This window comes from Oncorhynchus mykiss, chromosome 9 (genome assembly GCF_013265735.2).
Source record: "Oncorhynchus mykiss isolate Arlee chromosome 9, USDA_OmykA_1.1, whole genome shotgun sequence".
NCBI classification, from domain to species: domain Eukaryota; kingdom Metazoa; phylum Chordata; class Actinopteri; order Salmoniformes; family Salmonidae; genus Oncorhynchus; species Oncorhynchus mykiss.
Window position 1 is genome coordinate 46106492 of NC_048573.1, and position 144179 is coordinate 46250670.

Below are 144179 nucleotides of genomic sequence, written 5' to 3' on the forward strand. Positions count from 1 at the left end.
TCCTTTGGATGTTTAAAGCTTGGGAAATCTTTTTGTATCCAAATCCGGCTTTAAACTTCTTCACAACAGTATCTCGGACCTGCCTGGTGTGTTCCTTGTTCTTCATGATGCTCTCTGCGCTTTTAACGGACCTCTGAGACTATCACAGCGCAGGTGCATTTATACGGAGACTTGATTACACACAGGTGGATTGTATTTATCATCATTAGTCATTTAGGTCAACATTGGATCATTCAGAGATCCTCACTGAACTTCTGGAGAGAGTTTGCTGCACTGAAAGTAAAGGGGCTGAATAATTTTGCACGCCCAATTTTTCAGTTTTTGATTTGTTAAAAAAGTTTGAAATATCCAATAAATGTTGTTCCACTTCATGATTGTGCACCACTTGTTGTTGATTCTTCACAAAAAAATACAGTTTTATATCTTTATGTTTGAAGCCTGAAATGTGGCAAAAGGTCGCAAAGTGCAAGGGGGCCGAATACTTTCGCAAGGCACTGTACATTTGTCAGCCAAGCACAAGTGATCATTGTAGTCTTTTATTGTCTAGACATGATGTTGAAATACCTTCACGTCTTGGAATAAAACCACCAGCATTCCGTCATAGACTCAATTGAATAATTTTTTAAAATATATACATAATTACAGGAGGCAGTTTTGGAAAATGAATCCCGTGCAAATCTTCCTCTGGAATAAGGCACATGCTGGGATAATAATTACATAACCAACGTTTCTAGTAGCCTAATACAATAGCTGTCTCTCTCTCCCCCTTCAAAATGTCCTTGTCAATTAATTTGATAAGCAATATCATTTTAGCATTAGGCTATGCTATAATGTAGCCTAGGCCTACTTTCTGATGGACTACAGCCAATATTTGAAGGTGGGCCTAGATTTTGAATTAGGATAAGGGTAAGGGTTAGGGGTTAGGGTTAGGAGTTAGGTGTAGGGTTAGGGGTTTGGGTTAGGGTTACAGGTTAAAGTTAGGCTTAGGGTTAGGGAAAATAGGATTTTGAATTGAAATCAATTGTAGGTCCCCACGAAGATAGAAAAACAACACGTGTGTGTGTGTGTGTGTGTGTGTGTACACGAGTTCCTATTTTACCTGGGAATCCATGATCAGTCGTCTCATCAGGGCCATGGATGTTTTCAGGGTCTCCATCTCGCTGGGCAGAAAGGCACAGTCCTCCTCCGCCATCGCCTTGGGCCCGTTCACCATGAAAAGGGCAATCTGGTCATTCAGAATGTTCAGAGATTGCATCGCTGCAGGAGGACACACACAAACCTTGTCATAAACAGTCTGACTTGATCAAAAACTGGATGAACTGTTAGCATGTTGTAGGCATACATAGTACATAGCTGCTGGGAATCCATTTATTGCTATGACTAAGCATCATGTTTTCTGTCTGTGGAGTGGCAATGAAGTACCAAAGCTTGTTATGTTACACATCCAAATGATGTAATAAGTTTACTCCCAGCTTTTTCAGGAACTTGGAGGAAAAATGTCTTCTATTCTAAACATCCAACAGGGGGTTGTTTCTTGGAGAGTAGGTCTAGCCTACGTGAGAGAGGCATTGCGTGCATATTAGTCGACAGACAAAGAGGAATTTTGTCTATGAAAATAATATGTATTGATTGCAGCCCAAAATGATTTGACTTAAGTCAAAGTTATTGAAGGAAACTAAACACAGCCACCGGCCAACATGAGGATAATTCACCATGTGTCATAATCATATGTTCACAATATACAGTATATTAGAAGGGATATGCACATTTTGGGTATAATGAAAATGCCTGTCATTGTGTTGATTCCAGTTTTTGGTTAAACTTATCCGTGCTCCATAGGGAGGAGCAATTCATATAAAGGTACCTGTTTTTCAGGTGTGCTTCAGTTATGTTCGAGCTCAGTTAGGTGAGCGGTGGGGAGACTGTCACCAGACTGTACCCCAAATGTATTTTGTTTGACCTTTATTTAACTAGGCAAGTCAATTAAGAACAAATTCTTATTTTCAATGACGGCCTAGGAACAATGGGTTAAATGCCTTGTTCAGGGGCAGAACGACAGATTTTTACCTTGTCAGCTCAGGGATTTGATCTTGCAACCATTTCAGTTACTAGTCCAACGCTCTAACCACTTGGCTACCTGCCGCACCGAGAGTCCATTGGTTTGGCAGGGTAGACCTGATTGAGGCTTCGTATTTGAGAATCTGTCTATTTTGTAAATATTTTTTGTAGATCTGTGTAAATATCCTTTTCACTGTGATTAAACTGGCCAGTATTTTGCACCTGCTATTTATTATGTACGCACAACGGAAAAAAACAAGTAACATTATTGTAACATAAATTCTGATCTAAAACACTGATGGTCAGATGATTCAAAGTGTTTGTAAATGAAACCCCAGTTACATAACTACACCCCTAGAGATTGCCCAAATATTGTTCTTCCTCGTTCAGGGTTGAGGGAGGTGGACTCTCTGTTAATGTACAACACAGTGAAAGAACACCGTTTCCAAATTGTCACTCTCAACGACTTCTCCATTTCTGGCCCAGAATGTTCTGTGTGTCCGTCTGAGACCCATCCTGTTTTTGTTTCCCTGCCCTTGCTCTGTGGGACCCTGGCAGACTCTCCCTTAGCTTTCCTCTGGATAATATTTTACATCAGCAGTCAGAAAGACTGGAGTCTGAGTAACCAAGTGTTTGTGTAGTTTCTATGAGAGTGTGTGTGTGTGGGGGGGGGGGGGGGGGGGGGGGGGGGGGGAGAGCGTGTGTGTGTCCGCTCAACAACAGGGCTTCCTCAGCCCACTTCCATTTACCATTAATCCTTCCTTAGTCTGCGAAAGGTCGCCACAACTTTTCCGGAGGCCGCCCACATGGTGGAATTCTTTGATAACAGCTATTTGCTTGTTCTTGTGCCTTCGCATTTAAGCTGCTACACAGGCTGACACGCACAACTTTCATTATCTTTTTATTTGTTGGAACTTTATTCTGCTGGGTAGGTCAACAGACAGGTAACTGCCAAAATAAAGGGAGCACCAACATGAAGTGTCTTAATAGGGTGTCTCCACAAGCCGGCAGAACAGCTTCAATGCACCTTGGCATAGAGGGACGCGACACCATTCTTCCACGAGAAATTCCATTGTTTGGTGCTTTGTTGATGGTGGTAGAAAATGCTATCTCAGGTGCCGCTCCAGAATCTCCCATAAGTGTTCAATTGGGTTGAAATCTGGTGACTGAGACACACACACATACAGGCACACACCCTATAAAGCCCTATGCTAGTTTGAGACACCTCTTTTTCTAGCCATGGTAGCCAAAATAATGGGCACCTGGGCATTTTTATACATGGCCCTAATCATGAGATGTTAATTGCTTAATCAAGTCAGGAACCGCACCTGTGTGGAAGCGCCTGCTTTCAATATACGCAGTATCCTTCTTTAACTCAAGTGTTTCCTTTAGATTGACAGTTACCTATATGTCAATAGGACCAGCTCTTTATTTTCAATAACGAGTCATGGACTCTCATAATTCATAGTTGAGCAGTGATCATAGGGCTGTCACCGAGATCACTTGACGTGACCTGATGATGTGACATAGTCAGTACTGATGTGACTTCCTTGAGACACATGCACCATGTCTCTGTGACCATCAGTTTTACAAACATAAACTGCTAAGTCTGTGAAAACCAGGGTGACTGTGTGGCTGAAAATCCGGAGAGGGCATTTTTTCAGGATGCAAATTGAAAGCCTCTTGCACATCGAGCCCACGCATAACAGGAGCATAGATTAATGTGTTACGTAATCAGGATTATTTCACAGCGCCTGACATTTTCAAGCAAACAGGCAGTCTGGAAATTTGACAAGTCTGCACCAGAGGCACCACCGATAAGAAGTGAGGGGGCTGGAGAAATCATCTTGACAGACAACTGAGACAACTGAAGGCGAGAGAATTTTACAGGCATGACCATGGGGTCTTTGAAGGTGAGTAGTACAGTAGCTGTCTGGATCTATATTAGCCTGGTTCCAGATCTGTTTGTGCTGTATAGCCAACACTTATGGTTGTTTGTATGGCAATGATGATAGAAGTTTGCAAGACAGCACCAATAGCCTAGATCTGGGACCAGGCTATATCTAAATCGGTTCCTGCTGAAACGGTAAGGATGAGAGGTTGTAGACACTATAGCTCTAAATGGCTCAAACTCAGGTTGTGTACAGTGAGCTTTCCTCACTGCTTGAGTGCCCTCCACTGGGCAATCCTTGAACCTGCTAACCCAGAGAATAGCACAGGACCTTAAAGATAGAACCAAATTTGCCCACTTTTTCTACTCTTATACTTTCTATATGGTCAGGGAGGGGGGGGGGGGGAATGCATTTCATGCAAGTCCCTGAAAATGTATGGTTGGTGTAGGTCAAATGTATTGGGACTCCAAGCTTGAAATGATAGTTCCCTGGGAGAATGATGATGGGGTAGCCTAAATGTGTATTCCAAAACGGATGCACATCACAACCCTGTGAGACAGCCGCAAAACCACTGAGCAGAGTGAACAAGAGCAAGGTAGAGAGAGAGAGAGGTATGGAGGAAGAGAGTAAATTACTTGTTACAGCAGTGGTCTGTGAGGTATTATTAAAGTGAGAAGCTAATGGAATGCAATATTTTTCTTTGACTTTTTCCTTCCCTTTTTCTATTTTTTTCTCTCGTAAGCAAATCTCGCACTGCCTTGCTCGTTCTCACAGGGCCTATGGAGAAGAGATGACGAATTAGTAAAAAAATAGAGGAAGTAGCACAGCATCAGCCCTTTATCTGTTCTGCTCAGAGCAAAATTATCAGGGGAAATACACTCTTAGAAAAAAGGGTTCCATCAAGGGTTTTTCGGCTGTCCTCATAGGAGAACCTTTTTTTGTTCCCCATATATAACCCTTTTTGGTTCCACGTAGAACCATCTGTGGAAAGGGTCCTAAATGGAACCCTAAAGGGTTCTACCTGGAACCAAATGGGTTCTTCCTAGAACCAAAAATAATTATTCAAAGGGTTCTCCCATTGGGACAGACGAAGAACCCTTTTAGCTTCCAATGTTAGAAAGCAAAAAATTTTCTGAGAGTATAGGAAGCAACACACATGAAAAATGGCTGAGAAAATATATGCACGGACTCTAATGGGAGAGATGGTATATAGGGCTAGTAGATGCTCTCAATACGGAAAGTGTCTCAATGTAAAAAGAGCCTCAAGGTGAAAAGTTTTCTGCACGAGGGGATGCTTAAACATTTAGTATGCAGTTGTTTATTATGATCATATTTTAGACAGTATACATTGTTTAATTATTACACAAATAGTGTTTATTCTCACAGCAAAAAAAATCATTATTCCATCCACAGTAATACTTTCTTCCATTTCCCCTAGATAGGGACAGGACCAAATTAGCATAATGATTCTATTCCAACTCCACCAGCAGCTGCCATTGATAACACTTCAAAGAAACACCAGTGCCACATTTCCACACACCATTTGAGAATACCAATGACTTTCTCAGGTTGAATCGGAACTGTGCATGTGAAAAATGTCATGACTTTAACAGCAAACCTGAGGATGAAAACAAAGAAAGGTGTTAAAGGCTTGAGATTCATTCAAGGCCTACTTTTCGCGAGCTTTTGGGACAGGTTGCCAATTGACATGGCATCAGCCCATTCAGTTCAGTAGCCATAGCGAATAGTTGACCTATCTCCGTTCCTGGGGAATATGAGCAAGGTAGAACGTCAATGATAAATACAAATATTTGCATGTATCTTTTTGCTTTCATCCCTACCCCCAGAGACAGAAACCCTTGATCATTTTGTTGATTAAGTACCGTTCTCAAGGGCACAGTGGTATGATATGGCCTCTAACTAGGATACTAGCAACTCTCCGATGGCCGGCTTACTCCCCACCACATTTGCTCATCTGACCTTAGATTTGAACTTCAAGTTCCTGGCTTGCCTCACTAGGTTACCTGCCACAGCCCTGTTCTGTTGGTAGTCGTTCCTTTCTCCTCAGGCCATTCCGTTGAAAATCTGTCATCTGGTTCAGTGAATGCACCATTAACCACAATATGAAAATTAGGCACAACAGACATCTGGCAAATTGAGCTCATTTGGTGTGAATGTCTGTATAGTCGACGAGCAGGAAACACAAACAAATGAAATATCTGCAGTCTGTCAGGATATTCAACACCACAGTGATTTACAAAAATAGGCTGATTTCAATAAATGGGAATGCATCATAGGGTTTTTTGTTACGAGATCGCCTAAATAATTTCTGTTTCATTTCTCATACAATTAAGTCAATTAACAATGATGAAGACAAATGATTGATTTTGCATGACCCAAATGGTAATTGTTGAAGTGTTGTTATCAGGGCCGGCCAAGAAAAACATAGAGAAGGACCAATGTTGAAGAGATGAAGAAGGCAGAGAATAGTGATGGCAGACAGGACCAAATCATGTTAGCATGCCAAGTCCTTCCATATTAGCATTGTTGGAGTAGAGGTGACCAGAATATGAAGTTGTTCAAGACTATCATTAAACCGTTAGAACATCTCTGTGGCAACACCTGATCACTTAGAAAGCGCCGTCATTTTCTGTGAAGCAAATAACTGCATAATTAACACCTATTCTAATGGCACTAAATAAGAGTGTAGGGTAGGTGTTTGTATTTGATTAGTTCATGATGCTGTACTGTCACCAGGTCCATGTAGATTTAAGAGACAGTGCATCTGTCATTGCAAATATTTAATTTTCTATTTAAATTTAAAAAAAGGAATCATGCTTCAAAGATTTGGACAGGAAGTCCAAACACTGCCAAAGGGCTTGTTTAAGTCTGTGTTTTGACAGGTGTTTTGTTAGACATGAATGTTTGAGTTTTTTGAAGGATTATTACATTTCAGTTTATTTATATGATGATGGAAGTAGATGGCCGCTGCTCAGCGGCTGATACTGTGCTGCTCCCGGCATAATGACAGCCAAAATGATAAAAACTATACATTTCCATTGAAAAGTATCCATCTATCTAACTAGAATTTGAAAATCCATCTTTGGATTGGAAAACCATTGCACTCTCCAAGCCTTATAAATCTCTTAATCCAGTTTTAGAAAAGGGCGAGGACACTTGCAGAATAGATAAAGCACCAATTTACACTTGACACATTTGACTGCATTTTGAGTATCAGGCCAGTGTCATCCCAGTCCATTACCACATTCATGAACTGGTTTCAACCTCAGACCATATAGGAGGATGCAAGGCCTTGAAAAGGATTTGGTCCCAATCGTGAACCAGCCCCTTTGTCCTTATCAACTCACTCAGAGGTCCTTGTCACACTTGCATAACTTCCAGAGCAGTGACTAAACCCATCAACTTCAGGACACACTCATGACTTGAATGTGTTTTATTAACAAATCCCCACTGTTGTTTTACAAGATGTGACCTTTAATAATAACTGGACATGTAATAGGGTAGATATCATTTGTTACATGAGTCCCAAAATCAGACACAAACAAATGCACGTGGCACGCCTCTGCATAATTATTTTAACCAAATGAGCCAATTCCAAATATGTTGCAGTGTTGTGTTGGGATACCACTTCACTCTGAAGCCTGCAACCTAAGCCTGGCTGGGCCAAAGTGGTGGTCGGAGGGTCTAATTGGCACCTACACCCTCAATCATTTTCATATCCTCAGCTTTGAAACATGCACTTGTGCATATGGCGGAGGCGCGCATGTACACGCAATTTGAGGGACGAAGGAAAGGGACTGGTTTGGCATTCAGCCAATGACCACTTGACTGGACTTCCTGTCACATTTTACCAAGACAGGAAGCCATGAGGACAGCCAGTTCAGGAAATGGAGAAAAGATAGGTCAGGAGTTTGGAAGGAAACGAGGGATGCACTGACCAACATTGGTGTCTAACCAGATTTAGTGAAGCACATCTCCTTTGTACAGTATACTTCTGTGATACCATACCATGCTGACAGCACAGACAGAAGTATTTACAGAATGGGCCTAATAGCCAGATGGCATGAAGCACCTATCATTGGTGTAACAGGGCTCCAGACTGCGACCATTTACTCACATTTTGAGACCCTTTGACTTGGCTGTGCGAGTAAAATGTGTAAATAGTTGCATCAGTGCAAGCTGCACATTCTACATGCTGCCTCACTCCCAACATCCTATTTTCTTCATGCTACTAAAGCCATGATTTGGTCAAACAGTAATGTGCACTATCCTCATGATTCCTGTAATAAAAGTATCAGGCCTGCCCCTATGCCTGTTTTGCTGGGACCTGCTACTGTGATGAGCTAGCCACTCACTCCCTCTCTCCCTGCACTCCAGGATAACAACAAAAAAAATCTGATTGTAGGCTGTAACATTTCAACAACAACAAAAACACAGCTTTGGAAGCAACTACTGTTGTCACTTTTGAGGAGATTCTAAGCCTAATTTAGGTATAATTGTTATTTCTTAATATTGAGCTCTACAGCAACTGTTTTACAACCAAAATATTTGATCTGGCTTTGTGATACAGTGTGAGCAAAATGTTCATCGGTATAGCGAGTGCAGACCTCATTGGTTAGTAGCCTAGGCAACACCTGCAAATCCTTTATAGGACATTGTACATACTGTTAGATTAATACATGGCCACCAGAAGTGGCTGGGCCTATTATGTTTAGAGTTAGCAATCTAGCTACTGTGTTTTGCGGTTCCTCTTACTCAGGTAGTGAATTAGTCTCAAAAAAAAAAATCAGCCGACGATATTAGTTCTGTCACAACCTGGTCCGTTTCACTTGTCTTGTGCTTGTTTCCACCCCCCAACAGGTGTCTCCCATTTCCCCCCCATTATCCCCTGTGCACTTATACCTGCATTTTCTGTTGTTCTGTTGCCAGTTTGTCTTGTCAAGTCTTACCAGCGTGTTTGACCCTTTTCCAGTTTCTGTTTTGGAGTCCTCCCAGTTTTTACCATTCTGCCTGCCCTGACCCTGGGCCTGCCTGCCATTCTGTCCCTGATTTACGCTGCCTTGGATTACTGATCTCTGTCTGCCCTTGACTTGCTGTTTGCCCGCCCCCTGTTCTGTAAGAAACATCTGAGATTCGAACTGTCTGCATCTGGGTCTTATCATGAGTCTCCTGGAGAACCAGCTTTTTGTTAAAGTTGATTAATGCAAATTTCATTGTTCCACCATCTCCTTCCTAGGATACATCCTCGCTGCAGGAAATATGCAGATGATCCTGGCAAGGTGAGAGAGGTGGTGGATTGGCCTCAACCCACATCCAGAGTACAGCTGCAACGCTTCCTGGGGTTTGCTAATTTCTACCTCTGTTTCATCCGGGGTTACAGCATCCTGGCTTCCAACCTTTCAGCACTCACCTCTCCCAAGGTCCCGTTCACATGGTCTCCAGCTGCCTGACCGGGCATTCTCGTACCTTAAGTATCGGTTCACTATGGCTCCCATCTTAATCCATTCGGATCTGTCCCATCAGTCTGTGGTGGAAGTCGACGCCTCGAACATCAGAGTGTAGTCTGTCCCGTCCCAGCATTTTGCCTAGGACCAAAAGCTGCATCCCTGCGCTTTCCTTTCCTGGTCTTAACACCACAGAGGAATTATGACATGGGAAATCGAGAACTACTCACAGTGAAGATAGCATTGGAGGAATGGAGTCACTGGTTAGAGTGGGCGGAACATCCATTCATAGTGTGGACTGATCACAAGAACCTGGAATATCCCCGCACTGCCATGTGCCTCAACTCTAGGCAAGCTCTATAGGCCCTGCTATTCACTCAATTCAGCTTTACCATCTCCTACTGCCCGGGGTCCAAGAATGTGAAGCCTGATGCGCTCTCACGCCTCTATAGCCCCGGGGCTAACCGGTTGTTTGTCCTAGACTCTGCCCATTCCCCGATCCTGGAATGGGCTCATTCCTCCAGACTTGCCTGCCATCCTGGCTCCCGTCGGACTCTGGCCTTTGTACAACAATGTTTTTGATGACCCACCAGGGTCCCTGACGTCTCCGTGTTCATTGTCACCTGCACTGTGTGTCCTCAGAATAACACTCCCCGGCAAGCTCTGGCTGGCCTCCTTCAACCACTCCCTGTTCCTCACCGCCCCTGGTCCCATATATCCCTGGACTTCATTACTGGTCTCCCTCCATCAGGTGGCAACACCACTATCCTTACGGTGGTGAATAGGTTTTCCAAAGCCGCCCATTTCATTCCACTTCCCAAGGTACCCTCAGACAAGGAGATGGCCCAGCCCATGGTGCAGAACGTCTTCCGGATCCATGGACTTCCTTTGGACATGGTCTCCGATTGCATTCCTCAGTTCTCGTCCCAGTTCTGGAAGGCATTCTGCACCCTCATTGGGTCCATGGCAAGCCTGTCCTCGGGGTTCCACCCTCAGTCCAACGGCCAGTTGAAGCAAGCCAATCAAGACCTGGAGACAACTCTTCACTGCCTTGTCTCCGCAACCCCACCACCTGGAGCCAGCAATTCATGTGGGTTGAATACGCCTGCAACACCCTCCTCTGCTCTGCCACTGGGCTCTCGCCCACGCTCTTCCCTGAGTAAGAGGTCGGCATACCCTCGGCCCACATGTTTGTCAGCCGCTGTCGCCGTACCTGGATGGCATTTCTCAAGACTACCTCCAGGTATAGGTGACAAGCGGACCGCCACCGGGCCCCGGCTCCCCGGTATTGTCTCGAGCAGAGGGTATGGCTCTCCACTTGAGATCTGCCCCTCCGGGTGGTCCTGCACACTTTCCCCCAGTTTTATCGGTCCTTTCCCCATCTCCAAGATCATTAGCACCTCTGTTGTTCATCTTATGTTGCCCCATACCCTCCATATATATCCCACTTTTAATGTCTCTAGGATTAAACCTACACTACCGTTCAAAAGTTTGGGGTCACTTAGAAATGTCCTTGTTTTAGACATTGTTGATGTTGTAAATGACTATTGTAGCTGGAAATGGCAGATTTTTTATGGAATATCTACATAGGCGTACAAAGGCCCATTATCAGCAACCATCACTCCTGTGTTCCAATGGCACGTTGTGTTAGCTAATTAGAAACCGCTTTTGCAATTATGTTAGCACAGCTGAAAACTGTTGTTCTGGTTAAAGAAGCAATAAAACTGTCCTTCTTTAAATTAGTTGAGTATCTGGAGCATCAGCATTGTGGGTTCGATTACAGGCTCAAAATGGCCAGAAACAAAGACCTTTCTTCTGAAACTCGTCAGTCTATCCATGTTATCAGAAATGAAGGCTATTCCATGTGAGAAATTGCCAAGAAACTGAAGTTCTCGTAGAACGCTGTGTACTACTCCCTTCACAGAACAGTGCAAACTGGCTCTAACCAGAATAGAAAGAGGGGTGGGAGACCCCGGTGCACAACTGAACAAGAGGACAAGTACATTAGAGTGTCTAGTTTGAGAAACAGACACCTCACAAGTCCTCAACTGGCAGCTTCATTAAATAGTACCTGCAAAACACCAGTCTCAACGTCAACAGTGAAGAGGCGACTCCGGGATGCTGGCCTTCTAGGCAGAGTTCCTCTGTCCAGTGTCTGTGTTCTTTAGCCCATCTTAATCTTTTGTTTTTATTGGCCAGTCTGAGATATGGCATTTTCTTTGCAACTCTGCCTAGAAGGCCAGCATCCCGGAGTCGCATGTTCACTGTTGACGTTGAGACTGGTGTATCCCAAGTGATTCCACACATTGAAAGTTAGGTGGAATTTGCTTTTTCCTCTTCTCTCTCCGTGCAGTCTAGAACTGGAAAGCGGCAAAAATGGGTCACGTGACTTGTGACCTTTCTTTGTGAATAGATAGTGCTGCTCCATTGACAGTCAAAGAGCGATTGAGAAATTTGGACAAATTCTTTGTTTTATTGAAAGCATACGGCCAAATTAGCTAATTTTATCAACAGTGCTATCGGTTTTGTCTGAGTTTTTTCACCATAATTTCCGATTGTATATCTCTTTCGTAGTCATCGTCGATGAAGTGCTTAGGCTACTGCACGAACATAGATTTGCAAGATTGGCTTTAGGAATGTTTAAATCATATTTACAGTTTTTTTTTATCGCTACTAGCCATCTTTTGCATCTGTCTGTATCTTTCAATGGAAAACAGTGACATTTTGTGCCTTCTCCCCTAGATTTCTTGCAGCCACGTACTGGACACCAGCTTGCTCTTGCTGCCATCTCTTCGTGTTTCCACTTTTCAGAACTAACTAGGCAACCTGTCTTTCATCTTTTGCGCCAGCTCCTTCTCCCTGCCATTAAAATAGCATCTGTGACCACACCTCTGTTTTGGTAAAAAGTTGAGGAATTGTCTAGGAGAAATGTAACCACTCTCAAATGCATAGACAGACCTATGGATGCAAGGACTGACCATCCATGATATAATTTTTTTTGAAGCGAGTAGACAGGATCCTAAGTAATTAAAATGCAAACACCACCATTCATTTTTATTCTGTCTATTCTGCAGCGTATGATACAATTACTGTTTCTTACAATGTTAGGTGACACAATTACTGGCTATCTCCTCAACCCCCTTGTCATAAAGACAGGGCACATACTGTATGCTAACTGGTAGAGTGCCTAGCCTATGTCTACATGATATGGTGCAATGGTTACAACACAATAAGATGCACTCAAACTGCTAATTAGACTACATACCTCTGTACGTTCATAGTTCTCAAAAGCGCCTCTGTATTTTGGCATGGCACCAGATCCAGTCCATGGGAATACAGAAAGAACAGCTGTGTCTGAGTTTTCAGTGTTTTTTTCTCTTCTTTTTTTTGGTTCCTGGCTGTTCGGTCCCTAGCTGCAAGAAACATTGCATGCTTTTTAACAACTCTATAGCCTTGCGTGAAATACATGGCCTCAGGAACCTCCTGCGGTAGGCCTATTTGGTTGCATGTAGTCTGGTCTATTGTGTCGATATCGATATTGTCGATAGTAGCCATGTATCAGGATAAGGTAAGACCCCGATGCAGACCGTGTCGAATTAAAAAAATTTATTGCAGCAACATGGGCAAAGGTACAGGACGGCAGGCAGGCTCAGGTCAGACAGGGGTCGGGAATCCAGAGACGGGGCAAAGGTACAGGACGGCGTGGCAGAGTGGTCAGGCGGGCGGGCTCAGGGTCAGGACAGGCAAGGGTCAAAGCAGGAGATGATACAAAAATGCTTGTTGACTTGACAAACAAGATAAACTGGCAACAGACAAACAGAGAACACAGGTATAAATACACAGGGGATAATGGAAAAGATTGGTGACGCCTGGAGGTGGGTGGAGACAATCACAAGGACAGGTGAAACAGATCAGGGTGTGACACCACCATTAAAATCTATTACAAATTATTAACAAGGTATCACATTATACTTGTGGGTCAGAATGGACATTTTTATTTGTCAGTACACAAAACAATAATAACCCATACTATATCAACTGTCAATACTTCATGTCAATAATTCACGTTCAGAATTGTATGTATCAGGAACTCCCATTGTGTCACAAATAACTGAGGTCAATTTCCCCATCTCACTTGCAGGTACTGGCCTCAATAAATTGGTCTTCAAAGTATCCTTACAATACAATTACTTTTAGCACAATGGAGTTAATAAAAAACTGTTTTACAGGTCACTAAACATGGTATCACTTGACATGTGTGTTAGGGTGTAAGTTTTTCTTTGTCAATAGACATAACAATAATAAATTGGCATATAATGAAAATATGAGCAGGGAACAAGCTAAAACTGCCACTGGTACTTGAATAACTTGAATTAACGAATAAACCCAATTGACTTTATATACAGTACCAGTCAAAAGTTTGGACACACCTACTCATTCAAGGGTTTTTCTACATTGTAGAATAATAGACATCAAAAATATGAAATAACACATATGGAATCATGTAGTAACCAATAGTGTTAAACAAATAAAAAACATATTTTATATTCTTCAAAGTAGCCACCTATTGCCTTGATGACAACTTTGAACACGCCTGGCATTCTCTCAACTAGCTTTACCTGGAATGCTTTTCCAACAGTCTTGAAGGAGATCCCACATATGCTGAACACTTGTTGGCTGCTTTTCCTTCACTCGGTCCAACTCATCCCAAACCATCTCAATTGGGTTGAGGTTGGATGATTGTGGAGGCTAGGTCATCTGATGCAGCACTCCATCACTCTCCTTCTTGGTCAAATAGTAGCCCTTACACAGCCTGTAGGTGTGTTGGGTCATTGTCCTGTTAAAAAACAAATGATAGTCCCACTAAGCGCAAAACAGATGGCATGGCGTATCGCTGCAGAATGCTGTGCCACCAGAGAAAATGTTAGTCTGGAGCCCTGCTGTAACACTACTGAGGCAAATATTTTACTCTACATGGTGACATAATAGAACTTCCATGTTCAAATGGAGATTATTATTTTTATTCTTGTGGATATGATGGAGAGAAATGGAGAAGAGAGAGAAGTGAACAAGAAAGAGCAGAGTTTCATCTTCTGTTCACATTTGAATACTATATATTCATCCACAGCAGCAAGGCATGAACAACATGCACCAGTCAGGAACATTGATTAAACACATTGCATCTTCCCTGCCTCAGACGCATCCTCGGAATCAGATGACAAGAACACATTCCCAACACCACAGTCCTCAACAACCAACATCCCAAGCATGTACACTCTTATTAGCCAATGGCACATTAGATGTGTTGGACATGTGTGTTACACGGAGACATCTTATACGGTGAGCAACAGGCACAAGACCCACTGGACGCCCAGTACTGCGCTTCAAAGATGCCTGCAAACAGGACTTGAAGGCTTGCGACATCAGCCCAGGGAACTGAGAGCAACCAGCAGATGACAGCCTCAGCTGGCAGCAAGCAGTGAGGAAAGGCCTCAGGAGAACCCAGGAAAAACGACACATGACCTGGCAGACAGGGAAAAGCGGAACAACAGGCACCTCTGCATCTGCCACAAACTTAATTAGCAATTTGGTGTGGCAAAGATTGCCATTCAAGGATTAGCCTATTCAGTCACACAAAGCGTTGCACAACCAGCAGCTGACCTCCAAACGCACAACATTTTGTATTTCAAGGGCCTATATATTTCCTCTTCAAATGTTATTTTAATAATGTAAAACAATACTACAATGATGTCAATTGCAGAATGCAGCATGCAGTGTATCAGCTATACATAAAGGTTATCATGCAAATAATGCCAAGGGTAGCAACAGCCAATGTTGTGAGAAATGTATTTACCATACAACACTGCCCTCTTCTGACAAAAAGGTTGAAGAACATAATTTGGCAACCATATCAGCCACATTGCAACACTACTGTAGTGTTGTAATTGCAAGTTGTGGATAGGAGTACAGGACAGAATATCTCTGACTAAATGACGGCATGCAGAAAGGTTGTGACTGTGTTGACATCCCATCTTGAGTGAGTCCTGTTTTATTTAACTGGGCAAATTCTTATTGACAATGACGGCCTACCCCGACCAAACGAAGCTGGTCCAATTGTGCGCCACCCTATGGGGCTCCCAATCATGGCCAGATGTGATACAGCCTGGATTTGAACCAGGGACTGTAGTGATTGATGCTTCTTGCACTGAGATGCAGTGCCTTACACCACTGCGCCACTCGGGAGCCTAATGTTTAGAACATAACCATTTATCCAACCTGTTCTCAGAGCATTTTATATTATTCTGTATGTTAATCTGAGACATTCTATATAGTATGATACAGTATGTTACATTTCATATGGTATGTATTCATTTGTGAATGCCCATTAGCCATTTCGTAAGATATGTTACAAATTACAATTTGCATTATATGTTACGAATTTGCAAAGCATACAATATGTTAAGAATTTGATAAACCTATAATATGTTACAAATTCTAGCTAGGTGGCTAATGTTAGCTAGGCTAGGGGTTAGGGGTTATTGTTAAGTTTAGGAATTAGGTTAAAGGGTTAGGGTAAAGAGGTTAAGGTTATGTGAAGGGTTAGCTAACATGCTAAGTAGTTGCAAAGTAGAATAAAAGTAGTAAGTAGTTGAAAAGTTGCCTATTAGCTAAAATGCTAAAGTTGTTATACATGTGTAACGTTCGCATTATACATGTGCCTATCCACCATGACCATCCATATCATACTAACTTCAGTGTCCCAGATTTACATTTGCTCTGTTAAAGTCTAGTCTGAGACCAGGCTGATTTATCTGAATTACATCATAAGTGCCAAGAAATCAATCAAATCAATGAGGCGAAACCACTGTAGGCATCATGGCATAATTTGATAAGGAAGAGCATGACAATCTCTAACCTTGTGCCGAGGTTTGAATCTTTCCAGATGGAAATGTGACACTTGCCCGGCATGTTAACACCAAATTTTTTTTTTTTTTTTTTTTTATTTTACCTTTATTTAACCAGGCAAGTCAGTTAAGAACAAATTCTTATTTTCAATGACGGCCTGGGAACAGTGGGTTAACTGCCTGTTCAGGGGCAGAACGACAGATTTGTACCTTGTCAGCTCGGGGGTTTGAACTCACAACCTTCCGGTTACTAGTCCAACGCTCTAACCACTAGGCTACCCTGCCGCCCCAAATGGGCTCCCACCCAGTGTTATCGTTATCTGCCTGTAGCATTTTGTATCACATCATAGTCTTCAACACCTTGACTAACTGTATTAGAGAAATCCATGTGCATATCAGAGAATAACCATGCTGTGGTTGGGTGTATTTGTTGGTTAATTGGTCGGATTGTTGTTTGAAGGTTCATGCCAACCGTGGTGGTATGGTCCCCAGGGCAGTAGTCAAGGATGACTAGTGTAAGAGCAAATAGTTAGGTGGAATGATCGGCATCATAGGATCCAAGGCCTGATACAGGCAAGTGTGCACACGCACACACCATGAAAACACACATTTGTGCACACAGCACATTACTTTCCACCAACACAAATTGTCAAGCATATAGCACAGCACACCAAAACCATTAACACAATCTCACGCAGAGTACATGACAGTCTTTCAAACTCCCAGCCCCCACTACATGTCTCTCATTTTGCCAGTCTTCCAATTACAGCAGTAACATAGATGATTAGTGCGGTTGAGAAATCAGTACCATGGACAGCCACATCATACTTAGCTTACGTTGATTGGACTAAATAGTTTTTGGTATATTTTAGTTGTCACTGTATTAGACTACGCAAAGATGATTAGATGATGTTGAAATGGTGCCGGAATAGTGAAGGCAACACCTGTTTTCTTTCCAACTTGAGTTAACTCTCTGTAGTTCTAAATCAATAGTTGTTTAGTAGTCAGAAAATGTTGGAAACATGAACTTGCTTGACTATGTTGTAGGTCATGTAACTGTTTGTTACATGCAATATGTTTTGTGGACTTCACTGGACAGATGTTGCTGTCCGGTTTTGTGATGAAACACAAAATGTTTTCTACCATTGTGTCTTCTTATTGTCTCGGCCTTTAGGCCTCTATATCACGGTGGCAAGCATATGAACTAACAGGTTATAGAGCAAACAACGCAATTATATAGGTTGTAATATGCCTTTATTTTCCTGGCTTGGCTTCCCCTGTGATTTTACACACACCCCGCTACTGATGAGCTTCGCAGGGCTGAGAGTTCTGCTCCTCTCCTGCTGCTCTGTAGACTTCAGACAACCCCAAGGGTAGGTCTCACATATGATTCATGCCTCTCACTGTCTGTGTGCTGTGCGTGTGTGTGGACAAGAAAGAGGTTGTGTGTGTGTGTGTGTGTGTGTGTGTTTGTGTGTGTGAATGAGGGAGAGAGAGGGAGCGAAAGAGAGAGTAGGTGTGCGCATGGATGTCAGTTTGAGTGCACACATTTTGTGTAAGGTTGAGGAACAGCGTCTCTGAATAGCAAGGCAGCAGAGAAATTGAACAGCTTCCCGTATCCATCTCACAACCTCTTCGCCTGAAAAAGCATCCCGTCAAGCAGCTCTCTGTTTCTGCTGAAGTGTACAAGTTGTAAATTCTCTCTTTTCGCACTTCATTCATATCCTTCTGAACTGCTGCAGTGCAAAATACTGCCACCTTGGTCCATGTCCTCTGTGCAGCAATTCTTAAAGAATAATGGAATGGAGATGGTGTTTGAAGAGGTGCAACCTGTTGACCTGTTTTGGAAAGATGGTGTTTGTGTGCTGAGCTCAAAAATGGGTCTTGAAGTTAGGTGTTATCGAGATTGTTTTTCCATCAAGTGAAAACAAAATGTGGCTCTGCACAGTCAAACCACAATAAAACAAATGCAGTGTTGAGGATAGAGGACACTCAGGACAGTAACTGGATGAATTGTGAATTCCCGCGCTTCCTGTTGTTTACTTTGTATTCTGGTGCTTCGGTTCCGGCGTGATTTGATCTGTGCCAATGCAAAGAAAAGCCCAGACAGGCAAGATTCTAAAGACACATCTCTCTGCCAATCTGCAGATAAGATTGCAAGATCTTTTTCCATCTTGGACATTTGTCACATTCTTTGAATGCTGGATAGTCGGGGTTGAACGTGAGGTTTGATTCCCACATGGGCCACAGTGGCGCAGCGGTCTAAGGCACTGCATCTCAGTGCTAGAGGCTTCACTACAGACCCTGGTTTAATTCCAGGCTGTATCACAACCAGCCGTGATTGGGAGTCCCATAGGGCAGTGCACAATTGGCCCAGCATTGTCCAGGTTAGGGTTTGGCCGGGGTAGGCCATCATTGTAAATAAGAATTTGTTCTTAACTGTCTTGCCTAGTCAAATCCAAAATATAGTACATGTACACCACAGATAATGTTTCACTATGAATTTGAAATACTCACTTTGGATTACTTTGTATAAAAGTGTCTGGTAAATGACCATGTTGTTTTATTATTATTATTGTTATTAACATGTTAGAACCACCTCTGAGACACAGGCGTCAATTTTTTTTCTTTCTGTACTTTCCAGAGCCAAGAGGCTCAAGTGTGACAAATGTAAAACATCTCTCAAATCATCCTGTTTGGTGTGAAAATGCACTTACACTTTATCTGTTGATTGAAGAGTAAATCTCCTACTGCCCTAAAGATTCCCAAATACCAAGAACATAATACAGATGTATGATCTAAATTGGATCACTCGTTTGTTCCCGAGAATGTTCCTGCAAAGCAAGAAGTGCAAACTTGTGGTGTACTTGAGTTTTTAATAAGCTTTTAAAGTTTGTCATTTCTACTCTGAAACTTCAGACTTGATTCGCCCTAACGAAAAAGGTATCAACCCTTACAAGAAATTACATTAATTATAATCCACGTAACAATTCACATTTCCTGTTACTGCAGGATTATTTTCCTGCTGTAGCAAACGGGCTAACAGTGATATACATTTTTACTGAATATTTGACTGGTTTTATTACACTAGACAAGTTAAATCAAGGCCAGCTAAAGTAACAAAGAAACAAATATTTGCACCCAGGTCTGTTACACACTCCACATACCGTCTCTTCACATCTGAACCCTAATAGAAAATATGGCAATCAGGAGATTAGTTGGTGGCCAGGGTTGAATCGGAAACATGGCCATCCATAATGTGTGCCGACACAGCAGTAACTCAGCACCCCCAGCCTCTCAGTCTAGAATTGTGAAGTCTGATTATCACCCCGGTGAGTGGGAGAGGACATGAATCGCGCTTGACAGGACCATTTCCTCTCCCTGTCATTCACAATGATGCAGCCTCAGGCGCCAGACGCTGCTGCATACCATCAAAACAAAAACAAGAGGGAATGCTTAAAGGGGCGAATGCATAATGAGCCTGCTTTGTCAGGGTTGGGTGTTAAGAGGAAATAAAATGTACCATTTCATCAGAAGACTGTCATGTCTTCTGATGATTTCCCATCTCCCTGAGAGACCAATGTTGCTACAGTGTATACTAAATCCGATGGAGCGCTATTGTGACTTGCCTGAGTCCATTGCAACATTGCCCCTGGTCAATAACAGCAGTAGATATCTGATATGCTAAAATACTGTTTTTGTCCTTTCTACATAAAAAAAAACAGTTTTCAGCTCTCTGAATGGGAAACACAGTCCATGCACCTCCTACATCTGAATCTGTGTGCCCTTGCTGAAGCAGGCGCTCAGCAGTGCCATCACCTCTCCCAGCGTGAGAGATAACGCCCTGTGGCAACCCAACTAGCCGACCAATTAGGATGATAACCTCACATTTCGGCATGGAAGAGAAAATATTATTCTGTTCATATATGTTTGAGACACAATTTCAACACAGTTGATAAGAATCCATTCTTTATAGTATACATGGTGTCATTGCCACTCCTACCCATGCATTTCCAGACTTAACCTCAGTTGTGCAAAAACCCCTAACTTCATTGTCCTCTGTGTCATACTGTGACATTTGCTGTCCCTCTACCCATACTGGTTATTCTAATCCACTATCTGTGTTAGGGAACAGAGCCTACATTTTATTGCATATAATCTATCTGCTTCCTCGTGGAGAAAAGCATACGTGATGATGATTTGTCTAGATGGGAGAGTTTGGATGCCTGAGGGGAGGATTTAGAGGCAGGGAAGTGGAGGATTAGGCCTGGGATTGACACTGACAGAGTGAGCCCTGCAATCACATGCTCTCAGGGCTTCTTCCACCTTCCTCCACAGATGACAACAAACAGCCAACACCCGGGCCAAATATAGACATGAAAAACAACAGCAGCCCAGCGAAGAGAAAGAACGTCATTCACTGGAGAGATCACACACTGGAAGACAATCGCTACAACCGCGATTAAGGAGGACAAGATCCATCAGAAGACTAAGTCGGTTTCTCATAAAAAAAAAAAAAGGTTTCCTATGAAGCATTGTGAACTACAGCATAAAGATGATGATCACGTTTATAAGTAAATGCTGCAGCTCTCAATGTAAAAGTTAGGTTCATGCGGCTTGATTTGTAATTAAAGCGGGTAAAAACAGACGGGTTCTAGAATGCATCCATCAAGTTGGCTATAATTCTGATTCTTATTAGCATTAACCTCTACAGCATGAAACTCTGCAGCTCTCCTTGCTTATCCAAAGTCTGATCAAGGATATCCTCACTCAACCTGTGCAATCAACTCGCTGATCACAATAAGCATATGTTTGTCTACTATAGTTCTATCTCCATTGTTAATGATGACCTGTATCTATATCCCTCGAAAATCCCTTTGGAAAGAGAGAACACTGAAAACTGTATTCACAATGACCCTTCTGTCTGGGTGATAAGAGAGGGAATCAGCTCATCTGGTATTGGTGTTTGTATTAGAGTTTGGCCTCAGTGGGAACAGTTCAAATAAGCAAAGAGAAATTACAGTCCATCATTACTTTAAGACCTGAAGGTCAAACAATCCGGAAAATTTCAAGAACTTTGAAAGTTTCTTCAAGTGCAGTTGCAAAAACCATCAAGTGTTATGATGAAACTGGCTCTCATGAGGACCGCCACAGGAATGGAAGACCCTTCACGGAGTTCAAGTAACAGACATCTCAACATCAACTGTTCAGAGGAGACGGTGTGAATCAGGTCTTCATGGTTGAATTGCTGCAAAGAAACCTCTACTAAAGGACACCAATAAGAAGAAGAGACTTGCTTGGGCCAAGAAACACGAGCAATTGGCATTAGACCGGTGCAAATGTGTCCTTTGGTCTGGAGTCCAAATTTGAGATTTTTGGTATCTTTGTGAGACGCGGTATGGGTAAATGGATGATCTATGTGTATTTCCCACCATAAGGCATGGAGGAGGAGGTGGTATGGTGTGGGGGTGATTTTGTTACATTACAGCCTTGTTAAAAAATTGATTTAAAAAAAATCCTCATCAATCTACACACAATACCCCATAATGACAAAGCAAAAATGTGTAAAAATAAAAATTGAAATATTACATTCAGACCGTTTACTCAGTACTTTGTTGAAGCACATTTGGCAGCCTGGAGTCTTCTTGGGTATGACACTACAAGCTTGGCACACCTGTAGAGCCTCTCAAGCTCTGTCAGGTTGAATGGGGAGCATCGCTGCACATCTATTCTCTCCTCTGATGTTCGATCAGTTTTAAGTCCGGCTTATGGCTGGGCCACTCAGAGACTTGTCCCGAAACCACTCCTGCGATGCCACCACCATGCTTCACCGTAGGGATGGTGCCTGGTTTCCTCCAGACGTGAAGCTTGCCATTCAGGCCAAAGTTCAATCTTGATTTCATCAGACCAGAGAATCTTGTTTCACATGGTCTAAGAGTCCTTTAGATGCCTTTTGGCAAACTCCAAACAGGCTGTCATGTGTATTTTACTGTGGAGTGTCTTCCGTCTGGCCACTCTACCATAAAGGCCTGATTGGTGAAGCGCTGCAGAGATGATTGTCCTTCTGGAAATTTCTCCCATCTCCACAGAGGAACTCTGGAGCTCTCTCAGAGTGACCATCTGGTTCTTGTTCACCTTCCTGACCCTTCTCCCATGATTGCTCAGTTTGACAGGGTGGCCAGCTCTAGGAAGAGTCTTGGTGGTTCCAAACTTCTTCCATTTAAGAATGATGGAAGCCACTATGTTCTTGGGGAGCTTCAATGCTGCAGAAATGTTTTGTTACCCTTCCACAGATCTGTGCCTCAACACAATCCTGTCTCGGAGCTCTATGGACAATTCCTTCCACCTTAACGACTTGGTTTTTGCTCAAACATGCACTGTCAAATGTGGGACCTTATACAGACAGGTGTGTGCCTTTTCAAATCATGTCCAATAAATTTACCACAGGTGGACTCCAATCAAGTTGTAGAAACATTTCAAGGAGTATCAATGGAAACAGGATGCACCTGACCTCAATTTCGAGTCTCATAGCAAAGGGTCTGAATACTTAATAAAAAAATATGTTTTTAATGTTCAATACATTTGGAAAAATGTCTAAAAACCTGTTTTTGCTTTGTCATGATGGGTTATTGTTTGTAGATTTCTGAGGGGAAAATATATTTTAATCCATTTTAGAATAAGGCTGTGACTCGAAAATGTTTTTAAAAAGTGAAGGGGTCTGAATACTTTCTGAATGCACTGTAGCTACACATCCATAGGCTAACCTTGTCTTTTTTTGGAAGTTTGCATACACCTTAGCCAAATAACTAAAAAATTCCCTGTCTTAGGTCAGTTAGGATCACCACTTTATTTAAAAAATGTGAAATGTCAGAATAATAGTAGAGAGAATGATTTATTTAAGCTTTTATTTCTTTCATCACATTCCAGTGGGTCAGAAGTTTACATACACATAATTAGTATTTGGTAGCATTGCCTTTAAATTGTTTAACTTGGGTCAAACGTTTCGGGTAGCCTTCCACAATAAGTTGGGTGAATTTTGGCCCATTTCTCCTGACAGAGCTGGTGTAACTGAGCCAGGTTTGTAGGCCTTCTTGCTCGCACATGCTTTTTCAGTTCTGACCTCAAATGTTCTATAAGATTGAGGTCAGGGCTTTGTGATGACCACTCCAAAATCTTGACTTCGTTGTCCTTAAGCCATTTTGCCACAACTTTGGAAGTATGCTAGGGGTCATTGTCCATTTGGAAGACCCATTTGCGACCAAGTTTTAACTTCCTGACTGATGTCTTGAGATGTTGCTTCAATACATCCACATAATTTTCTTGACTCATGCCATCTATTTTGTGAAATGCACCAGTCCCTCCTGCAGCAAAGCACCACCACCACATGATGCTGCCACCCCTGTGCTTCACGGTTGGGATTGTGTTCTTCGGCTTGCAAGCCCCCATGCATGAATATGCATAATCGTGTTCCTCTACATTAACTAACATATTCCTCTTAACTGTAAAATGTTTGCATGATTTGATAGGAAGTTCTAATTACTTACATTTGGTTCCATCCTATTATTTTTGGCAGCCATCTTTCCTGCAGAAACTTTCCAGCCTGGGTCGCAGAGCTTCATGGGTAGTTTGATTACAACTCGCTAGGAAGTCTGCAACTCGATTTGCTTCATTTGGAGGTCCAACTAGAGGGCTGAAAATGCACTATACCTAGTTTAAAGTTGAATCGAGACATCACTCCCACTTCAGACACTTCAGACAGGATTGCACAAAATGGAGGGGAGGGGCTAAGGGGGAGGGGAATTGAGCCTTATGTCACGCCCTGGTCAAAGTATTTTGTGTTTATCTTCATTTATTTGGTCAGGCCAGGGTGTGGCATGGGTTTTTGTATGTGGTGTGTTGGTATTGGGATTGTAGCTTAGTGGGGTGTTCTAGTTAAGTCTATGGCTGTCTGAAGTGGTTCTCAATCAGAGGCAGGTGTTTATCATTGTCTCTGATTGGGAACCATATTTAGGCAGCCATATTCTTTGAGTGTTTTGTGGGTGATTGTCCTTAGTGTCCTTGTAACTGTCTTGTGTTAGTTTGCACCAGTTTAGGCTGTTTCGGTTTTCACATTACGTTTATTGTTTTCGTACAGTTCATGGTTTATCATTGTTGAATAAACATGGATCGCAATCTACACGCTGCATTTTGGTCCGATCCTTGCTACACCTCCTCATCCGAGGAGGAGATAGAAGAAAGCCGTTACACCTTACTTTTGTATCAGTAGATGGAACTAAAGTTTGGACCTTAACAAGACCTTCAAAGCTGACAATAATAACGCAGATTCACTGCAAATTGATAATATGGTTTGATCTTGACGTGAAATTGTAGTTTTGTTAATAATTTTCAGGGGGAAATTATTCAATGTAATATTGACTTACAGGCGATGGGTGTAATGGGTGGGTGGGAGGATTAAAATCAAGCTGTGCTCTAGATTTTACCTAAAAGATGGAGAAAGAGGGAGGCCGAACAGACGTCATCATTTTCTGTGAAAAAAAAGGAGTTTGATAGCTTTTTCATAGCTTGAGAAAGATGTCGTATTTCCCTGCCAGGTATTGTATGATCTAGGGACTTGAAATTATAAGGACACAGCAAAAGGTAATATACTCGCAAGAGAACAAAGAACAGAGAAAGAGAGAGCCCATATAGCATAATGAATCTGATATACCAGGGAGAACACCTGGCAATACATTGTGAATGTAAAAAAATAAGCATTTAATTAGGATTCCCAAGTAACTGCTGCCGAAGCATCGGCTACTCTTCCGGGGGTCCAAACAAGAAACAAAAACACAACAAACAAAATACATAAAATACATAATACAATGCAAAATATAATACAAAATACATTCAAATGTCAGTGTCTATTCACAGTCCCCGTCGTGCCGTAATGTGTTCTTTTATCTGGTTTTTGAATCTGGTTTTGTTGCTAGCTTGAGTTACCCTTGGGTGGCAGAGAGTTCCATGCAGTCATGGCTCTATTTAATACTGTGTGTTTCTCAGCCTCTGATCTGGACCTGGAAACTGTGAAAAGACCTCTGGCTGCATTTCTTGTGTGGTACTGATGAGTGTCTGAACTGTGTGCCAAGTGTGGCCTTTGTTGTTCCTCATTACACACATCAGACCACCAAATATTTTTCACATCTTTGACATAGGAATCATAGTTAAACCTCTTGTATGATAGTTAATACACAATTTTAGGTCCAGTCTTTGGAACTAGATATGGCTACCATATTAGGATCAATACATCCAATGGGTGTGGAAACTGCTTTAGAGCAGATTTCTGCCACATTCGTAAAGATGGCCATCAAGGAACATACTAGTTGCAAAATGGCACCGATAGAGATTTCAGCTTCGCTTCAAGTCCTTAGGAAACTGTGCAGTATTTTGTTTTTTTTTATGTATTATTTCTTACATTATTAGCCCAGAAAACCTTCAGTGTTATTACATACAGCCGGGAATAACTATTGGATATCAGAGAGACGTCAACTTACCAGCACAACCAGTGCTACGACCAGGAATACGACTTTCCCAAAGCACATCCTTTGTCTGCACCTCCCAGGGCATTTAAACTGATTCCAGAGGCCGACCCAAAACAACGCCGTCAGAGAAGTTGCCGGAGCGGTCTTTTAGTGAGGCTTCATATGCGCGCACACCACCCACCGCTTCCGAGTATATTACTCGCTAATGTCCAATCCCTAGTTAACAAAGTCAACGAAATCAGGGCAAGAGTTGCTTTCCAAAGAGATATCCGGGATTGTAACATACTCTGTTTCACGGAGACATGGCTAGCTGGGGACATGCTGTCGGAGTCCATACAGCCAACGGGATTTTCAGTGCATCGTGCCGACAGAAACAAACATCTCTCTGGTAAGAAGAAGGGGAGGGGGTGTATGTTTCATGATTAACGACTCATGGTATAATTGTAACATAGAACTCAAGTCATTTTGTTCACCTGACCTAGAATTCCTCACAATCAAATACCAACCATATTATCTCCCAAGGGAACTCTCCTCGGTTATCGTCACGGCCGTGTATATCCCCCGCAAGCGGATACCAAGACGGCCATCAAGGAACTTCACTGGACTATATGTAAACTGGAAATCATATTTCCGGAGGCTGCATTTATTGTAGCTGGAGATTTTAACAAAGCTAATATGAGAACAAGGTTACCTAAAATCTATCAGCATATGGATTGCAGTACACGAGCGAGTAACACACTCGACCACTGCTATTCTAACTTCCACGATGCATACAAGGCCCCCCACCCTCCCTTTGGCAAATCTGACCATGACTTAATCTTGTTGCTCCCCTCCTATAGGCAGAAAGTAAAACGGGAAGCACCTGTGCTTAGGTCTATCCAACGATGGTCTGACCAATCTGATTTCACACTTCAAGATTGCTTCGATCTGTCACATGGAATGACACTGGAGAGGCGAAGCAGGTACGGGGAGTAAAACATTTAATAAATAATGGACATGGAACAAGACAAGAACAGCGTCAGCAAACAGGTAACATAAACAAAGAACAATCAATGTAGAAGCGGGGAACATAGCTGGGGAACTGCCAAATATAGGCTGAGGTAATAACAGGTGATGAGTGGTGTGGGGGCTGTGCTTTGGCAAAGTGGGTGGGGTTATATATTTTGGCCCTGTCCGGGGGTCTCATTGGATGGGGCCACAGTGTCTCCTGACCCCTCCTGTCTCAGCCTCCAGTATTTGTGCTGCAGTAGTTTATGTGTCGGGGGCTAGGGTCAGTCTGTTATATCTTGAGTATTTCTCCTGTCTTATCCGGTGGCCTGTGTGAATTTAAGGATGCTCTCTAATTCTCTCTTTCTCCCTTTCTTTCTCGCTCTCTCGGAGGACCTGGGTCCTAGGACCATGCCTCAGGACTACCTGACATGATGACTCCTTGCTGTCCCCAGTCCACCTGGCCGTTATGCTGCTCCAGTTTAACTGTTCTGCCTGCGGCTATGGAACCCTGACCTGTTCACCAGACGTGCCACCTGTCCCAGACCTGCTGTTTTCAACTCTCTAGAGACAGCAGGAGCGGTACAGATATTCTCAATGATTTACTCCTGAGGTGCTGACCTGTTGTACCCTCGACAACTACTGTGATTATTATTATTTGACCATGCTGGTCATTTATGAACATTTGGCCATGTTCTGTTATAATCCAGCACAGCCAGAAGAGGACTGGCCACCCCTCATAGCCTGGTTCCTCTCTAGGTTTCTTCCTAGGTTTTGGCCTTTCTATGTCACACAGCCAGGAGTGGTGGGTGCAGAGTCAAGCGCAGAGAGCAGAGGAAAATAGGGAAAATGGGGGAAACTGAACTTCATTGCGGTATCCACAATTAACGGCAAAAACAATAGGCGAAGACAAAAGTGGCCAACCCAAAACTTAGCACAAACAGACAGGGAACACAACACGCAACCAACCTAGACGAACAGAAAACAAGCCCGCACAAAAGCAGGTGGGCCTGCTGACACGATCACGTGCACTGGGATATGTTTCGGGTAGCCTCAGACAATAAGCCTCAGCGTAACAAGCCTCAGCATATACGCTGCCTCGGTGAGCGAGTACAGTGCCTTGCGAAAGTATTCGCCCCCCTTGAACTTTGCGACCTTTTGCCACATTTCAGGCTTCAAACATAAAGATATAAAACTGTATTTTTTTGTGAAGAATCAACAACAAGTGGGACACAATCATGAAGTGGAACGACATTTATTGGATATTTCAAACTTTTTTAACAAATCCAAAACTGAAAAATTGGGCGTGCAAAATTATTCAGCCCCTTTACTTTCAGTGCAGCAAACTCTCTCCAGAAGTTCAGTGAGGATCTCTGAATGATCCATTGTTGACCTAAATGACTAATGATGATAAATACAATCCACCTGTGTGTAATCAAGTCTCCGTATAAATGCACCTGCACTGTGATAGTCTCAGAGGTCCGTTAAAAGTGCAGAGAGCATCATGAAGAACAAGGAACACACCAGGCAGGTCCGAGATACTGTTGTGAAGAAGTTTAAAGCCGGATTCGGATACAAAAAGATTTCCCAAGCTTTAAACATCCCAAGGAGCACTGTGCAAGCGATAATATTGAAATGGAAGGAGTATCAGACCACTGCAAATCTACCAAGACTTGGCCGTCCCTCTAAACTTTCAGCTCATACAAGGAGAAGACTGATCAGAGATGCAGCCAAGAGGCCCATGATCGCTGGATGAACTGCAGAGATCTACAGCTGAGGTGGGAGACTCTGTCCATAGGACAACAATCAGTCGTATATTGCACAAATCTGGCCTTTATGGAAGAGTGGCAAGAAGAAAGCCATTTCTTAAAGATATCCATAAAAAGTGTTGTTTAAAGTTTGCCACAAGCCACCTGGGAGACACACCAAACATGTGGAAGAAGGTGCTCTGGTCAGATGAAACCAAAATTGAACTTTTTGGCAACAATGCAAAACGTTATGTTTGGCGTAAAAGCAACACAGCTGAACACACCATCCCCACTGTCAAACATGGGGGTGGCAGCATCATGGTTTGGGCCTGCTTTTCTTCAGCAGGGACAGGGAAGATGGTTAAAATTGATGGGAAGATGGATGGAGCCAAATACAGGACCATTCTGGAAGAAAACCTGATGGAGTCTGCAAAAGACCTGAGACTGGGACGGAGATTTGTCTTCCAACAAGACAATGATCCAAAACATAAAGCAAAATCTACAATGGAATGGTTCAAAAATAAACATATCCAGGTGTTAGAATGGCCAAGTCAAAGTCCAGACCTGAATCCAATCGAGAATCTGTGGAAAGAACTGAAAACTGCTGTTCACAAATGCTCTCCATCCAACCTCACTGAGCTCGAGCTGTCTTGCAAGGAGGAATGGGAAAAAAATGTCAGTCTCTCGATGTGCAAAACTGATAGAGACATACCCCAAGCGACTTACAGCTGTAATCGCAGCAAAAGGTGGCGCTACAAAGTATTAACTTAAGGGGGCTGAATAATTTTGCACGCCCAATTTTTCAGTTTTTGATTTGTTAAAAAAGTTTGAAATATCCAATAAATGTTGTTCAACTTCATGATTGTGTCCCACTTGTTGATTCTTCACAAAAAAATACAGTTTTATATCTTTATGTTTGAAGCCTGAAATGTGGCAAAAGGTCGCAAAGTTCAAGGGGGCCGAATACTTTCGCAAGGCACTGTATATAAGGAAGTGTATAGGAGATGTTGTACCCACTGTGACTATTAAAACCTTCCCTAACCAGAAACAGTGGATTGATGGCAGCATTCGAGCAAAACTGAAAGCACATACCACCGCATTTAATCATGGCAAGTCGACTGGAAACATGACCGAATACAAACAGTATAGTTATTCCCTCCGTAAGGCAATCAAACAAGCAAAGCATCAGTATAGAGACAAAATGGAGTCGCAATTCAACGGCACAAACACAAGACGTATGTGGCAGGGTCTACAGACAATCACGGATTACAAAAAGAAAACCAGCCCCGTCACGGACATCGACGTCTTGCTCCCAGACAAATTAAAAAACTTATTTGTGCTCTTTGAGGACAATACAGTACCACCGATACAGCCCGTTACCAAAGACTGTGGGTTCTCCTTTAACATGGCCGACGTGAGTAAAACATTTAAACATGTTAACTCGCAAGGCTGCCGGCCCAGACGGGATCCCTAGCCGTGTCCTCAGAGCATGCGCAGACCTGCTGGCTGGTGTGTTTACAGACATATTCAATCAATCCCTATCCCAGTCTGCTGTCCCCACATGCTTCAAGATGGCAAGCCTTGTTCCTGTTCCCAAAAAAGCTAAGATAACTGAACTAACTGACCATTGTCCCGTTGCACTCACTTCTGTCATCATGAAGTGTTTTGAGGGACTAGTGAATGATCATATCACTTCCACCCTACCTGTTACCCTAGACCCACTCCAATTTGCTTACCTTCCCAATAGGTTCACAGATGATGCAGCCACCATCACACTGTGCACTGCCCTATCCCATCTGGACAAGAGGAATACCTATGTAAGAATGCTGTTCATTGACTACAGCTCAGCATTCAAAACCATACTACCCTCCAAACTCATTATTAAGCTTGAGACCCTGGGTTTCGACCCCGCCCTGTACAACTGGGTCCTGGACTTCCTGACGCTCCGCCCCCAGGTGGTGAAGGTAGGAAACAACATCTCCACTCCGCTGATCGTCAACACTGGGGCTCCACAAGGGTGCGTTCTCAGCCCTCTCCTATACTTCCTGTTCACCCATGACTGCGTGGCCATGCACCCCTCCAACTCAATCATCAAGTTTGCAGACGACACTACAGTGCTGGGCTTGATTATCAACAGCAATGAGAGGGCCTACAGGAAGGAGGTGAGGGCCCTCGGAGTGTGGTGTCAGGGAAATAACCTCTCACTCAATGTCAGCAAAACAAAAGAGATGATCGTGGACTTCAGGAAACAGCAGAGGGAGCACCCCCCCTATCAACATCGACAGGACAGCGGTGGAGAAGGTGGAAAGTTAAGTTCCTCTGTGTACATATAACCAACAAACTGAAATGGTCTACGCACACAGACAGTGTGGTGAAGGAGGCTGAATTCTCTTTACTTTACTTTACTTTACCGAAAACCCTCACTAACTTTTAAAGGTACACAATTGAGAGCCTCCTGTTGGGCTGTATCACCGCCTGGTATGGCAACTGCACCGCCCCTACAACCGCAGGGCTCTCCAGAGGGTGGTGTGGTCGCACAACGCAGCACCAGGGGCAAACTACTGCCCTCCAGGACACTTACAACACCCGATGTAACAGGAAGGCAAAAAGATCATCAAGGACAATAACCACCCGAGCCACAACCTGTTCACCCCGCTTCCATCCAGAAGGTGAGGTCAGTACAGATGCATCAAAGCTGGGACAGAGAGATTGAACAACAGCTTCTATCTCTAGGTCATCAGATTGTTAAACAGCAAACCAGTAGCACAGAGAGGAGGCTGCCTACCTACAGAATTTATATTATTGGCCACTTTAATAAATGGAACACTACTCACTTTAATAATACCACTTTCATAATGTTACCATATCTCACGTTACTCATCTCATATGTACATACTGCATACTGTATCCTTCAATATCTATTATTTAGTATCTATTGCATCTTAGCTGCTCTCTCACTGCTCATCCATATATTTTATACTTATATTTTCTTATCCCATTCCTTTACTAGATTGTGTGTATTAGGTTTTGTTGTGGAATTTGTTAGATATTAGGTTATGTTGTGGAATTGTTAGATATTGCCTGTTAGATACTGCTGCTCTGTCGGATCTAGAAGCATAAGCATTTCACTACACTCGCAATAACATCTGCTAATCATGTGTATGTGACCAATAAAATTTGATTTCATTTTAATACACGTGGATGATTTAGTTCCTGTTCTGTTAGTTAATACCCTGATAAATTAACTGATAACCTGAACCAGATTTCAGGCATTGGTTACAGATTGAAGCTTCTTTTTGAGTACATAGTTTGATGACAACCGGTCAATATTTAGGTCACCCAGAAAATATAGCTCTGTTGATATCACATACATTATCGAGCATTTCACACATATTGTCCAAATACAGACTTTTAGCACACAGTAGTCTGTATCAATGTCCTATGAGAAGAAGCTTTAGGTGAGGCAGATGAACCTGTAGCCATTTGACATGAGATCCTTTCTCAGCCTAACAGGAATAAGACATGCATAGCAACACCTCATATATTTGCATTTCTATCTTTCCTGTATATTCTATAACCATGTATAGCTACTAGTGCATAATCAAATAAATTATCTAAGTGTGTTACAGAGATGCCCATCTGATGTTAGTAGGTTGTCAATGTCATGGACCTTGTTTCTCAGGCTACATATTTTAATATGGGCTATTTATTGTTATTTTCTGGGTTGCTTGTTTGTTTTAGATACTATTCTGCGAGGCTGATCCAAGGTAGTGACATTTGTAAATGTCAGTGACATTTATATTTGAGCCAATGGTACTGAGTGGGCTGCCTACAGTAGGCTTCTTTCTTAGACAGACAGTTTCAGTGCAAACAGTGGAATTCAATTCTCCAGGCACATGATTATTGCTGACAATACCCTCGGAGCTAACAGTTAAAGGAACATAGATGAGGTTACTTACATTAACTGCATTTCTATTTCTCTGTTGCTTATTATGACAGGGAGGATTGGAGCGCTACCAAACCCAGACCATCAGTCTCTCTGTTGACAGTTCGCAATGTTGGAGATAATCAAATCGAAACAAATCAAATCAAATCTAAATCAAATCAAATGTTATTTTTCACATGCACCGAATACAACAGATTTAGACCTTACAGTGAAATGCTTACTTACAAGCCCTTAACCAACAAAGCTTTAAGAACATTTTAAGATAAAAAAGTGTTAAGTAAAAAATAGAAAATAAAAGTAACAAATAATTCAATAGCAGCAGTAAAATAACAATTACGAGGCTATTTATAGGGGGTACCGGTACAGAGTGTTGGTTGCTCTCGCAGCAAGTCAAAATTGTCACAAAAGGAGACATTCCTGTCTTTGCAACAACAAAAAAAATCAGGAACTTGTTTAGGGCAGTGAGGCAGCTGTAACGTTCCGAATCTCTTCTATAGCACGGAAGGGGGCCAGAGATTATATTATCTTCCCTGTGTCACTTTCAGCGTTAATGTTCAAGTCATTGTGCGTAACACCTACATTATACACTTTCTCCTTTCTGCTGTAGCAGCAGCAGACCTGGTGCACAGGAACTTCTGATGAAGTTGGGTGATAGCTAAAGATGAAAACGTGAATTACTGTTCAGACATTACGAGGCAGCGCTACTGTGGATTATTCCACCAGGCGACTTGTGTCGACGCATGTGAGGGGGATGCTAAAAATAGAAAAAATAATCTCTTATTAAAAGAGTTTGCCTTTATCCCAGTCTCTCTTTCTCTCTCTCTCTCTCTCTAAGCTCCGACACAGACGTGTAGCAAAGTCTTCAAAGAACACGGATAGAGCAGAGATGCTGTGTTTACAAAGGCAGCCCAATTCTGATATTTTTCCACAAATTGGTGTTCTGACCAATCAGATCAGCTTTTTTGCCAACATTTGTGTAAACGCAGTCACTGAGACTCACTCAATCACAGTAATGGGAAACTACGTAGAGAATGATGTCACACTCACTTTGGCTGCTTTTACACAGGCAGCCCAATTCTGATCTTTTTATTCACTAATTGGTCTTTTGACGAATCAGATCAGTTCCCGAAAAGATCTGATGTGAAAAGATCTAATGTAATTGTTTAAAAGACCAATTAGTGGGAAAAAAATATCAGAATCGGGCTGCCTGTGTAAATGCAGCCTAACACAGACAGACAGTCAGGCTTACTGCACCAAACACTGGCCGCGTTCCCCTGCTCAGACGTTGCATGCATCAACCAATGGTACGGTGATAGGTCATTGACTGTGTCGTCTGGCACCAGATTGTTATAACATGATGTGGTTAGCTCATAGGTAAAATACTTATTCAGGCGTTGTAAGATCTGGCATGTGTTAGCAACGCCCACTGAGTGATGGGAGAGAGGCATTGGAAATGAACACTGTAAATGCATTTGTTTATTATAAAAGCTAAACATTTTATACAAACACCTGTCATTGAAATAAAAAAGTAATTTGTGGAATATTAGGTTTCTACATGATGTAAAAAGCACTGTTTCCTATGGAGAAGCGTTAAAAAGAAAATGGTATACTGTCTCTTTAAGAATGTCAGCGAAGTTCTGAGTGATAAAATGCGAATCTGTCATTCATTCATTGTTGTGATCATTGATCTCCTGAAGAAGCAATCCCTTCTCCGTTCTTTCTTTGCCCCCAAATGTTTGTTAGCTAGCTAAGTAATGAGGTAACGTCACTGAACAAGGTATTAACGGTGTTAACGGCCCAAGAGTAGTTTTAGAACAACAAGCTCTCACAGTTTCACGTCAGAATTAGACGTTCATCCATTTTCTCAAACGTCAAATTTCAAAATTGTTCCAAACATCAAATTTCAAAGTGGTTGGTTACTTCTCTGTATCGTTCAAGGTTAAGTTTCTTATTATTTCTTAACTTCTTATTCTTAAGGTTATGCATTAACTCTGAGTAGTTAAGGTAAGGGTTAAGGTTTGGGATAGGCTTAGAACAAAAATAAGTTTTTATTGCTGGATTTGAATATGAAACCTTTGGAACCTTAGCAAAACCAAAGCCTACTTGAAGGCAACAGCCCTCACTGTTGTCTCTAATAGCTGATTGCCAAGTGGCCCGCCAATGGATATGCATCCAGCTGCAGCACCAATGTGCAATAGAAGGAAGAAAACGTTGAGCCGGTAATATGGGTCTAGAGACAATGCGTGACGACACTATATGCAAATAACTAAGAACAAATAAAATAAGACAAAAGAGGGGGATGTTGTCTTGAGGACAAGAAAACATCAGAATAAAAAATGTACCTGTGAAAACTCACATGCCACCATAGTCACAGGCAGGTTAGAGGGTTTGTGACACTGTATGACAAAGTTCTGTGGACAGACTTACCCATTCAACATAAATGCAATGGTTCATTGGATCAGTCTAAAACTTTGAACATACACTGCTGCCATCAAGTGGCCAAAATCTAAATTGCACCTAACCTGCAATATTACATTGTGACATTTCTCTTGCAGTAAAAAGATTATGAAAAAAAAGAAGAAAAAAAAAAGATATTTTATCAGATCTAATGTGTTATATTCTTCATGATATATTCTCCATTGTATTCTACATTACTTTCACATTTCCACAAACTTCAAAAGGGGTTTCCTTTCAAATGGTATCAATAATATGCATATGCTTGCATCAGGTCCTGAGCTACAGGCAGTTAGATTTGGGTATGTCATTTTAGGTGAAAATTGAAATAAATATTTTTTTAATACAGAAATATCTCATTCATGTAAATATTCAAACCCCTGAGTCAATACATGTTAGAATCACATTTGGGAACGATTACAGCTGTGAATCTTTCTGGGTAAGTCTCTAAGAGCTTTGCACACCTGGATTGTACAAGGTTTGCACATAATTATTTAAAGAATTCTTCAAGTTCATTGTTGATCATTGCTAGACAGCCATTTTCAAGTCTTGCCATAGATTTTCAAGCCAATTTAAGTCACAACTGTAACTAGGCCACACAAGAACTGTCATAAACGTATGTATAGGTGGCAGGGAAGTCAGGCGCAGGAGAATCGAACTTGGTTAAATGGAGTAGTTTAATAACTTAAAAACATAGCTCCAAAACCATGACAATAATCAAAACAAAGTGGGTACGAGGACCCGTCGCGCACCAATACAAACACGATAAATGAACAACAAACAATCTCTGACAAGGACATGAGCCGAAACAGAGGGTTAAATACACAACAGGTAATGAATGGGATTGGAAGCAGGTGTGTAGGAAGACAAGACAAAACCAATGGAAAATGAAAAATGGATCAATGATGGCTAGAAGACCGGTGACGTCGACCGCCGAGCACCGCCCGAACAAGCAGAGGCATCGACTTCAGCAGAAGTCGTTACAGGAACATTCAATGTTGTCTTGGTAAGCAACTCCAGTATAGATTTGGCTGTGTGTTTTAGGTCCTGCTGAAATGTGAATTGGTCTCCCAGTGTCTGTTGGAAAGCAGACTGAACCAGGTTTTCCTTTGGGATTTTGCCAGTGCTTATCGCTGTACTCCATTTCTTTTAATCCTAAAAAAACTCTATAGTCCTTGCCGATGACAAGCATACCCATAACTTGATGCAGCCACCACCATGCTTGAAAATATGAAGAGTGGTACTCAGTGATGTGTTGTATTGGATTTGCCCCAAACATAACTCTTTGTATTGAGGACAACAACTTAATTTCTTTACAAAAATTTTTCCAGTATTTCTTAAGTGCCTTGTTGCAAACAGAATGCATGTTTTTGAATAATTGTATACTCTACAGGCTTCCTTCTAGGTTAGTATTGTGAAGTAACTACAATACAATTATGTTGATCCATCCTCAGTTCTCATATCACAACCATTCAACTCTGTAAATATTTTAACATCTTTAATGGCCTCATGGTGAATCCCTGAGCAGTTTCCATCTTCTCTGGCAACTCAGTTAGGAAGGACCTTTGTATCTTTGTAATGACTGGATGTATTGATACACCATCCAAAGACTAATTAATAACTTTTTTCTTTTTTTTACACATTTACCAATCTTATTTGCGAGGCAATGAAAAACCTCCCTGGTCTTTGTGGTTGAATCTGTGCTTGAAATTCACTACTCGATTGAGGGACCATACAGATAATTGTATGTGTGGAGTAAGGAGATGGGGCAATCATTAAAAAATCATATTAACCACTATTATTGAATGTGGAAGGAGTCCATGCTGCTTATTATGCAAATTGTTAAGCACATTTTTACTCCTGAACTTATTTAGGCTTGCCAAAACAAAGGGTTAGAATACTTATTGACTCAAGACATTTCAGCTTTTCATTTTTTATTAATTTGGAAACATTTCTAAAAACATAATTCCACTTTGACATTATGGGGTATTGTGTGTAAGCCAGTGACACAAAATCTCAATTGAATCGATTTTAAATTCAGGCTGTAACACACTAAAATGTGGGAAAAGTAAAGGGGTGTGAATACTTTCTGAAGGCATTGTACATGACACATCCATTTTGAGGAAAAAAAATCCAGTTTTGAGAGGACAGGTTTTTCTCTATGTGAATAAAAAATCATGGAGACTGATTCAAAGGGGCACAATGTATAGAACACAATCTGAAATCTGTTTCACTGACTAATTTGTATAACTTTGCCTCAGGCTTTTAATTTTCTCTAAGGTTAATTAATTAACACTGTTCCGGTGTCTGATTACTTTCGGTATCTTGTCACATTTTGGTGTCCTTAAAAACGACACCCATTAAAATGATGAAACAAAACCCAGACAATTTGCCGGGTTTACAGCACATTGTTGTGAATGATAGCATAACAGTTTTGAAAATTGCCACATTTATATATTTTAGTGTAAACATAGATACCGCTTTGTAATTTCAAATGACCTGAGGTGTTTTTGAATGGATAAGATAATTCCGCAGCACATTCCAGCATCAAATCCCATATGTATCTGCATCCACTTCCCTAAATAAAGCTTCAGAGTTGCCTCTGGCCATAAACTCACAACAACAATATACAAAAACTCCTAACAAAAAAAACAGCTCAGACTCATTAGCATCGCCAACGATTTCTCAACAGCTATTCCATGCTATGCAGACCAGTAAATTATGCATTAAACCTAATTTATACAAAAATAACTATAGTCTACATTGCTTGTCATTACAGATAATCCAATCAACTCCCATCAAGAAACACTTCTATAAGTCATTTTTAATACCTTCAAACTAGACAAAAAATGTGAGCGAAAAAAACCCTGACCTGAGTAAAGCTGAGAGAAGAGAATGTGTGTGTGTGTGTGTGTGTGGGGGGGGGGGGGGGGGGGGGGTTGATGAAGGCATCACAACCGAAACGTTGATGTAATGTAACAATGAAATAAATCACACCGCAATAAAGAATCAGAGTACGACTTTCATGTTTTCATGTGGAGTTTGATACTCACTGGCTTGCATAAGTTGCCCCTGGCGACCAAACACCTGGGAGAACGTGGTGCTGCTGAGGGTGAGTATGTCCTCCATGGCTCAGGTCTTCAGGGGGATCGTCCTCCCGCTGTTCCCAGGGAGGGTGTGCCGTAGGTGAGCCTGAGATGCAGGTTGAAAGTGGGTCACGACAGAACTCCTTTCCTTCACTGCTTTCACACTGGGGTCTGAGAGACACTGGCTCCCGTCTGGTTAAACAGCTGCTTCGGACTGGTCTGAAATCATTGCTGTTTCGCTGTGCACCTGCTGCTGTGTGAAGTACCGCTTTTCTTCATCTGGTCTGAGATCTCTGCCGTCCTGTACTCCTTCCTCGTTTTGTACCTCTATGAGCTGCTGCTTCAGAGTGAGTGCACAGCTAAGAAGGCATGAAGAGAGAGACTAGAGAACCCTGCTGCAGTCAGCAGACAAACACTCCTCTCTATGGTCTCTGCTGAGAGAAACTCAGAGAACAGGTATGAGGAGAGAGAATATGAGTGTGTGTGATCAGCTCTAATGTTTATGCTGCTGCTGTTATGTATCTCTTCTTCTGACAGTCTCTCGAGCTGAGCTGAGCAGAAATACTGACCGGCATCCTATACACAGGCTACTCCTGTCTCAATCCACATAGCCAATATCTCTCTTTCATTCTCTCTCAACATTTAGAGGCACTCAACATTAGCTACAAGTAGTTGGCGCAAATATATATGAGAAAACAATTTACATTTTAGAAATACCTATATTTACAGAGCCTTCAGAAAGTATTCATACACCTTGACATTTTCCAAATGTTGTTGTTTACCAAATGCGAATATGAATTCAATTGTAATTTTATGTCAGCGATCTACTCAAAATATTTTGTAATGTCAATGTGGAAGAAAAATTCAAACATTTAAATTATGTATGGAAAATAAAACAGTATAATATCTTGATTATATCTTGAGTCAAACAATGTTAGAATCACCTTTGGCAGCGACTACATCTGAGTCTTTCTGGGCTTTGCACAAAGTCTTAAATAGCTTTGCACATCTGGATTGTACAATATTATCCCAGTATAATTTTTTGAATTCTTTAAACTCTGTCAAATTGGTTGTTGATCATTGCTAGACAGCCATTTTCAAGTCTTGCCATAGATTTTGAAGACAATTTTGTAAAACAACAAAATGATGAATAAGCATACGGTTGTGAATACCTTCTGAAGGTCTGTTACATAGGCAGGAGACATTTTATTTTCATCACACAGAAAGTCAACAAAGTCAGTGTTTTTTATTACATCCGTTGCTAATGATAACGGTTCCTCGCTCAATTCTAAAAATCTTTGAAACACTCTAGCAAATGATCATGCTCAGATCCCATATCTGCACACAGTTTTGCAAACAGGTAGTTTGCCTTCTGCAGTAGGCCTATATTTCCAAGTTCTGTGCTCAGCTGTTCTGCCACCAGTTGCTCTCCGTGTATCATACAATGTGTCCATGTGGCAGAGGGAGGAAGACATATTCATAACTACGTAGTGGGGAGGAGGCCTGCCCGCCGTCCCGCCATAGATGGAGCCCCATCTGTGTAACAGCCATTAGATTCCATGGAATATGTTTTTCGTCAATATAGCCACGCAGCACACTGAACGGGATGTTCAGGAATCATATGCAGTTTCATCCTCGGGAATCGTGAGACAGAACAATAAGTCCTTGTAAATAGCATCCCCCGACATGTATAGCGAACAAAAGTCCTCCGACACATTGGTGCAACACATGGGCATCTCGGCCCTCACAGCTAACATCCATTTGGAGAGCAAAAGCTGGGGAGTTTGTGAGTAGTTCGGTCAGAGTTTTTTCTTGATTGCTAGCAATGGCATCAATTCTTATTTTTGTAGTGTTATCTGACAAAGATATTGATTAAGTTTATATGTCTTTGCCTCCCCACACTTTTTTTTCACCATTTAAATTGCGGCCAGTAATATTAAGGCACAGTCTTCTACAGTCTTCTGTGTGTGTGTTTTGGTAAGATGAGCAAGATGTTAAAATATTGTTCTCCCCAATTTTGTATTATCCGATTGTTAGTAGTTACTATCTTGTCTCATCGCTACAACACCCGTACGGGCTCGGGAGAGACGAAGGCCGAGAGCCATGCGTCCTCCGAAACACAACCCAACCAACTGCTTCTTAACACAGTGCGCATCCAACCCGGAAGCCAGTCGCACCAATGTGTCAGAGGAAACACTGTGCACCTAGCGACCTGGTCAGCGCGCACTGCGCCCGGCCCGTCACAGGAGTCGCTAGCGCGCAATGAGACAAGGATATCCCTACCGGCCAAACCCTCCATAACCCGGACGACGCTAGGCTAATTGTGCATTGCCCCATGGACCTCCCGGTTGCGGCCTGCTTCGACAGAGCCTGGGCTCGAACCCAGAGTCTCTGGTGGCACTCCTTAGACCACTGCGCCACCCAGGAGGCCTAAAACTTTTTTTTTTATCATGAATTACTTTATTTTCAAACATGAAGTTTAGGAGTCAGGGTTCAGGGTAGCCACCTCTCAATAGAAATAGGTGTACAAACAATAATTTTGTACTATATTAATTTAACAATATGTTTGTTATTGCCTTATATTTAATTAGAACATACACATCTGTAAATTCTGAGATAAATAACAATTCAACTGAGAAATGTGTTTCCGGTGATTCACTATTCAATAATGATTCAATATTTCAGTGGGTCTGAGGCCATATAGTCTAATGTTACATATTTTAACCAATCATTATAAAAGAAAATGCATTTCGGGCTGCTGTAATATACAAAAGGTCAAGGCCATAGTGAATGAACATATTTAGGAAGACGCTGAAATAATGCTTTATAATAAGCCTTTGTGCCAAATTAGATTGAAATGGGTTCAGCGTGTATTGAGGGAATATTGGGTTGAGGGAACATAGATTGAGGGAAGATAGGGCTGAGAAAAGTAACTGGAAAAAGTGCAGACACCACCACCTACTGCATTGGACAGGGCCTTTGTAACGGATGTCGGATGTCGTCTGGAGATAGAGAGGAGGACCAAAGCGCGGTAAGTGCTCATGATGATATTTAATTGAAACAAACTGAACACTGAAATACAAAACAATAAACAATGTGAACAACCCGAAAAACGAAACAGTACCGTGTGGCCCAAACACTCACACGGAAACAAACACCCACCAACCAAAAGTGAAACCCAGGCTACCTAAGTATGATTCTCAATCAGAGACAACTAACGACACCTGCCTCTGATTGAGAACCATACAAGGCCGAACACAAAAACCAACATAGAAAAACAAACATAGACTGCCCACCCCAACTCACGCCCTGATCATACTAAAACAAAAAATAAAATAACAAAACTATGGTCAGAACGTGACAGGCTGAAACAAATGTTTTGGTCCACCAGCCACTGTGGCAGGTATACTGAACAAAAATATCAACACAACATGTTTCATGAGCTGAAAAAAATAAGCTTATTTAGCTCAAATTCTGTGCATAAATTAGTTTACATCTCTGTAATTGAGCATTTCTCCTTTGCCAAGATAATCCATCCATCTGACAGTTGTGGCATAAGAAGAAACTGATTAAACAGCATGATCATTACACACGTGCACCTTGTGTTAAGGGACAATACAAGGCCACTCGAAACATTGCAGTTTTGTCACACAAAACAATGCCAGTGATGTCTCAAATGTGTAAGGAGCTGCAATTTGCATGCTGACTGCAGGAATGTCCACCAGAGCTGTTTTCAGAGAATTTAATGTTAATTTCTCAACCATAAGCCACCTCCAATGTTGTTTTTGAGAATTTTGCAGTACGTCCAACCGGTCTCACAAGTGCAGACCATGTGTATGGCGTCGTGTGGACGAACGTTTTTGCGTGATCATAGTTGCCCCTTGGTGGTGGTGGGGTTATGGTATGGGCAGGAATAAGCTACAGACAACGAACACAATTGCATGTTCTCGATGGCAATTTGAATGGACAGAGTTTGGGATGCTCTGGATCGACATGTACGACAGCGTGTTCTAGTTCCTGCCAATATCCAGCAACTTCACACAGCCATTGAAGAGGAGTGGGACAACCTTCCACAGGCCACAATCAACATCCTGATCAACTCTATGCGAAGGAGATTTGTTGCGCTGCAAGAGGCAAATGATGGTCACACCAGATACTGACTGGTTTTCTGATCACACCCTTACCTTTTTTACGGTATCTGTGACCAACAGATGCATATCTGTATTCCCAGTCATGTGAAATCCATAGATTAGGCCGTAATGAATATATTTCTGTCACGCCCTGACCTTAGAGATCCTTATTATTCTCTATGTTAGGTTAGGTCAGGGTGTGACTCGGGTGGGAAAATCTATGTTTTCTATTTCTTTGTGTTTTTGTATGGTATGGTTCCCAATCAGTATGGTTCCCAATCGTTGTCTCTGATTGGGGATCATATATAGGTTGTCATTTTCCTTTTGGGTTTGTGGGATCTTGTTTTCTGTATAGTTTATTTTGCCTTACAGAACTATGCGTGTTCGTTTTTGTCGTTGTTATTTTGCTTTTGGTGTCATCAATAAAAATAACGATGTACGCCTACCACCCTGCGCCTTGGTCCGGAAATTACACAAACGAAAGCCTTAACAATTTCCATTGAATGGTTTCCTTATATGAACTGTAACTTTGTAAAATCTTTGAAATTGTTGCATGTTACGTTTATATTTTTGTTCAGTGTATGATTGAAGCCTAGTTCATCAACCCAATGTAATGTTGAGAACTACCAGAAGGTGAAGACGAACGCTTATGCAGGGAAGAGGGGTCCACAGCTAACGTACACAAGGGCTGATTATTTTCTTATTTCCACTTAACTAGGTTGGGTTGACTTGATGCCTTTGTTTTTTCCCCCCAGTTATTTTGCAAGCATTGCTAACTGCATTGTGAAACCCAGTGTTGGTGTTCATACTCAGAGCTGAGTGTGACTGTGTCATTTTTATAAAATACTTAAAATCATGCCCCTCATTTTCATATTCCATGCTCTATGGCAGGTTGATTTTTAGAATTGATTGTTACAATATCTGTGTTTTTGCATGTACAGTTGAAGTCAGAAGTTAACATACACTTAGGTCACTAAAACTCATTTTTCAACCACTCCACAAATTTCTTGTTAACAAACTATAGTGTCGGCAACTCGGTTAGGACATCTACTTTGTGCATGACATTAGTAATGTTTCCAACAATTGTTTACAGACAGATAATTTCACTTATAATTCCCTGTATCATAATTCCAGTGTGTCAGAAGTTTACACACACTAAAGAAAAAATCGGTATTCCTCCACAAACCTGATTTATCCTTGGGAGCAATTTCCAAATGAAACAAAAATATTACTGTGTGGCCATAATGACCATCGGTTTGTTTGGAGGAAAAGGGGGAGGCTTGCAAGTCGAAAAATACCATCCGAACCATGAAGCATGGGTTGGCAGCATCATGTTGTGGGGGTGCTTTGCTGCAGGAGGGACTGGTGCACTTCACAAAATAGATGGCATCGTGAGGAAGGAAAATGATGTGGATATATTGAAGCAACATCTCAAGACATCAGTCAGGAAGTTAAAGCTTGGTCGCAAATTGGTCTTCCAAATGGACAATGACCCAAGCATACTTCCAAAGTTGTGGCAAAATGGCTTAAAAACAACAAAGTCAAGGTATTGGAGTGGCCATCACAAAGCCCTGACCTCAATCCTATAGACAATTTGTGGGCAGAACTTAAAAAGCATGTGCGAGCAAGGAGGACTACAAACCTGACTCAGTTACTCTAGCTCTGTCAGGAGGAATGGGCCAAAATTCACCCAACTTATTGGGGAAAGCTTATGGAAGGCTACCCAAAACGTTTGACCCAAGTTAAACAATTTAAAGGCAATGCTACCAAATACTAATTGAGTGTATGTAAACTTCTGACCCACTGGGAATGTGATGAAAGAAATAAAAGCTGAAATAAATAATTCTCTCTACTATTATTCTGACATTTCACATTCTTAAAATAAAGTGGTGATCCTAACTGACCTAAGACAGGGAATTTTTAGGAATTGTAAAAAACGGAGTTTAAATTTATTTGGCAAAGGTGTATGTAAACTTCCGACTTCAAATGTATAGTGATTGATTGATTGATTGAAAAATTACACAGTCACACTCAACTCTGATTATGGACACCAACACTGGGTTTCTTTTACACTCTACTTAAAAACTGATCTGGGACCTTTGTTTTTACACTGCTGCTACTCGCTGTTTATTATCTATGCATAGTCACTTTACCCCTACCTACATGTACAAAATAACTCAACTAACCTGTACTCCCGCACATTGACTCAGTACCGGTACCCCCTGTATATAGCCTTGTTATTTTTATTGTGTTACTTTTTATTTAAATTTGAGTTTATTTTAGTACATTTTTTGTTAACTCTTTCTTGAACTGCATTGTTGGTTAAGGGATTGTAAGTAAGCATTTCACGGTAAGGTCACCTGCTGTATTCGCAGCATGTGACAAATAAAATTAGATTTTAATTTGATTGATTGATCTTATGCTACACACAAATGAATTGTAAAAAAAAGTATAATCTAATCCATTCTGTTAGCAGTTGGATTTATTGCACCCGTTACTGAGATGGTTGTTCCTGTTTGGATGGTTTGTGAACTCAGTCGGAGTCTCAATTTACTTTTGAGAGTTAGAATAGTAGAATACACAAGGTACAATTGGTTGTGCATCTGCAGTTTTCTTTTGTAATTTCAGTCACTGACAGTCACCCCCCCCCCCCCAAAAAAATGTTTTTATTTGTTTATTTAATGTTTATTTAACTAGGCAAGTCACTTAAGAACAAATTCTTATTTACAATGACAACCTACCCCGGCCAAACCAGACGATGCTTGGCCAATTGTGCGCCGCCCTATGGGACTGCCAATCACAGCCGGTTGTGATACAGCCTGGAATCAAACCAGGGACTGTAGTGATCCCTCTAGCACTGCCTTAGACTGCTGCACCACCTGGGAGCCCAATTAGCCATGTCAACAATTTTTTATTGGTAAATTAGTCTAGCCAGCTGTCTAAACGTGTAGTAATCATGGCCGAATACCGACCAGGCATGTAGAGCATTGCATACTATGTCACATATGTGCAGATATGTGCACCACGTCATTGTGCTCTCTCTCGCTCTGCTGTGTGTGCATCTTGCTAGCTGTCACCCCAATGGGGTGGGGGGGGGGGGGGGGGGGGGCTGTAGCTCATTGGCTAGAACTCGAATTGCTAGGGGGCTGGCCCAGATGGTAGAACATTTTGGGAAAATTGAGCAACACATCTTCCAGAAAAACAGTCACTTTCAATCTAGGGATTTCGTGGCTAATTGAGGAGAAACAGCAATTTAGCTAATAGATTATGCATGTTTGAACTTTACATTGACACATCCAGCCCAAAGCGGAGGTTTAAAAAATAATTAGTAGTTGCCACATTTCCAGAGCATGTCTTTGACTTTAAAACGTACATTTTTCTTTCCACTGGGGGCATCAAAATGATTTGCCTGCAAAAGAATAGGCTCAGCCTTGGCTACTGGTATAAAGCATTTCTTTAATAGAGTTAAGTAGTTTAACTGCACAAATGGATTGATTGCGCAAATCAGTTTACTGCATATTAAATAAACATAAAGAAAGGGAGGGAGGGAAAAATAATTGAAAGTCAATTGAATTTCTTGAATGAAACACACCTTGGCATTGTTTGAACAGGGAACAAATACAAATGGCGGAAGACTAGGGAAAAAACATGTGTTTATCTATATTATACCTTAACGCAGAGCTTTCCATGATTCTAGATTGTCTTTAGCCAAAAGTGTTTAATTTTGAGTAGACTTTGTTGCCAGGCACAGGTGTAAGGCCTAACCCTCCTTCATTTAAACCGCAACGTCTTTAAATATGTTTCATAACAGCCACATTTAGGGCCCCTGGTTTACAGTCATTCAAATACAGTTAGAAATTGACCCCAACCCTAGTGGGTACAGAATAACATTCAGACAAGGCTGCCTTTGTTGTACAGCACACCGTATTATGTCACTAGATGGCGCTCTAAACTAATAATTCATATTTCTGTATAAGACATTGTTACAGACACTTTTCCAAGACGTGTTTAGTCATTATTAGTTCATCACCCATTTCACCAAAATAATGAAGATAGTAAGATATGACATCTGATGGAACCCGCCCATGATTGTCTTCTATGAATCACAAAAGAAAAACAGTCAAATCTAAATCAAATTTTAAAAAAGAAATCTATATAACTGAATTGTTACAACAACAACAAATATTGGGGTTTCTCACAAAAGAAACAAAAATGATTTAGTTCATATGTCGTTTATAAATCTTTAACACTTCCTCATTAACTCATTGGTTCAAATGGTGTGGTATTGGTGCAATGTAATCCCTTATTGCTGTTATTATACATTGACATATTAGCTCACTATTCGACATGCACCAAAATGATCATTCCACAATTGTTATGACTTATGTTTGAGTTTAAACCTCCAAAGCGGAGGTTTGTGCCTGCAAAAGGCTAGGCTCAGCCTTGGCTACTGGTATAAAGCATTTCCTTAATAGAGTTAAGTAGTTTAACTGCACAAACGGATTGATTGCGCAAATCAGTTGACTGCATGTGTGGGTATGGATGTGGCTACACAGACCTGCAAGCCACTGCACCCCTCATGATGAGTTAGATTTTTTTTGTGGCTCCCATCCCCATCAAAGTTGCCCATCCCTGGTTTAGGTAGTCTCATTTATCAATCTTCCCTAACTTGAAAGTTATTCTGAATGTGTGTGGCAGGTGATTAAAAGTTCCAATTGTTGGATATCCTCACTCTATATGCAGGCTACATCAGGTGTGACTTAGCCTGTATTGTTATAAAGAGTTCAAATTTAATGATAACATATTCACTTAGGTACTCACTTTATGAAGGCTACAGGATTGAAAGCCACTGAATGCAACAACCAAGCCTCTGTCACTAACAAACACAGTCATGGGTGGTACAGTAACTCTACAATTCACTCGAAATGCACACTGGGAAATGTACAAATAAGGCTTTACACCCTTCATAGCGGGTCCTAGAAAAAACCTTCAGAAGATAGAGGGTTCTAGGAAGAACCTTTCATGGAGGGGTCTATGAAGAAACCTTCATAGAGGGTTCTAGGTCTAGGTAGAATCCTCGGCAAAAGGTTCTACCTAGCATCAAAAAGGGTTCCCCTATGGGGACAAACTGAAGCACCTTTTGTTCTAAGAGTGTAGATTTGATTACTGAATGTTGTGAATTATTCTCATTTCTGTTGATAGTGATTGAGGCCAGACTGGAGGTACAAGGGCCAAGGACACACTGATTATTCAGTTATATTGCATTGCTGACATTCTGTGAACACTGTGTGACTCTGTAGCAGCTGACAGTCACTGACTTTTTGTGTTGACTTCCTACAAGCCTCTCGGGCTGGAGTTCACAAAACATGTACTGCTGTCTGATTAAGACATAAAGGGCATGTCTCCAAGAATAGAATACAACTTTGTTTTCCATGTGTTACAGCGAACAATAGAAATGTGTCTTCTGCTCCGTTCTCATCTGAGAATGATTTTAAGTATATATAATGTATCATCTCTTTAAAGCTACAGTGCCTTGCGAAAGTATTCGGCCCCCTTGAACTTTGCGACCTTTTGCCACATTTCAGGCTTCAAACATAAAGATATAAAACTGTATTTTTTTGTGAAGAATCAACAACAAGTGGGACACAATCATGAAGTGGAACGACATGTATTGGATATTTCAAACTTTTTTAACAAATCAAAAACTGAAAAATTGGGCGTGCAAAATTATTCAGCCCCTTTACTTTCAGTGCAGCAAACTCTCTCCAGAAGTTCAGTGAGGATCTCTGAATGATCCAATGTTGACCTAAATGACTAATGATGATAAATACAATCCACCTGTGTGTAATCAAGTCTCCGTATAAATGCACCTGCACTGTGATAGTCTCAGAGGTCCGTTAAAAGCGCAGAGAGCATCATGAAGAACAAGGAACACACCAGGCAGGTCCGAGATACTGTTGTGAAGAAGTTTAAAGCCGGATTTGGATACAAAAATATTTCCCAAGCTTTAAACATCCCAAGGAGCACTGTGCAAGCGATAATTTTGAAATGGAAGGAGTATCAGACCACTGCAAATCTACCAAGACCTGGCCGTCCCTCTAAACTTTAAGCTCATACAAGGAGAAGATTGATCAGAGATGCAGCCAGGAGGCCCATGATCACCCTGGATGAAATGCAGAGATCTACAGCTGAGGTGGGAGACTCTGTCCATAGGACAACAATCAGTCGTATATTGCACAAATCTGGCCTTTATGGAAGAGTGGCAAGAAGAAAGCCATTTCTTAAAGAGATCCATAAAAAGTGTTCTTTAAAGTTTGCCACAAGCCACCTGGGAGACACACCAAACATGTGGAAGAAGGTGCTCTGGTCAGATGAAACCAAAACTGAACTTTTTGGCAACAATGCAAAACATTATGTTTGCCGTAAAAGCAACACAGCTCATCACCCTGAACACACCATCCCCACTGTCAAACATGGTGGTGGCAGCATCATGGTTTGGGCCTGCTTTTCTTCAGCAGGGACAGGGAAGATGGTTAAAATTGATGGGAAGATGGATGGAGCCAAATACAGGACCATTCTGGAAGAAAACCTGATGGAGTCTGCAAAAGACCTGAGACTGGGACGGAGATTTGTCTTCCAACAAGACAATGATCAAAAACATAAAGCAAAATCTACAATGGAATGGTTCAAAAAGAAACATATCCAGGTGTTAGAATGGCCAAGTCAAAGTCCAGACCTGAATACAATCGAGAATCTGTGGAAAGAACTGAAAACTGCTGTTCACAAATGCTCTCCATCCAACCTCACTGAGCTCGAGCTGTTTTGCAAGGAGGAATGGGAAAAAATTTCAGTCTCTCGATGTGCAAAACTGATAGAGACATACCCCAAGCGACTTACAGCTGTAATCGCAGCAAAAGGTGGCGCTACAAAGTATTAACTTAAGGGAGCTGAATAATTTTGCACGCCCAATTTTTCAGTTTTTGATTTGTTAAAAAAGTTTGAAATATCCAATAAATGTTGTTCCACTTCATGATTGTGTCCCACTTGTTGTTGATTCTTCACAAAACAATACAGTTTTATATCTTTATGTTTGAAGCCTGAAATGTGGCAAAAGGTCGCAAAGTTCAAGGGGGCTGAATAATTTCGCAAGGCACTGTATAGACTGGGATCTGGGAATCTGTATAATGGTATTTTAAATTCTCTGTATATACCTACTGACATACACCATAAGCCCACAGGTCATATCTCAACCTCATACACATAAAAAAAATTAAAAAATAATAAACATAAAGAAAGGGAGGGAGGGAAAAATCATTGAAAGTCAATTGAATTTCTTGAATGAAACACACCTTGGCATTGTTTGAACAGGGAACAAATACAAATGGCAGAGGACTGGGGAAAAAACATGTGCATATCTATATTATACCTTAACGCAGAGCTTTCCATGATTCTAGATTGTCTTTAGCCAAAAGTGTTTAATTTTGAGTAGACTTTGTTGCCAGGCACAGGTGTAAGGCCTAACCCTCCTTCATTTAAACCGCAACGTCTTTAAATATGTTTCATAACAGCCACATTTAGGGCCCCTGGTTTACAGTCATTCAAATACAGTTAGAAATTGACCCCAACCCTAGTGGGTACAGAATAACATTCAGACAAGGCTGCCTTTGTTGTACAGCACACCGTATTATGTCACTAGATGGCGCTCTAAACTAATAATTCATATTTCTGTATAAGACATTGTTACAGACACTTTTCCAAGACGTGTTTAGTCATTATTAGTTCATCACCCATTTCACCAAAATAATGAAGATAGTAAGATATGACATCTGATGGAACCCGCCCATGATTGTCTTCTATGAATCACAAAAGAAAAACAGTCAAATCTAAATCAAATTTAAAAAAAGAAATCTATATAACTGAATTGTTACAACAACAACAAATATTGGGGTTTCTCACAAAATAAACAAAAATGATTTAGTTCATATGTCGTTTATAAATCTTTAACACTTCCTCTTTAACTCATTGGTTCAAATGGTGTGTTATTGGTGTAATGTAATCACTTATTGCTGTTATTATACATTGACATATTAGCTCACTATTCGACATGCACCAAAATGATCATTCCACAATTGTTATGACTTATGTTTGAGTTAAAACTATTAATCGGTTATTATAAACTACATGTTGACTAAAACAGTTTATTGACTAGTCTAGGATAAAACCATTGCAGTACTTTAGGGTACCCCTAGGGATAAAGTAACATCTAACATTGATTGCAGCCATGAGCTTTATGGCTTTATGAAGCACAATTAAAGGGGTATGACCTTTAATTTCATGTCTTACAATCAAATTCACTTCAAAGGGCACACACACTTTTAAAAGGTGTCTTGTGTATCTTACAACATTTACAACAAAAGTCTAATCTGGGCACCGTAGTGATTCACAGTTGTAAGTCTATTTTGCAGAACTTGAATGTAAGAAATATCATCATTCCATTCAGCAGTGTCTTGCTGTGCTCACATTGAAGGATAAAGCTGGCCAGGCTATTTTGTCCATGATGGATGTGATTCAGCTGGAGGAGGGTAGTGCTATTGAACGAAAGGGAGAAAGATGTACTTGTCTGTCTTGTGATTGGTTTTTGTACAACTGACCTGGCTTGGTTCTTACACTGGCCTATTCATTCTGCTGTTCCACTTGTGTGCCTGTCCAGTCTAGAACTTAATCATCCATTTCCAGAATTCTACAAGAAACAAATCTCACATTTTAAGACACCCAGAAATGCCCTAAAAGTAACATTTAGACACATCCTAAAGTACTTCAAAATGGGGGGTCGGAGGTGCTAATGGTGTCATATTGGTTGTGAACAATCAATAGTGTTGTCCTTATAAAGTCTGAATAAGGCGATTGTCTGAAAAACAATACCTATCCAAATTCATTTAACACGGCCTGCAATAGCTCTCCACTCCCTCCCTTTCTCGGAAATAGCTCATTGCCAAGGCATAATTTCGCCCTTGATGATCACATGTGTTTTGAATCCGTGATGCACAGCAGCCTGTCACACACAAACCTATACGACCAGTCGATTGATAGACCATTCGTACTCTGTAAAATAAAGCTCATAACAGAGAATATTAGATATGTTTGTTTTTTAAGCGTCGACAATAGCCTACAAAGAAATAGTATCGTTGAAATGGTTAGAAAAAGCCTACAAAATAACGACTGTGACGTTCTCTACCAGCAAAACTATGCAAGATCTTGTTTCTTGAAATCATATACACTATTGCTTTTGCGAGGATAAATAGGCTTCGGACCGTTACAGCAAAGATTACCTGTAACTAACCCAATATACTTAATCAGGGTCGCTTCCAATGAGAGCAAACGAAGGCAAGCAAGCATAGTGGGGAGAACAAGCAAGGAGGTGGACAGAGTTAAGCACGAGCTAGAGAGATCCCATTGGCGTAATTTAGCATGTAATTGCATATTTTTGTTAGGGAACCGATTCTCTCGATTCGCCCTTGAAAGCCTTCTGAACAACGAAATATCTTGAAACTTTGGCAAATGGTCGAGTCTACAAAACGTAGTACAATCTGTTCGTAACAGAATATCGTTTTTGGAACCGAAAATTGTATTGAGATCGAATGTTTAATCGATGAGAAAATTAGTTTCCCGCCACTGGACTTCCTTTCATCACCATATTTGGTGGTGAGTGGAAGCTCTAAACGGATGCTTCAGATGTATACATCCTGTGAGACATCTGGCTTCTTTCTATTTTTGTTTATAAACTGTCGACCAGAACTAAAGTATCGCATAATTGGTCAAATGCTAGTCTGTCCAGCAGAGATTTGCTGTCGATCAACGTTTCGATTAGGCTACAGCTAGCTAAGAAAACCAGTCTGACCATCCGATTGTTGAAGCTATGTTATAATTCCTTACATTTCAGCATCACAACATGGAGACAGAGGCGTTAGTATTCACCAAACCTCCCAGCACCCGGTCTGAACCGGTTCGGGTGATGCGCAAACTCGTGATACTGAGTCCCCCCCTCTGTGCTGTAGCTTGTATGACACGCACTAAATCACAGCATTAGCGCGCCCACGTTAGCTACACCCCTGTGTTAATTCACGCATTGTCATTGGTTCACATGCCTTGCGAGCCTCCACAGCGTCAGCATCCTGATTGGACAATAAAACCGATTGCACTCGTTCTCGTCCGGTGCTTCGGATTTCACTTTAGAACCAATGGAATTGTATAAAATACGCAAACTCCGCCCATAGAGCTAAAACGAAAGCACGTACTTCAGCGACCGTTGGTTTATAAACTGCGATTGGTCGATATTATGGCATAAACTCGATTATCATTGGCCATATATTGTCCGGGAACGAGGAAAATTTAGTTGTAAACGAGGCGCGTGCTTGAAGGACAACGCAGGACTGAAAACAAGCGTGCACCTTTTCAGCACCGATCCTCGTGGATAGCGGTACAGGGCCATTCCACCAATTAATCAGACCAGACAAGCGTGGGGATACGAGCTGCATCGGTTTCTTCGATAATCATAGAGCTACCACAATTGTGTTATTCAGCCAAGCGGCTGCCGTGTTCACTGGGTAGTAGCTGTTGAGTTCCATGAGCGGTGGATTCGAAGCAAAACGGCACAAGCTTTGTTTGCCCTAAGGGCTGCAAGTGCAAGGAGCCATAGCTAGTACTGCTACCAGTATTGTTTTTAGAAGGGAAGAAACTGTGGTGCTCATTGTGATTCAACGGGTTCTTGGATCGAAAGGGACCAGGAATAACGGCCTGCAAATGAAGGGAAGCAAGTGGAAATCGAGTAATTAATCGACCACTAAAAGAACAGCTGTAATCGTGGTGTTAGATTTTTTTTTAGCCACATTGCTTGTTCGTGTAGCTGCACTCTATTGTATGAGCATCTTTGTATTATTCGCGTCAATCTCTGACTAGGATCCCGCGCTCTCGTTCGCCCGCCCGCCACCCTCTCGGCCACAGCTGTGTGTATTCTGTACTATTTTCAATCGGCACGACACAGTTTGATACAAATATGTGTTCTCGGGTTTGGTTTGTGACCGACCGGCGTATCCACCAGGAGTATCCGCAAGTCCAGATCCTTCGGGCTCTGAAACAGCGATGCGCCGAGGAGGATGTTGAATTCCGCTCACTTCTCATGGACCAAATCGTGCTCACCATCAGTGAGGGACAATTAGGCAAGTATCACTAGATTTGAAGTGGCACACCGTAATAATAGTCATGCCATTTTTCAACTGTTTTGAATTTGGGTTTAATCGTGTATTCTTGTTGTCTATGGTGGGGTGTATTTCAGTTGTAGTATTATATAGCCACTAGCGAGCCTAGCAGTAGCAGGTATTGTTCCGCACCGAAACACACACACAACTTGCTAGCGCGAGCTGCTGGCTAGCTAGCTAACTCTGTGACGTGACCGCCTAAACCTAGGTAAAAATTAGTTTACATTGGATTTGTGGTTTTCTTTCGTCAATAGTTATTGAACCAAGCATGCAATGACTATTAGAATTGTATATTATGAACCAGGGAAGGATGGAAAACAATATGACATTTTTTGAATAATAATAAAAAGTACGTTTCAGATTTAAATCTTCAATAGCTCTTAAACAAAGCATACTGTGACTGAAAATTATATATTCTGTATCTGGGGAGGATGGAGAACAATCCACACATTTTATTTTTGGGGAATAGCCTGATTCAGAATATATGGTTGTCATAGTGATGGTACACTTAGTTTAAGAGCTATTGAAAGATTGCAATGTTTAATAATGTGTGGATTGTGGTTTAAGAGCTACTTAATTAAGATTTACATCTGAAACCTTACCCATGTTTTATACAAAATAAAAGTTTTTGATGGTTCTCCATCCTCCCATGACCTTTTTCATATTCATGGCATGCTTGATTCAATAGCTATTGGACGAGTGAACCGAATAAAACCGAATATCCAATATAAAACTAATTTGACTTAGGTATATCACCAACCCAGTTTCCAGACACCCTCGAATAGTCAGACAGAGATACTCCATGATGCCAAGCCAACAAATTTGCTAAATCGAATAGCTACTTTATTATATGCGTAGGTGGAAAATATTGTCTACATTATGAAAACGTATAAAACTACCTAGCTAACGTTATGCTGGATAGCTTTTGTGAACAAGTCACATTTTATTGGTCACATACACATATTTAGCAGATGTTATTGCGCAACACCCGCATCGTAATACAAAGAGAGTGGCTAGCTAGTAGCTAACGTTAGTAGGTTATGGGGTATTCTTCATGGGCCAGCACAGCTATGCTAGCTAACATTAATTCAATAGAAGTATCTAATAACGTTAAGCAGTAGAAGAAGATGTCGTGCAATTTTCATTGATTTGACTTGTAATTAGCTAAGTGAAGTGTGTAGTGGGTTTAGCTAGCTAGCTATATTGATTCACTTTTAGCTGTCTTCTATTTTTTTAAACTTGAGTCAACACGAGTACAACAATTGCAAATACATAGGAGATATTGGAATTCTCACGAGGCACTTGCATGCAGGTACAACAGATACAGGCTTCAGAACACAGACTTTAGCACCGATGGCTGGTGGGACAAGTCCAACAATAGCTACTATACGTTTATCACATATTAATATCCTTGGTTGCTTGATTTGAAGAACGTGAGGACCCTTGTTGTGTGGAATTTGGTGGTCAGACGTGAGCTTGGGTAAGGGGGGGGCGCATTTAGCTCAATGAGGTGGCAGGCTGTCTTATAGCACATCTTACATGATGGCATTGACTGAAGGGAGGGGGCAAGCTGACTCAGACCAGGAGGTGGGGATGGAGCTGTCTCTTTGACATGTGGCAGTGAGATTGGGAACGGCTTCCGAATCCAGAAGCCGCTTCCTCACGTGGGATGGAGCACGTACGATCTAGAAACCAGTGTACATTCTCCTCATCCTTCACATAGGCTACATGTTGAATCTGTTTCTCTACAGCAGTTGGGAAAAAACGTAGCTTACGAAATGACTTGCCTTACAAAATGGTGGTAAAGTCAAAGCCTGTCAGACACCCACTTTAACAATGGCCTAATTGGTAGATAGCCTAGTCTTCAATGCTGAATAATCTGTGACACACCCATGAGGAAGAGAGGGTAGGACTATTGGCCAAATCCATAACTGGATCACAGCTGTGTTTTGTGTGGCCTGCCTTCTTTTTTCTCACAGGGAGTCAGTCATACATTCTCATGACATGACAGGCCTTACAATGCATTGTAACCACATCATAATGCATTAGGCCTATACCTGCAGTGCTATCTAATAAACAGTATGAAATGACAGCAGGCTTGAAATGGTTCAGTATGTATCCGCCCTGTATTGTGTAAATAACTTTAGTAGCAAAGTCCATTGTCATAGCCTGTTCCACGTAAAAGTGTTTAATGGATCCTCCATGTCCTCTGAACAGGCTATGTGCTCACTAGCTTGTCTGCAATACCAAAGATGGACCTTCACGTAAGAGGCCAAACCCAGTGATCAGCCAAAGGAATCTCACATCCCATGATTCAGTGATATAGAGTTGTGCAAGAGGTTACACAGGTTACGAATCGACACCGGATTCTTTGGCCTTCCACGTAGAGGCGACACACACACTTTTCACCGCTAGATAACAAATATAACACGTCCATAATATTATTGAAGGCAACAGGACACAGGATCTCTTGAGCCAGGGCCAATTGAACACATTGTGATTTTCCACCACCGTCAGTAATATGATGTGAGACGCATCAGTAATAGACCAAGAGCACAGTTCCCTATCTTTCCTTAATCATAATCTTAGCACTGGAACACTGAGGAAAGACTCCCCATTGACGAACCATGCTGATCCATCGGTTTCAAGTTTTATTGTCATGTGCACAGGATACAGCAGGTGTAAATCAGTACAGTGAAATGCTTACTTGCGAGCTCTTTCCAACAATGCAGAATAAAAGTAATAATATAGTTAAGAAAAAATAAATACAAGATAAGTAAAAAATAAACACAAGAATGTAAGTTATATACAGGTCAGAGCCAGTACTATTATTACAATGTGCAGGGATAATGGAGTGATTCAGTTAGGTATATACAGTGGGGTCTATAATTACTGGCATCCTTGATAAATACTGAGCTATGTTGTTTGTTAAAAAAAGAAGGGGAAATTGTATTTTGTATTAATAGAATTGGTCAGAGAAAGATATTTTGTTTGACAAGTAATACAAAAAAATCTCAAAGATGGGGGGGGGGCAAAATTACCCCATGTTTTCATAATGACACTGAGCCTTTTTCAAAAATATTTTATGATATTGGAGAACACATTGGTAGGGATCTTAGACCATTCCTCCATACAGAATCCTTCCAGATCCTTGATATCCTTCACCTGCCCTCTTCAATTCTTCATAGGTTTTCAATGGGGTTCATGTCTTGAGACTGAAAAGGCCATAGCAAAATGTTGATTTTGTGGTCAATTAACCATTTCATTGTTGATTTTGATTAGTGATTAGGGTTATTGTCTTGCTGGAAGATACACTTGCGGCCAAGTGGCAGACTCCTGGCAGAGGCTACCGTTTTTTTGGCTAAATGTCCTGGCTTAGATGCCACTGACCTTAACAAGGGCCCCAGGACCAGTGGAAGCAAACTAGGCCATAACATCAACGATGTTGACTATAGCACCGGTTCCGGTCCAAGTGCCAATGCCTCCGGGCGGAGCTATGGTCAGATGACATGAAAATAGAGAACTTTGGCCATGCACACCAGTGGTGGGTTTGAAGCATATGCAGAAAAGTACCTCATACCTACGGTAAAATATTGTGGTGCATCATCGATGTTATGGAGCTATTTAGCTTCCACTGGGCCTGTGGCCCTTATTAAAGAGTAACTATCATGGATTTTTTTTTAGGGATATACAGTAAAGATGTTTTCGTCTTAGTTATAGTGAATCGCGTCAATTCTGGTTTTCATTTTGACAGTTAGTTGCAGAAGTGATATATTTTGGGCTTTAAGTTGTAAATCTAGCTCGTTTTGCCCCTAGCGGTTTGACTCTACATTTTAAAAAGTGATGTAGAGGCACCTTGAGAAAGTTCCTCTAGTCTGTCATCTCAAGGGAGCGGTTCGGTATGATTGTCATAGCCTGTTCCAGATCTGCTGGGTGGTACCACCACAAGGCTTACTATTAAAACAGGTGACAGCTTGCTTTACTTGGCAATGGTCTTGGTAAGTGGAGTGTGCCAATAGTATATACTAAAGGCAACATGTAAAGTGTTGGTCCCATGTTTCATGAGCTCAAATAAAATATCCCCGAAATGTTGAATACACAGAAAGGTTATTTCTCTCAAATGTTCTTCACAAATTTGTTTACATCCCTGTTAGTGAGCATTTCTCCTTTGCCAGAGTAATCCATCCACCTGACAGGTGTGGCATATCAAGAAGCTGATTAAACAACATGATCATTACACAGGTGCACCTCGCCACAGATGTATCAACTTTTGAGGGAGTGTGCATTTCTAATCAAAATCAAATTGTATTTGTCACATGCGCCGAATACAACAGGTGTAGACTTTACAGTGAAACGCTTACTTACAAGCCCTAACCAACAATGCAGTTTTATTTTTTTAAATAATAAAACATGTTATGATAAGAAATAAAAGTAACAAATAATTAAAGAGCAGCAGTAAAATAACAATAGCTAGGCTATATACAGGGGGTACAGGTACAGAGTCAATGTGTGGGGGCACCGGTTAGTCGAGAAGGTTGAGGTAATATGAATAATTAAAGTGACTATAACGGAGAAAATAACAGAGAGTAGCAGCAGTGTAAAGGAGGGGGGGGGTTTGAGGACCCATGCCAAATCTTTTCAGTCTTCCTGTAGTCCATAATCATCTCCTTTGTCTTGATCTCGTTGAGGGAGAGGTCGTTGTCCTGGCACCACACGGCAAGGTCTCTGACCTCCTCCCTATAGGCTGTCTTGTCAGTGATCAGGCCTACAACAGTTGTGTCATCGTCAAACTTAATGATGGCATTGGAGTCATGCCTGGCCGAGCAGTCATGAGTGAATAAGGAGTACAGGAGGGGACTGAGCACGCACACCTGAGGGGCCCCCGTGTTGAGGATCAGCGTGGCGGATGTGTTGTTACCTACCTTTAGCACCTGGGGGCGGCCCGTCAGGAAGTCCAGGATCCAGTTGCAGAGGGAGGTGTTTAGTCCCAGGGTCCTTAGCTTAGTGATGAGCTTTGAGAGTACTATGGTGTTGAATGCTGAGCTGTAGTCAATGAATAGCATTCTCACATAGGTGTTCCTTTTGTCCAGGTGGGAAAGGGCAGTGTGGAGTACAATAGAGATTGCATCATTTTTGGATCTGTTGGGGCGGTATGCAAATTGGAGTGGGTCTAGGGTTTCTGAGATAATGGTGTTGATGTGAGCCATGACCAGCCTTTCAAAGCACTTCATGGCTACTCTCTACCAAGAGTGCTACGGGTCAGTAGTCATTTAGGCAGGTTACCTTAGTGTTCTTGGGCACAGGGACTATGGTGGTCTGCTTGAAACATGTTGGTGTTACACTTAGACAGGGAGAGGTTGACAATTTGGCGTGCTGACTGCAGGAATGTCCACCAGAGCTGTTTCCAGATAATTCAATGTTTATTTCTCTACCAAAAGCCACCTCCAACGTTGTTTTAGAGAATTTGGCAGTATGTCCTGTGCTGGCGTGAACTTACTCCAATGAAGTAGAGTAAGCAGAGGTAACTCTGCAGCAGAGGTAACTCTGGCTCTTCCATTCCTGGGTCGGTCCCCATGAGAGCTAGTTTCATCACAGCACTTGATGGTTTTAGCGGATGCGCTTGAAGAAACTTTCAAAGTTCTTTAAATTTTGACCTTCGTGTTTTAAAGTAATGATGGACTGTCTGTTTCTCTTTGTTTATTTGAGCTGTTCTTGCCCTAATATGGACTTGGTATTTTACCAAATAGGGCTGTCTTCTGTATACCACCCCTACCTTGTCACAACACAACTGATTGGCTCAAACGCATTAAGATGGAAAGAAATTCAATAAATTAACTGTTTAAGACATTACACCTGTTACTTGTGCAAAACTGTCATCAAGGCAAAGGGTGGCTACTTGTGTGTATATATTTTGATTTGTTTAACACTTTGTTGGTCACTACATGATTCTATATGTGTTATTTCATAGTTTGGTGTCTTCACTATTAGTCTACAATGTAGAACATTTGTCAAAATAAAGAAAAACCTTAAGATAAGTAGGTGTGTCCAAACTTTTGACTGGTACTGTATGTATTTTTTTCTTCTTCAAATATTTTATTTACAGTATTCGTCCCGTGCCCACACACTTCTAATTTTTAAAAGTGAAAGCATACCTGTAAGAGGGGTCACCCTGGTAGTACAGTAGATAGTAGGTTGTATATTGTACCCAAGACCGATCTGTGTATTAAGTTGACCATTGGAAAAAGAGCTGCCATAGAAAGCAGTCTCACAACAACTAATTTTCAAATTGGAGTGGGTCCAAGGTGTCTTGGATGATGGAGTTTATGTGTGCTGTGACCAGCCTTTCAAAAGCACTTCATCATTAAAGATGTGAGCGCTACAGGGGGGCGGTAGTCATTGTGGCAGTTTTCCTTCGTTATTGAGTACCGGATCGGTGGTAGTCCGGTTGAAACATGTGGGGATTACAGAATGGACAAGGAGCGGTTGAAAATGCCTGTGAATACGCCTGCCAGCTGGTCTGCACATTTCGTGATGACGCGCCCTAGAACACCGTAAGGCCGGGGGCCAAGCGTGTGTTAACCCGTTTAAAAGACTTAGGCCTACTATTCAGAGAGTGCGAGATCACTCAGTCCTCCGGAACAGCAGGGGAGATATATATGTATACCGAACAAAATTATAAACACAACATGTAAAGTGTTGGTCCCATGTTTCTTGAGCTGAAGTAAAATATCAGACATTTTCCATATGCACAAAAAGCTTATTTCTCTAAAATTTTGTGCACACATTTGTTTACCTCCCTTTTGGTGAGCATTTCTCCTTTGCCAAGATTATCCATCCACCTGACGGGTGTGGCATATCAAGAAGCTGGTGAACCTTGTGCTGGGCACAATAAAAGGCCACTAAAATGTGCAGTTTTGTCACACAACACAATGCCACAGATGTCTCAAGTTTTGAGGGAGCATCCAATTGGCATGCTGACTGCAGGAATGTCCACCAGAGCTGTTGCCTGAGAATTTAATGTTAATTTCTCTACCATAAACTGCCTCCAACATCGTTTTAGAGAAATCCATTTACATTGACTGATTTCCTTATAAGATTTGTTGTTCTGACAAGAGGAAGAGGAAGGTTATATGAACGTTTTCTGAATGTTCAAATGGTACTATAGGTGTACCCACTCGCCCCAAATGAATGAACGGATTCATTGAGGTTTTCAATGTGCTCTGTGTAGTTCCCTTGGAAACCGAGACAAGTGATATGGACATTGTCTTGGCCAGTGTGTCCTCTAATACTTAATTGTAGCATGGCTCGCTCAACGACTGCACAATCAAAAGTGTGATTTGGGAGAAAAGGGTGTGTATGAATCATCCCCCAATTTGAATACTGAGAGTGAGGGGAGGGCTGACAGACTGTGCTATTCCTAAACAAACGCTTTCCACTTCTCAGAGTCATCCCCCGCCACACACTTTTTCCCCACCGCCCCTGCAGTTCTTTATGCATACATCTCCAGCCTTTTCCATTTTTAATTTCTCTGACCATCGTTTGAACCAAAAATGACCTATGTCCTTCCCTTTTTCTGTGAGCTCCTTTTAGCATCAGGAGCCAGTAATTGATAAACCCGTCACCTATCCTTTGTTTGTGTGCCTCAGTCACTGCGACCTCTGTCGATCCAGCGTTGACGCTGTCGCTTTGGTGAGTGGAGATCTTAAGATGGCTGAAAAGCAGGTCACGGTGGATTGAAGAGTGCTGCGTCAGTGACAAGCCTCTCTCCTCCCTCCCTCCTTCCCCCGCTCCACCTCTCGTACCATCATCACCCCATCTGCCTCTCCTTATTGTTCTTTCTTCCCGAATTAAAATGGCTGGTAGTAGGCCAAAATGGACTGTTAGTTGCCAGTTCAAATCGCACAGTGAGTAACCTCATGCACAACAAAACGTTCAAACACGCAAACTATGTCAATATAAATACACATATGTTTGTACACAATCTATAGATGGGCTATACATAGCTATCTCTTGTATACCTTCTCAAACATGTGGTGCAAGATCATTCAGAGAATAGGTGCTGGTGTTACATCTTGTGTGCATGATCGTCGAAATCACTTATGTGTATTTAGGTTAAATCTCCCCTATTTGTGCTGATACCTTCTTATATTGGGAGCATGCAATGAACTGTAAGCTGTATTAAGTACACTGCTGGGGATCGGTGCTCCTCCAGGGGCGACGAATCTTGGCCCTGAGGCCAGAGAAGTTGGCAGTGCCACGGGGGAGCATGAGGATGTGGGCAGGGTGTGATGTGAGTGAGCGATGCAGGCAGGCAGGACCCAGTCCAAATGAAGCACTTACACCACTAGGTTACAGTACCCTACCTGGACCCATGCCTCTGCTACTCACAGCCAGCTCAGAACTCGCACATCCAGAGCAGCTCCATAATGACGAGCTGCGTACAAACACAGTAGTATCCGATCGCAGCTAGACTAGGCCCTACGTTTTTGGTGCAGTGGGAACAGATGTATGGGCGTGGCCTGAATGTTCCAAATGGGCACTAGCTACTCCTAGGTTGTCTGGGCTTCTGTTGTGTGAGACAGACAAAGCCAAGCCACTGTCGCTACCTGAGTTGCTCAGAAAAAATGTCATGTTGGCGTTCTTGAGTGAAAGTGTAGCCTGCATTTCCATATCGGTAGAAGATTGCGAAACCTGTCTATGTGATCAATCAATAATTGCCAAAGCTGTCTATATGAAGCTATGTGACGTGACATTGGGAATATTTTAAGATAGAGGCCTCTCTTTTCTCTCTCCTCCCCTCCTTTCATCCCCAGGTCTGCGGGTGGAGCAGGAGGTGGTGACGTCCTACCCTCAGGTGGCGGTGGTGCGGGTGCCCACCCCCTGGGTGCAGTCGGACAGCGACATCACGGTTCTGCGCCACCTGGAGAAGATGGGCTGCAGGCTGGTCAACCGGCCCCAGGCTATCCTCAACTGCGTCAACAAGTTCTGGACCTTCCAGGAGCTGGCCGGCCACGGGGTCCCCCTCCCAGACACCTTCTCTTACGGTGAGCTCCAAAGCTTGGTCCATATTGTTTCTGATTCCTGAGCTTAGAAAACCCATAATCTCTTGACTTTTCATGTTGTGTAGATGACATCCTTGATTATAATGATTTTCTGAAATGTATTTCTGTAACTGAAATTGGATAACTACACTGAACAAAAATATATAAACGCAACATGTAAAGTGTTGGTCACATGTTTCAAGAGCTGAAATTGGAGATCCCAGAAATGTTCCATAAGCACAAAAAGCTTATTTCTCAAAAATGTTTCTCCTTTGCCAAGATAATCCATCCACCTGACAGGTGTGGCATATCAATAAGCTGATTAAACAGCATGATCGTTACACAGGCGCACCATGTGCGCTGGACAAAAAAAGGTCACTCTAAAATGTACAGTTTTGTCACACAACACAATGCCAGAGATGTCTCAAGTTTTGAGGGAGTGTGCAATTCGCATGCTGGCTGCAGGAATGTCCATCAGAGCTGTTGCCAGATAATTGAATGTTAATTTCTCTACCATAAGCCGTCTTGAACATCGTTTTGGCGAATTTGGCTGTACATTTAACCGGCCTCAGACCGCAGACTAAGTGTATGGTGTCGTGTGGGCGAGTGGTTTGCTGATGTCAACATTGTGAACAGAGTGCCCCATGGTGGCGGTGGTGTTATGGTATGGGCAGGCATAAGCTACGCACAACGAACTCAATGGCAGTTTGAATGCACACAGATACCGTGATGAGATCCAGAGGCCCATTGTCGTACCGTTCCTCCACCTCCATCACCTCATGTTTCAGCATGATAATGCACTGCCCCATGTCGCAAGGATCTGTACATAATTCCTGGAAGCTGAAAATGTCCCACTTTTTCCATGGACTGCATACTCACCAGATACAGTGCATTCGGAAAGTATTCAGACCCCTTTACTTTTTCCATATTTTGTTAGGTTACAGTCTTATTCTACAATGGATTAAATCGTTTTTCCCCCTCAAAAATCTACAGTCGTGGCCAAAAGTTTTGAGAATGACACAAATATTAATTTTCACTAAGTCTGCTGCCTCAGTTTGTATGATGGCAATTTGCACATACTCCAGAATGTTATGAAGAGTGATCAGATAAATTGCAATTAATTGCTAAGTCCCTCTTTGCCATGCAAATGAACTGAATCCCCAAAAAAACATTTCCACTGCATTTCAGCCCTGCCACAAAATGACCATCTGACATCATGTTGTTAATCCCACCAAAGTGTTTGATTTCGAATATGCTTTTCAGCAAAAGCACTACAAACGATTATGTTAAGTCTCCACCAAACCACAATAAGCACCGCCATTTTCCAGCGAAATACAGCATTCACAAAAAGCAGAAATAGAGATAAAATTAATCACTAACCTTGAATTATCTTCATCAGATGACACTCATAGGACTTCATGTTACACAATACATGCATGTTTTGTTTGATAAAGTTCATATTTTTATTAAATAAAATGTGAGTTTACATTGGCGTATTAGATTCACTAGTTCCAAAAACATCAAGTGATTTTGCATCGCCACATCGTTTCAACAGAAATACTCATCATAAATGTAGATGATATTACAAATTATACACATGGAATTATAGATATACCTCTCCTTAATGCAACCGCTGTGTCAGATTTCCAAAAATGTTTACGGAAAAAGCAACCCATGCAATACTCTGAGACGGAGCTCAGAACAGTAGCCAAATTAGCCGCCATGTTGGAGTCAACAGAAACCAGAAAATACAAGATAAATGTTTCCTTACCTTTTGATGAACTTCATCAGAATGCAGTCCTAGGAATCCCAGGTCCACAATAAATGCTTGATTTGTTCGAAAATGTCCGTTATTTATGTCCAATTCACTACTTTGGTTAGCGCGTTTGGTAAACAATTCCAAAGTTACAAAGCGCGTCCACTATAACATGACGAAATGTCCAAAAGTTCCGTAACAGTCAGTAGAAACATGTCAAACGATGTACTGAATCAATCTTTAGAATGTTGTTTACATATATCTTGAATAACGTTCCAACCGGAGAATTAGAATGACTTCAGATGACCGGTGGAACGCAGGCACCACCATTACAAAGCTTGCTCAGGAATGGCAGCAGGCAGGTGTGAGTGCATCTGCACGTACAGTGAGGCAAAGACTTTTGGAGGATGGCCTGGTGTCAAGAAGAGCAGCAAAGAAACCATTTCCAGGAAAAACATCGGGGACAGACTGATATTCTGCAAAAGGTACAGGGATTGGACTGCTGAAGACTGGGGTAAAGTAATTTTCTCTGAATCCCCTTTCCGATTGTTTGGGGCATCCGGAAAAAAGCTTGTCCGGAGAAGACAAGGTGAGCGCTACCATCAGTACTGTGTCATGCCAACAGTAAAGCATCCTGAGAACATTCATGTGTGGGGTTGCTTCTCAGCCAAGGGAGTGGGCTCACTCACAATTTTGCCTAAGAACACAGCCATGAATAAAGAATGGTACCAACACATCCTCCGAGAGCAACTTCTCCCAACCTTCCAGGAACAGTTTGGTGACGAACAATGCCTTTTCCAGCATGATGGAGCACCTTGCCATAAGGCAAAGGTGATAACTATGTGGCTTGGGGAACAAAACATTGATATTTTGGGTCCATGGCCAGGAAACTCCCCAGACCTTTATCCCATTGAGAACTTGTGGTCAATCCTCAAGAGGCGGGTGGACAAACAAAAAAAAACAAATTCTGACAAACTCCAATCATTGATTATGCAAGAATGGGCTGCCATCAGTTAGGATGTGGCCCAGAAGTTAATTGACAGCATGCCAGGGTGGATTGCAGAGGTCTTGAAAAAGAAGGGTCGACACTGCAAATATTGAATCTTTGCATCAACTTCATGTAATTGTCAATACAATTATTTGACACTTGTTAAATGCTTGTAATTATACTTCAGTATTCCATAACATCTCACAAAAATATCTAAAGACTCTGAAATTAATATTTGTGTCATTCTTAAAACTTTTGGCCACGACTGTACACACAACACCCCATAATGACAAAGCAAAAACAGTTTTTCTTAATGTTTGGAAATGTATAATTTATTTTACTGAAATGTCACATTTACATAAGTTTTCTGACCCTTTACTCAGTACTTTATTGAAGCACCTTTTGGCAGCGATTATAGCCTCGACTCTTCTTGGGTATGGCACTACAAGATTGGTACACCTGTATTTGGGGAGTTTCTCCCATTCTTCTCTGCAGATCCACTCAAGCTCTGTCAGGTTATATGGGGAGTGTCGCTGCACAGCTGTTTTCAGGTCTATCCAGAGATGTTCAATCGGGTTCAGGTCCGGGCTTTGGCTGGGCCACTCAAGGACATTGAGACTTGTCTCGAAGCCACTCCTGCGTTGTCTTGGCTGTGTGCTTAGGGTTGTTGTCCTGTTGGAAGATGCACCTTCACCCCAGTCTGAGGTCCTGAGTGCTCTGGAGCAGGTTTTCATCAAGGATCTCTCTGTACTTTGCTCCATTCATCTTTCATCCCTCGATCCTGACTAGTCTCCTAGTCCCTGCTGCTAAAAATCATCCCCACAGCATGATGCTGCCACCACCATGCTGCACCGTAGGGATGGTGCCTGGTTTCCTCCAGAAGGTACACTTGGCATTCAGGCCAAAGAGTTCAGTCTTGGTTTCATCAGACCAGAGAATGTTGTTGCTTATGGTCTGTAGAGTCCTTTAGGTGCCTTTTGGCAAACTCCAAACGGCTGTTGTACCTTTATCTGAGGAGTGGCTCCCGTTTGGCCACTCTACTATACATGCCTGATTGGTGGAGTGCTACAGAGATGGTTGTCCTTCTGGAAGGTTTTCCCATCTCCACAGTAGAACTCTGGAGCTCTGTCAGAGTGACCATCAGGTTCTTGGTCACCTCCCTGACCAAGGCCCTTCTCCCCCGATTGCTCAGTTTGGCCAGGCGGCCAGCTCTAGGAAGAGTCTTGGTGGTTCCAAACTCACACTTAAGACAGCTTGTAAGGAGTCGACTCAAGGAATCTCGGACAGTTTGTCCAGGTTAAATCCTTTAATTCATCGCGATGGAAGGGTTGCGCTTCAACCAATACCATGGAAGCTTGAGTTTTTCTTTACATGGCTTATATACTGTCACATGATGCACTTCTTATTGGTCGGTACAGAACTACTCATACTTCAAATATGGCATTAACATGAGGTTAACAGAGAGCTGACTGACATGGTACTTAAAAATAAATGGTTCAAACCGGTCAACAACTCAACTTATCCCCTCCAGGAGAATGTGTCCTGCTCAGCAACCTTACTGCCCAGAATAGGCAGAGCTCTTCCAGATGAATTCCTCAGCGGAGTGGCCCTTTATAGCACAGACATCTGACCACAAGTGAAGGGTTAAAACACACACACACACACACACACACACACTCACACACACACACACTACTTGAGATCTTATATGGATATATATTGGACTAATAACTAAGGATATACTGCTTAAAATCTACAACATTATCACGAAATAAAAGTCCTTACACTACCGCAGATTGTACATAAAGCGGAAGACTACTAAATCAAAGCACAGCTGCTCTCTTTGTTCTTGAAGTGAGGGCAATGATAATGAATTGGGTGCATCCTTGTATCAGAGATATGCCATCTTAAATATTTGTTATTTATTTTACTAGGCATGTCAGTTAAAAACAATTTCTTATTTACAATGACGACCTACCGGGGAACACTGGGTTAACTGCCTTGTTCAGGGGTAGAAGGACATATTTTTACCTTGTCAGCTCAGGGATTCGATCCAGCAACCTTTTGGTTACCGGCCCAACGCTCTAACCACTAGGCTACCTGCCTCACAGGGAATGATTCGCCAAGCATGCTTTTAAATGCGCTTGAGTTGGTCTGAGTATAGACATAGTCTAGACATAGTCATGACAAATGGTTCTACAACCAGGATTAACATAAAAAGTCACCCGATAGTATAATCTTAAGATTCAAAACAGAAAGAGTATCTCACATCCAATCCCCTCCTCTATCATCATCCCTTTCTCAGACACAAATAATCTGTGTCATTTTGGGGAATTTGTCACATTTTCCATGGAATTTCTTTCTTCTTTACGTTGGACAAAGCAGGATGTGTAAGAACACAGGCAGGCAACAGGGCCTGTACGTCCTAAGCCAAAACCACACACTCGCTGTGTTTTTGTTTTGTTTTAAGACCAGATCAAATCTGACAGCGACTGTGTATTTAGATTATTTATTTTTTGCCACTGCAAAAATCGAATGCCGTGTGTTTTGGCAAGGGCAGCAGGGATAATCTTTCCCGAATAGCATTCAGAAAAACGAGGCCAGGCAGACCAGGCGGTGCAGGGAAGCTGGAGTGCTTATGTAATGTGCCCCTCCACCCTCATGACTTTGAAAATAAAAGATCCCTCCCTCCTGCCCCTCCCCTCCTCTGGCTCTAACCCTGCCACAGCAGCCAGTAACATGGTCGAACTGAGCTTTAAATTGAATGTGCTGCTGTCTCTGTGTCTCTCTCTCTTTTTCTGTCTCTCTCTCTCATTCTCACAGCAGTGTGGACGTGTGCTTTTTGAAAAAGGCATGTGCAGGGCAGCTCACATCTGGTTCTCTGTTAAAACGCCAGACCAGAGACCGAGAGCACAGAAAAAATCTAAATGATCCTGTGTTTCCTTCTCGCTCAAATTTCAGTGCTCAATATTCCAAACAGTTCAGTCCCAGACAGAGCAAACTGAAGCAGAGCTCTCTCTCTCCAAATGACGTTTAAATGTCAATAGTGTTCTTAATGGTCAATTGTATTAGAAGTATTATCAGATATAGTCACATGAAAAGTCAGAGACGATAAAACAGCTAAGTATAAATACAGAATGACATACCCACAGCAATCCTCATCCAATGGCAATCATTTCTTATTAGCCACGAGTCATCCGTAAGGCGCAATCCATTCTGAAGGGCTCCCAGCATCCCTTGTTTGATTAATTTATCTTTCTTCCCTCAGAGGGCAGATACAGGCTCCCCAAGTTTAAAACGAATACGTCTGAAATACTGTTAATTGTGCATATTGCTCTATTGATTGTTTTGGTGTATATTATTGTCATGTGTTCAATGTGTTTTTACTACATGCTGCAAAATCAATTGCCACCCTGGGATAATAAAGACTAAACTACTCTACTTCTTGCTTCACAAGTCACAACATGGATCCTATAGCAACAAACCCCATTCCGCACGGTCAAATGACTGAGGTACACAGAGGGTTAATAGAGGGGGTTTGATCATTGGACAAATTGTAACGTGTATGTGTGTCGGTCTTGTGTGTTTCGTAGGAGGACACGAGAACTTCCGCAAGATGATCGACGAGGCGGAACCGCTGGGCTACCCCGTGGTGGTGAAGAACACTCGTGGCCACAGAGGTCAGTCTGACTGCAACCATCCCTCCCCTCTCTCATTGCTGTCTCTTTACAGCCCAGGCTTCTGGGTTTATGCAAACCCGTCTCTCTCTACTCCTCTTCCACCATTTAAGGCACTGCATCTCAGTGTAAGAGGTGTCGCTATATTACCTGGTTCAAATCCAGGCTAACACATCTAGCTGTGATTGGGAGTCCCATAGGGCGGCGCACAATTTGACTAGGTTTGGCCGGGATAGGCCGTCATTGTAAATAAGAATGTGTTCTTAACCGACTTGCATAGTTAAATCAAGGTCAAATATGCATTGTGGCCAATGGCACCTTGGTCCATCTAATATAATTTGACAAATGACTGCTAATTGTTTGAGGAAAGCACCAAGTATGAATCTTTGACAGCTTATTTAAACCCATATTAATAATCACGGTCCCTTTCTTTTTATATTTTATTACTTTATTTATTTTATGGATTGCCAGAGACCTTTTTTAGAACCCTGCCATTTTGGGAAGAGATTGACCACGGGCTATTCCACAGAGGCCTACCGGCCCATCAACCTATCTATTCATAGTCATTGACACTTTAGTTGGTCTCCTAGTTGGTCGTCCATTGTCTGTATGGATAATAGACTTTGGGTAGCGACAGGGCATAGACTATCAAGATAAGGCATTGTTAAGGAAAAGGACCATTGGTGGAGATCAGCCAATGAGCCATTTCTTGAGCATTTAACAGGACTTAAGATCCAAATACCTAGCCAATAGCAATACCAATGGGAAGAGCCATTCCTTCTTTTCTCACATGTAAAGCTAAGTGGTCCTCTGTGTTGAATGTGTAGTCTGGTTGGCTGGTTGACACTGGGTTTTAGTGAGTGTGCCACCCCCCTCTATCTCATTGGACAGCTGTTTTGCTCCTGTTCCATGGGGCCTTGTCCTGTTGTTTGATCTCAGCTATGAGGTGTCATGGCTACCATTTTGTCCTGTCTGTGTGGTGTAAGCAACGCAACCTATTCAAATATCTCTACACACACCCCACCACACTCGCATGCTCCTCTCACGGGTCTCCCTCCCTGGTCCCTCAGTCAACGCTGACCTGTGTTGGGGTTAGAGGACATGCCACTGAGCACGAGGACAGAGTCTGCACTAATTAAAATGGGCCCTGGCATTTTTGCTAGCTAGTGCGAGAGGCATTCTGCTCTCTCCCCACCATGGCTTCTCAGTCAGTGTCCCGAGTGTCTTGAAAGATGACTACATTTAAATTGTTACATGGCCTTTCATGTGAGAGGTGTCAGCGTTCACAATATCACTGTCAGCTTCAGAAAAATACTGAAAGTACGCACAGTGTCTTCAGAAAGTATTCACACCCCTTGACTTTTTCCACATTTTGTTGTGTGACAGCCTGAATTTTTTATTTGATTAATTTGAGCTTTTGTGTCATTGGCCTACACACAATTCCTCACAATGTCAAAGTGGAATTATGTTTTCACTACATTTTTACAAATTAATTAAAAATGAAAATCTGAAATGTCTTGAGTCAATAACTATTCAGCCCCTTTGTTATGGCACGCCTAATTAAGTTCAGGAGTAAAAATGTGCATGTGCAAGTCATATAATAAGTCACATAATAAATATGAACAACTGACTAGGTATCCCCCTTTCCCTTACAAGCCCTTAATCAACAACGCAGTTCAAGAATTAGAGTTAAGAAAAGATTGACTAAATAAACGTAAACATTTAAAAATATAAAATCTACAAGTAACACACGAAAATTACATAACAATAACGAGGCTATATACAGGGGGTACCGGTACCGAGTCAATGTGCGGTGGTACAGGTTAGTCAAGGTAATCTGTAAAAAGTGACTATGCTTACATGTAGATAATAAACAGCGAATAGCAGCCGTGTAAAAACAATGTAAATAGTTTGGGTGGCCATTTGATTAATTGTTTAGCAGTCTTATAGAGGGGGTAGAAGCTGTTAAGGAGCCTTTGGTCCTAGACTTGGCGCTCCGGTACCGCTTGCCGTGCAGGAGCAGAGAGAACAGTCTATGACTTGGGTGACTGGAGTCTTTGACAATGTTTTGGGCCTTCCTCTGACACCACCTAGTATATAGGTCCTGGGTGGCAGGAAGCTTGGCCCCAGTGATGTACTGGGCCATATGCACTACCCTCTGTAGCGCCTTACGGTCAGATGCCGAGCAGTTGTCATACCAGGCGGTGATGCAACCTGTTTGGATGCTCTCGATGGTGCAGCTGTAGAACCTTTTGAGGATCTGGGGACCCATGCAAAATCTTTTCAGTCACCTGAGGGGGAAAATGCGTTGTTTAATAGTCTTTAACATAATTTTTTAATGACTACCTCATCTCTGTACCCCACACATACAATTATCTGTAAGGTCCCTTAGTCGAGCAGTGAATTTCAAACACCGATTCAATCACAAAGACCAGGGATGTTTTCCAATGCCTCTCAAAGAAGGGAACCTATTGGTAGATGTCTGCTTAAAACAATTATGCCGACATTCAATATCCTTTGAGCATGGTGAAGTTATTAATTACACTTTGAATGGTGTATCAATACACAGAGTCACTACAAAGAAAGACATCCTTCCTAACTCAGTACCCGGAGAGTAAGGAAACCGTTCGGGGGTTTTACCATGAGGCCAATGGTGGCTTTAAAACAGTCACATCATTTAATGGCTGGGATTGGAGAGAACTGAGGATGGATCAACAACATTGTAGTTCCTCAACAATACTACCCTAATTGACAGAGTGAAAAGAAGGAAGCCTGTATAACAATGCACTAAAGTAATATAGCAAAACATGTGGCAAAGCAATTAACATTATGTCCTGAATACGAAGTGTTATGTTTGGAGCGAATCGATAACAGCACATTGTTGAGTACCACTCTCCATATTTTCAAGCATAGTGGTGGTTGCATCATGTTATGGGTATGCTTGTAATTCTTAAGGACTGGGGAGCTAAAACCTGGTTCAGTCTGCTTTCTACCAGACACTGGGATATCAAATTGTATTTGTCACATGCGACGAATAGGTGTAGACCTTACAGTGAAATGCTTACTTAAAAGGCCTTAACCAACAATGCAGTTTTATGATTAATAAATGTTAGGTAAAGAATAGATAAGAAATAAAAATAGCAAATAATTAAAGAGCAGCTGTAAAGTAACAGTGAGGCTATATACAGGGGATACCGGTACAGAGTTAATGTAAAATATGACATTTTGTGCACCAGCTGTTTACAAATATACACAGACCGCCACCAGATATATACACAGACTGGAAATGAATTCATCTTTCAGCAGGACAATGACCTAAAACACAAGACCAAATTTACGCTGGAGTTGTTACTAAGAGTACAGTGAATATTCCTGAGTTGCCGAATTACAGTTTTGACTTAAATCTGCTTGAAAATCTATGGCAAGACCTGAAAATGTCTGTCTAGCAATGATCAAGAGCCAATTTGACAGCTTGAAGAATTCTTTAAAGAATAATGGGCAAATGTTGTGCAATCCAGGGGACAATCCCGAAAGACTCACAACTGTAATCGCTGCCCAAGTTGATTCTAACATGTATTGACTCAGGGTTTCAATATTTATCTAATCAACATATATTAGTGTTTTATTTAGGGCTCCCGAGTGGCGCAGCGGTCTAAGGCACTGCATCTCAGTGTTAGAGGTGTCACTACAGACCCTGGTTTGATTCCAGGCTGTATCATAACCAGCCGTGATTGGGAGTCCCATTGGGCGGCGCACAATTGGCCCAGGATCGTCTGGGTTAGGGTTTGGCCGGGGTATCCCGTCATTGTAAATAAGAATTTGTTCTTAACTGACTTGCCTAGTTAAATAAAGGTAACATTTTTCTTTTACGGAGTATTTTGTGTAGATCGTTGACACAAAAAAAAGAGACTTAAATCCATTTTAATCCCACTTTGTAACACAACAGAATGTGGAAAAGGTCAAGGGGTGTGAGTACTTTCTGAAGGCACTGTTTGCAGAGTATTACATGGTCAGGAGGGCAATGGTCAGATAAATGGATGATGACTTTTGTGACTGAAAACCCTTGCTCACTTTCTGTTTAACTCAATCATTGTCTTTTAAAGCATTCTTGAGATGTAATGAGAAGTTCTACATTTCTCCCTACCCTACACTCCTCAACAACCCCCCCACCCCCCACACCCCACCCCTCTCTCACAGGAAAGGCAGTGTTCCTGGCCAGGGACAAGCACCACCTGGCTGACCTGAGCCACCTGATTCGCCACGACGCTCCCTACCTCTTCCAGGAGTACGTGAAAGAGTCGCACGGTCGCGACGTCCGGGTGGTGCTGGTGGGCGGCCGTGTCATTGGCTCCATGCTGCGCTGCTCCACCGACGGACGCATGCAGAGCAACTGCTCCCTGGGTGAGTGATGCTGGCCAGAGGAGAGAAGGTTATTATTCTTGGACAATGGAAGTTTGTTTTTTATGCTTCTTGTTTACAACCAACATGTTTCAGCATGTAGCCTTCATCAGGGTTTTACAGACAGAATATAAATTAGGTTTATGTGATGCTGTTTATGTGATGCTGTCACCACAGTGTCTATAGACTGGTTATTGCTAGAGAAAACCAAGGTCAGAGTCAAATCTGTTTTTTTTATGGAGTTCTAATCTCTCGTGGACAGATTCTCGTGGACAGATAAAACGGCAATAATCTGTCAAGGCTCACGTAGAATTATGTGATTACGAGCAGGAGTGTTGATTATTTGGATGAATCAGGATAGGGTGAAGACGGTGCTTAACCTGTCTGGGAACGGGGTTCCACATCTCATTCCGCTGGCGGGACCCCTCGCCAACAGCCAATGAAATTGCAGGGCGCCAAATACAAATCAACAGAAATCTCATAAATCTAATTTCTCAAACATACAAGTATTAGGCACCATTTTAAAGATAACATTCTTGTTAATCCAGCCACAGTGTCTGATTTCAAAAATGCTTTACAGCGAAAGCTCCACAAACGATTATGTTAGGTCACCACCAAGTCACAGAAAAACCCAGCCATTTTTCCAGCCAAAGAGAGGAGTCACAAAAAGCACAAATAGAGATAAAATGAATCACTAACCTTTGATGATCTTCATCAGAAAACACTCATAGGACTTCATGTTACACAACACATGTATGTTTTGTTTGATAAAGTGCATATTTATATCCCAAAATCAAATTTTACATTGGCGTGTTATGTTCAGTAGTTCCAAAACATGCAGTGATTTACAGAAATACTCATTATAAATGTTGATGAAAATACAAGTGTTATGCATGGAATTATAGATACACTTCTCCTAATGCAACCGCTGTGTCATATTTCAAGAAAACTTTACGGAAAAAGCATACCATGCAATAATCTTGAGTACGGAGCTCAGAGCCCAAACCAGCTAAAATAAATATTCGCCATGTTGCACAGTCAACATTAGTCAGAAATAGCATTATAAATATTCACTTACCTTTGATGATCTTCATCAGAATGCACACCCAGGACTCCCAGTTCCACAATAAATGTTTGATTTGTTCGATAAAGTTCATCTTTTATGTCCATATACCTCCTTTTGTTAGGGCGTTTGGTAAACAAATCAAAACGCGCGTGCAACTTCCAGCGGAAAGGTCGGACGAAAATTCCCCAAAGTTATATTACTCGTCGTAGAAACATATCAAACAATGTATACAATCAATCTTTAGGATGTTTTTATCATAAATGTTCAATAATGTTCCAACTGGAGAATTCCATTGTCTGTAGAATAGCAATGGACCGGGAGCTACCTCTCATGTGAATGCGCGTGACTGAGCTCGTGGCTGCTGGCAGACCTCTGACTCATTCCCCTCTCATTCAGCCCCCCTTCATAGCAGAAGCATCAAACAACGGTCTAAAGACGGTTGACATCTAGTGGAAACCTTAGGAAGTGTAAAATAACTCATATCCCACTGTATCTTCAATAGGGGCTGAGTTGAAAAACTACAAACCTCAGATTTCCCACTTCCTGTTTTGATTTTTCTCGGGTTTTTGCCTGCCATATGAGTTCTGTTATACTCACAGACATCATTCAAACAGTTTTAGAAACTTCAGAGTGTTTTCTATCCAATACTACGCATATAATATGCATATATTAGCATCTGGGACTGAGTAGGAGGCCGTTTACTCTGGGCACGCTTTTCATCCAAAAGAGAAAATGCTGCCCCCTATCCCAATGAAGTTAAACTGGTGCAGAGATTTTTAAGCCTATGTGTGTTTGATAAACGGTTTCCGCTAGATTCCACAGGCACAAAGTCAAAATGGTCTGTATTGTAAGAATGCATGTCTACAAAACACGGGCGACGGGAGGGGTTTGGCCAAGAGATTCCGTTTGCGAGGGAGGAGATTTCGCTTCCTTCCTTTGCACAAAGGTAATCACAGTTAACGGCATTCCCCCCAGAAGAAAATTAGAAACTTTCTCACAGAAATTTACCTCTGAATAACCGCGATTAATGGAGTTCCATAAAACAAATGTTGCTTTGTTATGTTATGTTATTTTCAATTAATGAGAATTTCTTTAGTTGGCTAAGAAACTCTTTTTTTTTACCCTGAACGTTGTATTTCCATTAGTTTTGTTTATTTTGTGGTTCACAAGAAGATTCCAATGGATTTTTGCAGAGTCATAGTTTGTCTATGTTAGGAAACCACACCATATCATAGGGAACAGTAAGAGGAGCAGTGCACTTGAATTTGACCACAGAAGGGCAATGTAGTTAGTTCTCTTGAACGTGACTTTGTGGTTGATGACAGACATGATTATGCTTGTCATAACATCTGCAGTTTTAGACTAGCCGACACACTCATGTCTTGTGACATTTTGGGGTCATCGGTCATCAATTGTTCCACAGTTATATGACAAGTGTCACATGATGTTATAACAAGATTTGGTTTTGTCTTATGCAAGCATAGATTCTCAGTTGCTCTGGCTGGGTCATATGGTATATGATGTATGTGTTTGTCCATCCTATTTCTATCTATTTCGCCAAAAGAAATACTAATAATTCCACAAGACATCAAGAAATAGTGGTCCTGAGAGTTGGTCACTGTTTTCTCTGTCCTTCTATGATTCCTCGCTATAGAGGCCTCAGAGAATGTGAATAATGTCCATGTATGGCACACAGTGAACAATCTACAGTCCACAGATAGTGATGACTGGCGTGTGTGTGAGTGTGGTGACTGACGTCCCTATCTTTCCGTTGTCCCCTTCTTTCCCGCAGGCGGCGTGGGGATGATGTGCCCGCTGAGCGAGCAGGGCAAGCAGCTGGCGGTGCAGGTGTCCAACATCCTGGGCATGGACGTGTGCGGCATCGACCTGCTGCAGCTCAACGACGGCTCGTTCGTGGTGTGCGAGGCCAACGCCAACGTGGGCTTCATCGCCTTCGACCAGGCGTGTGGCATGGACGTGGCGGGCATCGTGGCCGACCATGCCCTCTCGCTGCTGCCCAGCCGCCTCACGCGCAAGATGTCGCTGCTCTCGGTGGTGTCCAGCGCCAGCGAGACGAGCAGCGAGCCCGAGGTGTGCCCGGCAGTCAGCAGCGTGCTGCCCGAGGCCGTGTGCAACATGAGCGTGGGCTCTACTTCTAGCGAGAGCGACCCCGAGCTGGCCGATACCACCCCTCAGCCCCCGAGCCGTCAAGCTGGCCCCAGCCCGGTGCTACCCAACCTCCCCGACCCGGCCTACAACTTCAACACCCTCCTTGCCAACGAGATAAAATTATTGACTGAGTGAGCTGGACACAGCCAAGGCACGCACGCACACTCACACACACTCAAAGACACACACACACACACACACAGACACACACACTTACAAACACACACCTGAACATTTGGCGGTGGACATTCCTGTTGCAGAGCACAAACACAAACTCCAATACACGTTACACAGGCAGGATGTTACATGCAAAAGCATGAGCTGAACAAACAAAAATGTAATGAAAAATGCTATGACCACATAAACTGACATGACGAACAGATGTAGACGCACGCGCCTTCTCATACTAACTCCCCCCATAAACACATAGAGATCTAAGGCTGCTCCCCTGACTCTTCTCCTCTTCTCCCCCACTGCAAACAACCCAGTTAGTTTACAACTGCAGTTGGTGGCAGAAGTGGGATCCAGAAGGTTAGCTGAATTACGGAATCTTTTTGTTTTCAATTGCTTTGTGAGGGTGAGTTGAGCAAGAGTGTTTTTTTTTGGGAGAACCCTAAAGAGCGTTACATACACCAGCACATAGTCAACGGAAATCTGTCCATCTTATTGAGCGAGCACACACTACAAAACTGTATGTTGGAGAATGAGATTGATGCGTGGTCGTCGTTGTAGATCAACCACTGAGGACGTAGCCAGGCTTGATTTACTGTTGGTGAAATGAATTGTTTTGCATGGGATTTTCTCCATGACCGGGAGAGGGGTACACACAGAGGACTAGATAGACTGCCCACCAGCTCCATGTAGCAGAGGACAGACAGGTTACACTGTCACGGGGACTATTAAGTGCAGATTGGGGCCAATTCCATCTTCTACCTCAGTTAATTCTGGAAATGGGATGATTGAAAATCATAAAATACAAATCGACATCACATTTCATTTGCATTCAATTCATGAATTGTCTGGAATCAAAATGGAATTTCACCCCCCCCCCCCCCCCCCCCCTAACGCTGACGAGGAGCTCCTAAACACTGGATCTATGGTCTGACTTCCCTTCCCCTAACTCTTAATTGAAGATATCAGAACATCTTAAAGCTCATTAGAATAACAAAACTGACATAGGGACATTGCTTAGGGGCACCTTGTAGAGTAACAACACTACACTATTTCCTGTTAAGAGAATGCATCTAGAAACACATAAACATAGGTCAAGCACAATTGACCCAAAATCGAGCCTGCAGTCACTCTGTTTTCAATGTCATGTTTTTAGGGGCTTGTTTTTATTCGCTTTAAAAAATAAATAAAAAAATAAGCTTTTTACAGGAACAATAGTCAAACGAAGACACGGTTTATTTTTCTTCATTTTATAGTTCTCGGGAAGAAAGTTGGATCCGTCTAGGAACAGTGAGTTACAGTGCGGAAGCTGTCACTACACCTACAAGAATAATATACCTCAAAACAGAACTTCTCACTGCCATAGAATAAACTACTTTGAGTCATACATATCTGCCAGCATCCTTGTGGTTTCAAGTGAGCCTTGACTTTGCAAGCTTTGATCCATCCATAGGATGTAAATATAGTCAAGTAAATTGTTTGTAAATAATAATTTTAGAAGCGTTTATGCTTACTAGTATCGGGCTGAAATGAAAATCCTAGGGGCTGAAATAACTGTAAACTTTCTAAACTTAAACATTTTGGTAAGCTATTGTGTACAACAGATTGGTTTGTACGGAACATGCAATGTCAAAAATAAAGTTTTAACAAAGAACATGCGTGCTAACATTTCTGTGGATTTGGCTAAATGCGGTTAATCAGCCTAATGTTTTGGCCGATGACAAATTACTGTTTATTCTTCTCAAGTGAGCTAAACTTCATAAACTTGTTGTACAAATAAAATGCAAAACAATACTATCTTTTTTTACAGTGTGTTTGATAGAATGTTACCGTTTCATTCCTCAAAAGGAACACTTCTCCAGGGATACCTGTGGCCTAGAGCTTCTCTCTTGAGCTGTTGGTTAATTGCGGTAAATCTTCTACCACTCAGCCTTAAAAAAATACCTATCCACTACGTATCAACTCTGGGGCATCCGCCATCAACCAAAAAGCATTCGCAGCAATCATCCAAAGCACAAGCCACCCTACTTTGTGCCACTTAGTGACTAGCCATTATTGTTGAGGTCCATAACCCATATGTAGAAGGCTTCTATGTCAAACAGTTGATTCTCAAACATAACTCAGGGAAGCAGCCTTGATCTCATCCCCACTCCTAAGGCATGTGACATATCCATCCTAGCTACAGATCTGCCTAAAATGTGTATTGATGACAAACAAAAAAATAAATGTTAAACTATTAAAAAATGTGGTGTACCATGAAGGTTAACGTGCACTTTTTTTCCCCTTGCTTGTTTTATGATGTTCAGTGTTTTTTCCGCTAATCTATGGTATTTTTTAAGGAAAAAAGTGGTTTGTGTGCACTAATCTTGTCTCAAATAAAGTGAGGCCGCTGTGAAGCTTGATTTTTTTGGGGGCGATTTACTAACGGTCTGGAATCTAACAGGGGTCTGAGGCAGTAATCACAAGCGTGCCAAATGTGAACGCAGCAAAGAATTTGTGACTTTTTGGGAAAAAGCTGTAAAGTATCTGAGCGGCTCCCCTGGGATTTAACACCATTTACAGTACTGTGATTTGTCCAGCATTATGAAATATCCCTCTGTGATTCCCCTGTACTTGACATAGGGCCACGGGGTCTGTTCATCAATAAGTCTAAGTCACCCTGCTTCCTTCCACAGCTTTTGGGTGACTGGTCTACAATTGTTGTTGTCCCTTTTTTTTAAAGGTTCTGTTTATTGTGTTTTATATGAAGCCTGTGTCATTCCACATTCATTCTTTTTTAGATTAATGTAAAGCGAACACATCCTCTAGACCTTAAGACTAGCCATAGGAAAGAATTAAAGGACGACCGTTTTCTCCAATTTATGCATTGTTGGAATAATATCCCTGCTCACTACATTCATATAACCGACAGCGTATCTAGGTTAATTTACTCAGTATGGTTCAGTATGTGTCCAAAAACACTTAAAATGCCTTATCATCCCAATTCCTTTGTGGACACTGATAGGAAATCACGGTTCAAACTGGCCTGGCAGCACCCCAACTAGTCATTGATTTCATCTATCCGGTCTTTTCCGATCAGTGCCCACCATAGGAAGGAGACAAGGAACCAATTGACGAGAACAGGTTACACTGGCTGTTCTATTTATGACATGGCTAAAGCTATCAAATTGGTGCTGGTTTGATGATGTAACACTCCAGCCTGTTCTGTACTGACCTCTGCTGTGTGAAGGGTTTGTGACTATCCTCATTGGTGATTGTGTACACAACACAACTTAAAAGTTACTATTTATTTCTGAATTGCTGCTAATGTATATTTGGCTCATATATTTGAAAGGGAATTGAGGAATCCAATGTGTCTCTGAGTTTCTCTGCCTCTCAACACATAGGAAATGAATCTGAATGCCAAAAACAAGCATTGTTGTAAAATTTCAATACTAATAATACTAGTAGTGAAATGATTTTAACATTTATTCTTTGTGTTTTGATATAAATAATAATAAAGACATGTCAGAAATGACCTGTACATATGTAGGACTTGAAAGAGTTCCTTAGGGTGCTTTCATCCATCCATTGTTTTCAGAAAATAACCTGAATTTGCTCTAAGGTTTACAATATTGATTGATATATTTAGTTGATCAATAAACTGCTACGCCCATTTTTTTTTTCATGATTTGATTAAACTTTGTGGGTTCAAATACAAATTCAATATACTCCATAACACAAGAAATGTCTCCTTCAAACCATCTGTGTATGATGAAATACTAAAAACGTATATAAATGATGACGTTTTGGACCGCTAATGCCATGCATCTGCAGGCTCGAATCATGCAAGAATTTTGTGTGAAGAAATAGGGTCAATCATTACTCTTATCATTATTATGTGAACCATTTTGACAGCATGGCAAAAATGGATCCTAAATTTGGTTCTAGCTGATATATTTACTCATGCAAAAATTATGTAAAGACACACCTCTTTTTTTTATTCAAATAAAATGAGTCATTATTCAAAACAGACGTGTTCTGTCACTATTCAAATAAAGTTTCACTCACGTACAATGAGATGCCAGCATTATCTTATTAATGAAAACGGGGTGACGCTAATTTTGACAGACCGCAAGTTACCTGATATTTATTTAGAAACTACATGGCAAGTGTAATTGCATACTTAATACCCACAAATGGGAATAGAAGATGTCTCAAGTGTGGACATATATGAGCCTGAACATCACATCTGAAATGTACCTCTCCCAACATGTCTGCATCATGGGTCTTTTCTATTCTCAACTCAAAAACACACACACCGGTATGACACATCCTTACTGTTCAGTCACATCCTATCAGAAGTCACCACGGAAAGTCACAACATATTTTATTCTGTAATGATTCTACTATGGCCCATTTTTTCATGTATAGAGCGTGCTTCTTTTGTGTTGTGCTGAGGAGGTAGCAGGCTGGTGGATGGACAGGCAGTCAAGAAGACCGGCGGTCAGGCAGGCGGGCAGTCAGCTTGCGATGGTAAGGTGTGGGCCTCTCTCTGCTACCAGCTGCAGCAGGCCCTGGATGGGCTCTGTTAGGCTATGGTCTGGGACCAGCTGGCTGAACTGCAGGGCCTTCCTGCCAAACTCCAGTGCCTGACAACACACACACACACACACAAACAGTAAAGCCATTGCACACACTGCCTGTTGTGTGTATATACACAGTATATTAATTTATGTATGTAATATGTATCACTGTAAAACTGGGCTTTGCCCCAACAGTCTATAAAAGCTTCCTTAGCACCATGCTCACTGATCTGAAAGGACAGTTGAAAACATATCCAGTCCTTTGATCTATCAGCGGCTATGAAGGAATGAAGTATTTGGAACTACCAAGACACTGCCTAGGACGTTTTACAAACCAGACAAAATAAATACAAATCTTCTGATGTTAATGCACCACGATGAAAGGTATTGAACTGAAATGATTCAGGCAATATCTAAAAATGTTTTGTTTATTGACAAATGTAGCAATGGAAATTATGTGCAGTCAGTATTTTGGATAGATTCAATAAAACCTGCCACAGTAAAAGGCTTATTCAGTATCTTCATCCATACCAATGCATCCAGTTTACACACATGTCTAATTCTGGAAGCATCCAACTGTAAAGGGAATCTAACTTTTTCCCGTTATTACGGACAATGGGGAAAATAGATATGTTTATACACCACTACTGAAATATGGTATTGAATGAAAAATGTGTCCTTGGTTTTCCTGCTTTTTTCATTATCTGTCATGCCTTGTCAGACTATAGGTGAATTTCAGTCCTCTCTAATGGTGGCTTCCTGTCCTCATATTTCTCCTTCAACCATACTGATCTGAAAGAACAGAGCATTTAAAACCAAGTCTCCTCTCTTCGGCTTCTCCCACTTTCCTTTTCAGATCCGTGCAGATGAGGTATAGGTGACAAGCAACTGTCATTAACATGCACTGTAATGGCTAGCCAAGCGGAGCTTCATTCAACCCCCATTGAAGGTCGATCAATCATAGCCTGCTCCAGATCTCTACTGCATGTCCTTTAGCCAACTCCTCTTACTATCTTTGTTGTCATGTGACGAGAGCTGCTGCTCCTGATCCCTGCAACATCAGCGAGGGAGGGACTGGAGAGATCGAAGCAGACGTGGGAGACGTTCGGGGTTTGTGTGTTATTTACTCTCGCCAAGACATGGTGTCCTATTGAACTAAAGACCATAACTCAGTGTTTTTCCCAACTCATTCTTCAGGACCCCAAGTGGTGCACGTTTAGGTTTTTGCCCTAGCATTACTCAGCAGATTCAAATAATCAACTCATCATCAAGCTTTGATCATTTGAATCAGCTGGCACTACTCAGCTGATTCAAATAATAAACTAATCATCAAGCTTTGATAATTTGAATCAGCTGGGACTACTCAGCAGATTCAAATAATAAACTAATCATCAAGCTTTGATCATTTTAAATCAGCTGGCACTACTCAGCTGATTCAAATAATAAACTAATCACCAAGCTTTGATCATTTGAATCAGCTGGGACTACTCAGCAGATTCAAATAATCAACCAAAACGTGCACTCCTTGGGGTCCCCAGAACCAAGTTTGGGAAACGCTGCCATAATTATAAATACCTTATCCCCCCTGACTCCCTTTCTGATGCATTAAACTCAGAGACTCCCTCCTTGGGTAATTCGTTGGTCAGTGGGATTGAGTGACCTTCACAATGTCAACTATTACATTTCTGGCAAATCCTTCTCTCCATTTGCATGACCTTTCTCCTTTCTCATAGATATGCATACTAGCTACATCCTTGGATAACACTCCCAAAATCCCCCACTAAGCACTAGCATACTTGCGAGATCAGAGAGAAGTTGCCTGGCCAGAAGCCCGGGGAGGGCAGTTAGAGTATCAAGCCAGTCGCATCGAGTCCCACTAAATCCCCCCAGAGTGATAATCTTTAAAGCTTTACCAATTAGAAACTAATCCTGTCTCTAGACAGCGCTCCATGGGAAGCACATGGTGGAGGAAAATGTGTCAGGGTGTCACCAGTAACCACCAGATCACTGGTCATCATAACACCTCACCTTGTCTGGGGATCCTCCCAGGAACCACAGCATGGCCAGAGAGTGGGCCACTAGGGTGTTCTGGGCCGTAGCCTGCTTGGGGCTACTCTCCGGAACCTTCAGCATGGCCCTTAGCATCTGGTCCGCTTCCGCCTGCTGAGCTTCATCTGCATGGAGATCAATATAAAACACACACACACACATTTATGCTAATGAATTCACTTCCAGGTCAAAACTAAACCTAAACCGCACAGAACTATGGGCCTACAGATCAGAGGTAAGGGTCTCAACTTCATGAGTCTTCAGGGCAGAATTATTGACTGTGACCACTGAATACTAATTGAAATATAGGTTTCCTGCTTTTTCATTATCTGTCATGCCTAGCCAGACTATAGAAGAATCTAATTCATTTCCAATAGACTCTCACACAAATCATGTATGTAAATGGAAGATTTGGGTGGTGGGGGGGACTTTATATTTCACTGACAATAACCAAACTGCTAGGAATTCCAGTAGGCATAGCCTAAAACGGATCTTCCTGGTTCATTCCCATTGTTTAAGTGAAAGATGGACAATTTATGGCTGGGCAAGTTAAGCCTGCTATGTGGTTGTCCCATTAGGCAGGGGCTTTATGTGCATGGGGATCATTAGAAATCACCCAAACACACACACACACACACACATTTATGTTCATGGATTGGTTTTATATAACGTTTGTCACCAGGTCACAAAGCGCTTTACATTGTTTATGTGTTAGGGGTGGCCGTGACAGGGTCAACCTACTTCATCTACCACCAATGAGTAGATGTAGCCAACAGTAGCACCCAACCTGGGGCGCGCATTATAGCCATCCTGTGCCAGAATGCACATATTAGAGGAGATGAAGACACATCCCAGCAGAAACTGACCGGTTTGAGCTAACAGCAAGCTCATGCTCTGCAGTGGTGGCTCGCCTGAAAATCCTGGGGAATTGCATTGCCGCTAACAAGCTTAGCATCGTGACTAGGGCAGGGCAGCAGCAGAGAGGCGGTGTCGGATGCTGCAACAGCCAGAGATGTGTCATGAATGGTCTTAGTCAGCCCCCAGCACTGTCGATTTAAAGCTGGGGTTTAGCACTAGGATAGCACGTCAGGGTAAGATGCTAAATTTAGCACCACTGACCTTATTTTCAGTGATCAACGAATGAAGCCAAATGCTGTTGGGCTGGTGGAGATGATGATGCCTACTGATGTCATCAAGCCACTTAGAGCTGGCAGTGGTGTTGTTTATTAAGTGTGTGATTGGCTGCAGCATGTGGCTGTTAGTGAGCCCACAGAATTAAATAGACCAATTTAATTTATCTCTGTGTGTCAACAATTTATTATCATCTACCATCAATCTGTTCACAATGGTTCTGGGTATGGACTTTGACTAAAGGAGCTGAGGCTAATTCAACAGCGTTATAATCTTCATTTATTTTTTATTTATCTTGATTTAACTAGGCAAGTCAGTTAAGAACAAATGCTTATTTACAATGACGGCCTACCCCAGCCAAACCCTAAACCGGACGACGCTGGGCCAATTGTGCGCCGCCCTATGGGACTCTCAATCACGGCCGGTTGTGATACAGCCTGGAATCGAACCAGGGCCTGTAGTGACACCTCTAGCACTGAGATGCAGTGCTTTACACCGCTGCGCCACTCGGGAGCCATTATCTGATCAAGTTTCCATTTTAATTTAGTCTTGGTTTGAATGATTTGTCAATACATAAACCTGTTGTAGATGCACTACACATATACGCACCACCAAAGAATGTATACATATTTCTCAGCAGTCCTCGGTATCTATTTGATATGAAGCTGTACCCACCAAAAAAGTGCTCCAGCGTCATGGATCCTGGAGTATGCGTCTCCAAAAGTTTGGTGAGGTGAGAGTGCCATGTACTTGCTACCTGTAAAGTCAGACACAAAAAAAGTAGTCAGGCAAACTAACACACCAAAACACTATGTTTTCATGGACGCATTTGCTGTTTTAATGCTACTAGACCAGTAATATAATCATGATAACACAGTATTTTATCTTCAGTTTTACTGTCAGGCACGTATTTAAATTTTACCTCAGTGTATAAGGAACTGGCAATATCCATCTTTTCTTGCTTGATAAAGACATTGGCCATCAGAAAGTAGCCACCACAAGTGACAATGTTATCCAAGCCATACTCCTCACTGGCATAGTACACCTGAAAACCAAAGAAACAGGTTCAGATCTGGAATATTGCAGTATATTATACCTCTATTCAAATAGGTAGTCAAAGTGCATTCATAATTCCTGAGATTCTCCACTGGTACTTATGTTTGGCATGGGGATAGCAACCTTCAGTGAACACGGAGCAAATATTTTGGACATGCAAAAGAGCATATGTATCAAGCGTCTCAGAGTAGGAGTGCTGATCTAGGATCAGGTTAGCCAGCACTTCTACTCTGAGACGCTTTGTGAATACAGGCCCTGATTGGTTTAAAACAATACTGTAAAACTCCTTATAATCTGCCCTGCGATCATTGTGTTTTCAGATTTTTAGGGTTGGGTATGTTACTTTCTAAATGTAATCCATTACAGTTACTAGTTTCCTGTCCAAAATTGTAATCTGTAACATAATTTGTGGATTACACAAACTCAGTAATTCAATCTGTTTACTTTCAGTTACATTTAGATTACTTTCCTCTTAAAGGTCCAGTGCAGTCAAAAACGAGATATTGCTGTGTTTTATATATACTTCCACACTATGAGTTTGAAATAATACTGTGAAATTGTGAAAATTATGATAATGCCCTTTTGTTGTAAAAGCTATTTACAGTGCCTTGCGAAAGTATTCGGCCCCCTTGAACTTTGTGACCTTTTGCCACATTTCAGGCTTCAAACATAAAGATATAAAACTGTATTTTTTTGTGAAGAATCAACAACAAGTGGGACACAATCATGAAGTGGAACGACATTTATTGGATATTTCAAACTTTTTTAACAAATCAAAAACTGAAAAATTGGGCGTGCAAAATGATTCAGCCCCCTTAAGTTAATACTTTGTAGCGCCACCTTTTGCTGCGATTACAGCTGTAAGTCGCTTGGGGTATGTCTCTATCAGTTTTGCACATCGAGAGACTGAATTTTTTCCCCATTCCTCCTTGCAAAACAGCTCGAGCTCAGTGAGGTTGGATGGAGAGCATTTGTGAACAGCAGTTTTCAGTTCTTTCCACAGATTCTCGATTGGATTCAGGTCTGGACTTTGACTTGGCCATTCTAACACCTGGATATGTTTATTTTTGAACCATTCCATTGTAGATTTTGATTTATGTTTTGGATCATTGTCTTGTTGGAAGACAAATCTCCGTCCCAGTCTCAGGTCTTTTGCAGACTCCATCAGGTTTTCTTCCAGAATGGTCCTGTATTTGGCTCCATCCATCTTCCCATCAATTTTAACCATCTTCCCTGTCCCTGCTGAAGAAAAGCAGGCCCAAACCATGATGCTGCCACCACCATGTTTGACAGTGGGGATGGTGTGTTCAGCTGTGTTGCTTTTACGCCAAACATAACGTTTTGCATTGTTGCCAAAAAGTTCAATTTTGGTTTCATCTGACCAGAGCACCTTCTTCCACATGTTTGGTGTGTCTCCCAGGTGGCTTGTGGCAAACTTTAAACTACACTTTTTATGGATATCTTTAAGAAATGGCTTTCTTCTTGCCACTCTTCCATAAAGGCCAGATTTGTGCAATATACGACTGATTGTTGTCCTATGGACAGAGTCTCCCACCTCAGCTGTAGATCTCTGCAGTTCATCCAGAGTGATCATGGGCCTCTTGGCTGCATCTCTGATCAGTCTTCTCCTTGTATGAGCTGAAAGTTTAGAGGGACGGCCAGGTCTTGGTAGATTTGCAGTGGTCTGATACTCCTTCCATTTCAATATTATCGCTTGCACAGTGCTCCTTGGGATGTTTAAAGCTTGGGAAATATTTTTGTATCCAAATCCGGCTTTAAACTTCTTCACAACAGTATCTCGGACCTGCCTGGTGTGTTCCTTGTTCTTCATGATGCTCTCTGCGCTTTTAACGGACCTCTGAGAATATCACAGTGCAGGTGCATTTATACGGAGACTTGATTACACACAGATGGATTGTATTTATCATCATTAGTCATTTAGGTCAACATTGGATCATTCAGAGATCCTCACTGAACTTCTGGAGAGAGTTTGCTGCACTGAAAGTAAAGGGGCTGAATAATTTTGCACGCCCAATTTTTCAGTTTTTGATTTGTTAAAAAAGTTTGAAATATCCAATAAATGTCGTTCCACTTCATGATTGTGTCCCACTTGCTGTCGATTCTTCACAAAAAAATACAGTTTTATATCTTTATGTTTGAAGCCTGAAATGTGGCAAAAGGTCGCAAAGTTCAAGGGGGCCGAATACTTTCGCAAGGCACTGTAAAAGGGCTACTGGTGACATCCCCAGGCGCTAAATTAGTTAATAGACCAATAATAAAGACTGCCAATAACGGCTAGCTTTCAGTTTTCCCGTCTCCACTCAGGCCACTCCCAGACCGTCCTAGCAAAATATATATATATTTTTTAAACAATTTTAACTGATAACAATTACAGTAAGGTACTTAATTGTTACCCAGGAAGTAGTTGATATTGAGATAAAAACAGTTGCATTGGATCTTTAAAAGTGCAGGTTCTGTTTTTCGACATTAACCTTGTTCTGGAGGGAGCTCTGCACAGTGGTTACTAGCTGGCACAGCCACAAAGTCAGAAAATCTGATTTTAAACTGAACCCTAACCTTACTCCTAACCTTAACCACACTGCTAACCCTAATGCCTAACCTAACCTTAAATTAAGACTAAAAAGCAAATGTTGGTTTTCATACATTTTTACATAGCCAATTTTGGCTTTGCCGCTGGCCCATCTAGCGGAAATCGCTAAGTTCTGCCAGCAGTGTGATTCACATCAATGCGCGATGTAGATATCAATAATAACTGATATCAGTATCGCCCGTAGGCTACACCACTGCTGTTGTCCTTACCTCCAAACGTTTATTTAAAACTGAATAATATTTGGATGCAGACAGCAGTTGCACCATTGGAAGTCATACTTGGACTGTAGTCTATAAATGTCTATTCCTTCTCTTTTCCCGCAATCCATCAAACACACTTGGTGTGTCATCATAGTGGTCTCTGACCTGTGGTTTAAGTTTGTTCACTCAGGTGGAACAAACTTAAACTTGTGCCTTTTTTCAATGCTGATTTGAGTGTCATTGATAAAACAGAAAGGTGTCAAGTAATCATCTGGTTTTTAAAAAGTATCTATAATCTGATTACAATATTTTTGCTGGTAATGTAACGGATTTCAGTTCGTTTTTTTTGTAATATGTTACATGTAATCTGTTACTCTCTAACCCTGAAATTAGTAAATATGAAGTAGACCCACAAAATCCCATCTTTTCACCAAAGAAACAAAGAGAGGAAGCCACTTTACACAATTGAAATGCCCCCCTATAGTTTGACTGCCATAGTAAATCTGTGGTTTTGAAGCACTGGTAGATTTGACCACTGATAAGCTTTGACACTCACGTCGTTGGCAAAGTGCAATAGCGCTCCCTCCAGGTTTTCCGTGGCGGTGTAGAGGCGACCCAGGTTGCGGTGCAGCTGGTGGCGGACGGTCTGGCTACACTCGGGCGTCTTCATCACCGTCCACTCGGCCTGAGACAGGTACCCCTCTGCCTGGGACAGACTGCCCAGACCTGGGGGGAGGGGAGCAGAGGAATGGGTCATTCGCAACACAACAACAGTCTACAGTTCAGTGGCATTGGTCACTCTACAGGTCAGAGTAGCAGGGTCAAGGGTCACATCCAGGTCAAAACTAAACTTAAACAGCACAGAACTATGGGCCTACAGATCAGAGGTAAGGGTCTCAACATCTAAATCATGAATCTACAGGGCAGGACTATTGACTGTGAACGCTGAACACTAGCTTTAGATCCATGTACGTATCTCTGACTTTAGCGGAAATGGGAGATTTGAGAGGGAATTCAAATCAAAATCAAATCAAATTCTATTGTCACATACGCGTGTTTAGCAGATATTATTGCGGGTGTTATTGCGAGTGCAGCGAAATGAAATAGCACGGTTCCCAAGTAAGATTCGGCCCGCAAGGAATGGAATGTTCCCACAAAGAGTTCGACACAGATCAGCAATGATTTGAGTTCAACACAATGCTGAAAATGGACTGAAGACTCTCTCTAAAATCTAATGTATCCACTACTACCCTTGCATGAATATTGTAAATACAATAGTATCGCATAGCTGCATTTGAATCGATTTGGTCTCTGCCTTCCTGTGGTTCTTTGGTAAAACTGCCAGCTCATGGGGAGTTTCCTCCATCTTGTGACTCACCCACGTTTGCCTCCGCCAGCAGGAGGTATGCAGGGACCAGCTGGACAGCACTGGGGCCGTAGACATCCATAGCACAGCGCAGGGAGAGCTGGGCGGCAGGCAGTGACTCCTGATACTTCCCCTCGAACAGCTTCTTCTGAGCCACAGCCCTGGAGATCTCAATCAGCTCCTCCTAAACAGGGGTTACACCAGGCAAAGACACGACAGTTACAGTGTAGGGCATGCTTTTCCGTAGGTTGTTTCCGCACAAAATCAAAGTTATCGGACATTTCTACAGACGTAATTTGCGATTGAGGGCTACAGATTTCTAAAATGTTGTATAGGCTCTTAATTAACAGATGGCATGAAATCCTCTTGTCCTCAAATTACTCTTTAGCTATGCAAATGTCTGACAAAACATCGATTTGGGGTTCAGCTATCTCTATTCAGGTTCATATTCATTAGACAACAAACAGTAGAAAAGGACTGAAAGAGCCTCCCTAACTGGACTTGTCCATAAGAATCGATGGTTTTTGTTTCCCTTAAAAACAAAACAAAAACGTTTCACTTTGGTGTGCCCTAATGAATGAGACCTTGGTGAGTGTCTGATCCTCACTTGTCTGTGCAGTATCTGGGTGCGGTGGTGGTCTCTGTCCGCCTGCAGGCTGTGGAAGGGCATTGCGGTGCGGATGGGGATGAGCAGCTGGCAGATCTTCTCATGGATTCCTACCCAGTCAGCCTGCTGGTGTTCCGTGTCACTGAAAAAAAGAAAAAAGAGACATGGGCTGCATTCCAATCTCCAAAATGGGCTCCCTTCCCTTTGTCCTAGCTGACCCTGCTGTGCGAATCACACAGGACTGGATGTGAGCAATGTGGTTTCTCACAGTACTTACTTTCACCAAATGGCATTTCTTGTTTTCCGGAACTTTGTTTTGAAGACATTATACCTGTACCTGTATGCATTGGCATGTCATGCGTAGATCTGTCTACAGAAACATTTTAAGCGACACTAGACGAGATGAGACATCAGTCTGCCTGCATAAGTCACATTGCCTTCTCTAACAGTTTAATAAGAAGGCATAGGCCTAAGATAGGATTTGAATCCATGTGCAACATCTTTCAATTCCCCTAAAGGTATCCTAAATTGTATGCCATTAAATAACAGGTTTATAATTTCATGCATCTTGCTATTTTCCCAATGCCGTGGAACTGTCTGAGTTTCCTCATGTTTTCTTTCTGCGGTGCTTGAACATTCCAATGTGTTTTTACTGGTCTGGTGTTTCAGTCACGTCATGGCAATAACACAGCATATGGGCTGGCTCACAAGGGCTGAAATGTGCATGCACTTACACAAGAGTCAAGGGGATCCTAAGGACACAGACCTGTACTTTCTCATTCATCGAAGGTCCCTAACTCTGAGTCTGTAGACCATAATGTATGGTGTGTTTGGCTAGTTGGGATTGTAGCTGTTGCTCCGCAGCATGGCAGTGTTTATGCAGACCCTTGGCATGGAGATGTGTATTAAATTGGGACGTAGGCAGACAGCTGGCCCCAGAAGTAGGCTAGTTTTTATCTTGTTTTGGAGAATACTTGCAGGATGAGAGAAATGCATTTTTAAAAGAAGAGATGCAGCAGGGGGAATAGAGCCAGGGATATAACACACTTTTAAGCTCCCTCAGAGGGAATGGATTTAGTGTCTCATCCCTTAAAGCTTAGGCCTAGTGGAAGGCTGTCACCAAGCACTAGGCCATATTATGTACAGTGCTTTCAGAAAGTATTCATACCCCTTGACTTATTGCACATTTTGTTGTGTTACAGCCTGAATAAAAAAATGTATACAAAATAATAGTCTCACGCACACACAATACCCCAAAATGACAAAGAGAAAACATGTTTTTAGAAATGTATTAAAAATTAAATATCGCATTTATATAAGTATTCACACCCCTGAGTCAATACATGTTAGAATAACATTTGGCAGCAATTACAGCTGTCTTTCTGGGTATGTTTTTAAGAGCTTTGCACACCTGGATTGTACAGTCAAATTGATACTTGATCATTTCTACATAACCATTTTCAAGTCTTGCCACAGATTGTGAAGTAGATTTAAGTCAAAACCTAACCCGGTCACTGGGGATTTAATTAGATTTTTTTAACCCTTATTTTACCAGGTAAGTTGCTTAGAACAAATTCTAATTTACAGCAACGACCTGGGGAATAGTTACAGGGGAGAGGAATGAGCCAATTGGAACCTGGGGATGATTAGGTGGCCATGATAGTATGAGTACAAGATTGGGAATTTAGCCAAGACACTGGGGTTAACACCACTACTCTTACAATAAATGCCATGGGGTCATTAGTGACCACAGAGAGTCAGGACACCAAGGTCACACCTGTCCCAAACATAGAGCTTTGTATTCAAGACAAGCTTAATTTCTTTGCCACATTTTTTAAAGTTTTACTTTAGTGCCTTATTGCAAACAGGATACATGTTTTGGAATATTTGTATTGTGTACAAGCTTCCTTATTTTCCCTCTGTCAATCAGGTTAGTGTTGTGGAGTAACTACACGGTTGTTGATCCATCCTCAGTTTTCTCCTATCACAGACAAACTCTGTAACTATTTTAAATTCACCATTGGTCTCACGGTGAAATCCCTGAGCAGTTTCCTACCTCTCTGCCAACTGAGTTAGGAAGAACGCCTGTATCTTTGTAATGACTGGGTGTATTGATACACCTTCCAAAGACTAATTAATAACTTCACCATGCTCAAAGAGATATTCAATGTCTGTTTTTTTTTATTTTATTTTTTTAACCTATCTACCAATAGGTGCCCTTCTTTGGGAGGCATTGGAAAACCTCCCTGTCTTTGTAATTCACTGCTCGACTGAGGGACCTTACAGTATGTGTGGGGTACAGAGATGAGTTAGAGGTCATTCAAAAATTATGTTAAACACTATTTTTGCACAGAGTGAATCCATGCAACTTATTACGTGACTTGTTAAGCACATTTTTACTCCTGCCATAACAAAGGGGTTTCATCCTTATTGACTCAAGACATTTCAGCTTTTCATTTTGTATTAATTTGTAAAAAAAAAAATAATAATAATAAAAACTGAAGACATAATACCACTTTGACATTATGGGATATTGTGTGTAACAACGTGACCCCCCAAAAAAATCTCAATTTAATTAATTTTAAATTCAGGCTGTAACACAATTTCTTGGGGAAAAAGTCAAGGGGTGTGAACCAAGTGGGGAGGCTACTGTTTGGATGAAGAACGAATTAAGGATTGTGCTTTTAAATGTAGCATATAAAACTAGAAATTCAGTAGGACTTGCTATTACATAAGGGTGCACTCTTTCAGAGACCACGTGATAGGGCTTAGGCATAATTCACTTGATATTATTCTCTTAAAAATATGCTTCAGAAGAGATAACTTGCTTTCCAACTGTTTCCAGTACCACATTTTGTCTGAGACAAACACAAGTCTGCTTTTAGTGTTCTCTGACAATCTAGTAATACTTTTGTAGCTAGCTAAACACTGCCACCTAGTATTGAAACTGGTCAGATGTATTTTTCATAAAACTTACAAGTCAGAAGCTTTTAACTACTGCAACTTACTAGCAAGTTGTTGTTCTTGTTGTGTAGCTAACTACTGGAGTCCACTAGTTACACAACAAAAAAAGTGGAGCCATATTTAAACAATGGCAATAATTATTTATGGTCATTTAAGTACTATCTTTGCTAGCTAGCTATGTCGACTACTAACGTTACTTCATAAACTTACCAGTAGAAAGTTACTCGACATTTGGTGCATTGCAGGTACGCAAGGTTTTGACAAAGCTCACAAAGCTTTTTCGCCCCTCTTGGGTTTGCAAGTGGATTTATCGCTGACGTCAGTACCGAAACATGAGATTTACTCCTCGTTGTTGAGCTCATGATAAACGAAATAAAAGTTTACCCTGTCTGCTATTGTTCGGTGAGAAGAACATGTTTTACAATTTGTTTCCTGAACGCTTCAGGTTGCTATGGAGACGACCTTTGATGGTATTACTTGTTTAAAAAAGAGAATAGCACAGAAACACAGGCATCCAACAAATACAAACAGATCCGCGTATTTAAACGTTTGTTCTGTATGAACATATTTAACTTTTGATCAGAGAGATAAATAATACATTTTATGACACATTTTCCTGAAAAAAAAAAATGTGCTTGCTTCAGCTGTCCAAAAGTATTTTTGTGATAGTGGAATAAAGTTTACACTCAGAACGTGAAAATACTTGGATTATAAGGTTTTATTTTGTATCATTTAAGACACTGATGATTATGACAAAACTGAACATTTGTATTTAATTCTTATACTGGAACTTTTTTGTACACTGAGTGTACAAAACATTAAGGACACCTGCTCTTTCCATGACATAGACTGACCAGGTGAATCCAGGTGAATGCTATAATCCCTTATTGATGTCACTTGTTAAATCCACTTCAATCAGTTTAGATGAAGGGGAGGAGACGGGTTAATGAAGGATTTTTAAACCTTGAGACAATTGAGACATGGATTGTGTATGTGTGCCATTCAGAGGGTGAATGGACAAGACAAAATATTTAAGTGCCTTTGAACAGAGTGTGGTAGTAGGTGCCATGTCAACTAAGTCACACATAGCAGTCATTGTGGGTTTTGACCATTTTGACTCATCTTGCTGAGCTCCACTGAGCATTTGACCTCTTTAACCTTCTCCATTATCTCCTGGATCATCTGATGCATTTCTGACTGCCCTTTCTTAACTGAAACAAAAATACATTTACAAAGAGATGTCTCATTGGTTTGTTCCTTACTAATGCATGGTTCCATCATCCACACACAGTGCATACCAACTTTTCTCCCCACTCCCCCAGTGGTTTGTCAGGCTCCAAGTGAATATGTGGTTACGGGTTACCAGGGTGATGAGATTCCATCCAGTGAAAACACTGCCAGGCTCTTCTTCTCCATGTCTAGCTGTGGCTGGGGCCGAGGTTAACACTTCACATTGGGCAGTATGTCTAGCTTTAGATTTCTCAACAACCTCAACCTCATGTCTTTTCTAGAATCTCTTATTACAGAGTGGACACCGGTACTGGTCACTACTTCCCCAGTATCTACCGATACAAGCCAAGTGGAGGCTGTGTCCACATGTGGTGGTGACTGGGTCTGAGAACATCTTCAGGCAGATGGAGCACACTGGTGGACTGCTGGTGGCTGCCATAGCCTGGCAACAAAGACACATGTTGTTGTTGTCGTTGTTGCTGTTATTGTTGTTGTTGTGTCTACCCCTAGATTTCAATGACTCCAAGACAAGTTCCAAAGACTATGAAACCAGTGTTTTCCATGTATTGTTTTAGTGCTTGTACATTGAACAGTTCAAAGTATGACAGATTGCTTGCGTTGAAAGATCAGTATATAGCTGTATTTAGACCTTTGAAGGGGTGTCAGTAGACAAAGATGTTGTCAACAGAAAATGTTCAAACAAGTGATAGAAATACAATAGTGTTTTGTTTGAAATTTGAGTCATTATTGAAGATCTACTCTGTGGACCAATTACATATTCAATTCAATTAAATGAAATGTTATTTGTCACATGCTTCGTAAACAACAGATGTGGACTAACAGTGAAATGCTTACTTACGGGCCCTTCCCAACAATGCAGAGAGAAAGAAAATAGAGAAGAAAAGTTAGTGCAAAACGGGTCAATGTAGAAAGTCCGGGTAGCTATTTGGTTAACTATTTAGCATTCTTATGCTGTGGGGTAGAAGCTGTTCAGGGTCCTGTTGGTTCCAGACTTGGTGCATCGGTACCACTTGCCTTGTAGTAGCGGAGAGAACAGTCTGTGTGTATATTAGCACTCTACTCTCTTTTCTCCCTCCTGTCCCTTTCCCCTCTTTTCCTTTCTCTCTCCGAGAGATTCTCTATTGGAAAAAAGTCTGTCCTCTCCTCGACTCCTCCGTCCTCCTCTCCTCCATAATAGGAGTGTCAATTCGTTAATAAGCAAACGGAGGAGTTTTCCCCTCTCCTCGATAGCCTCCTTCGGCCGAGGATTCTCACGTTTATCCCAAAGCATTTTGAAATCCGACACACCCTCTTTAGCTTTTATGTATGCTATGTCTGGCACCACATCAAATCAAGTCTTTATTGTAACTATATATCCAATCTGCATCCCTTATGCCCCTTTGGCACATTGAATGTCAAGTATCTAGAGTGGACTTGCATGCACACTAATGATTTAACTCTGTCTTTGATCCTTTCCTGACATTAGTCCATTGAGTTGAATTGTGTAGTGTTATCTGTTATTCTAGGCCCAGGAAAACAACTTTACCTATAGTGACCTTGCTGCTATCTTCATGTGTAGATAGATCATTTCAGGGGGAAAAGAACAACAGGATATGATCACTACTGGTAACTGTTACTGAATTGAATATAAAAGATGTATGTGGCGTGTTTTGTCCTGCAAACTGAAAATAAGAGCATTTCAATCAAATAAATTAAAGAGAATATAATAAGAAACAACTTCAACGCATATTCTATGTGTTTTATTTAGGAAAGTTAGAGCAGCTCTAGCTGATAGGACTACATATTGCAAGTACAAAAATATATTTCCCTATTCATATACATACATTTCAAATCAAAACAAGCTTGATTCTGCAATATATCAGCAACACTTATTTGGCAGTTGTCATCATTGGCTTCCTAAGTCACCCAGATTTACAATAAATACTGACTTGGAGCTTTCAGACTTTTTCAGACACAGATATTTTGGAAATAGGAAAAATATATATAATTGCCTGTAGCACTGTATACCGATGCTCTATAGGCTACTAAACATGCTATATTTAAAAGCTTCACCAGATTCGCTTTTATCCAAGATCCAATCAATATTTGGATTGACCAGAAATAGCTGCTTCTAAATGCCAACAAAGTAACAGAGCCAGATCTGTACTCATGTGATTGAGCTCCATCACCTCTGATATTATTATAGCTCAATGTCAACAACTATGCTTTTCTGTTTGTGCTCAGTATTCACCTCTCTTCCATGGTCACTCTTTCTTACGTAGGTGGATGTACATGACTCCACTGATGAGTAGCAGCGGCACACACACCCAGGCCAGTATAAAACAGTAGCCAAAATGTCCCTCGGTCAGCTTTCGTGAGTCCTGGAGGATCTCTTGGTTGTGCAACGTGTAGATGAGAGCAGCCGCAAATGCAGTGAGACCTAAGAGAATCAAAAGCCAGAGCTAAATTAGGGGTGTACTCACTGCTTACTTTGGACTGAAATAGGTGCCGCTACTCATTTTGGGTGGAGTTACTGTTTATATTTAGGTGCAGGAGCTCCACAACAGTTTGTAGCTAATATTCTCAAGCACTAGAAAAGTTGAGGTGCCAGTACTCAGCTCCAGTGAGATCCTGCCCAAGTCAAGCACTGGGTGTACTGTGACAGCAAAATTAAACATTTCCGTTGAACACTAGACAATAAAGCATCTATTCTATTCTTTCCTGTAACCCTCTTAAATGAGTCACATCAAGATAACTCTACTGTATACTGTGTTATGTTGTTGTCCCTGCCTGTTTTGGAGTTAATTATTCTGTGTGCATTACCTCCCCATAATCAACGAAAAGGAGCATCAGGTGTGAGTATGTGCCCACACCAATCAGAGTGCTGAATTGGTGCCTCCCATCAGGTATACAGAGCCTGAGTATGGACTGTTCTGATGAGCTGTCAATCGGTGACTGAACCAGCATAAAGACATTTGCCTATTCATAGCCACAGGAAGTAGGGGTGCTGAGGGTGATGCAGAACCCCCTGATAAATAAGTACATACATTACAGCACCCCCAGCCCAAAACATATTCCCGCGGCCATGCGTCTATTCCAAGTTTGCATAAATCATCAGTACGAGTTTGCTTCCAGCTGAAAACGATAATTTGGATGAAAAAGTCACTAAATCGCAACACTAAAATTATATACTGGATGTCAGCAAGCATGGCAACGAAACGCCATGCACAATTTAGGCTCACTGTTTATTTTATAGTGTCAAGAAAAGTCTAAAATAAAGGAAAGTAAGAATGAAATTAAGGAATTAAGGGGGAAGTTAAGCACCCCTATGATTTGATTGATTCCATACTGAAGAGGGCTTTGCTGAAGAGGCATTTGTTATTGATGTTGTCGTAGGTCTAACGTGGCATGTACTCATGAACAAGCTAATGGTTCGTCTTCTGGTTATTGCAAAGCGGTTGACTTGGGCTGTAACAACTGACACTCTACACTAGTGTTGAAATAAACCTATACTAGACTTTCATCGAATTGCTATATTAAAACAACCGTAACACAGCACTGAAAAAACTTTCAGAGGTAGGCTGAAAGGATTTGAAGGAGACTGCAGTATTTCACCATAAGGGGAGCTCGTTGGTCTTTCACAGCACGTGTGAATGTTTGTAAACATTATCTAGCACTGGTGGTTAGGACCATGCGCTTTTTCTGACCACATTACCTTTTTCAAATCAACTACAACAGTCCTAGTGGCAGATAGAGATGGTTCATTCTTTCACTTCATTACCTGCAAAGACTTGACATAACCCGGTGAAGTAGAATAGCCCCCCTTTGGACATTGTGAAGAGCTGCCCAAGGAAAACCAGAAAGGAAACCGAAGAGAAGACCACAGACAGCACCATCAACACCTGGACTGATTGGAGCCACTCTGAGGAAGAACAAGGAACGATGTATCAATATGCACCTCAAACTGTCAGGGAAGGGAAGATGTCAATGATTTCATGGGGTAAAAAATATGCTTACCAGTCTCCTTGGAGGAGGCACACAACCAGGTTCCAGTGTCATTGTCAAATCTACAGTTATACCAGAGATCTGAGTTCTCCATCCCATCCCATACCCACCAGGACTAAGAGGGAAAGAGAGGCAGTAAGTAAGTAAATGTGTTGTATTGTTTAAGAAAGGCTGAACTACTTTTATCACACATTTACATCTTAACTAACAATAATGAAAATATATATTGGTGAAGTAGAGCTCCCACCTTCTCCATGGTGGCAATGAAGAGCATGGCCAAGGTGATTAGATGCAGCAGGGTCACAAACATCAGCAAGTACGCCATCTGAGCAGGGTCCCTGTCAGAAAATGGAGATTGAAATGTGGCTGAAATCACAGATGGTTTACACGTAATAGGCAACATTTATTGTTTCAGTTTTGGCTTGGTTGGTGTTTTTATTGGTTTGAGGGCAGCCAAAACAATATTTTCATTATGGCATAAAGAAACATGTGGTCTAGAATATGTTCTTAACTGACTTGACTAGTTAAATTAAGGTTAAATTAAAAAGCTTTAAAAACATTTTTTAAATATAAAGTAATATTTGCAAATGTATGTCTTTCATCAGGTTCACATGACTTTTACTTGAGTCATTTTCTATTAAGGTATCTTTGCTTTTACTCAACTCAACAATTTTGTACTTTTTCCACCACTGTGTGCTTCTGAGCTCGAATAAATGTCACCCCAAACGCAAATAGAAAGTCTGAGCTGTGAAAATACAGGACACTCTCTTACATAAGGCCACAAAACAGAGAGCTATTTAACTATTTCTAAAACTGATCTTTGACTGGTCTGTGTCACTGTAATAAACATGTACTTAAATGAGAGGGCGGGGCTGGTTGAAATAAAAATTGTGACAAGTTGTTTACTGAAGTAACCTCAAACTTCTGCTATGATGGAAAAGGGGAATAAGTGCTTCATAATTTGGAGGACAAAACCGTTTTCAACTGGGCTAACAAATGGTTTTAACATTAGCTTTATAACATTTAAACTTGTAACGAGCAAATCCAGGTTAATCATACTCATATTATTACAACAACACTACAAACATTGAACATAGTCATAACATAGTAGTTCTGTAGTAGTATGCTAGTCATAAACATAAAAATATAATTTTACCACAGGGGACATGATGAATTAGCCCAGCAAAAAGGGTAGAAGGATGAACACGTCTGTATAGATCTCAATCTTTAGGAGGGGCCCAATTTGGGGTGGGTATATCGTGATTGTCAAATTATACTATTAAATGAAACAAATTCCATCTGACAACTGAATGAAGGTCTAAGATGTGACGTAATGGTTGAGTTGAATGAGAATTAGCATGGAATTCCAAACATTAATAGAAAATGGTTAAAGTCACAAGCTTTCTCAATTCCATGCGTTATGCTCTGATTACTTCAGTCTGGTGATTTAAGAACGTGTTTTTCTTGAATCGGAATCTGACAAGTAGGCCTATAAAACATTTATATAACAAACCTCTCTGGTGAATGTACTCCAGAAATTCAGAATTATCATTGAAGAATCTCTACGCACCTTAGTTTGTGTATTTCACGCTCCTCTGAATCAGCCTCTCTGTAAAAGTTTCCCCTCTGGTGGTCCTCTCCTTTCCTCTCTTGCCACTCCCCCTTTATTTTTTTAAATCACTCCATTTCCAAAGTTTCCATGAGGAGGAAAGGAGGAGGAATGCTGAAGAGTTTTTTTTTAAAGAAACCCTAAACGCCCATTTCCTTTTAGTTGAACAGAGCTCCCTTTGCTCTGCTGACTCCCTTCAGTCCAAAATCACCATCTAAAAAATACTCAAACCAGACCCACCCTTGAGCGGTAGAACAGCAAACCACATGAAAAGTTGTCTACTGTAAACCTTTCACTTTGAGTTAAAACCACATCTGGTGTCTGTCTATATGATCATAGTGCACTACTTATGATCACCACATCTTCAACTCCCAAAGAAAGATATATAAGAAAAAAGAAAATGTAAAAAAAGCCATTTTAGAGTAGGAGTGTGCTAGGCCTAAATGCGGCTGTACAGTACACAAACCATTATGTTAATTTGCATGGGCGTGTGGTGAGTTACAAAGTTGACTGGCAACAATGAAATAGAAATGCAAATCACGCCACAAAGCAATTCAATTAAATGACATACAGAAGGCTAAATACAGTTATAAGGAATTCATTTTCAAAGGAATTTACTGTACTGACCGAAATAAATGTGGGTGCATTCTGGCCCTGCTATTCCACGTGTTGGTGTTTTCAGCTTTATACAGATACAGAGCCACTAAATGTATAGAACGTTGTTTTTTTGTACATAGTTTTATTGTTACCATTTCCTGTTTTGTATAAAATGATAAAAGCCACATATTTCTCCCCATCATACAATAGATAGATTTTCCCATGTATCCCCCGTATCACCGGAATGGTATATTCCGTTGCCTAGGTGCTTGTAGAAGCGACCAAACTTGTCCATCCCTGCTGACTACTGGATACACCAGTGAGTGTCTGCTGCACCTGAGCTTCGGCGCTAGCTAGGTAGGTAGGTAGGTAGGTAGGTAGGTAGGTATGTATGTATGTATGTATGTATGTATTGCCTGGTGCTGGACGTGGCGGTGCAATACGTTTGATCTAGCCAAGCGTCCAAGATTTGAAGTCGCTCAGTTGTGTCTACAACTATTAATTAATAACTTTTTTTGGCATGCATGCAGTCAGCGATCATTCGTTTTCCTGACGTTAGCAAGCGCTAACTCTCTGTGATTGCTAACGTTAGCAAGTCTTTCCTCTCAGGCGTTGTCAGACATTTTGGGCAGGATTAGGAATTTCATTAAACTCCAGCTGGCTAACGTTGCACTGCCTCTATTTTATAGCTAGATAGTTAACTAAGGTTGTCTGCCTACTTGTTGTGAGACATTGCACCCTGAAATGTTATCAGTCAGACAGATATTAGTGCACGCTTCAGAGTTTCGTTCTCTGTAGTAGCTAACGTCAGTAACGTTAGACTATTCATAGATGCTAGCTAGTTAACTCGAGTCTAGGGATAACGGCAGTAGAATGCCACCTTGGGTTTCTCGAGAGAAACTAACGTAGTAGCTGCTGCTGGACCATCATGACAGCTCCCCAACGTTAGCTAGCTAACGTTAGCTAGCTAACTATAATCGTCTCGACTAAGCCTTGCTTAGCTGTACTCGTTCATTCCTTGCTCTGTTTATAGTTGCCCTGTCATCTTTTTTCAGGTGATTGACTTGGGATGGAAGTTCTAAACAGCTGTCTATGGATTTCACTGGCTTGCAACCATCCTTGTCATGCCTTTCAAACCACAATCTGTTCAACAGTATACCATGTAGCCCGCTACTTGGTAACTTTTTACTGAAGGAAACAGTTCATCACTTGCAGATGCAAGTCCCTTGGATCTAGCTAGTGTATGGACATGGATCGTGATGAGGTAAACTCAACCCTGAATTTGCTTATTTAAACGAGATAGGCATATGTATGAAGTCAGCCAGCCTGATAAGATGTTAATTTTAAAACTGCATGTCATGCAATGCAAATGTTTTAGTTGCTAAACTTCAGTAGCTAGTTCTTAGTCTAGCCCAGGGCCCTATTTGCCCTTATCATGACTCCAATTCCACATTCCTTTTGATTAGCTGAGGGGATTCAAGTGTGAAATGCTCTATCTAGAAACATGAATCCTTCAATGCGATATACTTTTGCAAACCTTGATTGAACACAACTTAATTATCATCCAAAAATAACTTTATAAATACAAAATATACTCACTCTTAGCTGTTTTTACAGATTTCCACTAAGATTTTTTGTGTAAAACAGCTACACGAGCCAACGTTTTTGTTGTTGTTCCCTCCCGAGTTGCCATTAACTCAAGAAGTGTTCTTTTAGTTTAGGTAAATGTGCAATGCAAAACACCTCTGTGGGATTTTATAATAAAAAAAACTAACAGTATGTTTTTGTAAAATAATTTCTGTGATATGAAAGTTAAGTTCCAAAGGTTTCCAAAACCGAAACGCAAACAAGTTTTATTAGCGTTTCTAAATGTTAAAACAGAGTGTCGGGATTGTAGTTCACATTGTCCAGCTGAGGTCCATACCTCAACCCTAGGGCTGGCTGTATGCCCTCTTGGGTACTCTAGAGATGGGGCCCTATGTGATAGCAAAGTATGAGTACAACTGACAGTTCAATTGACAGTTCAGTTCCATTGCAATTTAGTCATTGTGAACTCACAACAAACCTAACAGAACAATTTTGACTTGGCAGTAATATTTTCTGTTAGATCACAACAACAGGTGGGGGTGGATGAGACCTGATGCTCTGTGGAAGTTTGTTGAGCAATTCTGCCTACTAGCATGTTGAACAATGTCTTAGCCTTGTAGTCTCATCGTTGAATGATGAGCCATCTCAGGTTATGGGGCTTGCAAATTACAGTATAGAATTCTATATTAGGCAGTGTTTAGCATTGGCAGGGGTCTCTTTGCGCGTCTTCCCATGTGTCACAAAGGAGATCACATTACAGTTAAATGACTGCTTTGCCATTAAATCATTCAATCACTCCAAATTGTATGACATGGCATCACCTATAAAAAGGAAATAACCATGATGTATCATTTTGTTTGTGTTTTGTTGTGGCGCTCAGGTCCCGTCGGAGCTGGATCAGATTGCACTGCGTCTGCAGGAGGGCGGCCTGGCTCCCTCGGCAAGTGCGGAGGAGTGTCAGCGGCACCTGTGGCGTCAGCTCCTGCATTGTGAGGGAGACCTGCGCACAGCTACCCAGGAGCTACACACACTGCGCACACAGCAGGCCACCGAGATGAAAGAGGTGAGGCACGGAGCTCAGCAGACACCACACTCTAATTACTATGAACTGACTTGGGATCAGCAATTCCCACCACAGTTATCCTGCTAACCGTTTTGAAGTAAATTACACAATTGCTTCTGGAACAGTTGCCTAAGATGTAATGCACATAATAACACACCAGTCACCACAGATGGTAGGCTAGGATCTGTTATCTGATGCCTAGTTCTAAAGAATGGTTAATGAGGCATTCATATAACATTTGTGGTGAACCTCTGGTGAATAGTCTTGACCTACTGTATTCAGTCCACATATTGCATTCTACATTTATTTTTCATTTAACTCATGGTAACAGTGTTTAGAACTGAAAACAGGCACAAAAAGTTCCAATTGGATTCAGTCAGCTCTGTCCAGTTTAATACTTGTACTAGGAAAGTACTGGTCCGGTTCTCAATACCATCCCTAATGGGGGGTAGCCTCATCCATGGTCCAATGTCATTCATGGATGGCTATCGGTCTGTCTCAGGTGGAGAACTATGTGGAGCACATCCGTGGCCTGCTGGAGGAGCGTGAGTCTCTGACAGCCGAGTATGAGCAGGACAACGAGCAGCTCCATGCAGACCTCCAGCAGATTAGGCTCCAGCAAGGTATTTAGGCAAGACCAATGGAAGATGTCTTCACTGGCACTCACTGTTGTCACTTAGCACACAAAACTGGCTGAACAACAGTGTAGACACAGAATCTTGTTTATTTCTATCTCCACAAATACCTGGGCGGTTGGGATTAATATCCGTTTGGGATTGGGCAAGATACTGCATTGACCCAATTGCTCACCTTTCCACCGTCTGACAGATTCCCAGAGGAAGGAGGTGGTGGAGATGCTGGCCCAGGAGGACTTGGGTGAAATTGGCCTCAGTAGCACCAGTGAGCAGGTGGCCTACCTGCTGGTGGAGAGGGCCACGCTGTTGGAGAGACTGGAGGCTGCAGAGAGGAGGCTGGACACGCAGAACCTCACAGGCAACCTCAGGGAGGTCCACCTGCAGGTAACGGACTATGTTTTATTGGTTATTTTCTACCTCGTTGTGTTACACAATGAAGGATATAAGGAAAGCTGTTTTTGAATACAGTCAATAAAGTATATTTCCAAGTCACGGAGTGGAGGTTTACATGTATGTGACTGTCCTGGGGTGTGGGGTTGCTGTGTTTCACAGGACGAGCTGGATCATATTCGCCACACTCTGGAGGAAGAGTTAAGACAGCAGAGGGAGACCATGCAGCGTACCAAAGAAAGCATGAGCCAGGTAAAGAGGGATAACTGTAGATATCTGGGTGGAAAACCTCCTCTTGCTATAGACTAGTCAGCATCTCTCGCAGGTTGTGAAAGAATAGAGATAAGGAGGTGAAGTCTGACTTTGAAGGACCAATCTGCAATTGCTACATCAATTTTTGGACTTAAATTCATTATATATACCCATTGATTATTGAATGATAAAAGTTATAAATGCCTCATGAGTTTAGTTCAATTGTCGTACCCCATCATACTCCTTAGTTTGTAAACAATTTGATTATATGCAAACACTGTATAGCCTAAAAACATGGTTAAAACCATCATTTTGATATCATGGATGGTCAGTTTAAATGGTTACATTTCTGGGTGTCACTTTCTTTATTGTTGAAACTGCAGATTGATATTTAATACCAAAAAAAAAGTTTCCCAAACTCTGTCCTCTGGACCCCAAGGGGTACACGTTTTGGTTTTTGCCCTAACACCACACAGCCAATTCAAATAATCAACTAATCATCAATCTTTGGTCATTTGAATCAGCCATGTAGTGTTAGGGCAAAAATCCCACTTGGGGTCCTGAGGACCGAGTTTGAGAAATGCTGATTTAGCGTTTAAGTTGATAACGCTTTGACGCAGCTGGCATTAATCCTGGACAGTGGGGATACCCTCATAGGGTCTCTTGTCAATCCTTCTGCCCCGTGGTCTTTCTTCCCAAGGAGCAGCAGTCTCCAGCTCAGAGGCCTTGGAAGAAGCTGTTTGGCCTACGCAAGTCCTCACAGAGCACACACAATGGTGCACCTGTAGGTCCCCATCTTATCTGCCACATCCAACTAACCATGATGCTGTAATAACTTGAGGCAAGACTGCATGGGACAACTTTTCTGTGGTTCTTGCCTTTCAAGTCCTATTTCAGAGCCGCACTGGCAAGGCGTCCACGAAACTGCTCACATTGCTAACCCCGGAGCCTCACTATCTGTTTAAATCCTTTTCCTTTTAAGACATTTTGAATGGCATGGGCATGGAGAGTTATGGGTCTGGTGGAAATTGTGCACTTTATATGAAGCCCTGTAAATGTAATTATTACCAAGAGAAACCAAGTGTCAATATGTGGTTTTTATTTGGGTTTCAGCTTCAGTACATTTATGTACTCTTTCAGATGCAAATATCTAAACATTTTATCCATCATTTTTACCACATGCATTTGTTTAAAGCTCTAACACAGACGTGATACCTTGACTCCGTAGTCTTTGCTCTCCCTCTGTCTCAGGTCCACAATGAGGACGTATCCCAGGAGCGCTCCGAGCGCCAGCGGCTAGAGAGGGATCTGGAGGAGGCATCTCGGCGGCTCTCCATGGCCCACGAGGACATCCGCAGACTGACAGACAAGCTGGAGTCTGCCAAGAAGACCCAAGCCATGTGTGGTATGAGAAAACAATTATACAATATTATCTTTCTCATTACATTGTACATGTAACTGCCCATATAAAATAAAACACCAACATAAGGTGTCTTAATAGGGCGTTGGGCCACCACGAGCCAGAACAGCTTCAATGCACCTTGGCATAGATTCTACAAGTGTCTGGAACTCTGTTGGAAGGATGTGACACCATTCTTCCATGAGAAATTCCATCATTTGGTGTTTTGTTGTTGGTGGTAGAAAATGCTGTCTCAGGTGCCGCTGCAGAATCTCCCATAAGTGTTCAATTGGGTTGAGATCTGGTGACTGAGATGGCCATGGCATCAAACCATTCAGTGACCACTCGTGTCCTGTGGAGAGGGGGGCATTTTCATCCTATGGGGGCCTAGCCATGGTAGACAAAATAATGGCCTGCCCAGCATTTTTATACATGATCCTAAGCATGATGGGATGTTAATTGCTTAATTAACTCAGGAACCACAGCTGCTTTCAATATATTTTGTGTTCTTCACTTACTCAAGTGTTTCCATAATTTTGGCAGATACCTGTAGTACCAAGCAATAACATGAACATCTTCTCAATTCTGAGGACTAATATAAATGAGAATTTAATTGATATTCCCTGACACACTTTCTTAGTACACTATTTGCTGGGCAGTTCAGGGTGTAATCCTGCAGTCACACAAATAAAATTAGCATTTGGTCTTATCAATCTGTGTTACGGCCCAACAATAACTGAAAGAGATACCATTAGTCAAACACATCAATACATCCCAAATCAGAAGTTTGGCTTCTTGTCATCAGATGATTGTTGGAAGGTTGGATGGTGTAAGTTGTTTGGCGTGAGTGGTGGTGGCAGCAAGAGTACAGAGTAGGAGAAAGTGGTTGAGTTGCCACCCTGGCTGCACATTTGTGGTACCTGAAAAAGGCAGAACCCCTGTAGTGGACAGATGGGTAAGCCAGCAAATGACTGAGTATAAACAGGAGAATGCAGCAGGAAATTCCGGAAAGGAGGCGAGGCCTATAAAATGCACACATATTGATTTTAACAGGCAGGCTTACACTTGATGCAGTGCTAAATGTGTGCATGTATAGCCTACTTGTAATTACTTGTAATTCTTTATAATACCATTCTACAAATAGTGCCTTTTGGGTAGTGTATTTTTGTCAGAAAAATTATTTCACCTAATTTTAACATTGTTTAAAGAGCACGTCTTCAACTTCATAACAAACATGTTTTCTCATCTCGAGAGGTTAAATTAAAGTGATATTACAGAGATTTTGTCTAAGTTCAGCCAGCAGTTCCACTCTGCAACCTCATTGGACAATACTTGGCTGACATGATCCCGCCTCCTAATCTGGGGATTTTCAGAGAAAACAAATATTGTTAACATGTTTAGTTTGTGTAGATGTATGTGATCATCCAACTGATAAATTGACGGTTTTATCAAAATGTACACGTCTAAGGGATATAAGACACAGCTCACCTGGTGTTTATTTACTCAAATGGAAGGTGATGCCTGGCCATTATAAAAGACCTGCGTGTGTTGGAGTCAATGATGTACAGTACCAGCCAAGTTTGGACACACCTAATCATTGTAGAATAATATTGAAGACCTCAAAACTATGAAATAACACATATGGAATCATGTAGTAACCAAAAAAAGTGTTCAATAAATCAAAATATATTTTATATTTGAGATTCAAGTCACAAAAACCATCCAAGCGCTGTGATGAAACTGGCTCTCATGAGGACCGCCACAGGAAAGGAAGACACAGAGTTACCTCTGCAGCAGAGGATGAGTTCATTAGAGTTAACTGCACCTCAGATTGCAGCCCAAATAAATGCTTCACAGAGTTCAAGTAACAGACACATCTCAACACCAACTGTTCAGAGGAGACTGCGTGAATCAGGCCTTTTCCTGCAAAGAAACCACTACTAAAGTACACCAATAAGAAGAAGAGACTTGCTTGGGCCAAGAAACACGAGCATTGGAAATTAGACCCGTGGAAATCTGTCTTTTGGTCTGATGAGTCCAAATTTGAGATTTTTGGTTCCAACTGCCGTGTCGTTGTGAGAATGGATGATCTCCGCATGTGTGGTTCCAACGTGAAGCATGGAGGAGGAGGTGTGATGGTGTGGGGGTGCTTTGCTGGTGACACTGTTGGTGATTTATTTAGAATTCAAGGCACACTTAACCAGCATGGCTACCACAGCATTCTTCAGCAATACGCTATCCCATCTGGTTTGCACTTCGTGGGACTATCATTTGTTTTTCAACAGGACAATGACCCAACACACCTCCAGGCTGAGTAAGGGCTATTTGACCAAGAAGGAGAGTGATGGAGTGCTGCATCAGATGACCTGGCCTCCGCAATCACTCGATTTCAACCCAATTGAGATGGTTTGGCATGAGTTGGACCGCAGAGTAAAGGAAAAGCAGCCAACAAGTACTTCTTCAAGACTGTTTGAAAAGCATTCCAGGTGAAGCTGGTTGAGAATACCAAGAGTGTGCAAAGCTGTCATCAAGGCAAAGGGTGGCTACTTTGAAGAATCTCAAATATATAAAATATATGTTGATTTGTGTAACACTGTTTTGTTTACTACATGATTCCATGTGTGTTATTTCATAGTTTTGATTTCTTCACTATTATTCTACAATGTGGAAAATATTAAAAATAAAGAAAAACTCTTAAACGAGTAGGTGTGTCCGAACATTTGACTGGTACTGTAGCTATACCCTAGATGACTGACGGGGCGATGTTTTTAAGCCACTGCGCAGCCAATTTTGTACTCCACCATTGTAAAAAAAAAAGTGTTTGGAAGCTACATGAACAGTTCGTTTGGAAAGTATTCAGACCCCTTGACTTTTTCAACATTTTGTTAAGATACAGCCTTATTCTAAAATTGATTAAATTAAATGTGTTCCTCATTAATCTACACACAAAAAAACAATAAAAAAACAGATACCTTATTTACAATTCGTACAATATGTTATGAATTTGTAAGTGCTTAAGATCCCATTCAATCTCTTAAGTACATAACATTTTGTCCTTAAAATATTTAATTGAAATACTGTAGAATCCATTCATTGCTATGGAGGACTGCTCCTTCTGAGGAGTACCACCAATATGGCGGACAAATGAGTAATCTAGGGTTTATTTACAGTCAGATGTTATGGGGCTATTTTGCTTCCACTGTTCCTGGGGCACTTGTCCTGGTAAAGTTCCCCTTTAACATTTTAACCAAACGTGGCTGCCTCTGTCAGGAGGCTGAAACTTGGCTGCAAGTGGATCTTCCAGCAAGACAATAACAATAACTTAATTGACCACAAAATCAACATTTTGAAATGGCCATCTCAGACTCGAGACTTGAACCCCATTGAAAACCTGTGGTTTGAATTGAAGAGGGAAGTCCATAAGGGTAGACGAAGGATATCAAGGATCTGGAAAGATTCTTTACGGAGGAATGGTCTAAGTTCACTCACAACATATTCTTCAATCTCCTAAAACATTTTTTAGAAAAAGTCTCTGTGTCGTTATCCTCGCAAAGGAGATGGTGCTGGAGTATTGAAAACAGGGGATACAATCATTTTTACCCATCTTAATAAAAAAATGTATACAAAAAATGACTTAAGATCGCTTTCTCTGAGCAATTGTGTTCGTATAAAATAATAGTTTTTAGATTTTCTGGAGCATACAATATATCTCAGTATTTGTATGTATACTGAACAAAAATATAAACGCAACATGTAAAAAGTGTTGGTCCCATGTTTCATGAGCTGAAATTAAAGATCACAGAAATGTTCCATATGCACTGAAGGCTTTTTTTTCTCATTTTGTGCACAAATTAGTTTACCCCCCTTTTTGTGAGCATATCTCCTTTGCCAAGATAATCCATCCACCTGACAGGTGTGGCATATTAAGAAGCTGATTAAACATCATGATCATTACACAGGTGCACCTTGTGCTGGGGACAGTAACAGGCCAATCTACAATCTACGGTTTTGTCACACAACACAATGCCACAGATGGCTCAAGTTTTGAGGGTACCGTGCAATTGGCATGCTGACTGCAGGAATGTTCACAGAGCTGTTGCCAGAGAATTGAATGTTAATTTGTCTATCATACCTCCAACATCATTGTTAGTGAATTTGGCAGTATGTACAACTGGCCTCACAACTGCAGACCATGTGTAACTACTCCAGCCCAGGACCTTCACGTCCGGCTTCTTCACCTGCGGGATCATCTGAGACCAGCCACCCGGTAGCTGATGATACTGGGTTTGCGCAACTGTCAGAAACCGTCTCAGGGAAGCTCATCTGCATGCTCGTCGTCCTCACTGGGATCTGACTGCAGTTCGGCATTGTAACCGATTTCAGTGGGCAAATGGTCACCTTCGATGGCCTCTGGCACGCTGGAGAAATGTGCTCTTCACGGATGAATCCCCGGTTTCAACTGTACCGGGCAGGTGGCAGACGGCGTGTATGGCTTTGTGTGGGTGAGTGGTTTGCTGAAGTCAACGTTGTGAACAGGGTGTCCCATGGTGGCGGTGGGGTTATGGTATGGGCAGGCATAAGCTACGGACAACGAACACAATTTAATTTGATCGATGCACAGAGATATCGTGACAAGATCCTGAGGCCCATTGTTGTGCCATATCATCTGCTGCCATTACCTCGTGTTTCACCATGATAATGCACAGCCCCATGTCGCAAGGATCTGCACACAATTCTTGGAAGCTGAAAATTCCCCAGTTCTTCCATGGACATGTCACCCATTGAGCAGGTTTGGGATGCTTTGAATCGATGTGTACGACAGCGTGTTTCAGTTCCCCCCAATATCCAGCAACTTCCCACAGCCATTGAAGAGGAGTGGGACAACATTCCAATTGCCACAATCAACAGCCTATGCTAAGGAGATGTCGCGCTGCATCAGGCAAGTGGTGGTCACGCCAGATACTGACTGGTTTTCTGATCCACGCACCTACCTTTTTTCAAGGTATCTGTGACCAACCGATGCATATCTGTATTCCCAGTAATGTGAAATCCATAGATTAGGGTCTAATGAATTTATTTAAGTTGACTGATTTCCTTTTTATATGAACTGTAACTCAGTCAAATCTTTGAAATTGTTGCTTTTTGTATTTTATACATGCCTTTTGCTCATCTTTATCAATATCATTCTAGACCCCACTGTATATATCAAGAAGGGCTATAAGAAAGACTAGGAATTTAGGTAGCATACTGTATAATTAAGCAGAAAGGCCGGGGGGTGTGATGTATGGCCAATATACCACGGCTAAGGGCTGTTCTTACACAAGGTAACGAGGAGTGCCTGGACACAGCCCTTAGCTGTGGTCTATTTGCCATATACTACAACCCCCCCGAGATGCCTTATTGCTATTATAAACTGGTTACCAACTTAATTAGTGCAGTAAAAATAAACTTTTTGTCATACCTATGGTATACGGTCTGATATACCATGGCTGTCAGCCAATCAGAATTCAGTGCTCGAACCACCCAGTTTATAATACATGTTTAACACTTACTTTTAAATACTCCTACAATATTATAATAACACATTTATTTATTATGATTTTCACACAACGGGAAAGGAGAATATGCCGCAGTGTTGCATCATCATGAAAGGATTGCTAATGTTCAGGGAGGGAAGTTCATCCCTTTACATCATAACATGAGAAATGTTGGGAATTTAAAACAATTATTTTTAAACAATTTAATCAGTGTGACATTAGTGAGAGAAATGCTGGCCTAATAGAAGTGTCACAATTTGTCATTTGTAAAAAAAATGTAGGACCTGAGCTTGAGCAAACTGGTCAAGAGGTGGAGAGCCTGAGGAAGGAGGTGGACAAGCTGAAGCAATGTGGTGAGATACTTGTGTTGCCTTGACCTTTTTTTTCACAATCCATATTAACGCTGAGTCTCAATAAGCTCCGTTATTGACTGGAGCCAGTTGGTGACTTATGCACACAAAGTGTGTAAGATAGGCTAACTTAAACTACTGTTAGGAAACAAACTAGCCAGTCTACAGAAAACTCTTGATATGTCTAGGGGTTCTGTGTGTGTATATAATATATACACACACTACCGTTCAAAGATTTGGCGTCACTTAGAAATGTCCTTGTTTTTGAAAGAAAGCATATTTTTGGTCCATTTTAAAATAACAACAAATTGATAAGAAATACAGTGTATACATTGTTAATGTTGAATATGACTATTGTAGCTGGAAACAGCTGACTTTTAATGAAATAGCTACATAGGTGTACAGAGGCCCATTATCAGCAACCATCACTCCTGTGTTCCAATGGCACGTTGTTAGCTAATCCAAGTTTATCATTTTAAAAGGTCTTTTGATCATTAGAAAACCCTTTTGCAATTCTGTTAGCACAGCTGAAAACGTGTCCTGATTTAAAGAAGCAATACAACTTGCCTTCATTAGACTAGTTGAGTATCTGGAGCGTCAGCATTTGTGGGTTTGATTACAGGCTCAAAATGGCCAGAAACAAAGACCTTTCTTCTGAAACTCGTCAGTCTATTTTTGTTTTGAGAAATGAAGGCTACTCCATGTGAGAAATTACCAAGAAACTGAAGATCTCGTACAACGCTGTGTACTACTGCCTTCACAGAACAGCGCAAACTGACTCTAACCAGAATAGAATAGGATGCCCCGGTGCACAACTTGGCAAGAGGACAAGTACATTAGAGTGTCTAGTTTAAGAAACAGACGCCTCACAAGTCCTCAACTGGCAGCTTTGTTAAATAGTATCCGCAAACACCAGTCTCAAGGTCAACAGTGAAGAAGCGACTCCGGCATGCTGGCCTCCTAGGCAGAGTTGCAAAGAAAAAGCCATATCTCAGACTGGCCAATAAAAAGAAAAGTTTAAGATGGGCAAAAGAACACAGACACTGGACAGAGGAACTCTGCCTAGAAGGCCAGCACCCCCCGCTTGGCATTCAGGCCAAGGAGATCAATCTTGGTTTCATCAGACCAAAGAATCTTGTCCTTTGACCTCTGAACCTAGACATCTTGGGTCGATTGCAACGAAGAAGCTGAACTTTGCGCAAAACACTGTATTAGCGCTGGTTTTCTCAAAACAATACTAACGGGAGATTACATGCACCTGTGTGGTAAAATTCTCATGTTGATACTAGACCGCTGAAAATGTCATCCAGCCCTCAATGACATAACGATTGGAAACTGTAAAGCTGATAGACTGTATACAAATCACAATTGGCTTGATTTATTGACATATTTCAAATATGGACAGTGCAGGGATATCCCCCCCCCCCCCCCGATCTTGATAAGGAATGACCAAACCATTTTTTAAATGGTATTTAATAGAATTCACGGATTACATAAATGGAAGCAAAAATGTATTAGAGTAGGCTACACCAACATAAATTTTCCATTCATAAAATGTGTACTTTAAATTGCCACAGTAGATTTGCTGTGGTAAACGAGGAAATACATTTATTTCAGTTGTTTGGAATGATTGTCAAATGGTTACATATACCCTTGGTCTGCTCAAAATGCAGATTTAATTTATACCGACGATAATAGCCATCAGTGTGAAAATGTCTTCAGACTTTGCCAGTAATCAGCACTACAAGTTAACACCAACAGATTTAGGGAGCAGTAAATCAGTGGCCAGTAAAGGTTGCAATTGAGATCAGCTGTGTGGCTTATTTTTAGCGTGGAATGACAAAGCGAAAACAGGTTTTTTTGAAATTTTTCAAAATGTATTAAAAATAAAATCCGGATACCTTATTTATATAAGTATTCAGACCCTTTGCTATGAGACTCGAAATTGAGTTCATGTTTCATCCTGTTTCCATTGATCATCTTTGAGATGTTTCTACAACTTGATTGGAGTCCACCTGTGGTAAATTCAATTGATTGGACATGATTTGGAATGGCACACACCTGTCTATATAAGGTCCCACAGTTGACATGTCGGAGCAAAAACTAAGCAATGAGGTCAAAGGAATTGTCCGTAGAGCTCTGAGACAAAATTGTGTCGAGGCACAAGGGTACCAAAGAATTTCCTCATCATTAAAGGTCCCCATAAACACAGTGGCCTCCATCATTCTTAAATGGAAAAAGTTTGGAACCAAAGACTCTTCACAGAGCCAAACTGAACAATCGAGGGAGAAGGGCCTTGGTAAGGGAGGTGACAAAGAACCAGATGGGCACTCTAACAGAGCTCCAGAGTTCCTCTGTGGAGATGGGAGAATCTTCCAGAAGGACAACCATCTCTGTATCACTCCACCAATCAGGCCTTTGTGGTAGAGTGGCCAGAAGGAAACTATTCCTCAGTAAAAGGCACATGACAGCCCGCTTGGAGTTGCCAAAAGGCACTCCACAGACCATGTGAAACAAGATTGAACTGTTTGGCCTGAATGCCAAGCGTCATGTCTGGAGGAAACCTGGCACAATCCCCATGGTGAAGCACGGTGGTGGCAGCATCATGCTGTGGGGATGTTTTTCAGCGACAGGGACTGGGAGACTAGGCAGGATCGAGGGAAAGACGAACGGAGCAAAGTACAGAGAGATCCTTGATGAAAACCTGTGCCAGAGCGCTCAGGACCTCCGACTGGGGCGAAGAAGACTGGTGCTTCAACAAAGTACTGAGTAAAGGGTCTGAATACTTATGTCAACATTATACATTATACATTTGCTAAAATTTCTAAAAACCTGTTTTTGCTTTGTCAGTTTGGGGTAATGTGTGTAGTTGAAGGCTGGAACGTATCAAAATGAGTAAAAAGTGAAGGGGTCTGAACTTTCCCAATGCTCTGTAATAGCACTTATTAAGAAGCACTTTATTTGTGGAGGTCCATGTGAAGCCCCTCTACACAATGCTTGTTTTGTTTTCCTTAGATACGCTGGAGCTGCAGAGGGCGAAGGAGCACAATGAAAGACTGGATGGGGAAATCCGGGTTCTGAGAGAGCGAGTGCGCTCCCTGGACTCTGAGAAGAAAACCCTCTTACAGGTGGTGCGCATTGACTAAACATATAAGCCTACTTTTTGGGCCCTAAAAAAATGGGTTACCACATATTACCTAGCTGATTCTTTGTAAGCTCGAACGGTAATGTCACAGACTGACAAACTCCCATCACTATGGGATGTGGTTAGTACTTTTATGTGCCTTGTGAGGCTGTGTTTCTTGTACAGAAGGAATGATGTGTGTACAACAATGATTGTATTTGTCAGGGGGAGAGCAATAGCAGTGAGCACCCTAAAGATCTGCCTATGATGTTGTTGACCACATCGAAACCTGAGGAGCAGGAGCAGATTCATAAAAGGTATGGATGCACCCTCAGCCCCATTGCAATAATTAGGTTAATCCTGCATCTGTAGAATCATTCTGTTCAGAGGTCTTTCTCTGGTTGTGCTGACCAGGAGTCGCCTCATGTCAGTCATGTCCACATGTCAGTCATAAGAAGTAGCATTCACGCTGTTCAATCAAATGTATTTAATGAAGCCCTTTTACGTCAGCAGTTGCCGTTCATCAATGATCTGACATCTTTCTTGTTCTCTCTTTCTGACACTCTCTCTCCCTCTCACACATTTATCTGACTCCCTCGTGCCGTCTTTCTCTCTCCCTCCCCTTAACCTCCTCGCATATCTCACGCTGTCTTTCTTTCTCTCCCTCCCTCTCTCGTACACACTTTTCTCACACGATCTCCCTGACTCTCTCACCCTGTCCTGCAGGTGTCGCGAGGCTGTGGAGGACGTGGGTTGCCAGCTGCGGGAGCTGCAGCGGCGCATGCAGAGGCAGCAGCGGGAGCAGGAGGAGCTGGTGGAGAGGAACGAAGAGCTGGAGGCGCTACTGGGAGAGGCCCAGAACGCCAGCAAGGAAGAGTGTCAGCGCCACGAGGGTGAACTCGAGGGACTGCACCGCAAGGTGGGAGAGGGGGCTGAACGAGAAGGGATAGAAATGACATAATCAAGAGAGAAATTCTCAGAACTTTTTGCCAACAAAACATAGACAAAAATCTCTTCACAGATTTAGACACTGTTATGGTGCTGGAGAAAATGAATATGAGGTTATAAATGATAAAGTGTTCCTTTTTAAACGTCCACTCACAGATTAAAACCCTAGAGGCAGAGCTGAAGAAGATATGTGCTCAGGACCAGGTACTGAAGGATGGAGGTGTCGTCAGCAGAGAGACCGAGACGTACCTACATCAGGTAGGAAAACGTTGTGCTGTTAGCTTGTAGATTTCCACTCTAAACTAACTTGCCTGTGCCATTGTTTTGTCTTATCCAACTACTTTCTCAAAAGTGTCAGGCACCCATGAATGGTACTAATTTAAAACCAATGTAGCAGGCCAAAGAAGTTCTTCCCAGGCACCCAGAGACACCCAGACTGGCAATCGCCTATAGCAATTTGATTGCCAGTGACCTATTGTACATCATAACGGTTTGTGAACTTTGAGAATAGGAGCTGTGCTTGAGTGACAAGTTGCCCCTAACCACAAAACAGGAAGGACTATCAAAAATAACTGAACTTTCATCAGTGAATAAGGACTTTTACCAACTGTAATATGTTTTTCTGCCTCCCCTATCTAGTTAAGGGACAGCAGCCAGGAGAGGGTGGCCCTGTTGGAGGCTCGTCTGACCGAAGAGAAGGATTGGAGGAGACAGCTGGAGGTAGACCTCGGCTCTGCCCAGGCTGCACTTAAAAATAACAAAGAGGTACGCTGCAATGCATGCTAGGTAGAATAATGGGTTTTGTGAAGTCCAATGATGTCCAGTACCCGTCAAAAGTTTGGACACACCTACTCATTCAAGGGTTTTTCTTTATTTATTTTTTGCTATTTTCTACACTGTAGAATAATAGTGAAGACATCAAAGCTATGAAATAACACATGGAATCATGTAGTAACAAAAAGTATTAAACAAATAAAAAAATATATATATATTTAAGATTCTTCAAAGTTGCCACCGTGACAGCTTTGCACACGCTTGGCATTCTCTCATCCAACTTCAACAGTGTTGAAGGAGTTCACACATATGCTGAGCACTTGTTGGCTGCTTTTCTTTTACTCTGTGGTCCAACTTATCCCTTAATTGGGTTGAGGTCGGCTGATTGTGGAGGCCAGGTCATCTGATGCAGCACTCCATCACTCTCCTTCTTGGTCAAATAGACCTTACACAGCCTGGAGGTGTGTTTTGGGTAATTGTCCTGTTGAAAAACAAATGATAGTCCCACGAAGCGCAAACCAGATGGGATAGCGTATTGCTGAAGAATGCTGTGGTAGCCATGCTGGTTAAGTGTGCCTTGAATTCTAAATAATTCACCAACAGTGTCACCAGCAAAGCACCCCCACACCATCACACCTCCTCCTCCATGCTTCACGTTGGAACCACACATGCGGAGATCATCCTTTCACCTACTCTGCATTTCACAAAGACACGGTGGTTGGAACCAAAAATCTCAAATTTGAACTCTTCAGACCGAAGGACAGATTTCCACCAGTCTCATGTCGATTGCTCGTGTTTCTTGGCCCAAGCAAGTCTCTTCTTATTGGTGTTCTTTAGTAGTGGTTTCTTTGCAGAAATTTGACCATACTATATATAAACCCTGGATGACAGAATTGCTGCTGCATTGCTCATTGAGAGGCTTTGAAGCCACTGGTCGGCCATTATGGCACTCCCCAGTAGGAGCAATCGTCCATAGGAATGAATGGAATTCTACAGTATTTCAATTCAATGTTTCAAGTGCAAAATGACATGTATTTTTGTTGTTGTAGTGGGGACAGTAACGTTAGTACTCCAAAAAATATATACTTTAAGGAAAAGGTTTAGATATTTTCTTTTTAATGTTTAGTTCACACAATATAATTTAAGTAAGTATGCTTTAAAGTGTCTGTAGTAAAATATACTTGGCAAAAATGTATGTAGACATAAATGCATTTCTATCGCTTCCAAAATCTTTTTTACAATGGAGGAGAATCAAGATGGCTGTGCGGTGGGTTCAATACAGCACTCCCTGTCAGTCATCCAGGGTTTATACACATAATTGGTTACCTCCAATGGTTGAATTGGTCAGCCTTCTCCATTGGATAGCTATCTATCAGGGGCCTACTTTGTCCCCTGAATACATCTCGCATGGTTTTAACCTAAAGGCTGTTGTAACCTTTCCACATGCTATCTCAATCATTTGGAAATACACAACAGCAAGATATTTTTCCTTTGGTTTCATAGCTGTAGTTTTATCTGTAGTAGTATAGCTTTAGCAACAACAGTTGTTTATTGATAATACTGTCATTGTCTGATTGTCTGTCACCTCAAGACACTGCAGAGAGATGAGAGGGAGCTGAGGAAGTTGCGATTGGAGATACAGGGCCTGCAAACTGAATGTCAACAAGGGAAAACGCTCATCAAGAGCCTAACGCAAGTTAAAGGGGAAAAGGGAATCTTGGAAGAGAAAGTGAGTTGAATTCACCAAATTGCCCCTGCCATCGTTCATCACTGAATACAATCTGTACACCTTTGTTATACGTTCATCAAAAACACAAACTCTGATTCACACTATAGGGCCAAGCTGAGATATACTGGGCTGACCTGGTTAAATGCTGAAACCGTGCTGAAAAGGCCAAGATAAAAGTACAGTTTGGGCCAGCAAAGTATGGTTTGAGGCGGCCCTATAGTGCGACTTGGGCAATAGTGTTCGGTTTGTGATGAATTTCAAATCTATCCTTCATTGTATTCGACTGCACTGATCAAGAGACTATTGTGGCGTAGGAGTGAAGCTGCCAAACAAATAATTTTCTATTGATCTGAATAGACAACATGTCTAGTGAAAGTGTTTTTCATTCACTTTGTCCTCACGGCAGGTGGCTCAGTTGGAGCGAGCTCAGAGCAGACTCCAGAGTGACCGGGAGCACCAGACAGAGAGCAGCCGGACCCAGGAGGACCTGAGGGAGAGCAGGACGCAGGTGGAGGAGCTGGGAGCGAAAGTGGAGCGACTCACTTCGGTGCTCTCCTGCTTGGAGGAAGAGCATTGCACACTGCGGTCATTATCTAGACAATAGATTAGATTATGTGTGTGGTCATTATCTAGACCAGTGGTCACCAACCGGTAGATCTTCTAGGCATTCTTTGTTAATCACCAAACATTTCTGTAGAAAAGCCAACGATTGCGTTCCTTTATATATTTTTTATTTTGACTTTGCGCTTTTGGCAGAAGTGCACTTGATTCAGAAGCCCGGCGCGCCGGTTAGGCAAAGTGTTCCCATTTTGAACCATTTCATTTGTCTGAAGGTGCAAACTCCGCCTAATCAAGTGCGCCTACTGACCTGGCCAATCGCATAGCTCAAATCAACGTGCCTACTAGTACAGCTTCCGCGACCCCACAGCAAAGTTTGATACCAGCCTACCAGAGAGCAGCTGTCAAAGAATACAGCAAAGAGCTGCTGTTTTTATGAGTGAGTTAATGTTGAAGTTTTTATTCAGCACTGTCAACAATGTTTCTATTAAACATAAAACGCGCTTCTCCCGACTCGCGCGCTGCACTGAATTAGCAGCCAAGTGTATCGATAGGCCTGCGTTTCTTTATTGTTAGCAGCTCGTTATGTCTATTTTAATAGCAGGGAATATTTGAGTTTCTCTGGTCATAGAAACAACGTTCAGTTGTGCATGCGGCAGAAATAATGCGGTGCAACTCGAGTTTCACCATCAGTAGGAGGACGGTATCCCTCTGGTCAATAAAAAAAATACAATTATTTCCATTTATGCTCCGCTGTGCACAAGATATACAACTGATCTGTTTTGTTGTCAAAGCTCACGTTTTGAGATCTAACATGGCCTGAGAAGAACAATATTAGCAGGCCAGACACACAGCCAATATTCTGTGATCATCTATTAGGCCTAATGCCCAAAGTTTATTCCTACAGAACTGGTTTTATTAATGTTGCACAGGCTTACATTTTTCACGTTTTAAAAAAGCGGTAGATCTCGGCTTGCTTTTTGACTGAAAGTGATCTTGACTCAAAGGTTGGTGAGCACCACTTTAGACTGACCTTTTCTTTACATAGTCATTTTGTGACTGGAGGTTTGAAATGTGATTTTCTTTTGTTATGTGGTACACGTGATTATACAGTGAGCCTTGTTGCGGCACCGGTTGGTGTAATTGTCCTCTACAGAGTGCAGCTCTATCCCTATGATTCCTTGTACCGTTCCCTCCAATCTGTCGTCCTCACACTCCCCCGTATGGCCTTGCGGTTGTGTACTGTTAGGTTGCCATACAGTCATGCGTCTTAGTCAGGTCACACTCAATGATGCCACGGTAACAGTTCCCACGTCCGCCTGTCCATGCCAAATTTCAGGGATGAGATGGTGCAGGAGAGAAGGCGGGCCGCAGACCTCCAGGCCCAGCTGAGTGAGCGGGTCCGGGAGAAGCTGACCGCTGAAGGGGAGAAGGAGAGACTGGGCATCGAGCTACTCCGGCTCAGGGAACAACTCCAACTCTCCACCCAGACCCGACAGGAGACCGCAGGACCCACCAGGCCCAGACAGGATACCCCAGAATCAGACTACAGCTTCCTTCTAACAGAGAGGACCAAAGACGAATGCCTCAACCAGGTACATGGATAAGCATTCACATAGAAACATAAGGTGAACATAGTTACTTTCATAGGGTCTTAAATAGAAAAACATCTTGTCTGATTTATGACAAGCCAAAGGATGTATGAATATCGAATTGTGTCGCCACATACATAAAAAAATCACTGATAATTGATGTATCTTCCATAACAAAGATTTTGTGTCTGTCTCTGTCTTTCTGTGTGTTCTGTGTGTGTGCGTGCGTGTGTGCTCTGCACTCCTCTCCTAGCTGGCGTCTCTGAAGTGTGAGCTGAGTCGTCTGCACGCCACCCTGGAGGAGGAGCGGCAGCTGGCCAATCAGCACCAGCTGGCCCTGCAGGCCCAGATCAACGAGGCCCAGGCCCGCACTAAGGTCAGTACCCAATGTCCCCTCAACGGCCTGTCAGTGTAACTCAATCAATACTGTCACGCATAAGGCACTGAACAACGATAAGCCAATATTACTCAACGTTATCCCGGGACGATAAGCCAAAATTACTCAATCAAATTACTGTCACACCTGATGCACTAAAGTCTAAGAAACAAAATGTCTAGTCCCTAATATAAACACAAATATAAAGCCAGGGAAAAAGTGTTTCACGCAGCATTTTTTTAAAATATTGGCTGATATTCTCCTTTTTGAGGTGAACCAGCCCTTCCAATTCAGTGGCTTATCTGTTCCCCCACCATCCCTCTTCCCCAATGCCTCCCCAGTCCCAGGACTCCGTGCTGGGGCAGAAAGCTGAGGAGAGCAAGCAGCTGAAGCAGGACCTCCAGAGAGCCCAGAGTCTGTTCACCTCGGCTGAGAGGGAGCTACGCTATGAGAGAGAGAAGAACCTGGACCTCAAGAGACACAACGCCCTCCTGGACCAGGAGAAGATCAAGGTACACTTAACACTACCACATGTTCACTGACGGCCAATTCTAACTTTCACTGACAGTTTCACTTAGTCATGCATTGATGTCAATGGGACTGAGACTTAAATGCTTAAGTGGAAGTTAGGATTCGCCCCTTAAATCGTACCACCATCGAGCCTAGACATTATCTTGTTATCCTTTTCAAACATTGTTTTGAGAATGACACATTAATTTCCACAAAGTTTGCTGCTTCAGTGTCTTTAGATATTTTTGTCAGGAATACTGAAGTATAATTACAAGCATTTCATAAGTTTCAAAGGCTTTTATTGACAATTACATGAAGATGATGCAAAGCGTCAATATTTGCAGTGTTCTTTTTCAAGACCTCTGCAATCTGCCCTGGCATGCTGTCAATTAACTTCTGGGCCACATCCTGACTGATGGTAGCCCATTCTTGCATAATCAATGCTTGGAGTTTGTCAGAATGTGTGGGTTTCTGTTAGTCCACCTGCCTCTTGAGGATTGACCACAAATTCTCAATGGGATTAAGGTCTGGGGAGTTTCCTGGCCATGGACCCAAAATATCGATGTTTTGTTCCCCAAGCCACTTAGTTATCACTTTTGCCTTATGGCAAGGTGCCTCATCATGCTGGAAAAGGCATTGTTCGTCACCAAACTGTTCCTGGATGGTTGGGAGAAGTTGCTCTCGGAGGATGTGTTGTATACCATTCTTTACTCATGGCTGTGTTCTTAGGCAAAATTGTGAGTGAGCCCACTCCCTTGGCTGAGAAGCAACACCACACATGAATGTTCTCAGGATGCTTTACTGTTGGCATGACACAGTACTGATGGTAGCGCTCACCTTGTTTTCTCTGGACAAACTTTTTTCCGGATGACCCAAACAATCGGAAAGGGAATTCATCAGAGAAAATTACTTTACCCCAGTCCTCAGCAGTCCAATCCCTGTACCTTTTGCAGACTATCACTCTGTCCCTGATGTTTTTCCTGGAGAGAAGTGGCTTCTTTGCTGCCCTACATGACACCAGGCCATCCTCCAAAAGTCTTGGCCTGCTGCCATTCCTGAGCAAGCTCTGTACTGGTGGTGCCCCAATCCCGCAGCTGAATCAACTTTAGGAGACGGTCCTGGCGCTTGCTGGACTTTCTTGGGCGCCCTGAAGCCTTCTTCACAACAATTTAACCACTCTCCTTGAAGTTCTCTAAATGGTTGATTTAGATGCAATCTTACTGGCAGCAATATCCTTGCCTGTGAAGCCCTTTTTGTGCAAAGCAATGATGACGGCACGTGTTTCCTTGCAGGTAACCATGGTTGACAGAGGAAGAACAATGATTCCAAGCACCACCCTCCTTTTGAAGCTTCCAGTCTGTTATTCGAACTCGAACAGCATGACAGAGTGATCTCCAGCCTTGTCCTTGTCAACACACTGTGTTAACGAGATAATCATTGACACGATGTCAGCTGGTCCTTTTGTGGCAGGCCTGAAATGCAGTGGAATTTTGGGGGGGCGATTTGGTTAATTTGCATGGCAAAGAGGGACTTTGCAATTAATTGCAATTCATCTGATCACTCTTCATAACATTCTGGAGTATATGCAAATTGCCATCATACAAATTGAGGCAGCAGACTTTATGAATTTAATAAAGTTAGAGTTATAGAGTTTAATAAATTAACATTTGTATTATTCTCAAAAGTTTTGGCCACGATTGTACACTACCATTCACAATTTTGGGGTCACTTAGAAATGCCCTTGTTTTTGAAAGAACACTTTTTTTTGTTGTCCATTTTTAAAATAACATCAAACTGGCAGCTTCATTAAATAGTGCCCGCAAAACACCAGTCTCAACGTCAACAGTGAAGAGGTTACTCCGGGATGCTGGCCTTCTAGGCAGAGTTGCAAAGAAAAAGACATATCTCAGACTGGCCAATTAAAATAAAAGATTAAGATGAGCAAAAGAACACAGACACTGGACAGAGGAACTCTACCTAGAAGGCCAGCATCCCGGAGTCGCCTCTTCACTGTTGATGTTGAGACTGGTGTTTTGCAGGTACCATTTAATGAAGCTGCCAGTTGAGGACTTGTGAGGCATCTGTTTCTCAAACTAGACACTCTAATGTACTTGTCCTTTTGCGCAATTATGCACTGGGGCCTCCCACTCCTCTTTCTATTCTGGTTAGAGACAGTTTGCGCTGTTCTGTGAACGCAGTAGTACACAGCGTTGTACGAGATCTTCAGTGACTTGGTAATTTCTCACATGGAATAGCCTTCATTTCGCAAAACAAGAATAGACTGATGAATTTCAGAAGAAAGGTCTTTGTTTCTGAACATTTTGAGCCTGTAATCGAACCCACAAAATGCTGATGCTCCAGATTTTTTATTTATTTCACCTTTATTTAACCAGGTAGGCAAGTTGAGAACAAGTTCTCATTTACAATTGTGACCTAGCCAAGGTAAAGCAAAGCAGTTCGACACATTCAACAACAGAGTTACATATGGAGTAAAACAAACAGAGTCAATAATAGAAAAATAAGTCTATATACAATGTGAGCAAATGAGGTGAGATAAGAGAGGTAAAGGCAAAAAAAGGCCATGGTGCGAAGTAAATACAATATAGCAAGTGAAACACTGGAATGGTAGATTTGCAGTGGAAGAATGTGCAAAGTAGAAATAGAAATAATGGGGTGCAAAGGAGCTAAATAAATAAATACAGTAGGGGAAGAGGTAGTTGTTTGGACTAAATTATAGATGGGTTATGTGCAGTAATCTGTGAGCTGCTCTGACAGCTGGTGCTTAAAGCTAGTGAGGGAGATAAGTGTTTCCAGTTTCAGAGATTTTTGTAGTTTGTTCCAGTCATTGGCAGTTGAGAACTGGAAGGAGAGGCGGCTAAAGGAGGAGTTGGTTTTGGGGGTGACCAGCAAGATATGCCTGCTGGAGTGCGTGCTACAGGTGGGTGCTGCTATGGTGACCAGTGAGCTGATATAAGGAGGGACTGTACCTAGCAGGGTCTTGTAGATGACCTGGAGCCAGTGGGTTTGGCGACGAGTATGAAACCAGGGCCAGCCAACGAGAGCGTACAGGTCGCAGTGGTGGGTCGTATATGGGGCTTTGGTGACAAAACGGATGGCACTGTAATAGACTGCATCCAATTTATTGAGTAGGGTATTGGAGGCTATTTTGTAAATGACATCGCCAAGTCGAGGATCGGTAGGATGGTCAGTTTTACGAGGGTATGTTTGGCAGCATGAGTGAAGGATGCTTCGTTGCGAAATAGGAAGCCAATTCTAGATCTAACTTTGGATTGGAGATGTTTGATGTGAGTCTGGAAGGAGAGTTTACAGTCTAACCAGACACCTAGGTATTTGTAGTTGTCCACATATTCTAAGTCAGAACCATCCAGAGTAGTGATGCTGGACGGGCGGGCAGGTGCAGGCAGTGATCGGTTGAAAAGCATGCATTTAGTTTTACTTGTATTTAAGAGCAGTTGGAGGCCACGGAAGGAGAGTTATATGGCATTGAAACTTGTCTGGAGGGTTGTTTACACAGTGTCCAAAGAAGGGCCAGAAGTATAAAGAATGGTGTTGTCTGCGTAGAGGTGGATCAGAGACTCACCAGCAGCAAGAGCGACATCATTGATGTATACAGAGAAGAGAGTCGGCCCAAGAATTGAACCCTGTGGCACCCCCATAGAGACTGCCAGAGGCCCAGACAACAGGTCTTCTGATTTGACACTGAACTCTATCAGAAAAGTAGTTGTTGAACCAGGCGAGGCAATCATTTGAGAAACCAAGGCTGTCGAGTCTGCCAATGAGGATGTGGTAATTGACAGAGTTGAAAGCCTTGGCCAGGTCGATGAATATGGCTGCACAGTAATGTCTCTTATCGATGGCGGTTATGATGTCGTTTAGGACCTTGAACGTGGCTTTGTTTGTTAACTTGGCTTTCAAAGACCTTAGAAAGACAGGGTAGGATAGATATAGGTCTGTAGCAGTTTGGGTCTAGAGTGTCACCCCCTTTGAAGAGGGGGATGACCGCGGCAGCTTTCCAATCTTTCAGAATCTCAAACGACACGAAAGCGAGGCTGAACAGGCTAGTAATAGGGGTTGCAACAATTTCGGCAGATAGTTTTAGAAAGAAAGGGTCCAGATTGTCTAGCCCGGCTGATATGTAGGGGTCCAGATTTTGCAGCTCTTTCAGAACATCTGCTGACTGGATTTGGGAGAAGGAGAAATGGGGAAGGCTTGGGCGAGTTGCTGTGGGGGGTGCAGTGCTGTTGACCGGGGTTGGGGTAGCCAGGTAGAAAGCATGGCCAGCCGTTGAAAAATGCTTATTGAAATTCTCAATTATAGTGGATTTATCGGTGGTGACAGAGTTTCCTATCCTCAGTGCAGTGGGCAGCTGGGAGGAGGTGTACTAATTCTCCATGGACTTTACAGTGTCCCAGAACTTTTTTGAGTTTGTGTTGCAGGAAGCAAATTTCTGCTTAAATCTAGCCTTGGCTTTTCTAACTGCCTGTGTATATTGGTTTCTATCTACCCTGAAAAGTTGCATATCACGGGGGCTGTTCGATGCTAATGCAGAACGCCATAGGATGTTTTTGTGTTGGTTAAGGGCAGTCAGGTCTGGAGAGAACCAAGGGTTATATCTGTTCCTGGTTCTAAATTTCTTGAATGATTATTTAAGATGGTGAGGAAGGCATTTTTTTTTAAATAACCAGGCATCCTCTACTGACGGGATGAGGTCAATATCCTTCCAGGATACCCGGGCCAGGTCGATTAGAAAGGCCTGCTCGCTGAAGTGTTTCAGGGAGCGTTTGACAGTGATGAGTGGAGTTCGTTTGACTGCTGACACATTACGGATGCAGGCAGTGAGGGAGTGATCGCTGAGATCTTGGATGAAAACAGCTAACATAATTGCAAAAGGGTTTTCTAATGATCAATTAGCCTTTTAAAATTATAAACTTGGATTAGCTAACACAATGTGCCATTGAGTGATGGTTGCTGATAATGGGCCTCTGTACACCTATGTAGATATTCCATAAAAATCTGCTGTTTCCAGCTACAATAGTCATTTACATCATTAACAATGTCTACACTGTATTTCTGATCAATTGATGTTATTTTAGTGGATAAAAAAGGTGCTTTTCTTTAAAAAACAAGGACATTTCTAAGTGACCCCAAACCTTTGAACAGTAATGTATATTTTTTAACAATACAAAACAAACGCATACAAACGACAACATACAGACGCACACAAACATTTACATCACCACCCATGCCCAGACCCATCTGCTCATCCACTTATTGTCATTGTGTGTGAGAGGTAATTATCTTCACCACACTTACATTTGGAGTTTTAGTACACAGTCATTTTGTGCTTTGGGGTTTCGAAATGTGGACTTCTTTTCCCAGGTGTGTGCGGAGCTAAAGCAGGCCCAGGCAAAGCTTTCCCAGGCAGAGAAGAGTGGCTCGGGGCAGGCTGCGGAGATGGAGCGGCTGCAGCACAGGCTCCGAGAGCTGGAACTGGAGCTGGCCCGCAGCGGACAGAGCCGCAACACCAACGCAAGCCTGCAGGAGGAGCTTCAAGCAGAGAGAGTCCGCGTCATCTCCGCAGACAAGAAGGTTCCTCAGTTCTCACTCAATACTGAGCCATCATGATTGCTTAGCGATAGTGGAACATGCCATTTAGGGTTTTTGATTCATCATATTTTACAGAAACATTTGTCCTTTCAGTGCAAACACATCAACACATCCTGCTCTTCAACAGTTTAAGCTAGACACACCAATCTAACTTTATAATATGCAGCTTGGCTCAACTTAGTTTGCCATTACGTTTTTTTGCTATTATTTAGACTTTTTTTTTTAGTTCTTTTTTTATACTTTGTTTTTATTGTAGGAACACAAATAAAGTAAAATAAAAGAACAACAAAAAAGACCTGGAAGTTACAGTGCACGTCATACCTTCATCATATTAGTTACATCTTTGAATTAGACCTTTTTCAAGTATGAAACCCATTTTTCCCAGTATTCCTAACCTCTCTTCTTGTGTTCTTAAAGCAAAGGTCATACGCTCCATGTGGTGTATTTATTTTACAATGTCTATCCATTGTGTTACTGTGGGAGGGTCTTTTTTGTAGCCATTTCTTAGTGATAGCCTTTTTACTGGCTGCCAGTAGGACCTTCAAGAGGTATTTTTCTCTATTGTGTAAGTTATCAGGTATTTCACCCAATATTTATACTTTTTAAACTATAAAGCTTTTTGGACCCTCCCAAAAGTATGTATATTATTTCATGTAAGTGAACCCCTTGCTGTGACCTGGCTGTGTTCTGTAGGTGTTGGAGCTGCAGCAGAAGCTGAAGAGTGCCCACCACCAGCTTCGTCTGGAGGAAGCCCGGGCCGGGGAGACCAGCCGGCTAGAGAGGGACAGTAGGGACATGTCCGACACCCTCTCCTCTCTCCGAGCCAGACAGCTGGAGGACCAGATCCAGAGGTGATTACTAGTATAAAGAAAGCAGAGGCATTGGATAGCTGAATATCCCGTTGACCCGCACTGGTCAAGGGGCGATTGGTAACTTCCACGTAAGTCAAATTTTCACTTAGTCATGAATTGATGTCAATGGATTTGCCCCCAAGTGGTTAACTCATTTCAATTCAATTTAGTCTGGTTCCTTTTCCAACTCGTAGTGTGTGTGTGATAGTGAGGGTTGGTGCAGAGCCACACATTGGAGGTGTCATAATACCCATAAAACCTAGCTGTCAAACACCATACATTTTCCCCATAGGGGAAAAACACTTAAAAACACTTAGAAACACTTAAAATAAGGGCTGTGTTTGTGTAGGCTTACCCTGGTGTGACGTTTTGATAAACATGTAAATCTCTCTCGGACAAGGTGACTCTTTTATAAATATATTTGGCTCTATTTACTCTGATTTGAAAATGCTAATTAGCATCAAAGTAGACATCATGCAAAACTACAAATCCCTGCAGGCTCCTGCATGTCATCTCTAGCTGACACCTTTGCTAACAGGTGTTTTGTCAATTTGTGTCAACACAAACTCAAAAAAGTTCTGGGACACTGTAAAGTCCATGGAGAATAAGTACACCTCCTCCTAGCTGCCCACTGCACTGAGGATAGGAAACTCTGTCACCACCGATAAATCCACTATAATTGAGAATTTCAATAAGCATTTTTCTACGGCTGGCCATGCTTTCTACCTGGCTACCCCTACCCCGGTCAACAGCACTGCACCCCCCACAGCAACTCGCCCAAGCCTTCCCCATTTCTCCTTCTACCAAATCCAGTCAACTGATGTTCTGAAAGAGCTGCAAAATCTGGACCCCTACAAATCAGCCGGGCTAGACAATCTGGACCCTTTCTTTCTAAAACTATCTGCCGACATTGTTGCAACCCCTATTACTAGCCTGTTCAGCCTCTCTTTCGTGTCGTCTGAGATCCCCAAAGATTGGAAAGCAGCTGAGGTCATCCCCCTCTTCAAAGGGGGGGACACACTAGACCCAAACTGCTACAGACCCATATCTATCCTACCCTGCCTTTCTAAGGTCTTCGAAAGCCAAGTCAACAAACAGATTACTGACCATTTCGAATCCCACCGCACCTTCTCCGCTGTGCAATCTGGTTTCAGAGCTGGTCATGGGTGCACCTCAGCCACACTCAAGGTCCTAAACGATATCTTAACTGCCATCGATACGAAACAATACTGTGCAGCCATATTCATTGATGTGGCCAAGGCTTTTGACTCTGTCAATCACTACATCCTCATCGGCAGACTCGATAGCCTTGGTTTCTCAAATGATTGCCTTGCTTGGTTCACCAACTACTTCTCTGATAGAGTTCAGTGTCAAATCGGAAGGCCTGTTGTCCGGGCCTCTGGCAGTCTCTATGGGGGTGCCACAGGGTTCAATTCTTGGGCCGACTCTATTCTCTGTATACATCAATGATGTCGCTCTTGCTGCTGGTGAGTCTCTGATCCACCTCTACACAGACGACACCATTCTGTATACTTCTGGCCCTTCTTTGGACACTGTGTAAACAACCCTCCAGACGAGCTTCAATGCCATACAACTCTCCTTCTGTGGCCTCCAACTGCTCTTAAATACAAGTAAAACGAAATGCATGCTTTTCAACCGATCGCTGCCTGCACCTGCCCGCCCATCCAGCATCACTACTCTGGACGGTTCTGACTTTGAATATGTGGACAACTACTAATACCTAGGTGTCTGGTTAGACTGTAAACTCTCCTTCCAGACTCAAATCTAACATCTCCAATCCAAAATGAAATCTAGAATTGGCTTCCTATTTCGCAACAAAGCATCCTTCACTCATGCTGTCAAACATACCCTCGTAAAACTGACCATCCTACCGATCCTCGACTTTGGCGATGTCATTTTCAAAATAGCCTCCAATACCCTACTCAATAAATTGGAGGCAGTCTATCACAGTGCCATACGTTTTGTCACCAAAGCCCCATATACGACCCACCACTGCGACCTGTACGCTCTCGTTGGCTGGCTCTCGCTTCATACTCGTCGCCAAACCCACTGGCTCCAGGTCATCTACAAGACCCTGCTAGGTAAAGGCCCCCCCTTACCTCTGCTCGAGCTCCGGCAGGTATATCTCTCTGGTCACCCCCAAAACCAATTCCTCCTTTGGCCGCCTCTCCTTCCAGTTCTCTGCTGCCAATGACTGGAACAAACTACAAAAATCTCTTAAACTGGAAACATTTATCTCCCTCACTAGCTTTAAGCACCAGCTGTCAGAGCTGCTCACAGATCACTACACCTGTACATAGCCCATCTATAATTTAGCCCAAACAACTACCTCTTCCCCTACTGTATTTATTTATTTAGCTCCTTTGCACCCCATTATTTATATTTCTACTTTGCACATTCTTCCACTGCAAATCTACCATTCCAGTGTTTTACTTGCTATATTGTATTTACTTCGCCACATTGGCCTTTTTTTTTTTGCCTTTACCTCTATTTTTTTCACCTTTTATTTAACCAGGTAGGCTAGTTGAGGACAAGTTCTCATTTGCAACTGCGACCTGGCCAAGATAAAGCAAAGCAGTGTGACACAGACAACAACAGAGTTACACATGGATAAACAATAAACAAGTCAATGACACAGTAGAAAAAAGAAAGTCTATATACATTGTGTGCAAAAGGCATGAGGAGGTAGGTAATAAATAGGCCATAGGAGCGAATAATTACAATTTAGCAGATTAACACTGGAGTGATAAATGAGCAGATGATGATGTGCAAGTAGAGATAAATAAAACAAAAACAGTATGGGGATGAGGTAGATTGGGTGGGCTATTTACAGATTAACTATGTACAGCTGCAGCGATCAGTTAGCTGCTCAGATAGTTGATGTTTAAAGTTGGTGAGGGAAATAAGTCTCCAACTTAAGTGATTTTTGGCTTTCGAAGACTTTAGATAGGCAGGGCAGGATGGATATAGGTCTGTAACAGTTTGCGTCTAGGGTGTCACCCCCTTTGAAGAGGGGGATGACTGCGGCAACTTTCCAATCTTTAGGGATCTCGGACGATACGAAGGAGAGGTTGAACAGGCTGGTAATAGGCGGCGGATAGTTTTAGAAAGAGGGTCCAGATTGTCTAGCCCAGCTGATTTGTACGGGTCCAGGTTTTGCAGCTCTTTCAGAACATCAGCTGTCTGGATGTGGGTGAAGGAGAAGCTGGGGAGGCTTGGGCGAGTAGCTGCGGGGGAGGCGGAGCTGTTGGAGTAGCCAGGAGGAAGGCATGACCAGCCGTTGAGAAATGCTTATTGAAATTTTCGATTATCATGGATTTATCGGTGGTGACCGTGTTACCTAGCCTCAGTGCTGTGGGCAGCGGGGAGGAGGCGCTCTTCTTATCCATGGACTTTACAGTGTCCCAAAACTTTTTGGAATCCCTTATCTCACCTCATTTGCTCACATTGTATATAGACTTATTTTTCTATTGTATTATTGACTGTATGTTTGTTTTACTCCATGTGTAACTGTTGTTGTATGTGTCGAACTGCTTTGCTTTTTCTTGGCCAGGTCGCAATTGTAAAGGAGAACTTGTTCTCAACAAGACAAGACATGGCGCTGCATGGTCAATCGTCCGTCTGCATTGGCCGTGCAGAAATCAGGGCATTCATACTGTACTTCATGCTGTTGTCAAGGAAGTGAGTTTGTGTTTATACAGGACCTCCCGCCCTCACCTACCATCAACCAATTATGTCAATGCAGAGCTATATGGAGCCCTCCGCATTGTTACAAAATTCGAGAGTCGGTGCGGAGCTCAATTTGGCCCCTGCGTGCCTCCGGAGGCTCCCAATTGCGTCACCACCGTCCATACGGAGCATTAGACCACATTTTCCGATCAAGCATAAATTGGCTTTTACACAGCTATCAAAACATCACGCCAGGGTAAGCCTAGATGAGAAGCAGCTCTTATTTTAAGTGTTTTTAAAATGCTCTATGGAAAAAATGAATGGTGGAAAAACTGACTGCTATGTTTTATGGGAATTATAACTCATACGGTGGTACTCTACAGTCAGAGAATAATAGTCTGCTGAGGCACACCAGGGCACTTTATAAAATACACTACTTTGGATCTTCTCTCTCTCTCACTCACTACTATATTGCTTTTACCCCCGCAGCCTTTAAAGATCATTGAGTGAGCTGTAGGACAGAAGAAAAGGCCTCCAGGGATCACATTGAAAAAAGAGACTCGTAGCTCAATCAGATTTTATTCGTCACATGCTCCAAATACAACAGGTGTAGACTTTACCGTGAAATGGTTATAAGTAAGAAAAGTTTAGCAAGGAAATAGTAACACAATAAAATATCATTAACAAGGCTATATACAAGGAGTACTGGTACCGACTCAATGTGCAGGGGTACGAGGTAATTGAGGTAATATGTACATGTAGGTAGGGGTAATGGTGACTAGGCAATCAGGATAGATGATAAACAGTAGCCGCAGCATATGTGAGGAGTGTGTGAGTGAGTGGCATCAATATGTTTGTGTGAGTGTACAGTGCCTTGCGAAAGTATTCGCCCCCCTTGAACTTTGCGACCTTTTGCCACATTTCAGGCTTCAAACATAAAGATATAAAACTGTATTTTTTTGTGAAGAATCAACAACAAGTGGGACACAATCATGAAGTGGAACGACATTTATTGGATATTTCAAACTTGTTTAACAAATCAAAAACTGAAAAATTGGGCGTGCAAAATTATTCAGCCACTTTACTTTCAGTGCAGCAAACTCTCTCCAGAAGTTCAGTGAGGATCTCTGAATGATCCAATGTTGACCTAAATGACTAATGATGATAAATACAATCCACCTGTGTGTAATCAAGTCTCCGTATAAATGCACCTGCACTGTGATAGTCTCAGAGGTCCGTTAAAAGCGCAGAGAGCATCATGAAGAACAAGGAACACACCAGGCAGGTCCGAGATACTGTTGTGAAGAAGTTTAAAGCCGGATTTGGATACAAAAATATTTCCCAAGCTTTAAACATCCCAAGGAGCACTGTGCAAGCGATAATATTGAAATGGAAGGAGTATCAGACCACTGCAAATCTACCAAGACCTGGCCGTCCCTCTAAACTTTCAGCTCATACAAGGAGAAGACTGATCAGAGATGCAGCCAAGAGGCCCATGATCACTCTGGATGAACTGCAGAGATCTACAGCTGAGGTGGGAGACTCTGTCCATAGCACAAATTTGGCCTTTATGGAAGTGTGGCAAGAAGAAAGCCATTTCTTAAAAATATCCATAAAAAGTGTCGTTTAAAGTTTGCCACAAGCCACCTGGGAGACACACCAAACATGTGGAAGAAGGTGCTCTGGTCAGATGAAACCAAAATGGAACTTTTTGGCAACAATGCAAAACGTTATGTTTGGCGTAAAAGCAACACAGCTCATCACCCTGAACATACCATCCCCACTGTCAAACATGGTGGTGGCAGCATCATGGTTTTGGCCTGCTTTTCTTCAGCAGGGACAGGGAAGATGGTTAAAATTGATGGGAAGATGGATGGAGCCAAATACAGGACCATTCTGGAAGAATGGAGTCTGCAAAAGACCTGAGACTGGGACGGAGATTTGTCTTCCAACAAGACAATGATCCAAAACATAAAGCAAAATCTACAATGGAATGGTTCAAAAATAAACATATCCAGGTGTTAGAATGGCCAAGTCAAAGTCCAGACCTGAATCCAATCGAGAATCTGTGGAAAGAACTGAAAACTGCTGTTCACAAATGCTCTCCATCCAACCTCACTGAGCTCGAGCTGTTTTGCAAGGAGGAATGGGAAAAAAATTCAGTCTCTCGATGTGCAAAACTGATAGAGACATACCCCAAGCGACTTACAGCTGTAATCGCAGCAAAAGGTGGCGCTACAAAGTATTAACTTAAGGGGGCTGAATAATTTTGCACGCCCAATTTTTCAGTTTTTGATTTGTTAAAGTTTGAAATATCCAATAAATGTTGTTCCACTTCATGATTGTGTCCCACTTGTTGTTGATTCTTCACAAAAAAATACAGTTTTATATCTTTATGTTTGAAGCCTGAAATGTGGCAAAAGGTCGCAAAGTTCAAGGGGGCCGAATACTTTCGCAAGACACTGTATGTAGTGTGCGTCTATGTTTGTTGTAGTGTGTGTGGGTAGTGTTGTAGTGTGTGTATCGAGCCAGTGCGAGAATTTCAGTGCAAAAACGGTGCACATTTATATTAAAAAGGATGCCACTTTTAAAAGGACCATCACCTAACACCGAGTGCCTGATCTCACTATGGCTGTATCTCATGTCCCCACATCACTGCCCCCTTAAACAGGAAGCTGTTGGAGCAGAGGGAGGAGGAGCTGCAGCAGCAGGTGCGTTCTCTGAGGGGGAAGGAGGTATCACTGGGACGCAACAACTCAGAGCTCAGACACCTCACACAGCAGCTGGAGACACGCCTAGCTGTCCTGGAAGCCGAGCATGGCAAGGCCAGAGAGGAGGTCAGTAGATACTGGGCCCATACGTGGGTTCAAATACTATTTGATATTTTTTCAAAAACTTGGAGCGTTTGTTTTAGTCTGTCAAGAATGCCAGGGGCGTGGGGTTTGCACTTTTGGGACTTTTTTATTTGTTCCATGGCAACATGGAAGCTCACTGGTGACCAGCTAATGTTTTTGAAATTATCTCAAATAGTATACCTACAGGATCTACCTCTGAAGCGAGTTTCCAATCCCGTAGTTCTGTTACTTTTCTCTGCCCTCATTCACCTTTTAAGCTAATGTTTTGAGTAGTGTATGTATTTTTAAAGGCCGAGCTTCAGGTTAAAAACGTCATTTCATGACTATTCAAATCAGGTAATTTGTATAATTTGATATTCGTCAATTCGACTCCATGGGGTCAACCCTAGTAAAAGGAGTACAGATTGAACGTTGTGTTTTGCGTATGCATGCTCTGGTCTGCAGCAGAGAGAGAGCCAGAGGTCGTGTCTTCAGCTGGGAGAGGAGTTGGTGGCCAGTCAGCAGGAGAGTGAACGGCTCCAGGAGGAGCTCCAGCAGGTCATCACACAGCTGGACACTTACATCAGGTCAGAAGCCTGTTCATCAAGTAGCCTATAAAAGGATTTTCACAGTACTGTACCAAACTGGCCTGGCTACATATCCCACCACAGTTGCTGGAACTGTGCTGGAAAGGAAATATCAGTCAGCACAGTTCGGGTAGTTTGTGCACAATAGTGTGAAAAGGGAATATATATATATATATAAATAAAAGGGCACATTTGCTCACACACACCACCAACCTCTCCAGCGACTTACTGTACACAAACATTAAGATGACTTCCTCCATGAATACCATAAACACTATAGACTAATATTAAACTACACCTCAATGACACATCATGAACGCTCCAACATCTCTCCCACCTCCCCGTTCCACATTACAGGAAGTACAATGAGAAACAGTCGCAGCACAAGACCAAGCTGAGGAAGGCCAAGCAGATCTTCCTGATGGCCACGGCCCAGAGAGACCGCACCATCCAGAAACTGGAGAACGACCTTGCCCTGGCCTCCAGCCTCTCCCACAAGGTCAGTCTGTCTGTCAATCAGTCAGTCATTTCATTGGTTTCATGGTTCATTTCATGAACAGGGACAGGTACAAACACATTGACACATTGAAGTAACAATCATCCGATGCTATATGCTAATTTTCAACATCCCTTGATGGGTTTGTCTGCCCTTTTTGAAAAGATTGACATCTGTAGTGTCACAGTGTCTGTTGACTAAGAGGGCATTGAGATGTGGCATGAGCAGTTGCTGTAGTAGTAATAATAGTGATGATAGCCTTGAAGGACTCTACCTCTCTTCCTCTCTTATGGTATGCAGGAGAAAGACTGGATCAGGACAGTTATGGAGGAGAATGAAAAATTGCTGGTAGAGAAGAGAGAACTTCTGAGGAGGATGAGCGAGGCAGAGGAGATGGGGAGCAACGGCCTGAGAAAGGCCTCCAATGTTCAGCACAGGTACTGAGTACTCTATCTATGAATTTGCGTGTGGTTACATTTCTCCAGCCCCATTCCTTATTTTTGTAATAAGTAGTTAAAGCAAGGTGGGGCTGCCAAATTAAGGAGTGTGTCTTTTGGTCAAGTGTTGATGTGAATGTATTCACCACACGCAACTCCGGCTGTAACATAGTCACCTGGGTATAGTTCAGCGAAATTAGGGAAAGTTCCACAAAACCAACGTGTGAATTTCAGTCACTGCTTCTCCATAGACTGCTTTCAAGGTAAGGAAACACATATCTAAATACCGTAAAACTTCAATTAAACGCGAATAGCGGCCTGTCCCTTTTTTAAAAGCCGGGCATTTCAGCAAATAAATCCCTGTTTCAAATAAACACAGGATCTTAATGAATTGTTTGAGGTTTGATTTGTTCCATTAAATAATTCAGTATTGACTCAAAAGAATGTCAATCATCCATTTTTATCGGCAGTAAGAAACAACTAGCCATTGGCTGCCAACAGCTGAGAACTGCAAGCTAACTGGCTAGAAGAAAACAGTCAGTAATTGGCAGATCGCCCTCTAGTGGTGGAAGTACAACTGCAGTCAAATTATTCTGTCAAGGAAAAGTAATATATTATTATTATTTTTATGGCGGTATACTAAGACAAAAGAAAAATGACATTAACTAGGTTTCCATTAAATTGGCGACAGATTTATGTGAATATTTTTTGTTAAAGCATAAAGAAAATATTTGCATTTTTCCACCAGTGGTGTTTCCACCAAACGGACTGGTTGTGGATAAATAATCACTGCGTGATGATGTAGTGCAGACAAAATGTATTTTTTCGCTTATGTTTTCATGTACCAAAAAAAAATCTAAAGTTCAATGTCTTTTTATCGCATTTTCAACAGCTTTTGTCACAACTGTTGCGTTAAATAGCAAGTGTGCCTACTATGGTCTTGGTACGTGTGCACTAGCCAACAGCTCGCATATACTGTGTGGGTAGGCTGTGCAGGTAGTCTAGTCTACATGATGAGATTATTATGGATAGCCTAACATGCTGGCCAGACCGCTCGTGCGCCGCCATCGCGCGTATGTTGATTTTGTCCACCCACAGCAGACGCGATCAGGACACGCAGGTTGAAATATCAAAACGAACTCTGAACCATCTATATTAATTTGGGGACAGGTCAAAAAGCATTAAACATTTATGGCATCTTAGCTAGCTAGCTTGCTGTTGCTAGCAAATTTGTCCTGGGATATAAACATTGGGTTGTTATTTTACCTGATATGCACAAGGTCCTCTACTCCAACAAATAATCCACAGATAAAAGGGTAAAAGTTTGTTTCTAGAAATCTATCCTCTTTCAGGCTTCTTCTTCTTTGGACTTTATATGACGGTTGGCAACCAACTTTTAAGGTGCATTACCACTACCAACTGGACTGGAAGGTGGACCTCAGTTCATCTTTCAAACATCCACGTGGGTATATGCTCCTAAAAACCAATGAGGAGATGGGAGCGGCGGTACTTGCTGCGCATCAAGCGTCACAAATAGAACCAAGTTCTATTTTAGCGCCTGGCTACTCCAACGCTTGTTGACGCACGTGGGTGCAATGATTGAATAACATGTATGACTACATTTATTTTGCAACGCAAGTGTTGTGGTCAGCATTTTTTGGGGGTCAAATGGCAGTCAAGCATCGAACATGTCAGTAAAACAAGACCCTAGATATTTATTGGAAAGGAGCATCAAGACCCACCATTCACTTTCACCACCCTGTGAAATTCATCATGACTTATTTCTTCTGTAGCCTAATAAACTGCATGTTTTCCCTGAGTTGTAATGGGAGAACCACACACCATATCATCGCGTGCCTCAAAGCTTACTTCTATATGATTATTATTTCAATATTTTCCACCACCATTTTTCACACTTCATTTTACAGACATGAAGATGTTGAACAAACAAGTTCTGTCAGCATTTAAAAAATTGTACTGCAACTTTTGTGATTGTTTTTAAATATAGTATGACTCGCATAAACTCTGGATGGAAACGTGGTTACAGTGTGTAAATGATAACACATTAGTGCAGGAAATTAAGAAATGTATTGAAATGCTGGACGTGAATGCTGGAATTAAACAAATAACTATGCAAATGAGCAAAAGCTGTGTGCATTAAGGAAATGGAAGACTGGCTCAAATAGAAGCCTATCTCTAATAAACGGCAGTTGTGTTCAGTGATTTAAGCAAATAAACTCCTGGGCTATTAATACAGGTTTTACAGTATGTAATTTTGCCGAACTGTCCCTTAAGGTACAGTGCCAGACAAAAGTTTGGACACACCTACTCATTTAAGGGTTTTTCTTTCCTTTTTACTATTTTCTACATTGTAGAATAATAGTGAAGACAAACTATGAAATAACACATGGAATCATGTAGTAGCCAAAAAAAGAGTTAAACAGATAAAAAATGTATTTTATATTTGAGATTCTTCAAAGAAGCCACCCTCTACCTTGATGACAGCGTTGCACACTCTTGGCATTCTCTCAACCAGCTTTACCAGGAATGCTTTTGCAACAGTCTTGAAGGAGTTCCCACATATGCTGAGCACTTGTTGGATGCTTTTCCTTCACTCTGCTGTCCAACTTATCTCAATTGTGTTGAGGTCAGGTGATTGTGGAATCCAGGTCATCTGATGCAGCACTCCATCACTCTCCTTCTTGGTCAAATAGCCCTTACATAGACTGGAGTAGTGTTTTTGGTCATTGTCCTGTTGAAAAAGGCATATCGCTGCAGAATGCTGTGGTAGACATGCTGGTTAAGTGTGCCTTGAATTCTAAATAAATCAATGTGTCACCAGCAATGCACCATCACACCTCCTCTTCCTTGCTTCACGTTGGGAACTACACATGCAGAGATCATCCGTTCATCTACTCTGCATCTCACAAAGATACGGCAGTTGGAACCAAAAATCTCAAATTTGGAGATCAGGCCAAAAGACAGATTTCCACTGGTCAAATGTGAATTGCTCGTGTTTCTTGGCCCAAGATAGTCTCTTCTTATTGGTGTTCTTTAGTAGTGGTTTCTTTGCAGCAATTCAAACATGAAGGCCTGATTTCACACAGTCTCCTCTGAACAGTTGATGTTGATGTATCTGTTACTTGAACTCTGAAGCATTTATTTGGGCTGCAATTTCTGAGGCTGGTAACTCTAATGAACTCATCCTCTGCAGCAGAGGTAACTCAGGGTCTTCCTTTCCTGTGGCGGTCCTCATGAGAGCCAGTTTCATCATAGCACTTGATGATTTTTGCGACTGCACTTCAAGAAACTTTCAGAGTTCTTGAAATTTTCCGCATTGACTGACTTTCATGTCTTAAAGGAATGATAGACTGTCATTTCTCTTTGCTTATTTGAGCTGTTCTTGCCGTGCTATGGACTTGGTCTTTTACCAAATTTCTCTTTCAGGGTCAACTTTCTGGAGGTGGAGAACAGACAACTTCAGGAAAGAACTTTAAAGTTGGCCAATCAAGTCGGAACGCTAGAGCGGGCTCTGAGGAACGTTCAATCACAATCGCTCTGCAACCTAGAGGTACCAATCCCATGGTCCCTGACATTGGCACAAAAGAGCATCATGTTTTCCTAACTAATTTTTCATCTGCCCCCCCCCCCCCCCCCCCCCCCAGGATATCAAGAAAATGTTTCCTTCTGAAAGTCTTGCGAACGACAGCATCCTTCATAAGTCAACATTAAGGTACAAATTGCATAGATGCATACAATATATTGCATATAGTTATAGTTAAAAAATATAAGTGCAACATGCAACAATTTCATTCATTTTACGGAGTTAGTTCATATGAGGAAGTCAGCCAATTGAAATGAATTCATTAGACCCTAATATATGGATTTCACATGACTGGGAATAAAGATATGCATCTGCGGGTCACCTTAAAAAAATGGTCCTCACAGTATCTTGTCACGTTATTTTTGTGCATTAAAATTGCCATCGATAAAATGCAATTGTGCTCGTTGTCCGTAGCTTATGCCTGCCCATACCATAACCCCACCTCCACCATGGAGCACTCTGTTCACAATGTTGACATCAGGAAACCACTCACCCCCACACGACGCCATGCACATTGTCTGCGGTTGTGAGGCCGGTTGGACGTACTACCAAATTCTCTAAAACGATGGTAGAGAAATAAACATTCAATTATCTGGCAAAAGCTGTGGTGGTCATTCCTGCAGTCAACATGCCAATTGCACGCTCTCTCAACTTGAGACATCTGTAGCATTGTGTTGTGTGACAAAACTGCACATTTTTGTGGCCTAATATTGTCCCCAGCACAAGGTGCACCTGTGTAAATATCATGCTTTTTAATCTGCTTCTTGATTTGCCACCCCTGTCTGGTGGATGGATTATCTTGGCAAAGGAGAAATGCTCACTAACAGGGATATAAACAAATGTGCGCACAACATTTGAGAGAAATAAGCTTTTTGTGCATATGGAACATTTCTGGGATCTTTTATTTCAGCTCATGAAACATGGGACCAACACTTGTGTAAAGTGTTGGGCCCATGTTTTTTATATTTTTGGTCATAAATATACTCAGGGCATACTACATGACTTGCTTGTATGTTCTTATTTGAAGCTGCTCTTCAACATTGTGACTGCTCTGGGCTTGAACAACATTTTAACTGCACTTGTAGCAAGGTCATTCATAACTTCTGGCACCATTCATCCATTGTTCTTACAGTAACCACCTGTCTGTCTGTCTGCAGTCTGACATCAGGTGCATGTGACCCTCTGGGCATCCTCAATGCCATCTGCCGGGTGAAGGTGGGCGAGCGCGTGGAGGGCATCCAGACGTCGTCCTCCACGCCCCATTCCCAGTTGCAGTCCTTTGAACTGGGCTACCTGAACCTCACCTCCCCTGTAGCTCCCCCAGACACCAAAGACCCAGAGGAGAGTGACCAGTGACCAGAAAGTGATTAGGGTTGGTGGTGACTAGGTATGAGGAAGGGGTTAAAGGGTGGTGAGGACCCTGGTATACAAAATGACTGCTCCATTGACCACAGGAGAGTCTGTCACTGTTACTCTAGTCTTTGCGTTACCATTCTTCCAAGTCTCTAAGGAAGCCTGGAAGCTGAGGCTACTGTTACTTACCTTTGAGGTGTTGACCTGAGTGTTGATTTTACAAGACAATTATTTCATTGTGTACAAAATAGACAGTTGTGAGAATTGTTAATGCGATGCCTCCACTATAACGGCAATTCATGGTCTTTTCTGCTTTGCCTGTGGAACACAGTTTGAATTGTGGAATTATACCACTGACTCCCTCATTTGGCTTGCAGCTGCTGCCTTATCTCCCTTGTGTTCACAGTGGGATGTTTGAAAAGTGAGCTTTTGGGGGTTTGGCTGGTTAAGTCTGTGGGAGTGTGTCAATGGCAAACATTGAAAATAGTATTTTGAACAGTGACTTGTGTGATTTGAGCTTAAGTGCAACTATTCGATTGGAAGTGGAAGTAACTAGTGAACTAAGATATGGTCTTTTTTGGATGCACTAAATGTGGATGCACTTAATTTTAAATCCTCCAAATGCTACGATGGTCTTTATATTCAGAAAATAAGGCCAAACTGAACATGGAGCCTTATGAAGGTCTGGAGGTGGTATGACTACATTTACATTGAATCAAATATGTGTCTTTGTATTCAAGGAAAAGACTGGTAACTTTTTAAAAATTGATCTAGATACTAGCATCACAATTTCTACACTAATACAGTGAGGTCCAAAAGGCATAAATACCATAAGTACATTTTCCCTAAAACTTTTGGTTCCCTAGAATCATGGGACTATGTACAAAAAGTGCTGTCATTTCTAAACGTTTCACCCAATATGGATGAAAATACCCTTAAAATCCAAAGTGCTGGAGTACAGAGGCAAAACAACAAAACATTTGTCACTGTCCAAATACTTTTGGACCTTACTGCATGTGTCTGACATCAATGTACCATAGTAACAATTACATGACAGTGGTGTGAAAGAGCCGTTTGAAATGATCACTTTTTTTTTTAGAACATGCTCGAGTTGGTTTACATTCTGAGGAATGTGGCAGTGAAACGGTAGCTGTAGGATTGAACTTAAATCCATTGTTGGCATTTTATTTTCTATGAAAAACTCATGCCTTTTGGGATTGTAATATGTTTTAGGATGTTTTCTGAGATTAAGTCTTAACGTGGTTCAAGGCGTATCTGTTAAGTTTACAAACGTGTTTTCTATCGAGTGGACCAATGGTGTTACGAGGGCGAGAATGTTACATACAACTGGATGTGTTGTAATGAGGCAGATACAGTATGTGTGTGTAGCCTAATGCTAAGAAGCAGATTGTTGGCTTTCAAATAGCCATTATTAGCAATCCTAATATTATCACTCAAACCACTACAAACCTGTACTCTGGTGTAGACTATACTATACCTCTGTTCATTATGTTCTTAACTAAAATGCGTTTTAATATGGCGAACAATACAGTTTTGTTGTCTCTTATGTAAGAGATTCTCCCGAGTGGCGCGGCATCTCAGTGCTAGAGGCGTCACTACAGACCCTGGTTCGATCCCGGGCTGTATCACAACCGGCCGTGATCGGGAGTCCCATAAGGCGGCGCTCAATTGGCCCAGCGTCGTCCTGATTAGGCCGTCATTGTAAAATAAGAATTTGTCCTTAACTGACTTGCCTAGTTAAATAAAGGTTAAACATTTTAAGAAAGATAGCAAGTTTTACAATAGTTTGTTTTGCTTTGAATGGGATCCACTTGCATGCCCATTTAGAGGTCAGGGTTTTTAGCTACTTTATCATTAAAAAGAAAAAAAAGCTGCTTATTTTTTATGTAACTTTTGTGGGAGTGACATTAATATCTTGTCGAGGTTAGGGCCTGCTTGGTAGTCTTGGAAAATACCATATTCACAGTATACACATCATTTGATCATCTGTTACAGTAATGCATTTCTTTTTCACTGTAGATTTGTAAGTTTGTGTAGTATGACTCTTAGATGTTTTAACCACAAAGCGATTATTTAATTTAGCAATGTTTTATAAACATGGAATTTTAACCTTTTTATTTAGCCACTGACAACTTACAATCATTCACTGTAGCCTTTAGAGATTGATTCAGCAAGGAATGTACATTAAATAATATGGTATGATATGCTTTGTAATCCTCCATTTTGTCTTCAAGGTGCCTGTAATGATAAAGTGTAATGCTCTGTCCTGCTGCTAAACTGAGAGGGAATATCAATGTACAAATAATGCTTGCTATTAACAGTCATATTCATTAGAGTAATTAACATGAACTTTTAGGTACTAATGTAAATGTGATTTTTTTTATAAAGATAATCATGTATTTTCATAAATAAAGGTCATTCAATCTTCCCATGTGTATTTCATTCCTTTGTTTAGTTTAAGCGCACTTGGGGTGTATTCATTAGTGCCAAACAGAAGCAAAAAATTTGGGCAACTGAAAATGTGAGTTTCTTATTGGACAAGTTCAGGTTAGTCCCTCCCCGTTTTGACTGTTTGCTTCTGTCTGGTTCCTAATGAATAAACTCCAGGTCATATCTTGGAACAGAAGGTCAAACAGTCATGTTGTTGATGATAAATGTTGCGATATTGAATGGTGAATACAATATTCAACCCATGTTTTACATGCTGTGTGGCTGCAAACTGTTTGGTTTTAAATGATTCATCAAAGTTATGCAGTACAATTTTTTTGTTTAACTGTCTGTTTATTAAACAAGGTAAAGATAAAGTTTTTTTTAAAACATTGATATTAGTTTTACTTCTCAGTCTTGTGTGCATATTAAGTTGTCTAAACTTTATATGAAATCACAAAGAAAGAGGTGTAATAAATCTACACATATCTTTTCATAGAGAATATGGGTTAACAGTTCATTAATATACAGATTACAGTTTGGATATTCCATGCGGAAAAAATCAAAATGTTTACTAGACTGAATACTGAAGAACACAATACAGAATATGGAAATAAAATGGTTGTTCAATGATAAAATAGTTAAGGCTTATACGTAAACTGAAAACATTAATATTAATAACAAATTATCAATATTCGGATAGACTAAAATCATTACAATAAGTTCA

General features: G+C 41.8%; 4 protein-coding genes across 11 annotated transcripts; 2 read left to right on the forward strand and 2 right to left on the reverse strand.

Annotated features, from left to right (window-relative positions):
* Positions 1 to 52457: 52457 nt before the first annotated feature.
* Positions 52458 to 79112, forward strand: LOC110532211 (beta-citrylglutamate synthase B). The gene is made up of 5 exons (XM_021615907.2): positions 52458 to 53405; positions 62258 to 62488; positions 68823 to 68909; positions 73104 to 73307; positions 76163 to 79112. Exons 1-5 carry the CDS (start codon positions 53243 to 53245, stop codon positions 76672 to 76674), a joined length of 1197 nt encoding a protein of 398 aa, XP_021471582.2. The 5' UTR covers positions 52458 to 53242; the 3' UTR covers positions 76675 to 79112.
* Positions 79113 to 80664: 1552 nt separating this feature from the next.
* Positions 80665 to 93759, reverse strand: zmynd12 (zinc finger, MYND-type containing 12). 2 transcript variants are annotated; one of them, XM_021615908.2, is made up of 8 exons: positions 93470 to 93759; positions 90296 to 90437; positions 89701 to 89872; positions 88879 to 89048; positions 85378 to 85500; positions 85131 to 85212; positions 83304 to 83449; positions 80670 to 81341 (listed from the first exon to the last, which is right to left on the reverse strand). In XM_021615908.2, exons 1-8 carry the CDS (start codon positions 93619 to 93621, stop codon positions 81213 to 81215), a joined length of 1116 nt encoding a protein of 371 aa, XP_021471583.2. In that variant the 5' UTR covers positions 93622 to 93759; the 3' UTR covers positions 80670 to 81212. The 2 variants fall into 2 exon arrangements, with proteins under 2 accessions (XP_036844040.1, XP_021471583.2); XM_036988145.1 differs by lacking the exon at positions 85378 to 85500 and having other exon boundaries at positions 80665 to 81341.
* Positions 93760 to 96234: 2475 nt separating this feature from the next.
* On the reverse strand, positions 96235 to 100213 carry LOC110532213 (epithelial membrane protein 3). Its single transcript, XM_021615909.2, has 5 exons — positions 100065 to 100213; positions 98742 to 98832; positions 98507 to 98609; positions 98271 to 98411; positions 96235 to 96929 (listed from the first exon to the last, which is right to left on the reverse strand). The coding sequence occupies exons 2-5, from the start codon at positions 98817 to 98819 to the stop codon at positions 96754 to 96756; spliced, it is 498 nt and encodes a 165-aa protein (XP_021471584.1). The 5' UTR covers positions 98820 to 98832; positions 100065 to 100213; the 3' UTR covers positions 96235 to 96753.
* Positions 100214 to 100904: 691 nt separating this feature from the next.
* Positions 100905 to 143452, forward strand: ccdc30 (coiled-coil domain containing 30). 7 transcript variants are annotated; one of them, XM_021615911.2, is made up of 28 exons: positions 100905 to 101057; positions 101756 to 101964; positions 103168 to 103350; positions 103853 to 103973; positions 104179 to 104369; positions 104538 to 104627; positions 105328 to 105411; positions 105879 to 106032; positions 111845 to 111916; positions 114929 to 115044; positions 115263 to 115354; positions 115764 to 115956; positions 116142 to 116243; positions 116625 to 116750; positions 118351 to 118488; positions 118895 to 119073; positions 120386 to 120641; positions 120892 to 121014; positions 121356 to 121526; positions 126925 to 127134; positions 127846 to 128003; positions 134365 to 134530; positions 134993 to 135114; positions 135472 to 135613; positions 135911 to 136047; positions 139495 to 139618; positions 139713 to 139780; positions 140809 to 143452. In XM_021615911.2, exons 2-28 carry the CDS (start codon positions 101944 to 101946, stop codon positions 141005 to 141007), a joined length of 3738 nt encoding a protein of 1245 aa, XP_021471586.2. In that variant the 5' UTR covers positions 100905 to 101057; positions 101756 to 101943; the 3' UTR covers positions 141008 to 143452. The 7 variants fall into 7 exon arrangements, with proteins under 7 accessions (XP_021471586.2, XP_021471589.2, XP_036844042.1 ...); XM_021615913.2 differs by having other exon boundaries at positions 100906 to 101057; positions 114929 to 115041; XM_021615912.2 differs by having other exon boundaries at positions 100945 to 101061.
* Positions 143453 to 144179: the final 727 nt, after the last annotated feature.

What these genes read in the sequence shown, in the direction of transcription:
- LOC110532211 (XM_021615907.2), top strand. Translation starts at nt 53,243, where the DNA reads ATGTGTTCTCGGGTTTGGTTTGTGACCGACCGGCGTATCCACCAGGAG. An exon ending in CATCAGTGAGGGACAATTAG is followed by an intron (nt 53,406 to 62,257) that starts GCAAGTATCACT and finishes TTTCATCCCCAG; the next exon opens with GTCTGCGGGTGGAGCAGGAG. An exon ending in GAACACTCGTGGCCACAGAG is followed by an intron (nt 68,910 to 73,103) that starts GTCAGTCTGACT and finishes CCTCTCTCACAG; the next exon opens with GAAAGGCAGTGTTCCTGGCC.
- ccdc30 (XM_021615911.2), top strand. Translation starts at nt 101,944, where the DNA reads ATGGACATGGATCGTGATGAG. An exon ending in CTGGAGGACCAGATCCAGAG is followed by an intron (nt 128,004 to 134,364) that starts GTGATTACTAGT and finishes CCCCTTAAACAG; the next exon opens with GAAGCTGTTGGAGCAGAGGG. An exon ending in CAGCTGGACACTTACATCAG is followed by an intron (nt 135,115 to 135,471) that starts GTCAGAAGCCTG and finishes TCCACATTACAG; the next exon opens with GAAGTACAATGAGAAACAGT.
- zmynd12 (XM_021615908.2), bottom strand. Translation starts at nt 93,621, where the DNA reads ATGAGCTCAACAACGAGGAGTAAATCTCATGTTTCGGTACTGACGTCA. An exon ending in TGTCGAGTAACTTTCTACTG is followed by an intron (nt 90,438 to 93,469) that starts GTAAGTTTATGA and finishes TCTTTTTTTCAG; the next exon opens with TGACACGGAACACCAGCAGG. An exon ending in CCAGTTCCTTATACACTGAG is followed by an intron (nt 85,213 to 85,377) that starts GTAAAATTTAAA and finishes CTGACTTTACAG; the next exon opens with GTAGCAAGTACATGGCACTC.
- LOC110532213 (XM_021615909.2), bottom strand. Translation starts at nt 98,819, where the DNA reads ATGGCGTACTTGCTGATGTTTGTGACCCTGCTGCATCTAATCACCTTG. An exon ending in TCATTGCCACCATGGAGAAG is followed by an intron (nt 98,610 to 98,741) that starts GTGGGAGCTCTA and finishes TTTCCCTCTTAG; the next exon opens with TCCTGGTGGGTATGGGATGG. An exon ending in GTTATGTCAAGTCTTTGCAG is followed by an intron (nt 96,930 to 98,270) that starts GTAATGAAGTGA and finishes TGATTCTCTTAG; the next exon opens with GTCTCACTGCATTTGCGGCT.